General features: G+C 41.9%; 6 protein-coding genes across 7 annotated transcripts; 1 reads left to right on the top strand and 5 right to left on the bottom strand.

The window, feature by feature from the left end:
• Positions 1 to 5,907: 5,907 nt before the first annotated feature.
• LOC124134867 (zinc finger CCCH domain-containing protein 14-like) lies at positions 5,908 to 29,724 on the bottom strand. Its single transcript, XM_046499941.2, has 16 exons — positions 29,601 to 29,724; positions 28,368 to 28,410; positions 27,945 to 28,059; positions 27,360 to 27,400; positions 25,962 to 26,210; positions 24,723 to 25,009; positions 22,175 to 22,332; positions 21,411 to 21,532; positions 20,261 to 20,452; positions 19,035 to 19,389; positions 18,356 to 18,531; positions 11,857 to 11,977; positions 11,092 to 11,231; positions 10,178 to 10,317; positions 9,508 to 9,620; positions 5,908 to 9,081 (listed from the first exon to the last, which is right to left on the bottom strand). Exons 1-16 carry the CDS (start codon positions 29,640 to 29,642, stop codon positions 9,048 to 9,050), a joined length of 2,328 nt encoding a protein of 775 aa, XP_046355897.2. The 5' UTR covers positions 29,643 to 29,724; the 3' UTR covers positions 5,908 to 9,047.
• A 5,146-nt stretch (positions 29,725 to 34,870) lies between these two features.
• LOC124134866 (mannan endo-1,4-beta-mannosidase-like) lies at positions 34,871 to 44,447 on the bottom strand. The gene is made up of 7 exons (XM_046499940.2): positions 44,357 to 44,447; positions 40,153 to 40,204; positions 39,501 to 39,686; positions 38,224 to 38,650; positions 37,462 to 37,615; positions 35,951 to 36,043; positions 34,871 to 35,175 (listed from the first exon to the last, which is right to left on the bottom strand). Exons 2-7 carry the CDS (start codon positions 40,199 to 40,201, stop codon positions 34,918 to 34,920), a joined length of 1,167 nt encoding a protein of 388 aa, XP_046355896.2. The 5' UTR covers positions 40,202 to 40,204; positions 44,357 to 44,447; the 3' UTR covers positions 34,871 to 34,917.
• A 195-nt stretch (positions 44,448 to 44,642) lies between these two features.
• Positions 44,643 to 50,002, bottom strand: LOC124134908. The gene is made up of 4 exons (XM_046500003.2): positions 49,847 to 50,002; positions 49,018 to 49,191; positions 45,663 to 45,787; positions 44,643 to 45,136 (listed from the first exon to the last, which is right to left on the bottom strand). Exons 1-4 carry the CDS (start codon positions 49,945 to 49,947, stop codon positions 45,066 to 45,068), a joined length of 471 nt encoding a protein of 156 aa, XP_046355959.2. The 5' UTR covers positions 49,948 to 50,002; the 3' UTR covers positions 44,643 to 45,065.
• A 3,574-nt stretch (positions 50,003 to 53,576) lies between these two features.
• On the bottom strand, positions 53,577 to 66,900 carry LOC124134864. Its single transcript, XM_046499939.2, has 4 exons — positions 66,577 to 66,900; positions 56,898 to 57,071; positions 55,355 to 55,479; positions 53,577 to 54,511 (listed from the first exon to the last, which is right to left on the bottom strand). Exons 1-4 carry the CDS (start codon positions 66,738 to 66,740, stop codon positions 54,441 to 54,443), a joined length of 534 nt encoding a protein of 177 aa, XP_046355895.2. The 5' UTR covers positions 66,741 to 66,900; the 3' UTR covers positions 53,577 to 54,440.
• A 6,638-nt stretch (positions 66,901 to 73,538) lies between these two features.
• Positions 73,539 to 98,850, top strand: LOC124134778 (mucin-2-like). 2 transcript variants are annotated; one of them, XM_048403797.1, is made up of 20 exons: positions 73,539 to 73,659; positions 73,880 to 73,918; positions 74,724 to 74,849; positions 75,663 to 75,961; positions 77,054 to 77,203; positions 77,791 to 77,923; positions 80,381 to 80,551; positions 81,423 to 81,562; positions 82,348 to 82,524; positions 83,124 to 83,164; positions 83,473 to 83,504; positions 84,003 to 84,094; positions 86,622 to 86,786; positions 87,274 to 87,314; positions 88,012 to 88,119; positions 89,188 to 89,307; positions 92,186 to 94,330; positions 95,127 to 95,144; positions 95,682 to 95,695; positions 96,786 to 98,850. In XM_048403797.1, exons 2-20 carry the CDS (start codon positions 73,901 to 73,903, stop codon positions 97,056 to 97,058), a joined length of 4,263 nt encoding a protein of 1,420 aa, XP_048259754.1. In that variant the 5' UTR covers positions 73,539 to 73,659; positions 73,880 to 73,900; the 3' UTR covers positions 97,059 to 98,850. The 2 variants fall into 2 exon arrangements, with proteins under 2 accessions (XP_048259754.1, XP_048259755.1); XM_048403798.1 differs by lacking the exon at positions 73,880 to 73,918.
• A 10,445-nt stretch (positions 98,851 to 109,295) lies between these two features.
• On the bottom strand, positions 109,296 to 123,305 carry LOC124134862 (leucine repeat adapter protein 25-like). The gene is made up of 2 exons (XM_046499937.2): positions 122,878 to 123,305; positions 109,296 to 111,601 (listed from the first exon to the last, which is right to left on the bottom strand). The coding sequence occupies exons 1-2, from the start codon at positions 123,190 to 123,192 to the stop codon at positions 111,293 to 111,295; spliced, it is 624 nt and encodes a 207-aa protein (XP_046355893.1). The 5' UTR covers positions 123,193 to 123,305; the 3' UTR covers positions 109,296 to 111,292.
• Positions 123,306 to 125,134: the final 1,829 nt, after the last annotated feature.

Genomic DNA, 125,134 nt, shown 5'->3' with positions numbered 1-125,134 from the left:
CTCGGTATAGCGCTGATAGTCGGTGTAACTCTATTGATACTCGGTATAGCGCTGATAGTCAGTATGACACTACTGATACTCGGTATAGCGCTGATAGTCGGTGTAACTCTATTGATACTCGGTATAGCGCTGATAGTCGGTGTAACTCTATTGATACTCGGTATAGCACTGATAGTCGGTGTAACACTATTGATACTCGGTATAGCGCTGATAGTCAGCATGACACTACTGATACTCGGTATAGCACTGATAATCGGTGTAACTCTATTGATACTCGGTATAGCGCTGATAATCGGTGTAACACTATTGATACTCGGTATAGCGCTGATAGTCAGCATGACACTACTGATACTCGGTATAGCACTGATAATCGGTGTTACTCTATTGATACTCGGTATAGCGCTGATTGTCAGTATGACACGACTGATACTCGATATAACACAACTGATACTCAGTATAGCGCTGATAGTCAGTATGACACTACTGATACTCGGTATAGCGCTGATAGTCGGTGTAACACTATTGATACTCGGTATAGCGCTGATAGTCGGTGTAACACTATTGATACTCGGTATAGCGCTGATAGTCGGTGTAACACTATTGATACTCGGTATAGCGCTGATAGTCAGCATGACACTACTGATACTCGGTATAGCACTGATAATCGGTGTAACTCTATTGATACTCGGTATAGCGCTGATTGTCAGTATGACACTACTGATACTCGGTATAGCACTGATAATCGGTGTAACTCTATTGATACTCGGTATAGCGCTGATTGTCAGTATGACACTACTGATACTCGGTTTAACACTGATAGTCGGTGTAACACTATTGATACTCGGTATAGCGCTGATAGTCGGTGTAACACTATTAATACTCGGTATAGCGCTGATAGTCAGTGTGACACTACTGATACTCGGTATAGCGCTGATAGTCGGTGTAACACTATTGATACTCGGTATAGCGCTGATAGTCGGTGTAACACTATTGATACTCGGTATAGCGCTGATAGTCAGTGTGACACTACTGATACTCGGTATAGCACTGATAGTCAGTATGACACTACTTTTACTCGGTATAGCGCTGATAGTCAGTATGACACTACTGATACTCGGTATAGCGCTGATAGTCGGTGTAACTCTATTGATACTCGGTATAGCGCTGATAGTCGGTGTTACACTATTGATACTCGGTATAGCGCTGATAGTCAGCATGACACTACTGATACTCGGTATAGCACTGATAATCGGTGTAACTCTATTGATACTCGGTATAGCGCTGATTGTCAGTATGACACTACTGATACTCGGTTTAACACTGATACTCGGTTTACACGACTGATACTCGATATAACACAACTGATACTCAGTATAGCGCTGATAGTCAGTATGACACTACTGATACTCGGTATAGCGCTGATAGTCGGTGTAACACTATTGATACTCGGTATAGCGCTGATAGTAGGTGTAACACTATTGATACTCGGTATAGCGCTGATAGTCAGTGTGACACTACTGATACTCGGTATAGCACTGATAGTCAGTATGACACTACTTTTACTCGGTATAGCACTGATAGTCAGTATGACACTACTTTTACTCGGTATAGCGCTGATTGTCAGTATGACACTACTGATACTCGGTATAGCGCCGATAGTCGGTGTAACTCTATTGATACTCGGTATAGCGCTGATAGTCAGTATGACACTACTGATACTCGGTATAGCGCTGATAGTCGGTGTAACTCTATTGATACTCGGTATAGCGCTGATAGTCGGTGTTACACTATTGATACTCGGTATAGCGCTGATAGTCAGCATGACACTACTGATACTCGGTATAGCACTGATAATCGGTGTAACTCTATTGATACTCGGTATAGCGCTGATTGTCAGTATGACACTACTGATACTCGGTTTAACACTGATACTCGGTTTACACGACTGATACTCGATATAACACAACTGATACTCAGTATAGCGCTGATAGTCAGTATGACACTACTGATACTCGGTATAGCGCTGATAGTCGGTGTAACACTATTGATACTCGGTATAGCGCTGATAGTCGGTGTAACACTATTGATACTCGGTATAGCGCTGATAGTCAGTGTGACACTACTGATACTCGGTATAGCACTGATAGTCAGTATGACACTACTTTTACTCGGTATAGCACTGATAGTCAGTATGACACTACTTTTACTCGGTATAGCGCTGATTGTCAGTATGACACTACTGATACTCGGTATAGCGCCGATAGTCGGTGTAACTCTATTGATACTCGGTATAGCGCTGATAGTCAGTATGACACTACTGATACTCGGTATAGCGCTGATAGTCGGTGTAACTCTATTGATACTCGGTATAGCGCTGATAGTCGGTGTAACTCTATTGATACTCGGTATAGCACTGATAGTCGGTGTAACACTATTGATACTCGGTATAGCGCTGATAGTCAGCATGACACTACTGATACTCGGTATAGCACTGATAATCGGTGTAACTCTATTGATACTCGGTATAGCGCTGATAATCGGTGTAACACAACTGACCTGATGTAACTCTATTTCAGCACTCAACAAACTGGGTTTAGGTTGTCGCTGCGCGTCAACATTGGACACTGATTAAAAGCATGGGATAAGCAGACATGTCCAGGATATCAAGGGACAGTAATACCGTAAAACTGGGTTCCGGCCGAGACATGGTGGAAGTATGTGTCACACGTGCTGTCACAATCCCAGAACAAGTGTCTGTATTCTCAGGACGTTGTGTAAGAGGTGATGGTTCCTACCCTAGTCAATACACCCGTAGGCGACATCACGGCGAGGAACACTTGACCTCCTCGACTATTGGATAAGAGTGAGTGAGTGAGTTGGGTTATATCACGGCGTGTAAGCTTGATGTGGGAGGAAATCCCAGTGATGCAGGTCTCAGACGTTTACCACCGTTTATTTTTGAACTGGACAGTCCCCACTGGTCGTACTCCTTCAGTTAGGACAATCTTGTCTCCAACTTTACGTTTTATAGCATTCGTGGACAAGCCAAACAGCGACTCGTGTTCCTCTCGTGGTCATTTTGCGACTGGGTTCCGTCTGAGTGCAAACGGCATAGCTCAAAGAATTGTCAACTCGCTGCGTAATGATTCAAGTATATGCCCCCCATATGTCATATATATTCCAGATGCTATATAAAACACGGTCTTAGAGTGTTATTCAGTATGATTGAACATAGTTAACTGTATTTAGGGTATATTTGTAGGTGCAAGACATATGTAAAATAAAAAAAAAATTATTCGTGAGGGATTCTTTTATCTTCTTGATCTGTATTCAAAATAGTGCATGAACTTTTTGGGATCAGCAATGTATAATTTACGATCCATTCCCAATCTATTAAGGGATAATATAGTAAGAGTAGTGTCACGCTTGTCGTGCCCATAGGAATCCCCGAGACACACTTGAGATAGATTTCAATATAGGTTGTCTTTCAGTATAACCGTCATGTACCAACATAGGATTAGTCCCTCCGTAAAACTGGCATGTACCAACACAAGCTCCTTCCCAGCGCGTGCCACCTTCGTTACAGTCTCGGTAACATCGCTGCCACCAGTGTTGGCGCGGCCATTACAAGAATTTTGAAATTTGCCCTCTAACCCCAAATGTAGTAACGTTAATACTTTTGTTTATGTTTTGGGGAATGCCATCATATTTCATTTTGAAAAGGTTTACGACTGGCTATGTTTTCCAGGTGAATTTACTTTGTTTTTTTAATGATCAGATTGGTTCGAGATTGCAGACTAACGGCAAATCAACCAACTTTTCCCTTACATTCTTACAATATCAATGACATGATAGATGTAATGAAATAGAAATTCAAATTGACAAACGAAGAAAGTAATTTAGCAGGGGTAAGTGTGTTCGGCGTCGCGACAGTCGTCACTTGTTTATAAACATAACGGTCATTCGGTTGCGAGTTCAACTCCAAGAATGGTTCTGGCCACCTATCACAGTGGGGAGTTTTGACTGGTGGCAGCGATTGTATAGAGAGCTCAGCGAACGGGCTATCGCTGTGAGGAGCTTGGTACCAACATAGGATTAGTCCCTCCCTATAACTGGCATGTACCAACATAAGATTTGTCCCTTGGTATAACGGGATTGTACCAACATAGGATTAGTCCCTCTGTATAACTGACATGTACCAATATAGGATTAGTCCCTCGGTATAACTGACATGTACCAACATAGGATTTGTCCCTCGGTATAACTGGCATGTACCAACATAGGATTTGTCCCTCAGTATAACTGGCATGTACCAACATAAGATTTGTCCCTTGGTATCACTGGTATGTACCAACATAGGATTTGTCCCTCAGTATAACTGGTATGTACCAACATAGGATTTGTCCCTCAGTATAACTGGCATGTACCAACATAGGATTTGTCCCTCAGTATAACTGGTATGTACCAACATAGGATTTGTCCCTCAGTATAACTGGCATGTACCAACATAAGATTTGTCCCTCAGTATAACTGGCATGTACCAACATAGGATTTGTCCCTCGGTATAACTGGCATGTACCAACATAGGATTTGTCCCTTGGTATAACTGGCATGTACCAACATAAGATTTGTCCCTCTGCCCACAAGGCTATCTCCCCTAAATGACACAAAAACAGAGAACACAGTCCACTACAAATAGCATGTTTAATAATGCCTCAGGGATGCCTGGATTACATTTGTAAAAATAGAAAACAGTATTCAATGGAGCTAACATTAATTTATGACAATCCTGAAGAAACACAGAACAATAAAAGGGCCTTGTGACTACACTGTATCTGACCTGCAACATCAGTACGGTGACATCTTCTTCCATTTAGCATGTTGATGATCCTCATCACCTATTTCCATATTTCTTGTACTTGAGATTGTTTGTCACAGAAATAAATGCTAACAATGGACATACTTTTTGTATTTTTAGAAAGAAAACTGCAATTACCACATACCTACAAGATTCATGTAATCACTTACAATACCACTGCAACTGATCTGGATAAAAATCAAAACCAGTTTTATTTCTTTGAAAGGCATTTAGAAGTGGTACACATAAGGAAGAGAATTTATGGATGTAAACTTCTTTATTATGAGGAACACAACGTTTCGGAGTAAAGGCTTTTGTATTAGTTTTATTTCATTGATTACATCTATCATTAACTACAGACCAGATTATGTGAAACAATATTAATACATACCTAAACAATAATGTTCAATAAAAAAAACCCATTCTTGCAATTTATGCATAATCATAGTATTACTGAGCTCATTAATAAACAAACATATTTTAAAATATTCAGCATTTCAGCATGAAAAGAAAACCTTCACACAACTAGAATTACCATGGTTACAAGTCCAGGTTCTTTAATGCCACTGCATCAATGATATAGTTAAATAAAAACAAGCAGAGGCAAAACTTGATACACACAGCCCAAATTTAAAATACCAAAGAAATAGCTGCATATAAATATATTTTCATATACTGGACACACTTTAGATTGTGTTGTCTTTATGAGTTCTTCTCAAGGCATTACTGAACAGTATTTCTGTTGTGGTATGGTCAACAGGCAGAGGCAAGACCAATTGACAAAGGTCATATCTGATAATCCCTTGGCTGAAACCCACAAGCAAGGTCACAATCAGGGTACATTTGGGACTCCAAGCCACAAGCAGGGCATCTAAGCAAGACTTTGCGACCAGTTCCATTCTGTGTCATGTCATGTGATTTTTGGTTGTTTGCTTTTTGTTGTTTAACACCACACTCAGCAATATTCCATCCATATGAAGGCTGTCTGTAAATAACCCAGTCTCGACCAGACAATCCAGTGAGTGACATCATGAGCATTGATCCATGCAATTGGGATACAATGACATGCAACCAAGTCAGCGAGCCTGACCACCAGATCCTGTTAGCTGATCCTCTTACGGCAAGCATAGGTTGCTGAAGACCTATTCTCACCTGGATCTTCACGGGTCTCATGTCATTTTTGCCTGAAATCAGTCACACCATGACACAATTTGCCATAAAAAAATCAGAGAGGACTAAAATCATAGTTACTTATTTAAAGTTGTTTTTAATTGGCATTGATTTCATTGTTACAATATATTTGAAACAAAATACCAAGGTAGTCGCATTCTCAGAAACGCTGCTGTTTGATTTTGCTGGCTTGTTTTTGTGAAATGTTGTCTGCAGTAGTAATAAATAATTACTGTTCTGTTACAGAACTGTCATAGCTTTGTCGTTGTTCAGATTTAACAAAATATCAAATGTCAACACACATTCCTGATAATGCTTTTGATAAAGACACAATGTTTAGTGTACAGAAGGCTGATAATAAGAATGTGTTAAAAACAAGACATACATTATCGTTGTATCTTTTCCATAATTGTTCATATCATGTAAATAAGTTGTAGTTTTTCATTGCTTGTGATTCTGGATTACACTGGTCTTATAACCTGGCTTAGGTATCCGTCAACCCAAATTTCACAATGAGGGACAGTGGTGGAACAAACAACTTGTTTTCATTGGGCAGATTTAGTTAGAAAACAAATTTCGATAATAAGAAAAAGTACCCCAAAACTTAAAATGGGAAGGGACATAACTCTTTGACTTTTCATTCAAGGAAACAGTTCCACAAGCACATTTTGTAACATACCCTCCTACCAACCACAAACTAAGAATAGTCTTTTCTCTCAATTGAATTTGTATTAATATTTTGAAAATGAAAATATATGTCAAAACAGGGTGTTAAGGCCTTATACTCACATCAATTATTTTCTCAACCTCAGCATTAATAGGGTAATACAGACACAACAATCCCAAACAACTGCTAATAACACAACATGTTGCTAAAATAACTGATCAATGTAACCATGTGCGGCCTGCTCAGTCTGACAACACCACCCTGTCAGTACAGACCCACAGTCCTCCCTGTCAGTAGAGACTCACAGTCCTCCCTGTCAGTAGAGAACCACAGTCCTCCCTGTCAGTAGAGATCCACAGTCCTCCCTGTCAGTACAGACCCACAGTCCTCCCTGTCAGTAGAGACCCACAGTCCTCCCTGTCAGTAGAGAACCATAGTCCTCCCTGTCAGTACAGACCCACAGTCCTCCCTGTCAGTAGAGACCCACAGTCCTCCCTGTCAGTAGAGACCCACAGTCCTCCCTGTCAGTAGAGACCCACAGTCCTCCCTGTCAGTAGAGACTCACAGTCCTCCCTGTCAGTACAGACACACAGTCCTCCCTGTCAGTAGAGACTCACAGTCCTCCCTGTCAGTAGAGACCCACAGTCCTCCCTGTCAGTACAGACCCACAGTCCTCCCTGTCAGTAGAGACTCACAGTCCTCCCTGTCAGTAGAGACCCACAGTCCTCCCTGTCAGTACAGACCCACAGTCCTCCCTGTCAGTACAGACCCACAGTCCTCCCTGTCAGTAGAGACTCACAGTCCTCCCTGTCAGTAGAGACCCACAGTCCTCCCTGTCAGTAGAGACTCACAGTCCTCCCTGTCTGTAGAGACCCACAGTCCTCCCTGTCAGTACAGACCCACAGTCCTCCCTGTCAGTAGAGACTCACAGTCCTCCCTGTCAGTAGAGACCCACAGTCCTCCCTGTCAGTACAGACCCACAGTCCTCCCTGTCAGTAGAGAACCAGAGTCCTCCCTGTCAGTAGAGACCCACAGTCCTCCCTGTCAGTACAGACCCACAGTCCTCCCTGTCAGTAGAGACTCACAGTCCTCCCTGTCAGTAAAGACTCACAGTCCTCCCTGTCAGTACAGACCCACAGTCCTCCCTGTCAGTAGAGACTCACAGTCCTCCCTGTCAGTAGAGACTCACAGTCCTCCCTGTCAGTACAGACCCACAGTCCTCCCTGTCAGTAGAGACCCACAGTCATCCAGGCTCATCCCTAGCTAAGTCAGAATCCAACACATCAGAGTCATATCACAATCAACATGCATTCAGCATGTACACTTGTCTGAACTATGTTGTACAAGTTAGTGTGTGAAGTGGTTCTCCGGGCAGTAGTTCCCGTGGTACTTTACTGAAAGCTCCATTCCAGTGAGTGTCACCTTCATTACACTCCCAGTATAATCGCTACAACCAGTGTGGCTGCATCTATTATAATGAACTTGAAATTTCTTTCAAACCCCAAATGTGTATTGGCGTATATCATATTACTTATGTGAATTGTGAAATGACCTTAGTATTTCCCAGATAAATGTACATTTATTCATTTAAAAAAAATTGGTTCAATTGGTCCCATACAATTAGAAAAACACCAAACTTTTTTCTTTACATTTCCACCATCTTGGTTTATCCATGCGTATACCTGACTTGAAATAAAATAGAATATCCAGCTGACAGAGTGAGTGAGTGAGTATGGTTTTACGCCGCTTTTAGCAATATTCCAGCAATATCACGGCGGGGGTCACCAGAAATGGACTTCACACATTGTACCAATGTCGGGAATCGAACCCGGGTCTTTGGCGTGACGAGCGAACGCTTTAACCACTAGGCTACCCGTCCAGCTGACAGAACAAGTGAGAAGGGTGAAAGTATTTTGTGCCACAGCAGCCACTGTTAGTTTGTAATCACAGTTGGGAGGTCCACTTGTCTGCTGTGCACAGTGAAGAGTAGGGACTGGTAGCAGCGAGAGTACAGAGAGCTCCAGGAACGATCACTGTGAGGAGCTAGGTACCTTTGGTCTTCTCTACCCAGAGAGTAGTGTCCTTACAACCACTGATCACACCATGTTCTGGACAACGCATCATGTAAAACACATCCACACAGACAGCAGTCACACAGCGAAGAGTAGGGACTGGTGGCAGCGAGAGTACAGAGAGCTCCAGGAACGATCACTGTGAGGAGCTAGGTACCTTTGGTCTTCTCTGCCCAGAGAGTAGTGTCCTTACAACCACTGATCACACCATGTTCTGGACAACGCATCATGTAAAACACATCCACACAGACAGCAGTCACACAGGAGGCCTTGATGAAGATCAAGAGGCCTTGATGCCGTCTGTGTTGGTGGCACTGAAACAGGAGAGCAGATACAGTTTCCACATTGCAATATAGACTAACACCTTATATATTCACAAAAACAATGCCCCTTTTAGGTATCTGGACTAATAACTTTCTGGACAAACCCTGGTTCCATATGAAGATTAATTTACTTATATAAATGAACAGTCAAAAACATAAAAGCTCAAATCACTTAAGTTTAAATGAATATAACTGTAGAGAACCCCCCAAAACAAAGTCCTGTCATATTATTGGAATGAAAAAGTTTGCTATTTGTATCAGAATTCTTATTTTTTCCCAAAACAACATGCAGGCTAAAGGTATACGTTACTGATTGCTATTGGATGAATGGTTTTGAGTCTTATAAAGGCATCCTTTACTGTCATCCTGACAATGAAGTATGACGTGTCACACCACTTTGTCCAAGCTCTGACCTACCTCCCCTGCTCCACCTTGCCTGCCTTCCAGGTCAGCTTGTCTTTGCTTGGCAGGGCTGGGTGAAAGAAAGGGCATGCTGCCTTCTTGGCACAGCTCAACCCATATCTACAAGGCTGCAACACAACACACACTCTGTCAACATTGTCAGACATCTGAACTCATGTTTCTGTTATCATGGTTATTGTGTTGCAAAGGAATAATCTATTTGTCTCCATGTGAAACGGGCATGCAACTCACAACAAAGAGGGTACTTAGATTGACTTTCAATAGTATCACCCCCACCGACACACACACAGAGACACCATTCATAACCCATCATCACCCTGTGAACATGATGAAAAGTGAGCAAGTGAGTGAGTTGGGTTTAACGCCGCTTTTAACAGTATTCCAGTTATATCCCAGCGTGTCAGGTTAATGTGGGAGGAAAGCCCCAAGTGATGCAGGTCTCAGACGTTTACCACTTTGGTGAAACCAATGAGCATGGGTATGGTGTTGACAAACCTAGAAACATAACCAGGATTCAAACCCACAATCATAAATTTCTGGTGTGCCTAAGGGACGCAACTCTGCACAGCGTATTGCGGTGCCTTAGACGACTGGGCCACCCGTGCCCACCATGATGACAAGGATCTGTAAAACACTGAGTAATGTTGAGCCAATATTAACCTACCTTTGGATGTTTGAATGGACATTTCATGTTGTGGCAATTTGGGAAGAATCTACAGGTGATCTGACGAGGATGTGTTGATGCGGCAGGTACAGCCGCCATGGGGGCAGCTAGTATCACCTTGGGCTGGGGAATGGCAATAACTGCAACAGTCAAACATGAAAAATGAACATGATGAATACACTGACACATGCGTACATGTAACAAGGTTTTTCTACTCATCACATACACCAAAGGGCAAGTAATTTCCAGAATGTTTTCTTTGTTTGTAGTTACAATACTCAGCATTATTCCTGCTATATGACGGCGGTCTGTAAATAATCAAGTATGGACCAGACAATCCAGTGATTGACATCATAAACATCGATGCACACAATTGGGATACGATGACATGCATCAACCAAGTCAGCACGCCTGACCAACCAACGCTGTTAGTCGCCTCTTACGACAAGCATAATCACCTTTTACGGCAATCGTGCGTTGCTGAATACCTAGTATGGACCAGACAATCCAGTGATTGACATCCTACTTTGGTGAAATCCATGAGCACTTCGGAAATTCAAACCCACATCCAGCAGAACCTGGGGTGGTGGGGTAGCCTAGTGGTTAAAGCGTTTGCTCATCACACGAAGGCCTGTGTTCGATTCCTCAATTGGGTACAATGAGTGATGCACTTTTCAAGTGTCCCCAGCCGTGATTTTGCTGGATTCCTCTAAACTCATCATCAGATTTTCCTGTTTGCCAACTCACTGTGAGGAAGGTTTTACGCCACTTACAGTAAACTACGTTTATAATGAACATGCTTATAATGAACTACAGTTATAACGAACTAAAAGAAGTGGTCTCTTTGAGTTCGTTATAACCATAGTTTACTGTATAGCAATCATTGTGCAATGCCGTGTAAACCATATCCTTACCTTGGGGAGGGGATATAGCCATAGGTTTTCTTCTACTTGCATGTGTGAATGGACAATCTGTTTTTGTACACCGGGCATCATATTTACAATTTGGGTGAATATACAAACATTTATCTCCAAACTTGCAGCTGGGGAATGTTCTGTTAAGAGATAAAACAGTAAACAATAGATCAATGTTGTCGAGTCAGCAAAGTAGATGCATTTATTACCAGAATGAGGTACATGACAAGAGTGAGACTAGAATTAAGCCTTCATAATAAACTACCTCACTGCACGAGCTGTTACCAGTGCAAGGGAGACCACTGTGCCATGTTTCAACATTTTGGTTTGTTTATTGTTTAACACCACTCAGCAATATTTCAGCTATATGACGGCTGTAAATAATCAAGTCTGGACCAGACAATCAGGTGATTGACATCATTAACATTGATCTATGCAATTGGGAACCAAAAACATGCATTAACCAAGTCAGCGAGCCTGACCACATGATCCCGTTAGTCGCCTCTTACGACAAGCATAGTTGCCTTTTACGACAAGTATAGTTGCCTTTTACGACAAGCATGGGTTGCTGAAGACCTATTCCAAACCAGATCTTCCCTTGTCCTCAAGTGGTCCTGACCAAAAAGTGTTTATAACGATTACTGAAATAGAAATGTCCTCAGATCTTTGGTGTAGCGGTAACGAGCACTAAGATCGGACTTGAATGAGATTGGTCATGGCACCCCCCCATGCGACTGTGTAAAAAGACAATGCTTGTAAACTCACTTGCAAGTGACTGTGGGATGGTGATATTCACATGCATTGCCATTAACACATGCTGGCCAAAATCGACACTTTTCTGCCATTTTTGCCTTTTTCAGAGGGGTAATAGAAGGATCTTCTTCATCTGAAAGCAAACATTTCGGCAATTTTGTAGAATTTTCCTATTCGGAATATTCTATAAGTAATACGTTACCACTGTTATACCGAGGCTGTTGTCTCCCACAACTGCTGCTATAGCGAAATCTACCACAGAGATCTCAATTACCTCATGCAGCACGTGCGTAGCCACCTAGCTGCCATGTGACACCCTTCACTCTTGTCTCCTGCGAGAGCAAGTGCTCGGGGGACGGACGGGCGGGCAGCAGCCCAGTGGTAACGTATTACTTATAGAATATTCCGAATAGGAAAATTCTACAAATTACATTAAGTAATACGTTACCACTGTTATACCGAGGCTGACTACCACAGTAGGCGGTGGGGAGCACCTACAACCCGAATCCTGACTGCTAGCGTTCCTTCCGACCAGCGGAAGTAAACACCAAGGCGGAAGCACTCGATGCGCATGCACCTAGCTAGGCGTTACCCTATAGGAATACCAAAGCACTGTCAAGCGCATACCGTAAGGCTCAATCGTCATTGCCAAAACGATTGGTGACTCCAAACGGCCCCACTGGATAGGTATTTCATCGCCGCAGCGGATGAGAACACTGTATCCGCGTGAGCTTAATCTTAGATCAGGTTAAACAGTCGAAAAGAGGGAAATTAATTTCCTTCAGACCGTATATCCCAGAGCAAGCCTACTTAAAGTATGCATTAGGCGCGTGACCTAATTCCAGTATTTGTAAGCATGCATCACAAGGTTGGGATACACGACAGACAATTAAAGACATAATTGTCAAAATACAAATAAGGACAAAGCACACAAAAAGCCGCCCTCACCTGTGGTGTGAGTGCGCTGGTTTGCGGGACCCCAACTCCTGTACCCACGGCAGTGGGAACATTGGAGACGACCCAGATTGACCACCGTGCAAGGTCAGACGCCTGAGGAGTTCGGAATTGCGCTGGGCACACCCCTTAGGTGCCCGCTTGCGCCGCGATCCGCGGGCCAAGACGGTGCACACTCTCCACGACGGCATCAGCGACCTGTTTGAGGTAATGATTGGCAAAAACCGAGTCAGAACGCCAGTAACAACCTCGTAATATTCTGCGAACAGAGATATTCGAGTGTAGGGCAAATGTTGCCGCTAGCGCCCTGATCTCGTGCGGGTTTGACCCCGCTACCGGTAACCCCCGAAACCGGTACGCCAGATTGATGACAGAACGAAGCCACAACGCAATCGAGTTGCGAGTTATGTCAACCGTGCGATTAGGGTTACACGATATGAACAGACGGTCACGCCCTTGTCTACGTTCATTCGAAGCCTTAAGATAATACTTAAGGGCCCTAACCGGACACAGCGCTCTGTCCTCAGTATCAGCAGGATGTAAGATTTCTTTGAGTGATCTTACAGTGAATTCTCTCTCCGTATGCCCGACTCTCTGATTCTTGGCGACGAAGCCCATGAGCAGGCCCAGGCGGACCGCTCCTTCGTCACCCCTATCGAATCGTACCTTGGCGACATCGAGTGCATGAATTTCGGATACACGTGCCGCCGTGGCAAAGGAGAGGAGAAATGCTGTTTTCCAAGTCACATGCCGGAACGAAGCACTATGCAAGGGTTCATACGGAGCTTCCGTAAGTGATTGCAACACTAGGGAAAGATCCAAGGCCGGTGCCCGAAGGCGGCCCTTCTTAAGATCGTGCTGTTTGAAACCCTTGATAATACCCCGTATCACCGGCTCTTTGGAGAGACTGGTACCCATAGCAACGTCCCGTACCGTAGCAACGGACGAGACATAGTTGGCAATGGAACCCCCGGAGAGTTTCCGGGTCTCTCGCAAGTGAGACATGAAACGAGCAATATCCTGCACAGATACCTTATCTGGCGAATGAATGTGATGTTTACAACACCACTTCGTGAAAATAACCCAACGTGCATTATACACCTTCTGGGTAGAATCACGATGCATACTAATGTATGCCCGAGACGCCCGGCGAGAAAAAACTTTACTCCTCAGACGCTCGGTGACAACATCCACGCGTGCAGATTGAACTGCCCTGCGTTTGGATGAAGCTGACGGGTGTGAGGGTGGATCAAGAGATCCGGTCTCACAGGCAGTGGAAGTGGCGACTGCGTGACCTGGGTCAGCAAGTCGGGGTACCACGATCTGTTCGGCCACATGGGCGCGATCAGTAACATTCGACAGCGAACTCCTCGGAGCCGGCTTAGAATGTGTGGTATCAACGCTGTCGGCGGGTAAGCATAAGCGACCAAGCCCGTCCAGTCTAACGCGAGAGCATCGTGATCGATGGCCCTCGGGACCGGGACTGGTGATACAAACAACGGGAGTTGATTGTTGAACCGCGTTGCGAACAGGTCGACCATCGGACGACCCAAACGTTCGCACAGCCACTGAAACACTACTGGGTTCAGCATCCACTCTGTGGGGCTCGGATCCTGAGGCCTCGATAGAGCATCGGCCAGTACGTTCCGCACACCTGGGATGTGACGGGCGCGTATCTGGCACGGGACACTGTCCACCAGAGCGTAAAACTCGAACGTGAGATCGAGTAGCGAGTGACTGTGGGTTCCCCCCAGTTTGTTCACATAGGACACTACCGTCGTGTTGTCGGTCGCCAGCATGAGCCGGGCGTCGACGAGACGATGCTTCCAGTGATTGACTGCGTTGATCACTGCCTTGAACACGAGACAAGTGATGTGAAGACCTAGTTCGTCTAAGCACCACAGCCCCGAGCTCACCTCCCCCTTTAGATGGGCGCCCCAGCCCACTAGAGAGGCGTCTGTATACAGGGTCAACGTGGCCCGGTAGGGCCGCATAGAGACTCCTGATAAGACAATGTAAGGGACCGTCCACCACTCCAGATGCGGTCGGAGCCGATCCGGGAGGGCGACGGTCGCACTGTTCACCTCCGTTGCTAACAACTGGATTAAAAACCGTTGCAGCGGGCGGAGTTGGAGACGACCCCGTGCGGTGCAGTCCTGGGCTGATACAAGTAGCCCTAACAGCTGTTCCCAAAAGTGAACAGTCTGTTGCACCGCTAAGACTTTGGCAATCATCGCCTGAATTTTGTGCCACCGGTCTGGGGGGACAAAGAGGCGATGGGACACCGTGTTGAACCGACCTCCGATGAACAGCAAGTTCTGAGAAGGGGTTAACTCGCTCTTGGGGAGATTGATAATCCACCCAAATTGCTCCAAGAGCCGACGTGCGAAATCGAGATGGCGTGACAGGGTGTCCGTCATTCGATTTGCTACTAGCGAGTCGTCCAGGTACGCGAAGTACCGGACACCCCTCCTGTGGAGGAACCCCACTATGGGGGTGGTTAACCGGGTGAACAGCCAGGGAGCGGACGTGTGAATCATTCTGAGTTCGGCACTGTCCTACTTGGGAACGAGAAATATCCTGGAGTAAAACCCCGGTGTTATTTCTGGTAGAGCTAACTCCCGTACTGCCCCTTCTCCACCAACCTGCCGATGGCATCGGCGAGGATGGGAAGATCGGTTTCCGAATCGAAACCTGCCAACGGGGCAACGGTGAGCGGCGGATTCGCTTTGAGATAAAGCCGATAGCCGTACCGAATCGTGTTGACCACCCACGGGTCGTCGAACACTTGTTCCCAATTCTCCCAGTAAGTCTGGAGTCTGGCTCCCACTGGGGAAGGAGAGGGGGCCCTGACAGGTTGCGACAGGCGCAACTGTCCAGGGCCAAGTGACTCGGGTTCGCCTAAGGGCCAACCGAAGTTGGCGCTGTCGGCATACGAACCCCTCCAATGAGAGTCACCTGGAGGGGCCCTTGCCGTCCGTCGACGACTTGGGCTTCCCCCAGTTCCCCGTTTTCCCGCGAAAGGGCAGCTGATTGCCCATACCGGAGCCCTCAGGGCGGGGCTACTTCCCAGAGGAAGAAGAACCCGACCCCTTAGACCTACCGGCCGCAGCAGCCTGGGGCGCGCTCCGGTTAGGAGCGGCACCCAGGCGCCTATGCAGGGACCCAACAAGAGCAAGTGTGTGCCGAGAGTCCTCGGCAACGTACTCCAGGGAAGCATTTAAACTGAGCAGGCAGTTGTAAATGCGCTGGTCACGGTCCGTGGGAGAACCTTCGACCAGACGGGCCGCTGCAGCCAAGTAAGTGTCTCCGTGAGACATGGAGTGCCGAGCGAGGGCGTCCAGCTGGTGCAAGGTAGCTTGCGTTACCGTAGCAGCCGGTGGGGCACGGACACCCAACCGCTCAACATGGGCCTCCGCGGTAGGACCAGCCTCGGGAAAGGCAAGGTCATGTACCGGGAATAAACCCTTTCTCCACGACGTCGGAGGCAACGGGAGACCCCGACCGGAGGCCGCCGCGAAGGCGTTCTCCAAGGAAGGCTTGAAACCGCGCAGCAAGGTTGATGCGGGGAAAGCCGAGTCGGAAGACTCATCGTATACCTCGGAGGAACCCACAGTCGTGGATTCCCCGCGGTACCGGCCAGGACATGTCCTCAAAGAGGTCATAAACCATGGCCACGCGGTCCTAAACCGATAGCGGGAGCAACGGTTCGGGGGAAGGACCGGTGACCACGGGAGCCGCCGCCGTACCGGTGGACCCCGCGTCCGACCCCGCGGCCACCGAAGTGGCCGGGGACGGAACAGCCAGCGGCCTATCCTGAGATAAGGCCGCCAGCTTGGAGTCCACAAGTTATGCAAGTAATGCAGCGACGGAATCCCCGGACAGCACACGGGCCGCCAAGAGATCCGCCGCTTTACCGGTGGACCCCGCGTCCGACCCCGCGGCCACCGAAGAGGCCGGGGACGGAACAGCCAGCGGCCTATCTTGCGATAAGGCCGCCAGCATGGAATCCACAAGTTTCGACAACAATGCGGCGACGGAATCCCCAGACAGCCCGAGGGCCGCAAGGGGATCCGCCGCAGCCGAGGAGGTGGTACCCGCACGGGGACCCCGACCGGACGAACCGGCCACCACAGGGGTGGAGACGGACTGTACGTACAGCCGGTACCGCTCAAAATCCGCAGGCCCCAGACCTTCGCACAGGATGCACCGGGTGTCCCCGCAAGGAACCCTGCACCGCGGGCAACGAACGTGGGGATCCCGGGACGACAAAAACTTTCTGCACACCCCATAACTCCGAGGAGCAGGGGTAGAGGGGGTGGATACTGGGGACATATCCATGTCAGACATTGATTGTTTGCTATAAACAAAGAACAAAACATGGTTACAACGCACGCACCACAATGATTCACAAACGAACATTTTCACAAGAAAATAAACGAGCAATGTGAACATATAACATACACATATAACTTTTATTAAAGAAATAAGTTATGTTAACCCCCAAAACATACAAGAACAGGGGAAACGTAAAACACAACGTGCATACGCGAACCCCGCAAGTATATAGAAAAAAGGGCGGGAAAAATTTTCCGTTTGGCGGGAAAATTATAACCAAGCGTAGCTACCGCAACGCCCCATAAAAGCACAGTTTATTAGAGAATAAACTATAATAAATATCACCAAATCTTCAAGGAACGCTTCAGCAGGAGAAAACACGTCTTGCTAAGCAGACGAAGGAGACAAGAGTGAAGGGTGTCACATGGCAGCTAGGTGGCTACGCACGTGCTGCATGAGGTAATTGAGATCTCTGTGGTAGATTTCGCTATAGCAGCAGTTGTGGGAGACAACAGCCTCGGTATAACAGTGGTAACGTATTACTTAATGTAATAAGATGATGATATCTATCGACATGAATGATGGGATGTATAATGGTGTTATGGGTTTTCACTACATAATGCGTTTATACCAACTATTAACAACTACCAGACTACTGATACTTATATTACTCTCTCACCAAGATGATAACCACAGAACCTAACATGTCTGAAATACAAACAAAATAATAACTACACTATCTGCATTGATATGTACCATATTTCTCCTATTAGACACCCAGGCGTCTATTTATTTTGTGCAAGCCGTTCGTCTAGCGTCTATTAGACGCCCCACATCTTTCTGTTTATGCTGGCACAGTCACAACTCAATATCTTACTGAATCCTAAATTCTAAAGCCATACAAAGGGTACATTTGCATGAAACAGTCATTATTAACCACCAACAAATTACAGTAGAGGAGGCAGGGCTTCTATTTTTGAAAAAGAGCATATAACCTGGAGTCAGTGAGAGGCCTGTGTGTATTTGTGGTCTGGCATCTAATAGAGAAAATACCGTAAATATAACAATAGAAACAAACAATGCCTGGTCAGTCAACAATGAACAATTTGCAATATGAGATATTGTGACACATCATAGAGTTACTAGATAAATTTTGTCGGAATTTTGTGACATCCCCATTCGCAATGTCCAACAAAATCCATCAAAGGTATGTGCTCACCATCTGAGTCCTTGAGGTTGATGGAGAAAGGTTTGATTCTGGGAGGAGCCACGCGGGACATCATCTCCATGACCCGTGTAGAGTCGGCGGCCGCATCGTCCATGTCCACCTCCATGCTGTCGTACTGGTCAGGATCCACACCGTCAAGGGTCACAATAAACTTGGTGTTCTTGGAACTGTAGGAAGAAGATAGAATATTGATGCACTAAGGTACACACTGGTGCAGCAAGTCAAGATGATTATACGGTAATGACTGCTGTGAATGGGGCACTAGTCTTCAACACAACCTCCACATATAATATCTACTACTCCACTTTTGTGGTAAGGACCAAAATAGTCATCTTTTGCCAAAGGTGTAGTCCTTAGCAACTGTTGAGTAGTAGATATTATGTAGAGGTTGTGATGTGTTTACTGCCCCGTACACAGCACAGTTCACTTCTTTATCATCTGGTAGATTGTCATAGTCACTAGCTTACAAAATTTCAAGACAGGTTATTTCAATCCAGCAAGACATTCAGAGCAATAATAACATGATCCCGTTTTCAATATCATCACTGTAGTCGTCAATATTTATTTAAAGCAAATTAAAAGTAATTTGGTATCTGTATAATAAACAGTAGGTCACAAATGCATACATGTACAATTTCCAAGACAAAACGTCTTTTCTTGTTGGACTTACTTGTCTTTGACAACCCTGGAGTTGCCGTCACCCTCCTCCTCTGCCATCACTTCCTGCTGCTGCTGCTGTAGCCTGCCTTGAACCTGACTCACAGCACCCACTTCTGTGTCCAGAACATGGCGGAACTCATCTGATGCCTCTTCCTCCAGGATAACAGGTATAGCCTCTGCCTCTTGCTCCGTCTCCTCCTCTACCCCCCCACCTACTCCATCCTCTTCCTCCACCACCGTCTCCACCTCTATCCCAGGGTCAGAGTCAGATGCCCCAGCCACTGCTTCTGGACTGGACACTCCCTGATCCTGCTCCTCCTCTGGGTCCACCTCTACCACCCGGTTGTCGGGCACCAGCTCCTCCTCTGCAGACAACAAGTTATTCATGCATGTAGTTATGTCACCTGCACAAGATCAAAGTATTTATGGAAGGCAGGTCAGCTATGATGGACTTTCATGGAACCAGTCTTGATTTCTTTCTCTCAGCAACCTTACTGCTGTTACATCATTATATTCCCTAACTGTTGATAATTGCTACAATGGGCTAGATTACTTTTGCAAAGGGAGGGAGAGATTGAGTTTGGTTTTAATGCCACTTTGAACAGTATTTCAATTATATCACTGCCTGTTAGTTTTTATGTGCGAGGAAAGCTTGAAGTGATAACTTTTGAAAAGACCATTAACTGTCTTAATTCATCCTGAGAAAAAAGTAGGCAGTAGAGGAGTGAGTGAGTGAGTGAGTGAGTGAGTGAGTGAGTGAGTGAGTTGGGTTTAACACTTAACAGTATTCCAGTTATATCACAGTGTGTCAGCTTAATGTGGAAGTGTTGTAGGTCTCAGACGATTACCACTTTGGTGAAACCAAAGAGCACGGGTATGGTGCTGACAAACCTAGAAACATAATCAGGGCGAACTGGGATTCGAACCCAAAATCATAGGTTTCTGGAGTGCCAGACACAAGATAGGGACACAACTCTGCACAGCGAATTGTGGCGCCTTAGACGACTGGGCCACCCATGCCTCCAGGCAGCAGACTAATTTTTTGTTTGCTTGTATAAAATTCATTCATAGTGGTGATAATGATTAGCTATCTCTTATTTGCCATTATTAGCCATGTTCCTGTATCAAATACATTTAGTAAAATTCTTTTTAAACAGAAACTTTCCATTTTTGGACATGTTGAAAATGCCTACTATTATTCCTTCAGCAAAGCTTTCAATTCATTAGCAAACCTACCAGAGCCTGGTTCCTCGGGTGAATCCTGAGGTGACTCGACCTCGATGGTGTACTTCATTCTCCTCATAATCTCCTCCTTCTTGGACCGGGACACCAGGCTAGGTCGAGTGGGGTTGTAGGACCGTGTCACGTTGTTGTCTGCTGGTACTGTTCCCCTACTGCTGTTGTACTGAGAGCGCTGCTGGCCTCGCTCTGACAAGGAAAACCAAAGACAAACTCAGAAATGAGCTGCCTGTCTCAAACTATTGTTATGTGGCAGCATATATTGTAAGTATGTTTCTGATGATTGTTAGTGAAGCAAATCAAACACACATGTTAAATAGAGTGACCTCCCTTACTGTTTACAGTCCAAGCTCCATACCAGTCCTTCACATCTTCATTACCCTTCCAGTATAGAGAGCTCCGCTGTGAGGAGCTTGCTTAAATTAAAGGCTTATTTACAAGGGTAGTACTACACGGTTTGAGGCATTTCTAAAAAGCTGGCTGTACCTACACAAGCAATTTGAAGCCCTCTTCTACTAATCTACTTCCAAAGTGCAGATGATACCTATCGGAAAACATCAACAATTTACCTGCTTCCAATATGGTATCTCTGCTTCAAGAACAGAGCATGTGTCTCCCTCAAGACAAGGACAAATTCTGGACATTCATAAGTGCACAGACAGGAAATAAATCCTATTATATATTGCTGCTGCCACATATTTGTTGATTGTACATTGATCTTGTGTGGCCATTTACTGATTTCACAAAATCACGCAATGATCAATATGATAGATTTAAGACTGCATGGCTGGGGCAGGGCTGTTCAACATATATTACGTATCAGTTTCGTGTAGAATGTACTTGGCTGATCTACATGGAAGGAATGATGTGTTCATTTATACTTGAATTAATATTAGCGGGGGATCTATAAGGGTTATGTAGTCGTGGGTTTTACCTCTTATTTTAATGTTGGATTGTATGGGTTGTTATCAAGGGGGCAACATGTCTCCCTTCGGTTCCATGGTGCAGTTGTTTTGCAGTTAAAAAAAAAATAGTTACAAAGGAAATAGTTACAAAGGAAACAGTTAACAAAGTTGAGTTTCCAATATTTGAAAACAAGAACTGCGTAGGACAGAAGCTGATGTGTTCCTGCGACATAGCCACATACCTTGTCTGGTGTCGGCTACTGTGACTGATCGCTTGCCAGTGGTGGTGACGGACTTCTCTGCATCTGTCATAGCCTTCATCAGCAGCATCTTGTTGGCCTGGAGAGATCGGGGTACACTAGACCTGGGATAAAGATACACGGCATACAGTTAGTTAGGGTGGCCTCTTCCCCACGCGGCAATTCAATTCCCATAACTCTGTGTAGAAATTCAGTTTGGCCTGTTTTTACATTTTTTCCCCTTTTTGTTATCCAAAAAGTATTAACTTGTACGAAGAAAGACAGTACAGTACAGTACAGTACAGTTAGTTGCTTCATGTCTGACAAGAGCAGTCTGCAGCCACATCTCATTATGTCCATCGCAGGTGAAACGTGTATTTCTAAGATTCTAAACGAAGTGCCTTAGGCAGGCAGACTGGGGAAAACTCAATTGTGAAGTTCCTATTTACTCAAATTAGAAGGCATTTTAACATTACATTCAGTAAAATAGTGTAGCACTAAGCACTAAAGCCTTTTTTCAATGCTCTTTATTGGTCCAGTTCACTTGTGTCCTTGGGTAGTTGGTAGTTTGGTAGTTCCATTCCAAACATAAAACAAGAAGAGACAAATTGGTTTGACCACACACAAGGAGCGAGCTCCTAGCAGCACTCCAGCAATATCAGGTCAGGGGACACCATGACTTCACAGATTCAGATGAAGGGAAATCTGTGAAGGGACACTTTAATCACCTGGCAAGTTGAAAGCAAGCTGTAAGCTAACACACTCACTTCCTTGCAGTGACTCGCACTACACTGGCAACGCTGCCCACCGAGGGATTGTGAGGGTCGTACTCTTCCTCCTCCTCAGCAGGACTGGACATGGGTTTCACTACAGAACTAGGGGCTTTCCGCTTCAAAGCTATACTGGAAGACTTCATAACCATTGTCTGTAAAACATTAACAGCAAACATGGTAGAAGCATTCACTATGTGGTTTTGAAGAGAAAATAAAACAAGAAAACACTGTTATCACTATTCTCCGCCATGGAGCACATTAGAATTTTGTTTGTTCATATAGTAGTGAATATAAACCATAAAAAAAAGAGTCCTATAAAGCCTTAAGAAGAAAGAGGTGAAATGGGGTTTAACGTCGCGTCCAAGATTATTGCACTTATATAGCAATGTGCATGTACATGTGTGTGTTTGTGTGGCTGCTTGTACTAGTCCGGACTGATGCCGATTTATAGTGCTAGCACACTGAGATACCATGCCGCAGTTTAACATGAATATCCCACTCAGACACACATTACTGACTCCGAGCCGACCAGTCCTTGTTTTAGCCCCTTAATGCCGAGCGCCAGACAGGCTAACAAGTACCATCTTTTAACGTCTTTTGGTATGACGCGGCCGGGGATCGAACCCCGGACCTTCCGCTCTCCGGGCAACGCTCTACCACTAGACCACGGAGGCGGTCTTAATGTCATCAGAAAAAATGATTAAATATGAAATTAATACACACAAACATGACAAAAGGTCCCTTCTCTGGAAAAATAACTCAGTCTCCAAGTATCTCTTAGATCTAGCTTCATCACATGCCACATGTAAAATAACATGGATCAAGGGTCATAACTCTGCAAAGAAATAATTTACGGCACCAATATTTTAACTCAGACTGGATCAGTTCGAAATTTGAACAAATCTTAACTTCAGTAGTTTCTGAGAAAACTTGACTCCCATTTCACACGGTATGCACTAACTTCAAAAGCATGAAGCAAGGGCCATAACTCAATAAAAATATATCTGACAGGGCCACTTTTCAAACTCAGTCTTGACAGGTATCACTTAGATAAGCATGCAAACTTTCATTCAAGTAACTTTAGTAGTTTCTGAGAAAAATTGTCCCCATTTCACGCAGTATGCAATAAGTTTAAAAGCAATGGACTTCACACATTGTACCCATGTAGGGAATCGAACCCGGGTTTTTGGTGTGAAGAGTGAATGCCTTAACCCCTTGGCTACCTCACTGCCCTAACGACCAGTTTGTAAGACAGCTCAATATATTACACACAAACAGCAAAGTGATCGCTTGGATACAACTAGCCCTTTTATCATGTTTATGATATTTCCGAAAATATATCCCAAAACTTATTAGGCCACTTCTTTTAAGTTACTGAAAGAAAAAAGAAAATTAGTGAAGGAAACACAGAAACTGCCCCTACATGCCCCAATCTACCCTACTAGTGTCCAAACAGTATCAGAAAACCCCTTATGAATTTTCACACCAGGGCTAGCAGGATAGGGTGGGTGGCATGTGTTGCCACTACGGAAATAAACAGTGATGTACATGATGTAATCATTATTTCCGACCATATCCGACCCTTTGAAATTAAAATCAATTATTTTGTGATTTTAGCCGACTACTCAAAAGCCCAAGTCTTGCAAAACATTTCTTGCCTTGTAAGATCAGCTTATTCTAGTCCATATACTGTAAATCTTGAAATTAATGCAAGTGTGAATTAAATGCGAAAAATGCGAGTGGTCTTTCTTCGCATTAATGAAACTTTGCATCTATGTCTCCAAAATGACTATCAACAATAAGACTGCCTCACTGCACACTTTGGATACCAACTTGAATATTATCACAAACACGGTTTACTGAGCAGCAGTTGTAAAAGGGTGAATGTAACCATGTCATTCAAAGAATAGGAATTACACAAGAGGCATCTGGTGAGTTATCACGGCTGGGGTCAAGAGTTCTACCCACTCATGTAAAACTAGGCAACATTGACCACTACAGCAGTCCAGAGAGACGCCACCCACGTGACACTTCGTCAAAAGCCAACACAACCCAACGCGCACCAATAGGCTTCACCACACTCCTCAGATCTAACAGCCTTTGTCTTGTCATTTGCCTTCAAGTTTGTTAACACCTTCTCTGCATATCTATCAGTGAACTGTTGTTGGTTCAATTATTTTATTGCCCTTGAACTTCATTAATACCCGTGTTGTTTTTAGGAAAACACTGTTAATTGTTTTTATCGAAGTGCTCAACTCAGCGTGGTGCTATTTGCTTGGATTAAGGTTAGGTTGGATTAAGATAAGGATAGGTATCATTCCACTGGGGATGGGGTGGGGGGAGTTGCATTGATATTGAGTCGCTTTTGGGCTAGGGGTCAGCAGTTATATTAATTTGGAGACACATTAACTTAAAGATTTACCGTACATGTACAAAAGACTAAAATCTACAGAAAATAATGACAAAATACATGTTCAAGCTAGTAGTATTTGGCCCAGACAGAAATAAAAGCAGTGAGCAGTGGTACCCGACAGAAACTCACCCTTCTGACTACTGTAGTTGGTTTGTCTGATGAGACAACGGACCTCCCATCCCGCCGGGCCTCTGGTCTTGCAACAGGCTTTCTGTCACTTAGTCGAGACACAGCACTAGCTGCGGGTCGGACCACGGGTGGCTCCCTCACTACCGTCACAGGAGCTGGTGGGGGAGTGGCGACTACGACCTTAGGGGTGGGGATTACTACTGGGGGAGCTGTGGTAGTGGGCTGACTGGGGACTCTCTTTGCCTCTGCCTGTTTTTCAATCTCTTTCATTTCTTCACTGAACTCATCTGAAATATTACATGCATATATAAATATATTTATATAGATCCACAAAGGGAACGGAGCCCTGCATCATTGCTCTTTCAAAAATACAACCGACATCTAATTCTGACCAATTTCGAGCTCTGGTCCTACAAAACTGAAACCTGTCTATCGTCTTCACAGGTTTAGTGAGGTGGTGAGGTGAAAGGGGGTTTAACGTCGCGTCCAAGATTATTGCACTTATAGTGATGTGCATGCATGTGTGTGTTTGTGTGGCTGCTTGTACTAGTCCGGACTGATGCCGATTTATAGTGCTAGCACACTGAGATACCATGCCGCAGTTTAACATGAATACCCCACTCAGACACAGATTACTGACTCCGAGCCGACCAGTCCTTGTTTTAGCCTTTTAATGCCGAGTGCCAGACAGGGTAAATACAAGTACCATCTTTTAACGTCTTTTGGTATGACGCGGCCGGGGATCGAACCCCGGACCTTCCGCTCTCTGGGCGGACGCTCTACCACTAGACCACAGAGGCGGTCCACAGACTGTCCTCACACTAATCTGAAGATACTGATTCTGAGTATCATACAATATAGAATGGTTATAACAGATCAGTAATGTCTCTAAGTCTAAACACTTAGAGAGTATCATGTATATCTACATCATGATAACAGCTCAACTGAGTGAGAGAGTATAGTTATATGCCTCCTTTTAGTATGTTATGCTTAACATATCAGTCTGCGACAATAGCTACTAGTCCTACCCCGAGTCTAGTAAAATGTCTTCTGGCCTATATATTAAGCCGTATATTAAGTGAAAAATCAGCTGAAAATAATGCCAAATTTCTGACGAGTAGTTCCAAAAGATATGTTTGGTGAGAGGAGAGCAGATTAGAGCTGTACATCTTGTACCTACTTGGGAAATGAAGCTGGGCCTTAAACAACTAAGTCATCCTACTGCTACTGCTGCCTCACCTGTATCTGCCCTGACAGTAAACTCCGGTTCTTCAGGCTCTGGTGCAGGTGAGGGCTCCTTCTGCACAACTACCTCTTTCACTTTGATGGCCTTAGGCTTCACCGTCTCCTTCTGGACTGCAGGTGCCTTCTCAACCTTCTTAACAGGCACTGCCACTGGTACATCTATTGTGGCAAATTTCTTCTTTTCCGTGGATTTCTTCCTCTCCTTCTCCTTCTTTTCTTTCTCCTTGTCGTCTGATACTGTTTCTGAAAGATAATTTATTGTCTCAAGCCACTACTGGTATATTCATCCTCCATCATGTGAGCTGATGTTTGGTTTGGCAACAATTTGCTGATTGTGAGTTTTCTTTTGGTTTTATATTAATCAGGTGTTGGTCTTATACCATCAATTATTCCTTTCAATCATGATCAGACACAAATGACAGAATACTTTTTCTGTATTGTGCAGTCAGTAATCCCTCAACATGTGCTAATGTAGAGACATCCATTATTGTCTCAGTGTTCGAAATCAAGAAATTATTTAACACATGTTTAAATCTAGAGACTCCTTCAATCTTTAAGTCTCATGACAAGGACCCCATGACTTTCATCATGCTCATGCTTTTCCCTTATAAGTTTTCAAAATCTTCAAGTTTCATATGTGTTGAATTACAGTTCTGATTGTGAATCTGTGAAAGGTTCAATATTTTCAAGAAATCACTATGAGCCTTCTTCACAAGGCAAGAGAGTTAACAGACTGTAAACGTCCAGTTTCTACACTTGCCAAACTAGACTGGAATTTCGTGGCTCGATTGTAGCGCCACCAGTTGCTATTACGAATTACATCCCTTATATGTCCTTCCTATTGACTAATCAGATTCCACCTATTATATTACTTGCATTTGCGTCAAACAAAATGGTGGCACCCAGTCAAGACGATCTGATCGATAATCAAGATCTAGAGCATGAGATTACTTGAGCGCCTTCATTTAAAACATGAAAAAAATTGGAAAATATCTGTCATCGCCTAGTTGCCGGTACAAAAGATATGCAAATCCTGCAATCGACCTAAACCTGCACGACAGTTTAGGAACTGGATGTCGATTTTCGTCACAGGATTTTGATTGGACTATGTATAGACTCCTTAGTCCTGCCAAAATATAATGCCATACTTCCAGCCTAGTGCGGCAAGGGTGGAAACTTACATAGTCAGTTAACTGCCTTGCCTTGGGAAGCTGCTATAAACATGATAACTGAATGCTAGACAAAATAATTTCTGTTCACAATGTAGTTCTCCTCCTTCAGATGGTCGTGTCACCACACTATTTGAAATTTCCAATCTATGGATTAATTGAGGATGTTTTGTTGAAATTGTCACAAAGTTATCTTTCACTCTAGCCATAGGACATTTCTCACCACTTGAGATAGACTGCAACTTGTTGATGAGGTTGTGGAGCCTGTAAACAAAGAATTAATATGAGGCTGTAATCTCTTTTTAAAGGTCAGCTTAATAAATGTACTAGCAAGAAACACAAAATTCAATACTCACACAAAATTAGAGTTTATTTGACACAGTATACATTAGTAGACTGACTTGATCAAGATGAGTGAGTGAGTGTGGTGTTACATCGCTTTCAGCAATATTCCAGCAATATCACGGCGGTGGAAACCAGAAATGGGCTTCACACCTTGTACCCATGTCGGAACCCGGGTCTACGGCGAGACGAGCGAACGCTTTAACCACTAGGCTACCTGACTGCCCCTGATCAAGATGAAAACACTAAAGCGAGACCGAATTATACTTTGTCTTACAATATTCAAATAATGGGAAATCCATATTTTGAAAACTACAACATGAAGTGTTCTCGACAACAGATCATTATAGAAATATTTAACAATGTTTAATGGATGAAAAACACAAAAACATGCTGCTATTAGCAACAGTAATGACCCTATCCATGTTTACCAGAAATAAATCAATATTAAAGAAAACAAGATTACCATGTGGTGAACTTTTCTGTGTTCCCACCAAGGAAGAGATTGAGGTCCTCTTTCATTTGTAAACTGTTCTTCTTGTTGGCCACCATCACCATGATGTAGTCTGGTAGCTCTTCATCTACATTACAAACACACAGTATAAACCTAGAAACATGACAAACCAAGCAGAGATCTCCTCATACAGCAAAGAGTCATTGTGTTTACAAGTTTATCTAATTAACAAAATATGTATTTTGATAATCATATACATGATATATGTAAACTATTTCATTCATCTATTCATTTTTTACTATGCTGGATTTAAGTGACCATGGTTTAAAGAATATTATAATAATTATCCACATTATCATCATGTTTTTACAAACATTCAGTCCCTGTCAACATGATCAACATAGTAAAGTTAAAAATCCCGGTGGAATTACATACCTACATAGGCTCCAAGTTCAACCAGTTTTGCCTTAATAGCAGACTGCAAAAAAACAAACAGACATGTCTCGTCATTAAAGTACGTCATAAGCATGATAACTGTTAACATGCTGAACTGAGGTTAGACAAAGATTAATACCAAAGAGTCAGGATCATAACCCAAGGTCTATGTTCAGGCACTGAACCCAAGGTCTATGTTAAGGCACTGAATTGAGGGCAAAAGTGAGGCATACAGAAATATACTACAGACACATGCACACAAGCCAAAGTGGGTGCACCTATAGGGGAACTCACAATCAAATGTTTGACAAATCAAAAGGTGCACTTTCTCATTTGTGGGACGAGTACCATCAAATGGATTGGGTCGCAATGAGAGCTGGGAGCGGCAGACCTAAAAAATGACATCAAGACATGATGATCGTCTCATTACGTGACTTGCACTTCATAATAGATCCAAAATTGCTGCTGTTATCAACAGAGATCGAAGTGCATATACAGGAAGCTGTACTTCAACATCTATCATTAAAAAAAGACTCTATGCAGCCCACCAGCAAGGAGTTCTGTGAAGGGATGTGGCGATAACAACTTACCATAGGCAGCAAAGATTGGAGTGGGCTATTATTGTTATTTATCGGAAGGGAGATCATTACCCTTACACAACAAAAACAAAATCGAAGAGGCACGCGAAATCGGCGAAGCCAGAGGCACAGTCGGCAACCTGAGCTAATAGGCGCTATATTAGCTGTCCCCAATAAACTGCATTGTTGCCAAACATTTTCCTACATGCTAGTGATCCCTTGAATTTGAAATAAATATAACATACGCAACTCTAGAAATCATACTCATCATCAACTGTTAACAGTCCACACATTAGAGCCTGGGTTTGCGAAAATGTGCATATATTGGTCAACACGAACATGAACAGCTGATGAACCGTCTAGTGTCGTTCAACGACTACACGAAACAAGCTTAGTGTTGTTAATTTTCACCAACCATCACAACACAAAAATGTGATTAAGATAGTGTAGTTTCATAATTGACATATCAACAGTCTTGTTCGGTACTACGGTGACTGACAACTGTGTAGCCAGTGCATTAGCTGGACACCCAAAGGCAAGTAAATGTACCACGAAATTAGGGTACACCGAATAGCTTTTTATTGAACGCCATTGACATTGGATTCATGTTGTGGTGCATGTTTAATCTACTATGCATATAGTGCTAGAATCTTACCCGGATCTTGTGACTGATTTCAGATCCAATTTCCATCGTCATTCATTAAAATTAACCAATGTTTACAATCTGCAAAAGAACCAACTTTTCTTCATGCGGACGACGTCTTGTCGTTTGCGCCACCTCTTCCAAAGGGAAATAACTCGAGGTTGGCTGGCCGCTAATCATTTGGAATACGCTTCTACTTTTCGTGACTAACATTATCGCCACTATTTGCATTCAAGTATCCACGGGCTAAGGGAAGAATTAGAATAACCCTGACCCTAACACAATTAACTTTAAGGATGCTGTATTTTTGAGTGCATTAAATTATCTTTTAATATATAATAATATAACACAGAAAATCATTTCATTTTCATTGACTAAACGAATCAGCATAGCTTTTATCCGTGGAATTTCACAACACATGTAAAGATTCCTATCATCCATCATTGACATGCCACCGTAAGTTTTTCTGACAGGAATATTTACTGCCCCAGCCTATCTCTCAGCAACTTACACGCATTTTCAAACCTCACATCTTTTCGAGCAACAATGTAAACGTTGCTATGGTTGGAATAATACTTCCTGTATTCGATCCTGCAGGAAGTACTTTTGTTCATTGCCGATATTTAAAATGATTGTATAAAATACTTTAAAATTATGTTAATTATTAAGTTTCAAGAGTATTGACGCAAAAATTAAAGTGTTGATACTTTGAATATTACAAAAAATGGATATTATGCCGTTTCACAAAATGTTTCCATTCAGAATGTAATCATACTTTTTGTATTATTAGGTGTTACTAACTCCTTGAACATTTTTTCGAGACATGCTTATTCTGGGACAAAACAAAAGGATTGCAGGGAAACAGCTAACACATTGAAATGAAAGAGTTTTAGAAAATATGTTTAGACTTCTCTCACACTTCAACTTTTATTGTGGAAACATGTAATAAGTATAATATTGATCGCCCTATACTATAGTTTTATAATTCTAAACAGAATTTACATATATGTGTGTGGTTCCAGTAAAATAACGCACGGTTCCGGTGTCAGTGAGCATGAAGCTGGGGAACAAGAGCATTAATAGAGCGGAGAATATCCAGAGAATAGCTTTATTTTCAGCCTGAGACGGAAGACATTCAGACTAGTAATCTCTGTGTCTCATTAATCTATCACAATAATGTAAGTTGTTGCATTAAATCCCTTATCAAAACCTTTTACCGATATACATGTACAGAATAGAAATCGGAGATAGTCATAAACATGTTGTGTAAGTACAGCGCCAAGGAGTCTCATATTTACACCCCCACCCTGATACGAGCTTTGACCCGTGAAGATACGGGGTAGAATAGGCCTTCAGCAACCCATGCTTGCCGTAAAAAGCGACTATGCTTGTCGTAAGTGGCGACTAACGGGATCGGGTGGTCAGGCTCGCTGACTTGGTTGATACATTACGTGGATCGATAAATAATCGAGTCTGGACCAGGCAATCCAGTGATCGATATCATGAGTATCGGCCTACGCAAATGTGATACAATGACATGCACAAACCAAGTCAGCGAGCCTGACCACCCGATCCCTTTAGTGGCATCTTACGACAAGCTTGGGTTCCTGAATACCAATGCTAACCCTGATCTTCACGGGTAGGTACCTAACTGATATATGGTCTCTGTGTAACTAGACGCCAACACTAACAGTACAGAAGCGTACCGTAGAAGGTGAGAAAGTAATGCTGTTTTCACCTTTCGGGAAACTCCATGTGCTGAACTCGTGTTCAGGTATTACAGTCTGTACAGTGAAACGTTCCTCATCACTTTTAGCGTTATTGTTACCTTGGTGCCCAAATACACGTGTTGATAATTCCAGTGGGCATACCTGAATACTTTCTTAAGAAAGGTTCTGACAGTTTTCCCATATTTTTAAATTAAGCAGATCAAGTTGTTGTAAAAACAATGCCCTAATCGTACCCCCATCGTTTAATTCCATACGTGAACGAGATGCAATGCATTGTTCTGGTCAAATCACCTGATTTGAAGCATGTTGGCGAGTTATGTAAAGTTTCTGGTTTATTAACTGTCGATTGTTATTGCCAGGCAACAATAGAGGATTGCGTCTTGACTCGACACGAGGCTTACTATACGCAGAAATTGAAGTGCATCAGAGCACCTGCTTCTCACCCCAAAACATGATAAACAGAGGCATATTAACACACCAGCACAGAAGGATACCCGAACCACAGCGGTGACAAACTTGTGGAGTATGTTCTCAGGCTAGAGGGATCGAGGTATGTTACACACCAGCATAGAAGGCTTGACAAACTTGTGGAGTATGTTCTCAGGCTAGAGGGATCGAGGTATGGTAACACACCAGCACAGAAGGCTTGACAAACTTGTGGAGTATGTTCTCAGGCTAGAGGGATCGAGGTATGTTACACACCAGCACAGAAGGCTTGACAAACTTGTGGACTAATGTTCTCAGGCTAGAGGGATCGAGGTATGTTAACACACCAGCACAGAAGGCTTGACAAACTTGTGGACTAATGTTCTCAGGCTAGAGGGATCGAGGTATGTTAACACACCAGCACAGAAGGCTTGACAAACTTGTGGAGTATGTTCTCAGGCTAGAGAGATCGAGGTATGTTAACACACCAGCACAGAAGGCTTGACAAACTTGTGGAGTATGTTCTCAGGCTAGAGGGATCGAGGTATGTTAACACACCAGCACAGAAGGCTTGACAAACTTGTGGAGTATGTTCTGAGGCTAGAGGGATCGAGGTATGTTAACACACCAGCACAGAAGGCTTGACAAACTTGTGGAGTATGTTCTCAGGCTAGAGGGATCGAGGTATGTTAACACACCAACACAGAAGGCTTGACAAACTTGTGGAGTATGTTCTCAGGCTAGAGGGATCGAGGTATGTTACACACCAACACAGAAGGCTTGACAAACTTGTGGAGTATGTTCTCAGGCTAGAGGGATCGAGGTATGTTAACACACCAACACAGAAGGCTTGACAAACTTGTGGAGTATGTTCTCAGGCTAGAGGGATCGAGGTATGTTAACACGGCAGCACAGAAGGCTTGACAAACTTGTGGAGTATGTTCTCAGGCTAGAGGGGTCGAGGTATGTTAACACACCAGCACAGAAGGCTTGACAAACTTGTGGAGTATGTTCTCAGGCTAGAGGGATCTAGGTATGTTACACACCAGCACAGAAGGCTTGACGAACTTGTGGAGTATGTTCTCAGGCTAGAGGGATCGAGGTATGTTAAGACACCAGCACAGAAGGCTTGACAAACTTGTGGAGTATGTTCTCAGGCTAGAAAGATCGAGGTATGTTAACACACCAGCACAGAAGGCTTGACAAACTTGTGGAGTATGTTCTCAGGCTAGAGGGATCGAGGTATGTTACACACCAGCACAGAAGGCTTGACAAACTTGTGGAGTATGTTCTCAGGCTAGAGGGATCGAGGTATGTTAACACGGCAGCACAGAAGGCTTGACAAACTTGTGGAGTATGTTCTCAGGCTAGAGGGATCGAGGTATCTTAACACACCAGCACAGAAGGCTTGACAAACTTGTGGAGTATGTTCCCAGGCTAGAGGGATCGAGGTATGTTAACACACCAACACAGCAGGCTTGGCAAACTTGTGGAGTATGTTCTCAGGCTAGAGGGATCGAGGTATGTTAACACACCAGCACAGTAGGCTTGACAAACTTGTGGAGTATGTTCCCAGGCTAGAGGGATCTAGGTATGTTAACACACCAGCACAAAAGGCTTGACAAACTTGTGGAGTATGTTCTCAGGCTAGAGGGATCGAGGTATGTTACACACCAGCACAGAAGGCTTGACAAACTTGTGGAGTATGTTCTCAGGCTAGAGGGATCGAGGTATGTTACACACCAGCACAGAAGGCTTGACAAACTTGTGGAGTATGTTCTCGGGCTAGAGGGATCGAGGTATGTTACACACCAGCACAGAAGGCTTGACAAACTTGTGGAGTATGTTCACAGGCTTGAGGGATCGAGGTATGTTACACAGTTAACTCTGTTATCTTCATATTTGAAAGCTTTTGCTATTGACAAATAAGACAGCCATCCATGTCATCCATCAAAATCTAAGTCATGCCTATCAAACACTTCAGCTACTGTATTAATTCAGAAAAGTAACATCTCATGATAACCACGGGGTTGATGCACGTGCTTATTCTGCACGTGGGATTATGATATTGTGAGTGAGTGAGTGGATGGGTGGGTGGGTGGGTGAATGAGTGTATGTGTGTGTGTGTGTGTGTGTGTGTGTGTGTGTGTGTGTGTGTGTGTGTGTGTGTGTGTGTGTGTGTGTGTGTGTGTGTGTGTGTGTGTGTGTGTGTGTGTGTGGTTCTCAAGTGCCTACCTGATACCAACTGTTGTACTACTAAGTCTTGCCACTACTAACTGAAACACAAGGAAACAACGAACAACGTCTGGTAGCAAGGCAGTCGCAGTCGTGTGTGGCCTGGGTAGCCTACATTAAACAAGTAACACCCTCCCTTCAGTATGGATCCGTGGTTTGGGACCACTATCTTATCCAGGACCCCCGCAGGCTAGGGAGATTACAGCGGTAAGCTGCGACGTGTATTACAAGAGACCACAGAGTGTAGACAAGATAATATGTGATTTGCCACCGTCAGATGTAAGGAAGGATCCAATCTTATTAAATCAGATAATTTACTCCGAGAATCGGACCACCATCTCTAGAGTTTGGTACCAGCAGCGTGACACGTCACCTCACCAACAACACCCCCTTACCACCGTAACAATTTCCGTTTTGCGAAGGCCACAGAGTGTGGAAACGCCTTCGTTCCGTCTCAGAGGGGGCTCTGGCCCATCATAGTTGGTGTTTTGATGCAACAACATCGTCAACGGTGACGTCAACACTTTGAACATCTGCTATACAGGCAGTGCTTGAACTTAATGGTGGACACACAATATATTGTGTTCTGAGGACCTTGACCATTGTTATTTTTTGTGTCCAGTGCAATATGTCATCACCAATCATCTATTCAGATGCACAGCACATCTGGTTTACGTTTCTTTTTCTGAGCAGTATATACGCAATAAGGATGACATTGTTGAATACCAAACGAAAAACATATTTGTATTTTTGCAGTAAATGTTCAAGACATCAAACTATTCTTCAACTAAATACACAAGCGTTATAATTCATTATTAGTTGGGCTCTTATATTTGAGATGTCCTACAACAAAGCGTGACATTTTCAATATAAATACAAACGAAACGTCAATATCATACAATATTAATTATTTTTCTTTTCACCACAACACATATCAATCACAAATGAAAATTGACTGTTCCTCCGTTGCTGGCGTCTGTCTTGCCCTTAAGGAACTGGAGCCCGGCGTTGATGACGGCCGCAGTGTCCTCGTCAGCATCAGACGACTCCTGCTTGTACTGCCACCCCCACGCCCCGGCATACCCGTAGTAGTAGGCGTGGTTAAACTGCTGGCTCGCGGTCCACCCGTCCCCCTTCTTCTCACTGAACTCGGCGATTACAAGGGGCTTATCCAGGCCATAGTCACTCTTGTGATGCTGGAAGACACGTGAATAATTCATCATTTTCTAGTTTCACTCAGCAATATTCCAGCTGTATGACGGCGGCCTGTAAACAATCGAGTCTGGATCAGACACACCAGTGATTATGAACAACGGTCTACGTCTACATTGCCAGCAATCGACCACGTTACCATCCTGTCCATTAGGTCGGCCCTGACAAGCATAGAATGTCGGATTAACGGGACTAAATAGCACTGAATCAATCGGTTCCAATCATTTGTGTCGGATAAAGCCGAGTGTCGGATTAACGAGTGTCGGATTACCAAGACTTGACTGTATGTTGTTGAGGACCCATTCTGACTCGAAATTGGAATCAAGGTAAAAGTGGCTTACCTGTGACTGAAGCAGCTACCCGTATCTTAGTGCGGTTACTACATTCCCTTGTTCGTTCATTGTTTATTATCACCTTTCTCTAATTGTCACTACTGGGATCTATAGGTGGCTGTAGATATACAGCCATAAATTACAAATATTTGAAGAAACTTTATACATTGCTCTTCCTTTGGTCACCAAATATACGAACATCGGCAGCTGTTTTGGATAACAAGATGGTGGCCCAACGCTTCCGGTTGCAAGTTGATTATTGAGTCAAATTTTGGGTACTTGTACATATCCATATAATTCCCACATATCGGGAGGAAAATAAGTGATGTTGATTGTATACTCTATCGTCGGCATATTACTATTTTTTCTATTGCAATAGCATTGTGTAATGTTTCATAGCGTCAACAGGTGTGACGTCAATACTTACTCCAGCTCCGTGGAAGGGCGAGATGTTGTCATAGTGACACTGACACGTATCTGCCTTTGCGTAGGTGTGGGTAGAGTAGAAGGAGAGGACCCCCTGTGTACAGCACAAACACAAATAGGGAGTGAAGATTATTTTACGTCGCAGTCTATATCATGCTTAAATACTTAAAGCTTGGAGAGGCAAATCAGAGGTTGGTAGCGTGAGCAACTATACATGACAAAGAGTTACTGTCACTGTCGTTCGCTCGTCACGACGCATCTTCCCTAGGCAAAGGAGTTAATAACTGACTGTAAAAGTCCAGTTTCCATCCTTGTCGAACTAGGCTGAAATTACGGAGTTATATTTTGGCAGGACTAATGAGCCTATGCAATAAGATCGCGTAACGAAATCGACATCCTGTTCGGAAACAACACGGATTTCGGTCGACTGAAAGATTTGAACAGGATGTGTACAGTTAATTGGGCGCCGACAAATATTTTCAAAATCACCCCATGCTTTTAATTCTCACTTGACTTGATGCACGTCGCGAGGTAAGACCCGCTATATTATAACATGTTACCCGTTATAATATAGATCTTGATTATCGATCAGATCGTCTTGACTAGGCGCCCTCATTTTGTTTGAAGCAAAGGCAAGTGATATGAGAGATGGAATCTTATTGGTCAATAGGAAGGACATAGAAGGGACATAATTCGTAATAGCCACTGGTGGCGCTACGATCGAACCTAAAAATTCCAGCCTTGTTCGGCAAGGATCGAAACTGGACGTTTACAGTCAGTTAACTCCCATGCCCCGGGAAGATGGTCACGCCGAAGAACCGGGTTCAGTTGCCAACAATGGAACAATCCGTGGACCGCCCCCGTGGTCTAGTGATAGAGATCTGCCCGGAGAGACTGTTAATATATGGTACTTGTTGTTACCCAACCTTGCGCTCGGCATTAAAAGGCTAAAACAAGAACTGGACGGCGCGGAGTCAGTATACTGTGTCTGAGTGGGGTATTCATGTTAAACGTCAGCAGGGTATCTCAGTGGGCTAGCACTATAAAATCGGCCTTTTTGCGGACAAATACAAGCAGCCACACACATATGCATGCTCGTCGCTCTATAATTTCAATAATATTGAATGGTTTAACCTCATTCCACCTCGTGACAAAACGCCATGTCATGATAATAGTGTTAAAAGCGGCGTAAAATCATACTCACATTCACCAACCACTGTCAGTTTAAACGACGGAACTAGGGATATATTGGGAAGAGATCATTGTCAATACATACGGAAATAATAAACAATCTACATCGTATCGTGATAGCGCGTTTGAGGCAAGGTATGGTTTACCCATGGTCAAAAGCGCCGTATTTTGTTGTGCAGAGTTCCGTCCCTTAACCGTGCTTCTATTCGATGGTTGAGACATGGATAGCATTACGCGTTCAGGGCTAAAGAATTTAATTTCAGATTTGACCTGATGGGTGATATGTTGTATAAAGCTGTGTACAACCCAGTTCAACCTAACCTGTTGTTTTCCACCTGCTTTGCGGAGACAGCTATCATTGTACAGGTTTTGAGAACCAAACATGTCCGTGTTGGATATTGGGTTCCATGACCCGGATGTGATCAGCGCAGCACTGTCTGCCTGCTTGATACCATTGGCCAGGTGGTTCAGAAACCTAAAGGACAAGACAAGACATCTCAAACGAAACACCTTCATTTAATTACATCCTTCAGCAAGACGCGTTTGAAGAACGAATGGGCAGTGGGGTAGCCTATTGTTAAAGCGTTGATTCCACTTCCCTCGACGATGATCGTGGTTTGGGTCCTCAAGCCCGTTATAAGTATCCCCCTCTGTAATATTGTTGGATTATTGCCAAGAACAGTGTGCAACTGTACACACTCACGGTATATATGAAAGTACTCGGGTGTTAACAAAAAAGTCTATTGGTTGCAATAAACAAAGCTGTGTGTACACTTCCAAAGCTTTTGAAATGCCAGCCTTAACAGGAAAATCTGAAAGAACGAGTGTCGCTATAAACAGGCTAATCTTTCGCCATAATCTGAAAGAGTGAGGGACGCTATAAACACTAGGCTACTCCTTTGCAATAATCAGAAATAAAGATGTTGACTATGTGCCAAATTATTTGGAAGTTGAACTTGAAACATTACTCTTACCGAACCAAAAGAAACGCCAGCACATATAAGACGCTTCACGGGATGGCACTGCTCAAATATAAATAAATATCATGAATCATCGGGATTCCTTGTGCTGTTTCCGGTTCACCTTTGTAGATCCTGAGCGCTGTAGGTTGCCCCAGCAAAACCCGCCCCGGACTTGAGTAAGAAGCTGGTATCAAAGCAGCTGTCCCCTGCATGAGCCTCGACCTTAATGATACCCTCCATCTCGTTCATGATGTCCCAGCCTCCGAGGGCCTTGTGGTTGCCCAGGGCCTTCACCATAGGCTGCAGGGCCATCTCGATGTACTTCTGTCTCTTGTTGTCGTCTGCGATGATGCCCTGGAGCTTCCAGTGGTCGGTCTTCTTCTGGGCACCGTTGAAGAGAGCAAAGAAGACGAGGACATTGTTAGTTTCGGCAACGTCAAGGATCTTCTTAAGGTCGCTGATGAGCGTTCCAGATTTGTCCGGGCCTTGGGTGATACCGTTGGAGTCTATGTCTGGCGTAGTCTCACAGTTGTCATGCACGAAGATACCTGGGGTAAGGGAGAGAGCTGATGTTGTTTGACGCCGAAGTCAGTAATGTTACATCTTATTATATACCACGTGAATATGGCCTAGAAAAACGAATGACTATTAGCATGGGCGATCATCAAGGTGAGATGGGTGAAATGAGGGTTAACGACGCGCGATGTTGCACTTATATGGAGACGCGCATGTGTGTGTGTGTGTGTGTGTGTGTGTGTGTGTGTGTGTGTGTGTGTGTGTGTGTGACTGCTTGTACTATGCCGAATTTATAGCGCCAGTCCAAAGAGATTCCATCGGTATCCATTGCACTGACCGACCCGACCAGTCCTTGTTTTATCCCCTTTACGCCGAGCGCTAGGGATATCCAGAGCTGCTGGGATATTGTATAGAGACTGGATATTTTTTCAGCTACCATTACAAAACAAGACGTTTTCTTTAAAACAATGAGTCTAGATATTTTGTGGGGAAGAAACACATTGCAACAATGTATATTTTGCGCCAGACAAGTCACTCTTAATCAACAGTCTGAAGCATATTTATTGATTTCAAGAATTTTAAGGGACAATTTATCTTTTTTGCATTAAATCCCAGACTTTTACACTCTCATTTTGACCATAACGAAAGTAATCAGGGGCTGACAAAAATTGAAGCCATAATTCTTTTTAATATGTCTGTTATTTTCCTATAATTTTAAAACAAATATGAACATTGAAATATAAACATTCTGTAGGCGAACGAGATGTATGTCATTACATGTGCTGATCCGTCTTGTAGATGTGATGTGTTTGTAATTATCAATGTCACTTCAGCCAAGGCTGTAGTGGTGATATGAGGGTATAATATGAAGAAGGGCCTCACGTATGGAGTTTCCTCCGTTGGACTGAACCTGTTTGATGTAGTCGGTGTATTTGGAGAGCCTGTAGCTGTCAAGCTGGTTGTTACCGAAGTCGGTGCCGAGGTAGACCCAAGCAGCGTTGACACCGCTGAGGAACACCCTCGTGCTGCCCTCGTAGAAGTGATCCCCGCTGATACTCAGGCGACATACTGAAGTGCAACACGAACACACATCCATGGGTAAGGTGAGGTAAGGTGATGTGAGGTGATGTGAGGGTAGGGTAGGGTAGGGTAGGGTAGGTACTGTATAGGTCGCTGAAGTCTGATGTCCTATTTGAAATGTATGCGTCAACTATTTCAGTAAACAATTATCGCATTGCAGTGTTCATCAACTGTAATAGATAGTGAGTGAGATGGGTTTAACGCCGCTTTTAACAGTATTCCAGTCATATCACGGCGTGTCAGCTTAATGTGGGAGGAAAGCCCGAAGTTGATGCAGGTCTCTGACGTTTACCACTTCGGTGAAACCCACGAGCACGGGTATGGTGCCGACAAACCTAGAAACATAATCGGGGCGAACCGGGACTCGAACCCATAGACATGTGGCCTAATCATTTAATAAACCTTGATGTGTCTGAATGTCGCACGCGTATGAATGTGATAAAACCATACGTACCAACAGTATGTGCTGAGAGACACAAGACCGCCAGCAAGAATACCTTCATTTCCTGGAAGACCAACACAAACATGCGTTTTACATGTATATAAAATATGTTCGATAATTAGACGTTTCTGTAATATTTGAAACACGACTCCAAAATTTTGGTTGAAAATGTAAAATCTCGAGCGAGGGAAAACCACGAGGCATCGAGCTCGAGGTTTGGCACTTTCAAGGAAAACCGGGGAGTGTTTTAACTAACTAATGAACCTTCTAAATACAACAAATACCAGAAACAAGACGAAAACATTGGGATACCTTATAGTGAAACCATATAGTTGTCGCGGTATAAAACGAATTCGACGGCAGTTGGCAAGGACCACGTGTAGCATGCAGACAACTGAAGTCATGCCATGTAAGACTGAAACCCTTTCATCACCTGCCCCAGTGGCTCAGTGGGAAAACAGTGGTTTTTTTATGCTAAACGTGACTTGTGAGGTTGCAGGTCCGATTCACCCAAATAATTTATTCAAGTCATATTAGTATGTCACAGAAGGCCCATCCGTGATGTATTGGACAGAGCGGATGGTCTGTGTTTTGATCCAAAAACGTCTACCAAAAGATTTTATTACTGACGATGATTTAGACATCTTGTACAGCAGAGAAATCAATTAAATTACAATATGCTTTGAATCCAAAAAACAGGTATGTTCCAAATAGAATATGCAACATTCTCCTCATTCCTAGGATAAAGTAGGGGTATTTTTCGTTAAAACCTTTGTGTAGATTTCTCTTCACCATCAGTGGTACTGGCCCCATTTGAAACTACGAAGGTAGTCATTATATCAGTGTCGCGAGGACTATTCTGTTCTACCTGAAACTTTCAACGCAATAAAAGGTAAATTGGTGATTCTGGGTGACTTTAATATTCACTATGACGATTTACAGAGGACGAATGTTAAGAAATGTATTGAACGTTTTTTGTCCAGCATGTTACAAGTGAAACACACATTGGTGGCCACACCATCGACTGGATAGTATCTGGAGAATTAGACCACCGTATGGGATCGCTGTATGGCACGAATGAATTATTATTATTTACAGATTGAAATAAAAAATGCGTCAAAGGGGTTTGGGTGATCCTGGCACAGTCAGGCTGGTTAGGCTCATCTTCAGTCCAGGGCCCTTGCCCCCTCTACACGCAGCCCAGACAACGAATGGGACTTCCCCCAGGAAGCGATGCCTAGTCAAACCTACCCAGAACTTTACCCTGATTGTCAGAGGGCTGTATTCCTGGTAGCAAACCCGGATACTCTCCCAATGTCAGTCAACAGATTGGGAGGTACCAAACCTAAGGCACCGAGAACAATGGGTAGTCGGACAACTTGGCACAAGGGAGGTCTGCATATTTGCCACGTTTTTTACTGAATCTTGTCAATCAAAATAGTGTCAAATGTCACATTAGTGGGAAACGACTGGTCTTGGGCAGCAAACAGAAAGCCTCTGGTTTCACTTTTCAGGCCAGACAGCCAAGCAAAGAACTCTGCAGGTATCTTCTCAACACACTGCACATAAACGCAATACAGTGGTCGTTCAGAAAGCCTCTCCCTGAAAAACTAAGTCTGGGCCGATTTGATATGGCACTTCGCTTGGTTAACATTCATTTCTTTACGTCCAGCAGTACAGAACAGAACAATCCACAACATCAACACTGACCTTGAGATTATCTCCCATATCCTTGGCTCCTTTAAGAAACTGTGAAATGCCTTTTTTATCATGAGTCTTGACATGTTCATCAGACAAATAAGGTGTGCAAAAGTGCACAAAACAATTCTATCATATGGAGCCTCCAAGTAAATCAAACCATGCCCTCCAATTTATAATTGGTAAATATAAACGATTGTGGGAGGAGCGAGGGTGGTGAGATCTATTGTCTGACATGATTCTTCGTGTGAGGGTGGTAATATTTCTTGTTTCGTCTATTATATATTGCGAGCGTTCAGTTCTGAACAGATTTTCTTAAGTCTACATTTGTACTCTGCCAGACGTTTTTCCTTGATATGCGCATTCTGGAGTTTGTCCCCAACCTGCATCCCTAAGTACGTACGACATGGTCAGTAACTCGCCCCACCAAGTAAACTGAATTATCCTTCCTCTTCTGCTTTGTAACGTTTCAGATGAAGAATGTTGCATTTGTCGATTACTTGATATGACTCTGTCTGGCGCTCGGCATCAACGTGATAAAACAAGGACCGGTCAGCTCGGAAGTTACACTCTGATCGGAGTGTCTATGTTAAATTGCAGCATGGTATCTAGTGGGCTAGCACTATAAAACCGGCACACGTCAGGACTAGTAAAAGCAACCAAACACACATGTGCAGGCACGTCACTATATAAGTTACGCAGATCCGTAGATCTTAATGCAGAGAGGTGTCGTATCGGCGTAAGTAAAATATCTGATTTTAACGAGATTGTAAACTAGTGTCCAAAATAAACGATACCAACTTATTTTCAAATTTTTTTTTTACTAAGTGAATTGTCAAGTATGAAAACATGCCAATTCGTATTGCACATCCCAAACACAGCATAGTCGATAAAAAATACCGGGAACACGTGATCACTTCCGGGAAAAAACGTAAATTTCGTGAAAGTGACATTTCCCTCTCTAGCATGTTCTGCACGTGCAGAAAAACTGTATAAAACGGCTGATCAGACACGTTGATATCACAGCAACAAAAAGAACACAAGATATGCCATGTTTGACAGCCATCGAGAGAGAGAGAGCCGTTGGAATGGTCCAACAAGGAGCGTCACACGTCTACGTCGCCAGAAGGTTGGGCTGCGCACGCATCACTATCACCAGGTTGATGCAGCGGTTACGTCAGATAGGTCAGACGTCAGACAGGCCCAGGAGTGGAAGACCACGAGTAACCACGCCCCGTGAAGATCGTTACATCCGGGTATTACACCTGAGGAACCGCACCGTAACAGCGACGTCCACGGCGGCTACAGCACTGGGACACAGGATCAGTCGACGGACCGCCTACAGGAGACTACGGCAGTATGGTATCCGGCCACGTCATCCCTACCGCGGACCGCTCCTGACGCGTCGACACCGGAACAACAGACTGATCTGGGCCAGGCGAGTTCGACGTTGGCAACGGCGGGACTGGGCACGTGTTATGTTCTCTGATGAGAGCAGATTCCTCATCTTTAGAAACGATGGACGGCAGCTTGTATACCGACGATTTGGTGAACGTTTGGCGCCTAACTGTATCCAACAGGTCCGGCCGTTTGGAGGTGGAGGGTTAATGGTTTGGGGTGGCATATGTGGTGACGTCAAAACGATGCTTGTCGTAATTCGTGGAAACCTGAATGCACAGCGTTATCTTGATGACATCCTACGGCCTGTTGTGGTGCCCTTTATTCAGCAACAGCCTCGTGGACTCCTTTTCCAACATGACAATGCAAGGCCACACACAGCAAGATTGACACAGAACTTCCTTGCCAACGCCAACGTACAGGTTTTGCCATGGCCCGCATGTTCACCGGACATGAATCCCATCGAGCACTTATGGGACCACCTCGATCGGCAAATCCGACGTCGCCGTGTGCCTCCAGTCAACGTCCAGGACTTGGAACGATGTCTCCTCGAGGAATGGCAACGCATCACTCCCAACGTCATCAGTCCGTAGGCGTGTTCTGGCATGTATTGATGCTCACGGTGGACATACCCGCTACTGACTTGACTTTGAGACGTGTGGTGTGACATTTCCCGTTGTTTCTGTGATCAGTGCTCTAACGAAATGTTCATTTTTCGACCCCACCCATCTTTAAAGGCTTGTCATATTGGTTGTACAGATTTTATTGAAATGAAATTTTGGTACAGATGTTGTGAAAGGATTTCTCAAAAGCATAACACCAATCCTAAACTTCTGCATTGTTTAGTTTTTCTTTTACGTCGTTGCAAACAGGTGGTATCGTTTCTTTTGGACACTAGTTTACTTTAACATAAAAGACGCACAACACTCGTAGCGCTAAGATCGCTCCATGGAACTGGGACACGAACCGTGTTTACAGCATTACAGTGATAATATAACTAAAATACTGTTCGAAGTGGCGCTAAATCCAACTCGCACAAATCAGATATGAGCTTCCTACGAAAATATTATTGAATGACGCAAGTACGCATTTGTTCCCCCGAAAAAAACGCTTACATTACCTTAAAATATTCCTTGATATCTGGTGCAAGATTTTCAGTGTCTGTTATATGTACGCTCTATAATTAGTACAAGATAACCATTGGTGTCAAAATTAAACATAGTCTTATCTGGTAGCGGGCACCTCGTTCTTCAAAGAGATAATTCGTGCCATGCGTCTAAAGTCTATCCCAAGACAATATGGCATCATTTCTTAGCCGTTGCACCTAACGAAATGAAATTAAACATAAAGCAGTCATTGTTTGTGCTGTCACTTCCAATTTCAAAATAAATAAGATCAAGTCAACATATTTGAAGATACAAGGTTTATTCACAATTACATTGATTCAGCAATGATTATCGATGTAAACTTAACTGGTATGATTCAACAGGTCTTATTTGAAAAGGTTACTATCATACATCAGATGTATTGTCATTGTAGCAGCAATACAATTACCAAGTCCCGTGATGGGATTCGAACCGGTGACCTTCTGATCCAAGGTCGCGCTTGTCCTCATGGCCAAAAACTTTAACCCCGTCAGCAAGCTGACTCGGTAAGGGAGACATCCTTTAGATGAGTCCAAGCCCTGCTTCATTATGTTAACATTGAATAGTTTATCTACGTTTATTAAGATTAAGGACATTTGCCGTTGGTTGAAACGTAAATACATCGCTTCTGACTTTACATCCGCTTCCATCACACGTGGGACGTTCTGGCGTGAAGACGGGTGACTAGTGCGGGCCTCCCCGGACGTACTCATAGGTGATGGTCTGGCCGTTCTTGGGGACGTAGGAACTCGAACCTAGAAAATAAACACCCACTTCGTATATTCTCTTTTCCTTTATATCTATAATGTAATATAAAACGCCAACGCTAGAGACAAACCAGTCTCGATTAACTCCCGAAACAGATTCCAAGAGGCGTAAAGGTGTTGAAAATTATATGAATGGATCACTTACAATCAGTGATGACATCAGGTGTTCGCGAAAAGGGTAAGCATGTGAACAAATTCGAAAGATAGTGAAATCGTGCACTGCTACAAGGTGGAAATCAGAACCTATTCTGGGGACGACCATTATGCATATGAATCAGATTTGGTTACAATTAAACTTTTATTGTAAATAGCGACTAAGTGTATAGGGTGTGGTCAGGTTCAGTGACTTGGTTGATTGCGTGTCATCGCACCCGACTGAGTGGTCTGTTTCTGATCATATCAAGCACTGGTTCGTCTGGAACATTCCATTAATTAGTCTGGTAAGTCCATTTACCACCATTGATCAACCTGGAATCTTGCAACACGTTCTGCTACTTTATAATCTTCCACTTACCTAAGGGTAGAGACACATTATTCTGATCTATAATGTGCCACCAAGTCTCATCCACATAGTAGTTGCTGTCCAGTCCATTGATGGTGTCGATGAAGTAGCCCCACTTTCCGTATGTCGCGGTGAACCTGAACAGGAAGTTTGTTTTTAGGACCCTGTGAACATTATTTCAGTCATGTCACGACGTTTCAGCTTGATGTGTGTGCGCGCGTGCGTGAGTGAGTGCGTGCGTGTCTGTGTGTGTATTTTAAGAGCTGTCATTCCACCTGTCGTTACTGATTTAAATACTACGATGACACGTCCCGTGTCCGGGATAGAATAGGTCTTCAGCAACGAGATCGGGTGGTCAGGCTCGCTGACTTGGTTGATGTATGTCATCGTATCCCAATCGCGTAGATCGATGCGCATGATTTCAATCACTGGATTGTCTGTTCCAGACTCGATTATTTACAAACCTCTGTGACATAGCAGGAATATTGCTGAACAAACTACGATGACACAGACATTAAACAAGGATTTCCCGTCGACTGTGTATCTGATGTTCTACTCGGAAGGTGTTTCCATCAATTCTAGTGTAATATTAAGTTTTAATGTACTTAGGTAGTTTAAATCATGTTTCAATTCAAAACTCATTTTAATTTATTTATATGTATTTCACTCATCATAGATGTGGCTAGGTATACTGGTGAAGTTCGGTCATGCCTGCTGCAAGCATGTTTGACACACATTATGTCATAGTTAAATCGTGTCTGTTCTTTCCCTCCGTTACAAGGCCGTGTCAGCGGTCACAAAACTACATGATAACAATGTGGTAAATATTTTTCTTCCGAAATGAAATATTACAAAACTGGTATTTTTTAGTTAGGTCAACGATTATGTTTCGATAAGAACCAACTTTCTTCGTATGAATGTGTGTTTAATGGTAAATAATTGTGAAAATCCGAGTGCCTAAACGGTCAATAGTGTAATTGACAACGTCGTCAATGACAGACTGAGAAACGTGCAGCGGTAGTGCAACACTGTTCTGACGTGTGCCCACCTGCAACATGTCTCTGGCAACTAAACGTTTAGCACGGTGCAAACGTCGCATGATCCATGCTGTTGCTTCCTTAATGATTAAATGTACTTTAATAAAGTGTCTTTGAGCGTTTGGTCCATTTACAATGGTAAATCTGGCATACCACCTCTTGCACGTGCCGCCCGAGGTCACGTGCTTCATGACTGCCATAATGTTGTTTAGAGTTTGACGTCTTCGGAAATGTTCTTGCGAAATAAATCACTTACTTTTATCGCCAGGCATTGGTGCATTGTCCTATAGTTACACCTCAAACAAAATATCGCCTACATTTTCTGCATTGTATATTATAACACCAAGAGAAGCATCATATTATAACATCTACTTGAGTAGCGTATTGAGTAACCTGACCCAGATTTTCATAACCTTTAAATAACTACAGAGATACATGGGAACCCTTCCACAATCATCATGTACCCTTGTGTGCTAGAAAGGATAACATTGTTTTATCCACATTTAGAGAATTAGTACAGCGCTGAGTACAGCGATGTTTGCTGTACTGAACTAATGGGAGAGCCAACAGAGATGACGGTGGCAGCGTAATGATGTGGGAGATTTTCTCCCAAACCTGTAGAACAAACCTTGTGCTAGGTGCCCAAACTCATTAAACTCAGATCTAGGTACTCGCTGCCGCTAAACAAAGAACGACCTTCCGCGAACTTTGGCCGACCACTGAAATGACTAACAAGAAGTCGACATCAGCCAAATAGAAAGCAGCTTTCTCGAGCTTTACGGCACTCGTTTCAACCTGGCGACTTCCATTTCAGACTACGCTTGGAAAATATGTTGACACAGTTCTCGATTAAAATTTTGAAAACTGAATAAACGAACATTCCCGAATATCTATTATATGGTTGAGATTGTATGGCAGTGCTTCCCATGTAACGTGCAACGCCTCCTTCGTTCAAATGTTTATCCCACGGATGCGAGAGATGGACGATAATTTTGACGGAATCAGTCGTACGGGCTGTAACTGCCATTCGGAATACCCGGTCATTCGGAATGTCCCGTGTTAACATTTTCGAGGTTGCACGATTAGAAAACACACTCCGACTGTCACTTTTATGCTTTGATTGGTCGGATGAAAGGTCGTTCTGACGCGACCCTTTTAATGGGATGTCCTCAGATCTTTGTTTAGCGATAGCGAGATCTAAGATCTGATTTTAATGAGATTGGCCAGTTGCCTTGACAACCGAAAGTCATTCTGGTGAAATCCTATGCCTACTTGTTCTCATGACCTTGACATTGTTACATTCCGTGTAATGTCTTCCTACTGGACACGTGCCCACTGTCGTCCCGTGTCACCGTTGCACTATGTCATCTCTCATCAAACGTTTGGGTGTGCAAGAAATGCGTCACTCAACACACGCCCAAACCTCTTTCTAAGAGTTTATATGGATTTGACATTTGACAATAAACTGAAATGTTGTTGACTGATTCTGTTAGCCTAAGATGTAGGATTCGGCGATAATTACACGTTTCTAATTACTTCAACTGGTCAGGTGCGGTCGGGTAGCCTAGTGGTTAAAGCGTTCGCTCTTCACGCCGAAGACCCGGGTTCGATTCCCGAAATGGGTACAATGTGTGAAGCCCATTTCTGGCGTCCCCCGCAGTGATATTGCTAAAAGCGGCGTAAAAACAAACTCACTCACTACTTCAATTGCTCAGTCGTCTCGTAAGTGAATAACAAAAACACATTTTGCGGCAACAATTGAGCTAAGGTTAGATACAGGGTGCCTTCGTGCTTACCTATTCAGTATATGGGCTTATGAGTGCGTGTATCTAACTTACTTCCCGCTTTCTTATTATGAGAGATGATCAGTATCATCCTACGTATCCGCTTTCCTCAATTTCTCAAATTGGGACTGAGCAATCTCGCAATATCTCTACGTCGCTGTATCGCCATTTCGCCGTATTGCGTTACCATATCGCCATGTCGTGTCGTGCTATCGCCATGTCGTGTCGTGCTATCGCCATGTCATGTCCTGCTATCGCCATGTCGTGTCGTGCTATCGCCATGTCATGTCCTGCTATTGCCATGTCGTTGCGTGTTATCGCTACTTCATATTTGGCTGTATATAATATCGTTATATCGTGTTGTACTATCGCATTGTCGTGATATCGCGTGGATTTCTAGGGGCGATATGGAGATGGCCCTAATCAGCCACCATAACAGTCATATATGTTGCTGTCACTATCTAGTAAATAGTATCGAGGCACTTTGAGCAAACTTGGGACTGAGTTGAATTCACCTTTCGAAAACTCACTGCATTCAACAATTACCTGAACTCCTCCCGTATATCTGCCGCCTTCTCCAGGAAGAAGATGAGCTGTCGTTGTCTCATACGTTTGATCTCGACAGTGTGGCTGAAGTACGGCTTGACGAGGGAGTTCCGTACACACAGCGTCACGTCGATCCTAGGACCACACAGCCCACATGGTGTGTGTTTTTTGCCACTGAAAAACATTTATACAATGCAAGCACTTTAACTCGACACGCACGGGATGGGTTTTCAGGGCATGAGGTTAACGCTATTCTTAGCAACACCCCAGGCATATCAAGGCGGGGTAGAAAGGCTTCGATCATTGCAACCACGTGGAAAATCCATCCCGGAATGATGGGCAAATGGTTTTACAACTGGGCTATCCAACCGCCCCTGTCGGAATTTAAGGGGGCACGGGTGGCCCAGTCGTCTAAATTTCATGTGCAGAGCTGCGTCCTTTGGGGTCGAATGCAGGTTCGCTCCGATTATGCCCGTCCCGTCCTCCTGGGTTTCATCGAAGTGGTAAACGTCTGGGACCTGCCTCACTTCGGGCTTTCCTCCCACATTAATCTGACAAGCCATGATATAACTGGAATACTGTTAAGAGGCGTTAAACCCAACTATTCATTCTGGGAATTAAACATAGGTCATCAGCGTGACGAGAGAAACTTTAACAACTTGGGCGAAGATAATATACCGGACATACAATTTACATGTAGTTAGTTTAAACGCCATTTCTTTACTGTCCAGATTTACGGGATTTAACTGTATTGTGTTTCTGCCACAATATGTCACAGTAGCACCTATAATGCTGCATGTGTCTGAGTGGGTTGAAAGACGATTCTTACCCTGGTGCCGTTGCCGGATTTGTTGCCGCAGTCGATGTGGTGACGTGCAAAGTTGCACACATGCCTATTGCCACAAGGATAACATACCGAGTAGCAGCCATTTTACACTGACAAGTGTCTAGTTACAATGTCTTCTGTGGTTGTTTATGATATTTATATAGGTGTATCTTCCTGCTATGACGTCATCGCGTGGCCAAGGGGCTTATTCAACGTGCAATGTATTAAATAGGGAATGGGTGCGTCTTCGAGCTGTTCAGCACATCATACCGCTGACTAAAAACTCTTCTCCGTGTAATTAATCGTCATGCGCGTGCAGCAATTCTGATTGGTGGCCTAAACTGGATGAGACCGCTTTGGACTGGCGTTGCCAGCAGACGTGTATGTCATTGTATCTGGGCGTTTCTTCTTTCGTTTTAGCATGGCTGTAGCAAACTTGCTTTATGTTACTTATAGCATCACGGTAGATTAGGTTAAGACAGAACTCAGTATAGTAGAAAATAAAATTGAAATAAAATTATTGAACAAAGTGATACATTTGCACGCTACTTCCGTGACGACAAAGCACGACTTGGGATGATAGTGTGCTTTTTCGCTGTTGGATAGTGTTGGTTTTAGTGAGTGAGTACATGAGTGAGTTCGGTTTAACGCCGCAATGAAATGCATTTCAATTAAATCACGACATGTCGGCTTGATGTGGGAGGAAGGCGCGACTCTATTTGTTTGATCCGAGGCAGCATCAGGTCAATGCCTTGATCAAGACAGAAAGGAGGGCTATCGTAGTTCGTGGTGAAATCATGAATCAGTGTGAAAAGTTACAGATAGCTTACAGCAATTCGCCTACCCTGTTCTCTTGGCCTTTGGCGTTCCATACCTTTAAGGGGGGGCTTCTTTGTGTCATCCGGGTTTTAGAAGTCGAATGTGTGTCCACCCTGTGCTCTGGTGCTTCCAATATCTATGGAATTGTGGCTCCGAGGACTGCACACATGGTAGAAATGGTACTGTTGCATACACAGGTGTATTATTCCAAGGAGGCAGTTGAGATTCGGAGAATCACATTAGATAGTAGGTTGGGCTCTGTGAAATAGAATCGCAACATCGTACATTGCAACATGAGATTGTAAAATCGCGGTATAACATTGTATCCCCTCACGCTGCACCGTAGGGCGGATCGCATCGCACCGCACCTTCGTCTTACATCGAGGGTCCCCTCAGCCATTCTACTGTAGTATATGTCAGTAAGGCCGGGAGAACGTAACATTTCAAAACTGCACTTATGAAACCAAATGTGCTCCAATGACAAATCCTCATTGAACACAGTCGTGCCATGACGTCATCACGTCATATGACAAGTGACTAACAAATGAGAACTTCCCACTGTTATATATGCCAGTGTATTTTATTGTTTAACAGTGATTGTAGCTGTGTTGCATTGTTTCTGCTGGGAGTCGATATGCCCCTCATTGCATTGTGTTTGGACAGTGATCAGTCGTCAGGAAGTTACTATATTTAAATGCTAGTGTGGTGTGTAAACTGCTTGTCCGGTATACCGCGGACGGTGATAAGTGTGTTTTGGAAATTTCTTTAATGTTTTAGTGCCGACTGATTGGTGAGGGCACTGTGCGGAACATTCCAGTGGCTGGGTAGGGTGTATATAAGGGGACAATAACGTGTTATTTGCATTTTCAACACATCAGAACCAGCTTTCATGTGAGGATCGCTCATCGTCCCTGATTCCCTGCCAAGCGCATCACGGAAGCTTGACCACTGTCGCCGCTGAGTGAATATATATTATTATCAATGACTTTTGCTATCACCACTGTTTTGGTATTTGATACTGACCACTGCCATCATGTTATATGATGTCATTGAACATTGTATTACCTTTCTATTGTGTACTTCTATGTTAATTGCTGGGCAGTACATTGTGTTAATGTGTAAACCTAGTTAATTTTGTAATACATTTGTTGATTGTATAGCACCTGTTGGTTGTTTGATGGTTTCACACTAAGCTCATTTACGTACAGATTTCTGTGTTAACAAATTGTTTAAATTTGGGTATCTACACGCAACACTACTGTAATATAGCTTGGTCGCTAGTATAACGAACAAGTGTTTTAGTAAAGTCAATGTGTGGTATCTCAATATAATTCCATCATTTGCAATTATTGAATAAAATGTCAAACGAAAAGCTAAACAATAGGTTCATTATTCAATACCTAAGTTTTCGCGCGCCGTTGGGTGCAGACGATAACACAAAACACCACTTCCCAAATTGTTCCTCACCAATTATTATAAATACACAATGTGAATGTAATCTAGTCATATGGGAACAACAGACCTAGCTGAAAATATTATAAAAACAAAACAAAAGTATGAATGAGAACATCTTTCAACATGGCATCGCAGGCAGCCGTGCCAAGCTAATACTTTCCTAGCAACCAGTAATATTCGGTGAAATAAAAAAGTTGTTCGTTTCATTTAACGTATTAGTTATTTTTTGCATCCGAAATAATCCTGAAGAAAAACATTTTGACATTAAAAGTGTACACATATACGTCATCAATAAATGTTTGACTGGAGTGATATCAGATGTCAAGATATATTGCTGTATTTTTAAATGTTATTTTATGAAATATAGAACATTACAATTTGATCAATATAAATCTTAGAGTGGACAACGACAAGTGTTTACACTCTTAACTTGAGTGTTTAGGATATCTTTCTGACATTCTGATTTATGACTTCCAAATTTTAAGTTTGAGAATTCATTTATAGAGGACAAATAATATATTTATTGGACCCCGTATTTACTTTCGAGAGTAAACAAAAGATAAGAAACACGTCTGGGTAAAGTAAATCTGTCCGCTGTTATACAGTCACGATTCAGAACCAATGGTTGATAAGCATTCAAATTTAGGGACCTACCATTTGAAATTCTGTGTGTCTGATTTTGCTTCAGGTTTTACTTCCCCAAAATACAAATTGTTTGTTTGGCATGATGGATGTGGTGAAAAAAAGATGTATTGTAGAAATTGTTCGGCTCTTCACTTCAGAAATAAATGGTTTGTTTTGAATCAACCAAATATGCTAAGGTCTTCCTTGGACCCACTCTTCTACCACTCCTTGCGGTCAACCTAGTACCTCTGCTACAGGTCGGGATGATGTGATGTTTATCGTCCATTTCAGTTATATAATATAGATTAAAGCACCGGTAGGGCTCCAAGCTACACTCCTTTGACACTATTATCACGGCTGACATGCATGGATGTCCATTCGCAAGTTCTCACCTTTGGTTCATCAGAAACAGTAGCAATAATCCAATGCTCTTCATCGTTTTGGCTCACTTAGATAACATTAAGGTGTAAGTATGTATGCCAACAGATAACACGTATTTCAGTAAATATGTGGCTGAATTGTGTTGAAGGCAGATGAAAAGTCAATAAAAAGACCAGGCAAACCAGTGACTGAAGGCATGGGCAACATTTAATTTCACGCCATCGGGACACAGTGACCCAATCACTCAAGTCACCATGTCTGACCACCCGAGCCCTTTAAGTCAACTCTAACAAGCATGGCAGACTGAGGTCGAGACAAATCAGTGTGATATTATCAGCACGATGTCCAACGCTGTCGGGGGACGCTGACACGCAGCGGGTCACCGAGGATCTATTACAAACAGGAATCCCCATGTGGTTATGCACTTTTAAATGATAAGCTGTTGACAACGTGATAGAAGGAAATCGACTTTTATTATACATTTTAAATAAAAATCCATTGTACAATAGTTATATTTTGTCTGAAAAGTGTCCAAATAGACATAAATTTGAACTTGGGACTGAAAATGTTGATACTTACTACATCACTGGTTTATACACTTTGCCCATTTGATATAACGGCCCTTATCTTCAATACTGCATGCCTTCCTCTTATCACCCGTGAATACATACAGAAGCTTTGTCATGTGGTATTTATTCTTAACCAACGAATCACGCCAAGGCTATATTCAAACCGAAAGGAGCTGACCAATGAGCGATCAGGCTACATCGGCAATATGTGATATTGCCATACGGCCTCTACTCTACACATTGCTCTCAATGTCAAGGCAGCGGTAGGGTTCGCGCAAGGTTAAAGCAGGGAGTAGGGCTCATTGGGATTCCGCGTGTTTTATTCCATTAGGGACCAGTTCAAAAGATCGATGACGGATTTGGGACATGACACAATCTCACCAAAAACTTAATCCTGAAATTGTTGAATTCCTGAGTTTTGTGGCCTCTTTGGCGATACATTCTCGTGTTTTAATTGCCTGTTTTCTTATTCTGACAAAACCCTATCTTGTGCAAAAACCGAAACCTTGCCATTAAACCCCCTCCCCCTAAACTTAAGGAATTCAGACTTTTATCCGCCATGGAACCTTTGAACTGGACCTTTACATGACTTAAAATAGATACACATCACTATTACGCCGTATTTATTTACTGGTGACGGGGCAACGTTGTACATATATATACACATGCGTGAAGTATTCACGACGAGCCACCATGCATGCTTCACGCTGAAATCATATCCATCTACGCCGACTGGTAAAACCGGTGACTTAATGATCGCCGCTCTGCGTGAAGGTGAAGATGAGGGTCTCCCGATGCTGAGGGATGTAGGAACTCACACCTGCAAAACATGCACTCAATTCGTATATTTCACTCCATATGTGTTTAAAACAATCTAGCCAAAGGGTATACGGAACGGGAACACAATGGAACCTTTCAACTGTGCAACCTTTTCACGGATTAGCAGAGAATTATGAATATGGATATCGAAATGGTTTTGTCACTCCTCTTTCGTTGTAAAGCTTTTGGCCGACTGTGTCTTGCCTGAATGAATAGAATAAAATGTTTTTGAAGAAAGTGAAAACATAGCCTGTCAGATCTCAATTTGAAGTCTCACGTGCCCCGTTCGTCACATGTCTACAATGTGTGAACTTGTGTTTTACTGCGGTCATAGTGCTGCAGTATTGATCTCCATAGTGTAGAACAACAGTGATACCCGACTGTTGTAACCGCAAAACTACACTCACAAAACTATACAGACGCCAAACTTCTGTAACCACGCCCCCTCCCCCCTCCCCAAACTACGCTGACACCAAGCTGCTGTAACCGCAAAACAACACTCAAAAAAACATACAGACGCCAAACTGCTGTACCCCCCCCCCCACCCCCCCCCCCCCCCCCAAAAAAAAAAAACCAACAAAAAACCCAACAAAACCCAACAAAACCCCCAACTAGGATAACACCAGACTGCTGTAACCAAGCAGAGACGAAAAGGTAGGGGGTTGTCGGTTTATATTTAATCTTTTTTAATTAAAAACAAGGAAATATATTTGAGCTGAACATTACCGTACGGGACCTTAGTTAAATATTATATTTATGCATTAATTTAAATATTAAAAAATGCCCTAATTCAAGCTTCTGTGTATTGTCCGGCAATATCTGTATTATGATAAAGACGATTTACCTTCGCTGAGAGACACCATGTCCTGATCTGAGATTTTCCACCATGTCTTGTTAAGGCTGTAGTCCGCCTTCAGGCCATTGATGGTGTCCACAAGAAATCCATATGTTCCGTAGTTTCCGGCAAACCTACACAATTCAAACAGTTTGCATAAGAACAGGTCAATACGGATTATTTCTTTCAAATCATACTGCAATGTATCGAGAGAATAAAAGAGCAATACATAATCTTAGCAGGTGTGTATAAACCAACAGCTTCTATTGTGACATCTTTCATTGTCCTAGTTTGCCAATGCGAAGGAGCTGACTACACTTTGAGTTACTGTCGCTACCCACATATATTTTTTCAAAAATCTGGTTCTAGGAGCTATATATACGCAATAGTGAAACAGCATCGGCCATCATATCCCCTAACAGCTTTGTATGGTGGACCAGTAGTCAAAACCGCCATCATTCGATGTCAAGAGTTCTGTCCCTTAGAAGAACAGGATCCGCCAGCATGGGTTCGAATTACAGATTACTCTGATTATGATCCTTGGTTTGTGAGCATCATAACCTCTAAGACATCACCAAAATGATAAGCATTTACGACCTGCGTCACTTTAGGTTTCATACCCATTTAAGTACACATGCACTGACATCAGGTCACACTGTCGGTCAAAAGAAAGTATACACTTGGAAATTGTCTATGATCAACACATTACTAAAGTTATTAAAACGTTGCTAGGGTGAAACACGGCAGGTCTAAACCACAATTATGATATCCGTATCAAATACATCACACTTTGAATAACCATTTCTTGTCGGTTTCAGTTTAAGCCACCATCAAACATTGGTGTATACTTTATTTTTACCAGTTTACATGACTGATACACTATTCTAGCCGTTGTTAAAACCACTCACTCACTCACTCAGGGACCCACACACCCATCCACCCACCCACCCACTCAAATCCAATGGATAAGGCAACATGGGGTGATCGCGTTGCATACATTTACAACATATCATGAGACCCGTGAAGATCCGGGGTACAATAGGTCTTCAGCAACCCATGCTTGCCCTAAAAGGTGACTCTGCTTGTCGTGAAAGGTGACTAACGGGATCGGGTGGTCAGGCTCGCTGACTTGGTGGAGCATGTCATCGATCCCAATTGCGTGGAACGATGCTCATGATATTAATCACTGGATTGTCTGGTCCAGACTCGATTATTTACAGACCGGCGTCATATAGCTGGAATATTGCTGAGTGCGGCGTTAAACAACCAACCAACCAACCAACCAACCGGGGTAGAAAAGGTCTTCAGCAACCCATGCTTGCCGTAAAAGACGACTAACGGGATCAGGTGGTCAGGCTCGCCGACTTAGTTGATGCATGGCATCGATCTCAATTGTGTGGATCGATGCTCATGATATTAAGCACTGGATTGTCTGGTCCAGACTCAATTATTTACAGACCGTCATCATATAGCTGGAATACTGCTAAGTGCGGCGTTAAACAACAAACCAACCAACAACATATCATGACCCACACTGACATCAAACACTTACCTGAATTCCTTTTGCTTTTTAGCTGCATTCTCCAAGAAGAAGATGAGCTCTCGTCGTCTCATACCAAACAGTTCAATTGTATGATTGAAGAAGGGCTCCACTATGTAGTTCTGTATGGTCACCCCAACGTCGATCTCGGGACCACAGAACCCACAAGGCGTCTGGTAGATGTTTCTGAAACAGACAAGGGGTGAATTGATCTCATCTTTTTCGGAAAATACAAACACTATGATGAGTCTTTGATTAGCATTTAGTTGTGAAGGGAACATAAACGCATAAAACTTTATGGAACCTTTCATGAATCTCAACAACATTTCAGGACATTTGAGAGAGGATCTCCGATACTTCGATAAACCTTTGAAAGGGCAAAATGTAGCCATGAAACGTTACTAAAACGATGAAGGGGCATGAAACGTTAACCTGAGGAAGGGAGGGGCAAGAAATAGCAATGAAACGTTGTTGACCTGTTGAATGGGCAAGGAATAACAATGAAACGTTGTTGACCTGTTGAATGGGCAAGGAATAACAATGAAACGTTGTTGACTTGTTGAATGGGTATGAGATAACAATGAAACGCTTTTGACCTGTTGAATGGGCAAGGGATAACAGTGAAACGTTGTTGACCTGTTGAATGTGCAAGGGATAACAATGAAACGTTGTTGACCTGTTGAATTTGGATGAGATAACAATGAAACGTTGTTGCCCTGCTGAATGGGTATGAGATAACCATGAAACGTTGTTGACCTGTTGAATGGGCAAGAGATAACAATGAAACGTTGTTGACCTGTTGAATGGGCAAGGGATAACAATGAAACGTTGTTGACCTGTTGAATTGGGATGAGATAACAATGAAATGTTGTTGACTTGTTGAATGTGCAAGAGATAACAATGAAACGTTGTTGACCTGTTGAATGGGCAAGAGATAACAATGAAACGTTGTTGACCTGTTGAATTTGGATGAGATATCAATGAAACGTTGTTGACCTGTTGAATGGGTATGAGATAACAATGAAACGTTGTTGACCAGTTGAATGGGTATGAGATAACAATGAAACGTTGTTGACCTGTTGAATGGGTATGAGATAACAATGAAACGTTGTTGACCTGTTGAATGGGCAAGGATAACAATGAAACGTTGTTAGCCCGTTGAATGTGCAAGAGATAACAATGAAACGTTGTTGACCTGTTGAATGGGCAGGAGATAACAATGAAACGTTGTTGACCTGTTGAATTTGGATGAGATAACAATGAAACGTTGTTGACCTGTTGAATGGGTATGAGATAACAATGAAACGTTGTTGACCTGTTGAATGGGTATGAGATAACGATGAAACGTTGTTGACCTGTTGAATGGGTATGAGATAACAATAATACGTTGTTGACCTGTTGAATTTGGATGAGATAACAATGAAACGTTGTTGACCTGTTGAATGGGCAAGAGATAACAATGAAACGTTGTTGACCTGTTGAATTTGGATGAGATATCAATGAAACGTTGTTGACCTGTTGGATGGGTATGAGATAACAATGAAACGTTGTTGACCTATTGAATGGGTATGAGATAACAATGAAACGTTGTTGACCTGTTGAATGGGTATGAAATAACAATGAAACGTTGTTGACCTGTTGAATGGGCAAGAGATAACAATAATACGTTGTTGACCTGTTGAATTTGGATGAGATAACAACGAAACGCTTTTGACCTGTTGAATGGGCAAGGGATAACAATGAAACGTTGTTAACCCGTTCAATGGGCAAGAGATAACAATGAAACGTTGTTGACCTGTTGAAAGGATATGAGATAACAATGAAACGTTGTTGACCTGTTGAATTGGTATGAGATAACAATGAAACGTTGTTGACTTGTTGAATGGGTATGAGATAACAATGAAACGTTGTTGGCCTGTTGAATGGGCAAGGAATAACAATATAACGTTGTTGACCTGTTGAATTTGGATGAGATAACAACGAAACGCTTTTGACCTGTTGAATGGGCAAGGGATAACAATGAAACGTTGTTAACCCGTTCAATGGGCAAGAGATAACAATGAAACGTTGTTGACCTGTTGAAAGGATATGAGATAACAATGAAACGTTGTTGACCTGTTGAATTGGTATGAGATAACAATGAAACGTTGTTGACTTGTTGAATGGGTATGAGATAACAATGAAACGTTGTTGGCCTGTTGAATGGGCAAGGAATAACAATATAACGTTGTTGACCTGTTGAATTTGGATGAGATAACAATGAAACGCTTTTGACCTGTTGAATGGGCAAGGGATAACAATGAAACGTTGTTGACCTGTTGAATGGGCAAGAGATAACAATGAAACGTTGTTGACCTGTTGAATGGGCAAGGATAACAATGAAACGTTGTTAGCCCGTTGAATGTGCAAGAGATAACAATGAAACGTTGTTGACCTGTTGAATGGGCAGGAAATAACAATGAAACGTTGCTGACCTGTTGAATTTGGATGAGATATCAATAAAACGTTGTTGACCTGTTGAATGGGTATGAGATAACAATGAAACGTTGTTGACCTGTTGAATTGGTATGAGATAACAATGAAACGTTGTTGACTTGTTGAATGGGTATGAGATAACAATGAAACGTTGTTGGCCTGTTGAATGGGCAAGGAATAACAATATAACGTTGTTGACCTGTTGAATTTGGATGAGATAACAATGAAACGCTTTTGACCTGTTGAATGGGCAAGGGATAACAATGAAACGTTGTTGACCTGTTGAATGGGCAAGAGATAACAATGAAACGTTGTTGACCTGTTGAATGGGCAAGGATAACAATGAAACGTTGTTAGCCCGTTGAATGTGCAAGAGATAACAATGAAACGTTGTTGACCTGTTGAATGGGCAGGAAATAACAATGAAACGTTGCTGACCTGTTGAATTTGGATGAGATATCAATAAAACGTTGTTGACCTGTTGAATGGGTATGAGATAACAATGAAACGTTGTTGACCTGTTGAATGGGTATGAGATAACAATGAAACGTTGTTGACCAGTTGAATGGGCAAGAGATAACAATAATACGTTGTTGACCTGTTGAATTTGGATGAGATAACAATGAAACGCTTTTGACCTGTTGAATGGGCAAGGGATAACAATAAAAACGTTGTTAACCCGTTCAATGGGCAAGAGATAACAATGAAACGTTGTTGACCTGTTGAAAGGATATGAGATAACAATGAAACGTTGTTGACCTGTTGAATGGGTATGAGATAACAATAATACGTTGTTGACCTGTTGAATTTGGATGAGATAACAACGAAACGCTTTTGACCTGTTGAATGGGCAAGGGATAACAATGAAACGTTGTTAACCCGTTCAATGGGCAAGAGATAAGAATGAAACGTTATTGACCTGTTGAAAGGATATGAGATAACAATGAAACGTTGTTGACCTGTTGAATTGGTATGAGATAACAATGAAACGTTGTTGACTTGTTGAATGGGTATGAGATAACAATGAAACGTTGTTGGCCTGTTGAATGGGCAAGGAATAACAATATAACGTTGTTGACCTGTTGAATTTGGATGAGATAACAATGAAACGCTTTTGACCTGTTGAATGGGCAAGGGATAACAATGAAACGTTGTTGACCTGTTGAATGGGCAAGAGATAACAATGAAACGTTGTTGACCTGTTGAATGGGCAAGGATAACAATGAAACGTTGTTAGCCCGTTGAATGTGCAAGAGATAACAATGAAACGTTGTTGACCTGTTGAATGGGCAGGAAATAACAATGAAACGTTGCTGACCTGTTGAATTTGGATGAGATATCAATAAAACGTTGTTGACCTGTTGAATGGGTATGAGATAACAATGAAACGTTGTTGACTTGTTGAATGGGTATGAGATAACAATGAAACGTTGTTGACCAGTTGAATGGGCAAGAGATAACAATAATACGTTGTTGACCTGTTGAATTTGGATGAGATAACAATGAAACGCTTTTGACCTGTTGAATGGGCAAGAGATAACAATAAAAACGTTGTTAACCCGTTCAATGGGCAAGAGATAACAATGAAACGTTGTTGACCTGTTGAAAGGATATGAGATAACAATGAAACGTTGTTGACCTGTTGAATGGGTATGAGATAACAATGAAACGTTGTTGGCCTGTTGAATGGGCAAGGAATAACAATATAACGTTGTTGACCTGTTGAATTTGGATGAGATAACAATGAAACGCTTTTGACCTGTTGAATGGGCAAGGGATAACAATGAAACGTTGTTGACCTGTTGAATGGGCAAGAGATAACAATGAAATGTTGTTGACCTGTTGAATGGGCAAGGATAACAATGAGACGTTGTTAGCCCGTTGAATGGGCAAGAGATAACAATGAAACGTTGTTGACCTGTTGAATGGGCAAGGGATAACAATGAAACGCTGTTGACCTGTTGAATGGGTATGAAATAACAATGAAACGTTGTTGGCCTGTTGAATGGGCAAGGAATAACAATATAACGTTGTTGACCTGTTGAATGGGCAAGAGATAACAATGAAACGCTTTTGACCTGTTGAATGGGCAAGGGATAACAATGAAACGTTGTTGACCTGTTGAATGGGCAAGAGATAACAATGAAACGTTGTTGACCTGTTGAATGGGCAAGGATAACAATGAAACGTTGTTGACCTGTTGAATGGGCAGGAGATAACAGTGAAACGTTGCTGACCTGTTGAATTTGGATGAGATAACAATGAAACGTTGTTGACCTGTTGAATGGGTATGAGATAACAATGAAACGTTGTTGGCCTGTTGAATGGGCAAGGAATAACAATATAACGTTGTTGACCTGTTGAATTTGGATGAGATAACAATGAAACGCTTTTGACCTGTTGAATGGGCAAGGATAACAATGAAATGTTGTTGACCTGTTGAATGGGCAGGAGATAACAGTGAAACGTTGCTGACCTGTTGAATTTGGATGAGATAACAATGAAACGTTGTTGACCTGTTGAATGGGTATGAGATAACAATGAAACGTTGTTGACCTGTTGAATGGGCAAGAGATAACAATGAAACGTTGTTGACCTGTTGAATTTGGATGAGATAACAATGAAACGTTGTTGACCTGTTGAATGGGTATGAGATAACAATGAAACGTTGTTGGCCTGTTGAATTTGGATGAGATAACAATGAAACGCTTTTGACCTGTTGAATGGGCAAGGGATAACAATAAAAACGTTGTTAACCCGTTCAATGGGCGAGAGATAACAATGAAACGTTGTTGACCTGTTGAAAGGATATGAGATAACAATGAAACGTTGTTGACCTGTTGAATGGGTATGAGATAACAATGAAACGTTGTTGACCTGTTGAATGGGCAAGAGATAACAATGAAACTTTGTTGACCTGTTGAATTTGGATGAGATAACAATGAAACGTTGTTGACCTGTTGAATGGGTATGAGATAACAATGAAACGTTGTTGACCTGTTGAATTTGGATGAGATAACAATGAAACGCTTTTGACCTGTTGAATGGGCAAGGGATAACAATAAAAACGTTGTTAACCCGTTCAATGGGCAAGAGATAACAATGAAACGTTGTTGACCTGTTGAAAGGATATGAGATAACAATGAAACGTTGTTGACCTGTTGAAAGGATATGAGATAACAATGAAACGTTGTTGACCTGTTGAATGGGCAAGAGATAACAATGAAACGTTGTTGACCTGTTGAAAGGATATGAGATAACAATGAAACGTTGTTGACCTGTTGAATGGGTATGAGATAACAATGAAACGTTGTTGACCTGTTGAATGGGCAAGAGATAACAATGAAACGTTGTTGACCTGTTGAATTTGGATGAGATAACAATGAAACGTTGTTGACCTGTTGAATGGGTATGAGATAACAATGAAACGTTGTTGGCCTGTTGAATTTGGATGAGATAACAATGAAACGTTGTTGACCTGTTGAAAGGATATGAGATAACAATGAAACGTTGTTGACCTGTTGAATGGGTATGAGATAACAATGAAACGTTGTTGGCCTGTTGAATGGGCAAGGAATAACAATATAACGTTGTTGACCTGTTGAATTTGGATGAGATAACAATGAAACGCTTTTGACCTGTTGAATGGGCAAGGATAACAATGAAATGTTGTTGACCTGTTGAATGGGCAGGAGATAACAGTGAAACGTTGCTGACCTGTTGAATTTGGATGAGATAACAATGAAACGTTGTTGACCTGTTGAATGGGTATGAGATAACAATGAAACGTTGTTGACCTGTTGAAAGGATATGAGATAACAATGAAACGTTGTTGACCTGTTGAATGGGTATGAGATAACAATGAAACGTTGTTGACCTGTTGAATGGGCAAGAGATAACAATGAAACTTTGTTGACCTGTTGAATTTGGATGAGATAACAATGAAACGTTGTTGACCTGTTGAATGGGTATGAGATAACAATGAAACGTTGTTGACCTGTTGAATTTGGATGAGATAACAATGAAACGCTTTTGACCTGTTGAATGGGCAAGGGATAACAATAAAAACGTTGTTAACCCGTTCAATGGGCAAGAGATAACAATGAAACGTTGTTGACCTGTTGAAAGGATATGAGATAACAATGAAACGTTGTTGACCTGTTGAAAGGATATGAGATAACAATGAAACGTTGTTGACCTGTTGAATGGGCAAGAGATAACAATGAAACGTTGTTGACCTGTTGAAAGGATATGAGATAACAATGAAACGTTGTTGACCTGTTGAATGGGTATGAGATAACAATGAAACGTTGTTGACCTGTTGAATGGGCAAGAGATAACAATGAAACGTTGTTGACCTGTTGAATTTGGATGAGATAACAATGAAACGTTGTTGACCTGTTGAATGGGTATGAGATAACAATGAAACGTTGTTGGCCTGTTGAATTTGGATGAGATAACAATGAAACGTTGTTGACCTGTTGAAAGGATATGAGATAACAATGAAACGTTGTTGACCTGTTGAATGGGTATGAGATAACAATGAAACGTTGTTGGCCTGTTGAATGGGCAAGGAATAACAATATAACGTTGTTGACCTGTTGAATTTGGATGAGATAACAATGAAACGCTTTTGACCTGTTGAATGGGCAAGGATAACAATGAAATGTTGTTGACCTGTTGAATGGGCAGGAGATAACAGTGAAACGTTGCTGACCTGTTGAATTTGGATGAGATAACAATGAAACGTTGTTGACCTGTTGAATGGGTATGAGATAACAATGAAACGTTGTTGACCTGTTGAATGGGCAAGAGATAACAATGAAACGTTGTTGACCTGTTGAATTTGGATGAGATAACATTGAAACGTTGTTGACCTGTTGAATGGGTATGAGATAACAATGAAACGTTGTTGGCCTGTTGAATTTGGATGAGATAACAATGAAACGCTTTTGACCTGTTGAATGGGCAAGGGATAACAATAAAAACGTTGTTAACCCGTTCAATGGGCGAGAGATAACAATGAAACGTTGTTGACCTGTTGAAAGGATATGAGATAACAATGAAACGTTGTTGACCTGTTGAATGGGTATGAGATAACAATGAAACGTTGTTGACCTGTTGAATGGGCAAGAGATAACAATGAAACTTTGTTGACCTGTTGAATTTGGATGAGATAACAATGAAACGTTGTTGACCTGTTGAATGGGTATGAGATAACAATGAAACGTTGTTGGCCTGTTGAATTTGGATGAGATAACAATGAAACGTTGTTGACCTGTTGAAAGGATATGAGATAACAATGAAACGTTGTTGACCTGTTGAATGGGTATGAGATAACAATGAAACGTTGTTGGCCTGTTGAATGGGCAAGGAATAACAATATAACGTTGTTGACCTGTTGAATTTGGATGAGATAACAATGAAACGCTTTTGACCTGTTGAATGGGCAAGGGATAACAATGAAACGTTGTTGACCTGTTGAATGGGCAAGGATAACAATGAAACGTTGTTAGCCCGTTGAATGTGCAAGAGATAACAATGAAACGTTGTTGACCTGTTGAATGGGCAAGAGATAACAATGAAACGTTGTTGACCTGTTGAATGGGCAAGGGATAACAATGAAACGTTGTTAGCCCGTTGAATGTGCAAGAGATAACGATGAAACGTTGTTGACCTGTTGAATGGGTATGAGATAACAATGAAACGTTGTTGACCTGTTGAATGGGTATGAGATAACAATGAAACGTTGTTGACCTGTTGAATGGGTATGAGATAACAATGAAACGTTGTTGGCCTGTTGAATGGGCAAGGAATAACAATATAACGTTGTTGACCTGTTGAATGGGCAAGGATAACAATGAAACGTTGTTAGCCCGTTGAATGTGCAAGAGATAACAATGAAACGTTGTTGACCTGTTGAATGGGCAAGAGATAACAATGAAACGTTGTTGACCTGTTGAATTTGGATGAGATATCAATGAAACGTTGTTGACCTGTTGAATGGGCAAGAGATAACAATGAAACGTTGTTGACCTGTTGAATGGGTATGAGATAACAATGAAACGTTGTTACCCCGTTGAATTGACAAGCGCGATAACAATGACACGATGTTGACCTGATGAAGATGTAATGGGAAGCCATGAAACGTCGTTAAGACGATTTAGGAACACAATCTAGGCCTGAAACACACTCAACCAGAATGATGTTCAACTCAAATACATCTAACTTGAAGAACGTGAGACTAAAATTCCATTGCGCATTCCCTCAAATGACTTGCGATCGAAAGGCTGATAGTAACTTGAGTGGATGTGAAAGATATGGTTTTCTTTGCCTTGGTGCACTGGACATTCTGTACATATATATTACCTACATCTGATTTACTCGGTAGTTTTTAACTTCCTGGTCGTGCGTAGCCAATCACGGCAGAGTAAACAGTCGTGAAATGTGTGCATGTATCTACCTCAGGTCACCAGACACGGCTATATCACATCGCGTGCACTGGATGGTCTGTGTTTATTCACGCGCGGCGCAGCATTGTTAGATCGTCTGCATTCCGTGTCTACACATGAACAGATCTCCATAGCAAGAAGTCGACCCGATTGTAGTCTGGCGAATGTACTATCAAGTATATCCTAAAAAACGCTACAGAGCAAAGCAATTACTGAAATACGATTAACATCTATCTACGTCATCTGGGGATAACAATTAAACAGATGACACTTTATGACATCAGCAAAATCGTTGTAAACCTCAAAATACGGATAACTCGAAATGTGTTCGATGTCCCACAGAACTTCGAGTTAACGAGGTTTCCCCGTATATAGATCAGCAAATTGCGAGTTAACCTGTGTTAGTATATTACAGTTTTAAGTTTACACTGAAGCAAATTAGTTTGAATTACGAGAGAAATCAGTTATCAGTTATAACTTTGCAAAATGTTAAACGCATTGAAGGGCTGGGAATGTATAAAAATATCTGCCTATTTAATTGCACATGTATAGAAATAATGTTGTTATGTGCTATTTCAAATGATGTAGCTGTGCATAATACTACTAGTTTCCTTGCATTTAGCAATTACTTCCACTGGCATTGAGGCTATATCACCAAACAAAATGCGACGACATTTGGATAACTCCAATGGTTAAGCGAACACAGAAAAAGAAGCATGACCTCGCTGAGAGACACGGGATGGATTGGGTGACGCTCGTCTTACCCTGGTGTTGTGGACGGAGTGGTTGATCTTGTGGTGGTGGTGGTGTTCCCGTTGCTGCCGCTACCAGTTGTGGTGACATACAGAGTAGCTCCGAGGCCAACAGCCAAAAAGATGGACGCGATCACGCTCACCGCGATGCCAACGTTGCACGCAGTTTGGGCCATGTTGGGTAGAGGGGCTTCACAAGCAATGTCCTGCCTATACCTTCATACAAGCAATGTAGGTGGTCCTGCTCTCCGTGAGAAGGACCACGTGACAAATACTAAGGCGTACTATGCATGGCTAACTTCTTTGATAGTCATTTAGAAGTTGGAGTACTAAGTAAGGATAAGAATTTATGGATGAACAACTTCTTTATTACAATTAAGAGCAACGTTTCGGTGTAGGCTCACTTGATAACGGTGTTAGAACCTACACCGAAACGTCGCTCTTAATTGTAATAAAGAAGTTGTTCATCTATACATTCTTATCCTTACTATATATGGCTAGTTTTGCGTCGTCTGTCTATTCATTTCGCGAAGCTATGTATTTCAGACGCAAGTTTGACTTGGTTGAGTGGAAGATGTCCAGACAGAAAACTCAGTTATTACTTGTTTCCTAAGATGTCTATGCATGTGCAGGTAAAGCTGTTTATTCAGTGAAGAGAGGCCACTGGCACATAGTTCACAATGGCCATGTTATTACAGATGTGCATGTAAACGTTACGGTACATCAACATAGTTTGTATCACACTACAATTTGGGCGTTAAACGCCACCTCACGCTTCGTTAAGGGTGATTTAATAAGCAGCATCGGGCATGACGTCACGTTTAAAATAGCTCGCCAGCGGTAGCGAGAACGATGTAGACTACAGGTGCAAGAATGTTTGTTATTACAAAACCTGTTTCCTGGACGCAAAGAGTCACGTGACATTGTTTTGACTGGCCCTCTACAGTTCACCCGAGGACAGACAACAGGCAAGTCTCTTTGCCTCCAGGAAACAGGTTTTGTAACAACGAGAAATTAATCACACAGTCAAAGACGTTTCCTTTCTTATTTCCCTCAAGCCATTAGAACACCTTCAAGGTTCACTAAACAGTACGCGGGGGATTTAGTATACACAACACAACTTATTTGGTATACATTTGAGTGAACAAGGATGTGTGTTAGGATATTAGTATATACACGAAATAGAGCATTCGCATTGTACCAATCGGATGCACTTCATCCCTCAAACCATGATAAGGCCATATTGCTCTTTATGCAGATCCAAGTACCACTTGTTTTGATCTAAGACGGCACCAAGGCGACATCTATTCGCATAACCCTCATGACTCTTTAATTATTTATTCGTTTGATTACACTAATAATCAGCTGACACAGAAGAGACACATTAATAGCACCGTGGTTTAATGTGGAATGTCGCCATACATGTATGCATGTCGGTATTTCTCGAATTAATTATGTAAGACGCCATTCTCCGGATGTGTACGATATTTTCCGAATGTAATGGAACTAGTGGGATAACTCTAAGTTGGTTTTCTGTCGTCTGCTATTTATAGATGAATGTGAAAAATGAGTGCGTGATTGAGTTGGGTTTAACGCCGCTTTTAACAGTATTCCAGTTATATCACGGCGTGTCAGCTTAATGTGGGAGGAAAGCCTGAAGTAATGCAGGTCTCAGCCGTTTACCACTTTAGTGCAACCCACGAGAACGGGTATGGTGCTGACAAACCTATAAACATAATCGGGGTGAACGGGGATTCGAACCCACAGTCATAGGTTTCTTGCGTGCCCAAGGGACGCGGCGCCTTAGACGACTGGGCCACCCGTGCCCGCTGTGAAAAATATTTGATTGATTGATTGATTGATTGATTGATTTGATGTTTTACGCCGCACTCAGCAATATTCCAGCTATATGTAAATAATCGAGTCTGGACCAGACAATCCAGTGATTGATATCATGAGCATCGATCCACGCAATTGGGATCGATGACATGCATCAACAAAGTCAGCGAGCCTGACCACCCAATCCCGTTAGTCGCCCCTTAGTGAATCAAGTTTGGGACAAGTGATACTTGTACAAATATTCGCACCCACCCACCCCCACCCCTCCCCTGTCACTACGGCCTTGGTATCGGTACGTCTATGCATTCCGCCCAGAGGTCAGTGAGATAGCCAAGGTCCCGACAGTGTACTTGCTGATGTAAGCAACGCACCTGTCCATACCCCCTGGAAGGGTCGGGGACCGTTATCTCGCCTTGTGCACCACGTGGGTGGGCCGTCCACGACCACGTCGTATGGAAGACACGAGTGAGACCTGACGTTCAGGACATGGTTACAAATAGGAATATGTAGCTAGTTAATTTGGCTTTACGCTGCCTTTGGCAGTATTCCAGCAACATCACGACGGGGAACGTCAACTGTGGGCCTCGTGCACTGTACCGTGTGGAGACTCAAACCCGGGTTTTCGGTGTAAGGAGTAAACGCTTTAACCGCTAGGCTACCACGCCATCCTTTGTTCATTACAGACGTATGACTAGTACACCGTTGATTGTAAGAGAAAATGAGCTAAGAATTGATAACCGCCTTACCCCTGAGAGATTGTGTAAGTGAGTATGGCTTTACGTCGCGTTTAACAATATTCCAGCAATATCACGGCGTGGGGCACCAGAAATGGGCTTCACACAATTTACCCATGTGGATACTCTTAAACCACTAGGGTACCCCGCCGCCCCTACCTCTAAGAGAAAACATCAGTTTCAAGATGACTTACATGTAATCTCGACGTGTCGCAATAACCAAGACAATAGAGTGAATGGATGATGTTTTATGCCGCACTGCGCTGTACGATGACATCCAATCAGCCACTTCCTGACATTTGACCTTTATGATAACTACAACAGCAACTATGTTTCTTATGACGTTGTTCACATTCGTAATTTTACATATGCTAAGTATTAAAAAAGAACATACTTATTGTCCTAACCCTATTGGATAAAATGTTATATCTTATTTGAAAACTTTATTGATTAGGTAATAAAGTGTTATTCCCCTCCTTGCGTCTTAATCCTCGCACTCCAACGCTACATGTTATCTTATGACAGGACCACAGGTATTATCGCTGCCTATCAGGTGACAAGGGCCATCTCAGGTATTTAGTCTGTGGTTATAATACCTGACACTGACACCAAGAGGGGGATATTCACCTCTCCATTTCAGCTAATATTACAAATATTGATCCCTTGGAGGTCTTATTCTGATCAACGAACTTTACCCCCGAACACACAGAGCTTATAATCCATGTAGTGCAAAAGTTGACATTAAGGTGTTGAGTGTTTGTTTGATGTTTAACGCCGTACTCGGCAAAATTCCAGTGAGAGTGAGAGTGAGAGTGAGAGTGCGACCTATAAATGCTCGAGTCTCGACCAGACAATTCAGTGATTGATATTGTGAAAAACGATCCACGCGGCCTGGGTACAATGACACGCAATCAACCAAGTCCCCGAGCCTGACCACCCGATTCTTTTGATAACCTGGTAAGACAAGCATAGGTTACTGGGGTCCAGTTCTAACCCGGAATCCCCAGGGTGAATTTGTTAAATGAACAGAGAAGATGATCGCATTGTCACTTTGTTTCACATTACAGACTTGTCTCCCTTACCAGTGCCTAGATCCGGGGTTCGAATGCCAGTTCATACTCGTGGATTTCGGGGATTGAAACGACTGCGACCTTCGTAACTTTGGACTATCCTTTATGGTGTAATAGTGGGTACAGCCGGATTGTTGTATTTGGTACAGTCTGATGATTGTATTGGGTATAGCTTCGTGGTTGTATTGGATATAGTGTGATGGTTGTATTGGATACATTCTGATGGTTGTATTTGGTACAATACAATAGGTGAAATGGGGTTTAACGTCGCGTCCAAGATTATTGCACTTATATAGCGACGTGCATGTACGTGTGTGTGTGTTTGTGTGGCTGCTTGTACTAGTCCGGACTGATGCCGATTTATAGTGCTAGCTCACTGAGAAACCATGCCGCAGTTTAACATGAATACCCCACTCAGACACAGTATACTGACTCCGAGCCGACCAGTCCTTGTTTTAGCCCCTTAATGCCGAGCGCCAGACAGGGTAACACCAAGTACCATCTTTTAACGTCTTTTGGTATGACGCGGCCGGGGATCGAACCCCGAATCTTCCGCTCTCCGACTAGACCACGGAGGCGGTCCTCGACAATATGATGGTTGTATTGGGTATAGTCTGATAGTTGTATTGGGCACAGTTTCCCAAGGCTATTACAATGGGAAATGGCTTCTATTTGTGAGGACAGTGTCAGTGATATGCTCTAGCCTAATGCGCCACCTACATCACACTGGATAGAACCTGATGCGTCACTTATTATGCACTTAAAAGAACCTGATGCGCCACTTACACCACACTGGATAGAACCTGATGCGCCAGTCACACCACGCTGGATAGAACCTGATGCGTCACTTACATCACACTGGATAGAACCTGATGCGTCACTTACATCACGCTGGATAGAACCTGATGCGTCACTTACATCACGCTGGATAGAACCTGATGCGTCAGTCACACCACACTGGATAGAACCTGATGCGTCACTGACATCACGCTGGATAGAACCTGATGCGTCAGTCACACCACGCTGGATAGAACCTGATGCTTAAATCACACCACGCTTGACAGAGCCTGATGCGTCACTTACATCACACTGGATAGAACCTGATGCGCCAGTCACACCACGCTGGATAGAACCTGATGCTTCACTCACATCACGCTGGATAGAACCTGATGCGTCACTTACATCACGCTGGATAGAACCTGATGCGCCAGTAACACCACGCTGGACAGAACCTGATGCGTCACTTACATCACGCTGGATAGAACCTGATGCGTCAGTCACACTACGCTGGATAGAACCTGATGCGTCACTTACATCACACTGGATAGAACCTGATGCGTCACTTACACCACGCTGAATAGAACCTGATGCGTCACTTACACCACGCTGGATAGAACCTGATGCGTCACTTACACCACAAAGGAAAGTAGTTGACGCATCGCTGACAACACACGAGAAAGTAGTTGACGCATCACTGACAACACACGGGAAAGTAGTTGACGCATCACTGACAACACACGGGAAAGTAGTTGACGCATCACTGACAACACACGGGAAAGTAGTTGACGCGTCACTGACAACACACGGGAAAGTAGTTGACGCATCACTGACAACACACAGGAAAGTAGTTGACGCATCACTGACAACACACGGGAAAGTAGTTGACGCATCACTGACAACACACGGGAAAGTAGTTGACGCATCACTGACAATACACGGGAAAGTAGATGACGCATCACTGACAACACACGGGAAAGTAGTTGACGCATCACTGACAACACACGGGAAAGTAGTTGACGCATCACTGACAACACACGGGAAAGTAGTTGACGCATCACTGACAACACATTGGAAAGTAGTTGACGCATCACTGACAACACACGGGAAAGTAGTTGACGCATCACTGACAACACACGGGAAAGTAGTTGACGCATCACTGACAACACACGGGAAAGTAGTTGACGCATCACTGACAACACACGGGAAAGTAGTTGACGCATCACTGACAACACACGGGAAAGTAGTTGACGCGTCACTGACAACACACGGGAAAGTAGTTGACGCATCACTGACAACACACAGGAAAGTAGTTGACGCATCACTGACAACACACGGGAAAGTAGTTGACGCATCACTGACAACACACGGGAAAGTAGTTGACGCATCACTGACAACACACGGGAAAGTAGTTGACGCATCACTGACAATACACGGGAAAGTAGATGACGCATCACTGACAACACACGGGAAAGTAGTTGACGCATCACTGACAACACACGGGAAAGTAGTTGACGCATCACTGACAACACACGGGAAAGTAGTTGACGCATCACTGACAACACACGGGAAAGTAGTTGACGCATCACTGACAACACACGGGAAAGTAGTTGACGCATCACTGACAACACACGGGAAAGTAGTTGACGCATCACTGACAACACACGGGAAAGTAGTTGACGCATCACTGACAACACACGGGAAAGTAGTTGACGCATCACTGACAACACACGGGAAAGTAGTTGACGCATCACTGACAACACACGGGAAAGTAGTTGACGCATCACTGACAACACACGGGAAAGTAGTTGACGCATCACTGACAACACACGGGAAAGTAGTTGACGCGTCACTGACAACACACGGGAAAGTAGTTGACGCATCACTGACAACACATTGGAAAGTAGTTGACGCATCACTGACAACACACGGGAAAGTAGTTGACGCGTCACTGACAACACACGAGAAAGTAGTTGATGCATCACTAATACCCCACGGGAAAGTGGTTGATACGTCATCAACACCACACGAGAAAGTGGTTGATACGTCATCAACACCACACGAGAAAGTAGTTGATACGTCATCAACACCACACGAGAAAGTAGTTGATACGTCATTCACGACACGAAAAAGTGGTTGATAAGTCATTAACACTTCACAGGAAAGTAGTTGATTCGTCACTTACACCACATGGGAAAGCAGGTGATACGTCACTTACACCACATGGGAAAGCAGGTGATGCGCAACTAATTCGTGATTATACACAGACACGTATAAGCTTCTCAAGTACAGTTTACTATGACAACTTATTGATGACATTAGACATTAATTAGACACGCCAGTTTCCGGACAGTACACGCGGTAAGAGCCTGACACAACACAGAATCAACCAACCAGCCAAGAGACACAACTATCTCTTCCAACAACAAGCCAACCAGATAACTGGGGATCGCATGAGGCTTTAGCCCCGTTAATAACACTGACAGCGATCATATTAAAGATGCCTTTGTCAAAGTTGGTAATACCATGAATATTTATTTGGGTCCACAGATAACTAGAGACGTGCTCCTCGTGTGATTGGTCACAGAGTGCTGTTAGCACTTCTTGATGATCATTTCCGAGCCAGCAAGTCACTTATTGTAATACGGTTCCGGTCTCTAACATCCAAGCTTCAGGTACGTTGGGATTCATAGCAAGTGCAGTGCACTGATCTTACAGAGAAGCAAATACTTCTCGTTTATATAAATATTTGCGGACTAAATTTGTTTTTATATCGGTAATTTTTCAGGATTGAATTATGTTTCTTTTATGACATATATTTTAGCAATGCGTTTTCATATTATTCATTTTCTGTAGAATAGTTAATCAATTAAAAGCATGTATTTATCGTTTTAGATACAAATTACCTTCCATCAAATGGTCTTGCATGTTACGGTAAAGTCATTTCTTCAATGTATAATTTAGTAAATTAGGAAATTTTCATTTAGTAAACTCGAATATCATACATACATGGGAATACGATAAAAGCAGAGAAGTACATGGGGTATTGTTTTGTTGTGTCGTGCCAGGATCCGGTGGTCGTTATTTTGAATTTGTCCCGATTATGATCCTTGGTCTATCTATATATACGAGCTCGTGAGTTTCACCATTACAGGTAATGGCAACTTAGGGAGTTAAACGTTCTGTTCAAGCCGCGCAAACCCTGAAATGCTGATCATTGCACACACTCATTGCCTCATGCTCATGTTCATGATGGAATTTGGGGGAACGGGTGGCACAGTCGTCTAAGGCACCGCGATTCGCTCTGCAGAGTTGCGTCCCTTGGGCACGCCAGAAACCTATGTTTGTGGGTTCGAATCCCGGTTCGCCCCGATTATGTTAACGTTTCTATGTTTGTCAGCACCATACCCGTGGTAAACGTCTGAGACCTGCATTTCTTAGGGCTTTAATCCCACATTAAGCTGACACGCTGTGATATAACTGGAATATTGTTAAAAGCGGCGTTAAATCCAACTCACTCACTCACTCATGATGGAATTTAGAGATGACATAATATGTCAAGGATTTATCATCCATTCCACATATCTACACAGAAAAGGCTTTTCAAGTTAAAGTAAACTAAAGTCAAAACGTATATTCGTTGAGATAAATGTCACCCCTGCTTGTGGACAATGTAGCATGACGTGGGCCTGTGGACACGGTTTGGTTACTTCTGTGAAATAATAACTTCATTATTCAGGAGATGAGGCATCTTTCGTTCCTTTGTCTCTTGTGTCTCTTGTGTCTCCGAGTGCCTGTGCTGGCTGATGAAACACATCATTTCTCTGGAGGTTCTCTCAGCTTTACCTTCATCAATGAAACACGAGTAAGTGAGGTCAATTTTGTTAATCTACAGACGTGTAACGATACAGATGGGAATCATAACATTCTGTACTCGTTTCTAATCTAATCCCTCATGTGTGTAGACCCATCCAGATGCCAAAACTGAATTGAAGATGATATTAAAGTCATAAACGAGTAATGTTTCTAAATGTAGAATTAAGCGCGATGTGGTTTAGAAAACAGTATGATTATCTCGTAATATATACAACTTAACAACATCCAACCCGGATAGAATGAAGGTGTATGTTCGAACCCAATCCTAACCCTTCTCGGTATCTGAAGGAAACAACCTAGACTTCATTCCAAAGATTCTTTAATGTCCAAAGGAGGCTTACACTTTTAGTATTTTTTCGCAGTTTCTACCTTGTTTGTTTGTTTATTTGTTATTTACGCTGCACGCAACAATATACCAGCTATGTAGCGGTGGTCTGTAAATAATCGGGTCTGGACCAGACAATCCAGTGATTGACATCATGAGCATCGATCTTAGCGATTGGGATACGATGACATGCATCAACCAAGTCAGCTAACACCTTGCTTTTGCGAAAGCCATCGTATCCCAATTGAGTGGATCGATGCTCATGATGTCAATCACTGGATTGTATGGTCCAGACTCGATTATTTACAGACCGCCGTCATATAGCTGGAATATTGCCGAGTGCGGCGTTGAACAACAAACAAACAAAACAAACACATTTTAATATTACTGCTTGAGTTGAAAGTTGGTTTGTGGGGCAATGGTTTGTTATATCTGGAGTGAACCGTGCTTCGTATTTACTCCGCATCTACCGTGCAGGTCAAGATCAGGACTTTACTTGGGTGGGAGTTGGGCTTTGGACCTTGTGGTGCTCATTGTGACAGAACACAGATTGGGAGAAACACAACGTCAACAAGAGAACAAGTCTTGGCGTCAAAGGGGCCTGTGCATTTCGGGACTTGGACCAAGGAGATCGCGAAAAGCATAGATGTGACCTCCGCTGTCAATGGTCAGCTGCTGAGCACTCTGGTGGGCATCAACGAGCATCTCAAGTGGGAGCTAGAAAATGGCGGCTTCGAGGTCACCATCGACCCTCTGGCAGCATCCACAGATATCGTGTACGTGGGTAATGTCTGGATACATACAATAGGGTGACCACAAGTATTGTGAAAGCAACTCTCGCGATACTTTTGCAATAGTGCGATGCTGCTTTTCCCTTCCAGCAATACAGGTATCCACTCTTGGTGCTATCTTCAGTAATGTCCGCCATTTCCAAAGTTCAGTAGTTGAGTGAACTCTGATTATGCCCTGATGGAACATTTTGTTTCGAATGGATACACTCGTAAATTTACACAAAGTTTTAAACCGCCGCCATACTGCTGGAATATTGCTCAGTGCGGCGTTATACAACATAACAAACAAACCAACAAACAAAAACGAACGCAAGGTTATCTTTATTTAGTCTAGTTCTTTATGAAAAAACGACGATAGTTTAGTTTAAGCGACTGAAAACATCGGAGAACACATTCAAAGAATTCAAAGAGCCCAGTTACCCCATCCAATGGATTAATTAATCCCGGGGATCGCTTCTAACCAGTTTCGATTTGAACAATTGATATCTTCATATATGTTTGATTATGGGTGCAACAATAGTTTGAATTATCGATGCATAGCAAATACTCGTGGTCCGATGTCGTAGGCATCATACTGTCTTGGCCCTTCTAGTAAGATATATAATCTTGGTGCAAAGTACATACTGTCACTAATAACTACCCCTATAGGCATATGTGTATGTTCAATGGGTTTTAACGAAAGCAAAGACATTTTTGGATGTGACCATTTTATGGACAGAACTTGTCAGAAATGAAAATTTGAGCATATTTTTGGTACAAACATGCTATGTGGTTAAGGTCTATGAAGCTGATACAAATATATATTAGGTTTCTTATTTCTCTCCTCTTTTCTTCTCCCGTATTGTCTTCCATTTTGAAACTTGTATTTATTTGTTGTTAATACTTTCGGAGAGAGTCTTCTGTGTTGTGATAGCTTGTGCCCAATCCATTTCATCATGAAAAAATATGCTTAAACCACATTGAGACAGTAAAGTTGGTACGTTTCTTCGTTACTGATGCATTCTGTGAGGACAAAACACTCTGTCAATCTGCCTGCGGCCATCATGCGTACATGAAGTCATTTATGTGCCATTTCAGATTAGAGGGCAATTACTGGAAACACTTGAACAGTGTTCAAGGAACGAGAGACTCGTCCTATCATCTGCAAGTGAAAATACACGGCGGTCGGCGAAATGACACAGGAAAGCCCAACAGCAGTGCACTGACTTTATTCAAGCCAGTCTACAGGTATGTCTCCATTACCCCACGGCTACACACGACATACATGGATTGACCGTAGATAATGATGAGTTCAAAGGCCTTCATACCCGTGAAGAGCCAGGGTAGAATAGGTCTTCAGCAGCCCATGTCTGCCGTAAGAGGTGACTATGCTTGTCGTAAGAGACGACTAACGGGATCGGGTGGTCAGGCTCGCTGACTTGGTTGATGCATGTCATCGTATCCCAATTGCGTATATCGATGCTCATGATATCAATCACTGGATTGTCTGGTCCAGACTCGATTATTTACAGACCGCCATCATATAGCGGGAATATTGCTGAGTGCGGCGTTATATAATGGCCTTCAATGGTCATGGGTCGCGGTATAACTGAAACATTCACCAACGCTAGAAAGGTAGATTTCGGACAGGGTGATATTTGACAAATAGTTGTCAAACAAAAACTTCGCATGGATGGTAGATATCAAGTGAAAGCCCGTCTAAAGCACTTTCATACACAACACAACAGGTGTTAACTAGTTTAGATTGTCGCCCTTGATTATAATCTTGTGAATATGTTCATCACTCCCGCATACATGATCTCCCGTGTTTCTAGTATATCCCTGAACACTGTCAGTGTCATCAATCTGTGGACGATGGACGAAGATGACGACGTTGTACACTGCCAAAAAGCTGCTTTCGTCGAAACAGGGGGACTCGAGCAGATGAAGGGGGTTCACATCAACAAGGTGGGTCCTCTTGTATCGCAGGTATAAGCTGACCCGTGAACATCCGGGGCACACTCCGTCGCAGTGGTGACTCAGCACAACACCACTGCCACAGGCTAATTTGCATATCACGTGACCGGACTTTTCTCTTGTTTGTAAACAAACGCGCTTTTTCAGAAATCAGTATAGAACGGACTAATGCAAGTATTTTGGGGCGCTTTACATATTGTTTTGCATAACTATATAGATATTCTACTACAACTGCGACAGTGAATTGCATGACAATATATATTTATGCATCAAAGTGACCGTGTCGCTAGCTCTCCGTTGGGCTTCGATGACAGCACGTGGAGCCGTACAACCAATGTAAACATAGGATAACTACGCAAAACAAGTAGATTTTTACGTACTTGCATACTTTCTCAATGAAAGTTAACCATTCTTTGACATTTGTTTATGAAAATGTGTAGACTTGTCAAACATGAAACGGATGAAAAGCATATGCAATATCTTGAATGGACTGTGAAAGATGTGACGAATCGTCACATGGCGCTGGCCTGTGGCAGAGGTACTATGCTAGCTGACTGCCGGCCGCATGGAACGCTGGGTAGGAGAGTGCATCCGGGGTAGAATAGGTTTTCAGCAACCCATGCTTGCCGTAAAAGGCGACTATGCTTGTCGTAAAAGGCGACTAACGAGGTCGGGTGGTCAGGCTCGCTGACTTGGTTGATGCCTGTCAACGATTCCAATTGCGTGGATCGATGTTCACGATGTCAATCAGTGGATCGTCTGGTCCAGACTCCATTATTTACAGACCGCCGTCATATAGCTGGAATATTGCTGAGTGCGGCGTTAAACAACAAACAAACAAACTTACTTGGGTTAAAACGGATTCCTGGTGTTCCCGCACTGCCTCGTGGCTTAAGGTGGGTCCTTCACCTATTGTTATAGATACAACTTCACCTGAGCGTGTGTCACACATGACACAACAAAGCAAGTATAGCTGCGGTGAAATGGTGCGCGCGTGGTTGTGTCTCTGTCACTACTCCTACTAGTCCGGACTAGCGTCTGTCAGGGGACACCAGGCCGGATAAAAAGTACCATCTTTTACCGTCTTTTGGCATAACGTGGGTAGGAACCACCTGCCTCCTGCTCCCCGGGCGGACGCCTACTAGACTACGGAGGGGACATGTCTGTGGTGCAATGTTATCAGTTCACATACACAGAGAGGGTTACACTGTCTTACCCATCATTCCATGCGACCAACATATACTACTCAAAAGAAGTTAAGGATCACCCGATTCATTCATAGTGGTAAAGTTCATCTGTCATGACATGCGAGATTAACAACAGTATTATGAAAGAATCAGGTGATCCTTAACTTCTTTTGAGTAGTATAGTACCTCTGCCACAGGCCAGCGGCATGTGACGATTCGTCACATCTTACACAGTCCATTCAAGATATTGCATATGTTTTCACCTGTTTCATTTTTAACAAGTCTACACATCTAGTTAAACATTATGTCATAGAAAGGTTAACTTTCATTGAGAAAATATTCTTAATCGTGAAAAACTATTTCCATGTGCGTAGTTATCCTATGTTAACATTGGTTGTACGGCTCCACGTGCTGTCATCGAAGCCCTACGGAGAGCTAGCGATACGGTCACTTTGGCGTGTAAATATGTATTGTCATGCAACTCACTGTCGCAGTTGTAGCAGCATATCTATATAATTATGCAAAACATATGTAAAGCGCCACCAAATAATTGCAATAGTCCTTTCTATTATGATTTCTGAAAAAGCGCGTTTGTTTACAAACAAGAAAAAAGTCCGGTCACGTGATATGCAAATTAGCAGTGGTATTATGCTAGGTCACCAACTGCGCCGGAGTGTGAGAGGGTTAAGTCTCTTTGTAAACAGTTATAAGTGGACATGTTTATTTTACAATACAGTCATTTCACATCCTCCAATTCTCATCCATATCCGAAGTGTTGCAGGTCTTAGATGTTTAAAATGAGTACGGGGGCCACAATCAAAGGCAGACAACAATTTAAACATCAGTGGTACAATAACACTGGGAATGAACACACATTACTGAAAAAAAAATAGTTCCTGAATTCATGGAGTCCAGAGAATGTCAGGAAACTAAATAGGCCGAAACATCGTCGTATTTTCTTTGTTCATCTTCGTCACCAACAGGAAGCGCTAAATTACTATGATAGTCTGTGTAAACTGACCAGATAATTATGATATTCTGAGTATAGATTGATATCATTATGGATTCAAGCCGTGTTGGCGGCCATTTTGGATTTTCTACCTCCAGTGGGCGCTGCCGAGGTGGATCCATATCCAGAAATATTCCGAATGGTTCAATGTAGAAGTGTGCCAAGTTTTGTGATTTTAACCCAAAGTGCACAATTTTCGCCTTAACCATCCCACTATCAGGACTTAACGAGCCTTTCTTGTATCTGTACTAGAACTGCAGTATCGTCATCGATGCCACTGAAAGCAACAAGTTCACTGACAACGGCGAGGTGGCTGTGTTGGTGAAGATCATGGACTACAACCTCCGACCAATCAAAATCGAGCATGATCACATGCCCTTCCGCGCACCCCTACAAGTTGCTCTCGGCGACATTCCCGTGCAGGTACCATGGACGTGTAGTTATAAAGCTGGACAGTGTCTTATCATTATATGTGTCTAAACTTACCTACTGTATCGCTTTGGGGAAATATTTCTTGTTCACGGTACACTTATACATTTTTGTCAAACTCGAAATAAGTTTGAGATAGTCGGAGCACGTAAGATTGAGCACGAAAATATTTTCAGTAAACACAATAAGAAAAAAACATCTTTTAAAGGCAGTGTTAAACTAAAGATTCTTTTAAGGCTTTTACGTTTCCATCATTGGAAACATTAAAAAAATAAACCATCACCAAGTTAATAAATATATCAAAATATTCATATTTATTAGTTTCTTCACTGCCCCGTGAAGATCTGGGTTAGAATTGGTCTTCAGCAACCCATTCTTGCCGTAAACGGCGACTAACGGGATCGGGTGGTCAAGCTCGCTGACTTGGTTGATGCATGTCAATGTATCCCAATTGCGTAGATCTATGTTCATGATGTAAATCACTGTAGTGTCTGGTCCAGACTCGATTATTTACAGACCATCGTCATATAGCTGGACCATTGCGGCATCAAACAACAAACAAACAAACAAACAAAGTTTCCTGATAAACGTTTGTGCATTATCAAACATAATAAAACAAACGTATGTGCCTTTTTAAAGCGTAGGAACACTTTTCTTAATGAACAAATTTTCTCTCCCATTCTCAAATTTGAATAAACAATAGGTATTTACCGCATTATCTATCCACACATACAGTTTATATGACGTCATTGTCCTGAGTGAGGACCACGAGCTGTTCAGGTACAGTGGAAACGGAGCGCTACAGTAATCTGTTCATATATTTTGTATTTACAATGACGTTAAACATTATCTAATTCATCCTCAGTTCCTGGTGCGGTCGATGCGGGTGCTGTTAGATCCAAGCTTCGTTGCCCCAACCCCTGAAGATGGCCTGACGATGGTTGGCTATGCAGGGGCTCGAATTGAGGTTATGCTGGCAGCGCGTCCGCACAAGAACTCAGCTGAGTGTGTTGTTCATTTCCTTCATATTTGCCATGTTGGTTGGTTGGTTGGTTGTTTTACGCCGCACTCAGCAATATTCCAGCTATATGGCGACGGTCTGTAAATAATCGAGTCTGAACCAGACAATTCAGTGATTGATATCATGAGCATCGATCCACGCAATTGGGATCGATGATATGCATCAACCAAGTCAGCGAGCCTGACCACCCGATCCCTCTTGTCGCCTCTTACGACAAGCATAGTCACCTTTTACGACAAGAATGGTTGCTGAAGACCTATTCTACCCCGAATCTTCACGGGTCTACGTGTATGGTGTGTGGTGTGTGGTGTGTGGTGTGTTGTTCAGAATTTTTTTATGTACTAATGTACTGAAAATAATGACCCCACCCTTATGTTTGTCATATTCTCGGATGACCCACCCATGTCCTTGTAATTTTCTGGATGACCCTCCCCGTAAACACAAAATGTAAAAGCACTTTATATTTTATTATAGAATGTCCATTTGTCTTACCCTCATATTTTTGTCATACATTTTAGTGACCCTGCTCTGATTGTCTCAGACCCACCACCCCACCCCACCCCCCACCCCACCCCACCCTTTAATGAATAAATAGGTTCCACTCATACACCAACAGTATTCCGATTGTGTTCCACGATCTGTTTCTCATTGTGTCGATAGTCTTTGGGACATTTTGAAACAGTCCACATCCTAGTATGACAGACAAACAGACAAGTGTTATTAAAGTACATATCGTATTTGTCTAGCTTCTAATGTTTCTTGATTGCAGAAGGATAGAAACAATCGCGGTGATTGCTGTGCCAAGTATTTCATTCACCCTCTCTACCCTCAATTCCGACCCCCTCAGGGCGAGCGAGGGGGTCATGACGAGAGTTCTGACAGTGGACACAACATCAAGAGATATCGGCACATATTTGTTCCAGACCACCGTCTTCGACACTGGCGGGTAGGTGGTACTACTACTACTACTACTACTGCTACTACTACTACTACTACTACTACTACTAGGGCGGTCGGGTAGCCGAGTGGTTAGATCGTTCGCTCGTCACGCCGAAGACCCGGGTTCGATTCCCAACATGGGTACAATGTGTGAAGCCCATTTCTGGTGTCCTCCGCCTTGATATAGCTGGAATACTGCTAAAAGCGGCGTAAAACCATGTTCACTCACTCACTCACTACTACTACTTAATTTATGTCGCGCTGTACTCCATGCATAAGCATGCTCTAGTCGCGTAGACATTACATTATTACTCCGGTTGGTTGGTGGATCAGTGTGCACTCAACAATCATTCTCAGCTCCCTGTGGAGTGTACAACCCAAGCAGCCTGTTAGGCGCAAGAAGGTTAGCAGCCACATTGCCGTCTCATTCTACCGGGTACCCATTCACTGCTGGATGAACCGGTACATCAACAAACATGTAGATTGGGTTTTCTACTGCAACATCAACCCCGTACAACTACATTTTCTTTTAATTATGTGTATTTAAATCTAAAATCTAAGTCTATTATAACAATGTAAAGAGGACTCTGCCTTCTTTGTTAACAGGGTAGACGGTAAAGAAGTAAATTACAAAATCGTGGTGAAAGGTTGGTGCTATTTGCAATTTCTGTTTCTGATATCTCATTGTACCATCACGTGTGTCTTCAAGAAGAACCTTAGATGCATAATAAATCAATAACTATACTTTGTTTATCAATTCTTAATAATTCAATAATGTCAGGAAAGAACCTTAGATGCATAATAAATCAATAACTATACCTTGTTTATCAATTCTTAAATTCAATAATGTCTAAAAAATAATGAATACCACAACCCTTGAAGGATACACCAGTGTAAGCAGAAATATAATATAAGCAGATATTGATTCTGACAACAAACTGCTCGTGTTTTACAGAGAATAATCTGACTGTCACGGACAATATCAGTGTAAGTTGTTCGTACTTTGTCTGTTTCGTTTAAATGGGTTGGGTTTCACCCCGCTTTGAACAGTACGTCAGTTATATGACGGCATTTAAGAATGATGCGGGGGGAGATTTCTAAGTCAAGCAGGGTCATATACGTTTCCCGTTTGGGTGAAACGTATATATTGCTGATCGTTTCGTGAACACATGGTTACCGTGGGGTCACGCTAACTCTAAATCAATTCACTTGATAATATATTATTATTGATGTTGTTGTTGCCTCGAACTACCGTCAACTCGAAGAACATTCGATAACGTAGCATCAGTATACTTAACCTCACCTTGCGATTCTGTTTTGGGGAAGACATGTTGCCATCATTTTCTAATATTGGCAATAATATTTCTTACTTGCATCTAACAGTTCTTCGATGATACCCGTGGTTGTGGGTTAGCAGATGAGAGTTTACAGATATACACTGGGGGGTAATTATACAGTGACTGTCCTATTATGCTCATGTTTCAGTCTACAGAGGCACACGCTGTGTTTCCAGATCAGAAGGTGCTGACATGTCCCCAAGATACTCTCTGTACGGTACCTGTGCTCTTCACTCAAGGGTAAGCGGGAACACATAGAGCAAATATGTGTTTATGGGGTCACAGGTGGACGAGTCGTCTAAGAAAACCGCAATTCGCGGAGTTACGTCCCTTTGGAGCGCCATAATCCTGTGATAAACATCCAAGCGGAGCGTGACATGCTAAACTGACACGCCGTGATATAAGTGAGATACTGTTCGAATCGGCGTAAACTCTCTCTCACTTGTAAATATTAATGTTGTTTGACCAAGGTTACAACATTCAGTGAAGCTTTCAAAACGTTTTATGGACATTTTATGAAATTTCCACATTTCAAATCAGTGACAAAAATGATGCCCGGCGCAATTCCCTATTTATACTTGTTCCTCATCTCACGGTTTTTTTCCAGCTACACAATTGACTTGCCTTTGCATGAGTTTGTGACATGTGGGGCAGGATACTGTCACCCTTTTGCGAACTATTTGATAGTGATACATAACCACATATTCATGATAGTCAGAATTGTACAATGGACTCTGCTTTTAGTAGATATTTCTTATGATTATGGAAATGATTTTGTCGCTTGTGTTTATTTTAAACTACCAGAACGCATGTGGATTCTTATAGCCTTAAAGGATTTGCTGGAGGTTTTGCAATCCCAGAAAGGAACCAAGTTACATTCTATCAAACTATTTGTCTCCAAATGTGTACACCACAATCCCACACCACAGACGTTAAGAAAACCTTAATTCCTTGATCCATGGAACACTTGTCACCACGTGGTGATCATGCACAGCGCAATTTGTCAACAAGGAAAGCAAATGTCCTCTGAAGTTTACTGTGAAGACAACACGTGAAATAGTACACGCTCTCATAGATAACTTTAATGAGTAACTTGAGGATATGACATTTAGGCAAGAAGTAGGCATCCCCATGGGCACACTTTCATTCCTCTACTTACTGATCCGGGCCCCGTTCCACAAAGCGATCTTAGCGCTAAGGTGATTGTAACTCCCATTCTTTAACACTGACTTACGACAGTCGTAGCGCTAAGATTGCTTTGTGGAACGGGGCCCTGTTCCTTTATGCATACGAGTCAGAATGTCTGCTCGGATTGGCAAATTCAAAACTGGGGAATATCGCCAAAAAGGTTACTAGTAATTGGGCTTCAGGTATATCGGTGATATGAATTCGGTCAATAACGGTCAAATAGCCAATTCCTTTCCACATATTTACCCTCAGGCCCCGTTCCACAAAGCGATCTTAGCGATCGTAACTCCCATTCTTTAACACTGACTTACGACAGTTGTAGCGCTAAGATCGCTTTGTGGAACGGGGCCCAGGACTAGAAATAAAAGGAGACCAGTGAGACCGCCTCGTGTGTTTCATATTAAGATCTATACATAAAGATTCAAAGTGTCAACAAACACAAACTCTCCACATGGCTGTATGACAAGAGGGATGACTTAATAACAGTTTCCCCACCATGTCGAGCAATATTCCAGCTACAGCCTATGGTGTCTACATTGCACAACATTTGCCATACAATCTAGCATGTTCTTTCTACGAAGGTTCAGAGGTTTCAGGGTTACAACATTCAAGGCCTCAGTAAGCCGGTGGGGCAGAAAATCTGGTATTAGCACTATTTGAAGGTTGATGTAATAAAGTAGCGATATTGCTGAGACATTAAACAACGTTCACTCACATATTACGTCATATCCAACTTTGCTATGTTTGGAGGGTTTTCTTTATCCGCGAAGATCCGGGGTAGTATAGGTCTTCAGCAACCCATGCTTGCCGTAAAAGGCGACTAACGGGATCGGGTGGTCAGGTTGTTGACTTGGTTGATGCATGTCATCGTATCCCAATTGTTTGGATCGATGCTCATGATGTTAGTCACTGGATTGTCTGGTCCAGTCTCAATTATTTTTCAGGCCGCCGTCATATAGCTGGAATATTGCTGAGCGCGGCGTTAAACGAGAAAGAAAGAAAGGTGGAGTTGATTTTTAGTGCGTGCTGTTGAGACAAAAGTCATAACCAACGATATAGATTCTATAGGATATGAAGTTACATGTTGTACGTTGTAACTAACAAAATATGAGACCGAACACCGTCAGTAACAGCCATTTTGGATTTTCCAACACACACCTCACATAGTTCACATGAAAATTCTGGTACAGAAATTCGTTATTCGACACTGTTTTGTGTTTTAATATCATTAATTTTGATTTGCAAGGACATGAAATTTTAATTTAAATCACGTTCGTGACGTATAGTTAAATTTATAAACAAGGTTTGGCCTCTTAGGTGTAAAGAGTAGTCTCCCTTTGACCCTCATCGTCACCGGTTGTAAGTGTCAAGTTTTCATTTTGACATGGCATGTGCGATATGGATACCATATAGTGTAAACTTTCAGCATAATAAATTCGATTGGTGTCTTCAGTTGCCGTGTATGGTGTCATATTTGGTAGGCGAAAAAATATTTCTAACCTAATATGACGCCGTATACAGCAACTAAAGACACCATAACTATTATTATGGGCTCAAGAAGCTTTATGTATTCCTTTAGCACCACGAGTGTCACTGTCTTCAACTCTACACTCCCGGGGGTGGGGGTCGGGTCACTGAGACCGGTCAATGCCTCCTTACACCCCACGTTGCAAACAGAAGTGAAGTGGACAGCGACGACACCGGGACATCAAACTATCTGTCTCAAGGTGTCATCCCATTCAAGGTAATCCACAGTGTCAACACGCACATGTCAAATTATAATCATGAAAAACACATAATTTTTATACATACATCTTCAGTATTGTGATAACCAAAAATGTTCTTAGATCATTCTTTTATCTATTGTTTACTGACTGAGATGTCTCTTGTAATTAATTGACAATGTCTATCTCTATACATCCTTACAATTATCATTTGAATAATATTTTCAGTAATCCTGCACCATGACCGTGGAATATATTTATTTTATGAAAACAAAACCAATCTAGATATGTATACAAAAGCAAGTCCAGCCACTCTAGGTAGCGCTTATGAAATTTGCAGGAAAATTATTTGTTTTAATTTTTGAAGTGAGTAGTGTATTGTATAAAATATGATTCCATAGACTGTATGTAATATTATTCATATATTCAGCACCCCACGATTTTAAACAAAGCTAAACACTACCAAGTGCAGTATATGGTATTTATGTCAATATTCTCTATGTTCAGCAACACCGTGTCCTGTGTGAATGTAGCAGTGATACCCACAGGTAGGCAGATTGTAGTTAGTGTATTATGCTGTTAAATATATTGTCACCTTACGCCACAACTAATTATTAGTTTACGGATCGTTTCCGCAAACCTTACCCAAGGGGATGACGTAAAAGGTGGCAAGGCTCAGGTAAATTGGCAATTCTAGTCCTGGCAAGTTTTGAAACGCTATACTTTGTTATCCAGTTTAAATAGAGCATTTAATGATGACCATAATAACACTGACACAAAGTGTCAGGTTCACACATAGCACACATTACATCTAGTTATATACTGGAGTGAGTGAGTGAGTTTGGTTTTACGCCGCATTTAGCAATATCACGGCGGGGGACACCAGAAATGGGCTTCACACATTGTACCCATGTCGGGAATCGAACCCGGGTCTTCGGCGTGACGAGCGAACGCTTTAACCACTAGGCTACCCGACCGCCCCAGCTATTCACTGGAACGGGCAGCAGACCACCAAGCATGGTTCCCCTATGAAATATAGTGATAATTTCTGGTGTTTTTTTCAATGATTGGAACGTTTTCTTGACACATGATGCATGATTCATAAGCTAACAGAATGCAAACGATAAGGAAAGAGTTAGGCATATCACTTGTTCATAGGCCTACACTGTGCTTACATAATCATATGTCGGCAAGTTACCTAAATATTGTACAAGAAAATGTTATAATCGGCTTATGTACTTACAGATCCGTGTTTGAGTCAGCCATGTGGGTTCAGTGGAGATTGTTTCTCCGCCTGGGACAAGTATCACTGCGTGTGCAGACCCCACATTACAGGCACGCACTGTGAAGTCGGTAAGGAATATAGCTACGTATTGCCAAGCTACTATCCCGCATCTTCTGGTCTCTAATATACATTGTTTTCATAAAATTCCAACAAATTCCGGTTGATACTGATATTGCACCGGACTCCAGGCATCTTCCCGAGGCAAGAGAGTTAACTAACTATAAAAGTCCAGTTTCCACCCTTGCCGAACTAGGCTGGTATTATGGAGTTACATTTTGGCTGGACTAACGAGTCTATGCATAGTCCAATTAAAATCTCGCAACGAAATCGAAATCCGGTTCGTAAACTGTCGTGAAGATTACGGTCGATTGCAGGATTTGCAAAGCATGTGCACCGCCAACTCGTTGTCAACAGATATTTTCCAAACCTTTTCATGTTTTTAATCAAGGTGCTCGCGTGATTTGATGCACTTCGCGATGTAAGACCCGTTTTATCACAACATATCGATCAGAACGTCTTGACTGGGCGCCGCCATTTTGTTTGAAACAAGTGCAAGTGATGGAATATGATAGGGATTCCAGCCCAGTTCGGCAAGGGTGGAAACTGGACTTTTAAAGTCAGTTAACTCTCTTGCCTCGGGAAGATGGACTCCAGGGTGCAAATGAAGAAATATTGTGGAATGTGTATACCTCCTAGCTCCCAAACCATTTACCACTGAATGCAGCCAAGCCTTTCCATTGTAATTCTATATTTATAACATATACGTCTCCCATCATAGTAAAGTACTTAGAAAACATCAAGAGTAAACTGTTGCAATGTCGTAATAGGCAAATGATCTTCGTTAACTTGTCGCTTTTTAACATGCTTTAATGGTTAAGTTTTAGCGTATTATTTAATTGATGTGTGAGCTTCGAGTAAGGTGCGTTAGATATGAACTGACCCATGAATACAGCGAAACCTTGTTAAACCGGACTCCCGCAATCTGGACGAGTATAGTTCGTAACTTCTATATGATACAAATAGAACGATTTCCTTGATAAACCGGGCGATTTAACTTGGAACGGTATTGTCCATTCCCATATATGTTATGTCTTATGTATAGGTATATTCTCTGCTAAATACACTTCATATTCCAGTCGTGGACATGTGCAAGTCTTCCCCTTGTCTGCACGGTGCCTGCAAGTCATTCCCCTCGGCTGTCGGGATCTACTTCTGCCAGTGTGACGCTGGATGGTCCGGCAAAAATTGTGATGAAGGTGATGCTTGTTGATATTTCTTTCTTATGGATTAAGTGAGTGTGGATACAGTAGGGTTTAACGCCGCTTTGAACATTATTTTTGCTTATCACGGTGTGGTAGGTTATTAGGGGAGGAAATCCTGAAATGGTACAAGTCTTGATGTTTACGATTTTGGTGCCTACAAACAAACATCATACTCAGGGCGAATCTGGGATTGGTACCAAGAAACAGAATTCTGGCACGCATAAGGGACGCAACTCTGCACAGCCAATATGACGACTTGTCAACCGTGCCTACTTATGTATTAAGAAATTGTAAATTAAAATCAATGTACAATTGATTGGTCATGCCTGTAAAGTGTATGAATATGATAATTTGTATGGTTAGTATATCGATTTACAAAATTTGCTCTTACTGTCGTCCTCACTCTCCTACCCAGAGTTCCATGCGACCAGCATAGTGTTATGCTAAATCACCGCTGCGCCGGAATGTGTGTCGTCCTTGACCATCAAATGTTGTTAATTCCTTTGAGAAATCAGGGTTTCGAAAGCCTTCTAGGATCTTAAACAGGGGTTCGGATGATGTTATATATACATCTGTTATGTTGGACATTACTATTGTTATCATTATCATTGCAGATGTTATTAGTGATAATATTTTTCTGCTAACGTAATATGACACCTTATACGGCAACTAAACACACCATAACGAATTTATTATACCGTAAATTTTACACTATGTGGTATCCATATCGCACTACACTGCTAAGTTTAGTACGCTGACGTTTAGGGTCAAAGGGAGACTACTCTTCAACGCTTAGAGACCAAATCTTGTTTACAAATTTTAACTATAATCTTAATCAGTAACGCGTTTGTTTGTTTGTTTGTTTGTTGTTTAACGCCGCACTCAGCAATATACCAGCTAATGGCGGCGGTCCGTCAATAATTGAGTCTGGACCAGACAATCCAGTGATTGACATCATGAACATCGATTCACGCAATTGGGATCGATGACAGGCATCAACCAAGTCAGCGAGCCTGACCACCCGATCCCGTTAGTCGCCTTACGACAAGCATTGTCGCCTTTTACGGCAAGCATGGGTTGCTGAAGACCTATTCTGCCCCGGATCTTCTCGGGTTGAGTGGGGCGGTCGGGTAGCCTAGTGGTTAAAGCGTTAGTTCGTCACGCCGAAGACCCGGGTTCGTTTCCCGACATGGGCACTATGTGTGAAGCCCATTTATGGTGTCCCCCGCCGTGATATTGCTGGAATATTGCTAAAAGCGGCGTAAAATGTTAAACCATACTCACTCACTCACTCACGGGTAATATTAGAGGAAGCCATCGAGCGATACCCAAGGACTGGAGGACCTTAGTGACCAAAGCCTTTTCCCACAGGACACCAGCATTATTACAACCACAACATTTTGCAAAGCGAGGTCTTGTTAGTGAAAAAAACCTATTCTACCCCGGATCTTCACGAACATGATTTAAAAAAGATTAATGTCCTTGCACATCACAATTAATGATATATAAACACAAAAAAGTGTCAGGTGGTTGTGCCTCAAACTGAGATTGACCAATCAGAGAGCAGAACCACGAACCCTATACGGGCCCGTATACCGTCGTAAAAAAGATGGTTGTTACTGATCTAATATGAGACCGTATACCGTCAGTAACAGCCATCTTGGATTTTTCAATACCCACCTCACGTATTTCACCTGAGCATTCTGGTACAGAAATTCGTTATTCGACACTGTTTTGTTGTTTTATGTTTTTAATAGTGATGTGCAAGGACATTTATCTTTAAAAAAAACTAACCCACGTTCGTGACTTTATTGATAAAGATTATAGTTACAAATTTCAACAAGGTTTGGCTCCTAATGTTTAAAGAGTAGTCTCCCTTTGACCCTTAACGTCAACTGTTGTTAGAGTGAAGCTTTCATTTTGATATGATATGTGTGGTAAATATACCAGATATTGAAACCATTTTGACATAATAAATTTGCCACATATTGTTCTGCGAACCTAATATGACACCGTATACGGCAACTAAAGACACCATAACTAATAATATTTCGGGACTATAATTAAGTCCAATACATCCTCGCAATGGGCGTATGTTTGTTTTGTTTGTTGTTTAACGCCGCACGCAGCAATATTCCAGCTATATGACGGCGGTCTGTAAATGATCGAGTCTGGACCAGACAATCCAGTGACTGACATCATGCACATCGATCATAGATCCAGGAAAACCTCGCAAGAACCCACGAACAGCCGGACGTACGCACATGATCACGTGATCTGTACAATGTACATATATGGGTAGACAGGGAAAACCATCACGTGTCATCTCGACATGTTTTTTGTTTTTTTTTATCAAATTAAGATCTCACCAGTGGTTCACAGAGAGCTGTTACATCTACAGCTAGTGAGTGCGGTAATACGCGTTATGTGTGCTATATCACGATGGCTGACTCCGGAGGCGACTAACGGGATCGGGTGGTCGGGCTCGCTGACTTGGTTGATGCATGTCATCGTATCCGAATTACGTGGAAAGATGCTTATGATTTCAATCACTGGCTTGTCTGGTCCAGACTCGTTTATTTACAAACCGCCGTCTTGTATTGCTGAGTGCGGTGTTATAATACAAACAAACAAACACTATTTGGCAAGTTAGTATTGGCACCCACTAAGTAGTATTAATCACCGACGGACTGGACAATAATATAACGGTATGGATCGTTAGTCAGTACTCTTAGTTATCGGTGAAATAAATGGTTTGTTTTAAAGGATAATTTGCTGATGTAAATATGATATTCAGACAGATAATTTATATTTAATTATTTCATTCTATTGTATTTCCTAATGATAGGCACCGATGCATGTTATTTTCAAGGTCTGGCAACGACAGCGACCACAGCGACGACAACAACCAGACCGGCAACTACAACGCCATCGACAACCGCATCTTCCGCAACGATGGCAACAACCACACCAACGGCAACCGCACCTTCCATGACGCCAACAACCACAACAACAACGCAGCCGGCCACACCTACAATGATGATAACTGCCGCACCGACGACTACGCCAACAACCACACCAGCGTCATCAAAATACATGCCAACAACTACGCCAACATCAGTTCAAACGACTTCACCAACAGCCACACCAACAGCTACCCCAATAAGTACACCATCTCCCTTTCAAACGACTTCACCAACGTCTATTCCAACGGGTTCGCCAACAGCTAAACCCACGATTCCGCCTACGCCGACATCTACCACCACGAAGCCAACAGCCACACCAACAGCTGCACCAACAAGTACACCATCTCCCATTCTAACGACTTCGCCAACATCCATTCCAACGGGTTCGCCAACGGCAACGCCAACTTCTACGCCTACACGGACATCTGCCACGACGAAGCCAACAGCTACACCAACAAGTACCCCAAAGAATACACCAACATCCATTCAAACGACTTCACCAACATCCATTCCAACAGCTTCGCTACCAGCAACTAGAGCGACTACGCCTACACCATCTACCACCACGAAGCCAACAGCTACACCAACAGCTACCCCAATAAGTACACCATCATCCATTCAAACAACTTCACCAACGTCCATTCCAACGGGTTCGCCAACTGCTAAGCCCACGACTACGCCTACACCGACATCTGCCACCACAAGGCCAACAGCTACACCAACAGCTACACCGTCAAGTACACCATCTCCCATTCAAACGACTTCACCAGCGTCCATTCCAACGGGTTCGCCAGTATCCATTCCAACGGGTTCGCCAACAGCCATACCAACGCCTACGCCTACACCGACATCTGCCACCACGAAGCCTACAGCTACACCAATAGCTACACCGTCAAGTACACCATCTCCCATTCAAACGACTTCTCCAACGTCTATTCCAACGGGTTCGCCAGTATCCATTCCAACGGGTTCGCCAACAGCCATACCAACGCCTACGCCTACACCGACATCTGCCACCACGAAGCCTACAGCTACACCAATAGCTACACCGTCAAGTACACCATCTCCCATTCAAACGACTTCTCCAACGTCTATTCCAACGGGTTCGCCAGTATCCATTCCAACGGGTTCGCCAACAGCCACACCAACAGCTACACAGACAGCTACACCGACAAGTACACCATCTCCCATTCAAACGACTTCTCCAACGTCCATTCCAATGGGTTCTCCAACAGCGATACCAACGACTACGCCTATACCGACATCTGCCACCAAGAAGCCTACAGCTACACCAATAACTACACCAGCGAATACACCATCTCCCATTCAAACGACTTCTCCAACGTCCATTCCAACGGGTTCGCCTACAGCAACGCCAACGTCTACACCTACACAGACATCTGCCATCATGAAGCCAACAGCCACACCAACAGCTACCCCAATAAGTACACCATCATCCATTCAAACGACTTCGCCACCGTTCATTCCAACGAGTTCGCCAACAGCCACACCAACGACTACGCCTACACCGACATCTACCACCACGAAGCCTACAGCTACACCAACAGCTGCACCATCTTCCATTCAAACGCCTTCACCAACGTCCATTCAAACGGGTTCGCCAAAAGCCATACCAACGACCACGCCTACACCGACATCTGCCACCACGAAGCCAACAGCTACACCAACAGCTACACCGATAAGTACACAATCTGCCATTCAAACGACTTCTCCAACGTCGCCAACAGCTAAACCCACGACTACGCCTACACCGACATCTGCCACTACGAAGCCTACAGCTACACCAACAGCTACCCCAACAAGTACACCATCTCCCATTCAAACGACTTCACCAACGTCCATTCCAACGGTTTCACCAACAGCCACACCAACGTCTATGCTAACAAACACACCCACGACTGCAATGGCAACAGCTTCACATTCCACTACCACACCGTCGGCAACGGCAACAGCAACCCCGACAACACCGACGACGCCAACAACTACAATTGCGAATACGACGCCAAATACACATCAAACAGCTGAAACAGGTAATTTCTTCAAGTTGATTGATGTACACCGCTCTTGCCACGGGCTAATGGCATATTGCAAATTGCAAGTGTTGCCTTGGTGGGTCTACCCGTTGGACCAGGCTGGAAGGTCAGATTGTCACAACGGCCGGTAACTTTGTGTAATGTTTGTATGACCACCAGATGAGAAAGATTCTTTGCTGTGAGATGTGTTTGTTTGTTTGTTTGTTGTTTAACGCCGCAATATTCAAGCTATATGACGGCGGTTTGTAAATAAGTGAGTGAGTTAAAATTTAACGTCACATCGGCAGTATCTCAGGCATATAGTGACGAGTTTGTAAATAATCGAGTCTCGACCAGACATTATGAGCATCGATCCATACAATTGGGATACGATGACATGCATCAACCAAGTCAGCGAGCCTGACCACCCGATCCCGTTAGTCGTCTCTTACGACAAGCATGGTCGCCTTTTACGGCAAGCATGGGTTGCTGAAGACCTATTCTACCCCGGATCTTCACGGGTCCTGTGAGATGTCACATTATAACACTACTTATAAGAAGTTAAAGAACACCCGAGTTTTTCACCTGACTAGTTAATTTGTCAGGGATGGAAGACATTGCAACACACAGCCTTCCAATTGTGGGTGTTCTTGAACTTATTAGAATGTATTGATGTTTGATAATGATATGCATCAGATGAAAATATATGTTACCTTTGATATGAGCTACTATACTATCATTCATATATGAATATCTAGGCAATAATATATGAATCAAGTAATAAACCTAACAATAAACATTTTCTCTATTTCAGACGACTGTATTCTCGAAGGTGTGTATACATTTGCGCAGTTTTAGTGAAAATATAGATTTACTGAACAAATATCTCTTGTGGATCGATATTAAGGCAGGAAGTGTTATCGGGGCTCGTACCCCAGCTTGTAAGTGCCGACTAGACCGTGGGTCGCGTGGTAACCATACTGTAATGTCATACTTTGTGTTATCTCACCCGAAGGCGTAGATACGTGTTCCTGCTATCAACCACTGGTTTGCATGTCAAGAACTGATTATCAAACGGCCATTTTAAAACTTGACTATTGTTGTGGTGTAAAACAAGATTCACTTACTCTCTTTGGAGATAGAAAAGTGTTTAACAAAATGGAATAATCAAGTCTTTGAAAGGCATGAGGAAGTTATACACATAAGGAAGAGAATTTGTGGATGTCAATTTCAGTCAGGACACTTTTGTACTCCGAAACGTTGTGTACCTCATAATAAAGAAGTTGACATTCATAAATTCTCTTCCTAACATGGAATAATGTTGAATGATGTCATATTTCACAATAACATGTGTACTTTCCTTTTGTAGATGTGGAAAAAATAGTAAGTATCTTAACTACCACGGTGATCTACTAGGTATTAGTCCCGTCCGCGAACGACCCCCGTCAGAAGCCCAATGTTTTAGCTGAACACTTGCTTTAACCCTTTCTTTAGTACTTTAATCCGATCACCTTTTCGCGAAAACTTGGTATCAGTTAAACATCTGACTTGCCTGTGCATGTGTTTGAGACGGGTGCCATCAATGGAGCAGGATACGCTCACCTTTGAGCAAACATCTGGTATCATTATTTTCTTTAAATGATTCATAAACATAGGTTCATGATATGGCCGGAATCGTACAATGTACTCTACTTTTAGCGGTGATTTCTTATGATTATTGAATGTTTTTGTCGCTTTAATAGCATTGTAATCATTGTATTTCATGTTCTCAATACAGGTTCATATAATCTCAACTTTCATCATCGTTAATAGCTAGTAGTATGCAATATGCAAGTTGTAACATGTAACTTGTCTTTTCATAGAATTGAAGCTTCTAACTTTATGTGTCCCCTTTGATTAAGAGGAGGCAATGTCGTGATCCTGATCGCTTTACTGTATTGTGGAGTAAGTAGTTTGGTATAACACCGCTTTCAGCTTGGTTTTAGTTATATCATGGCGTGTCAGTTACCTGTAGGAGGAGTGTATGAACTCACACATATAGTACACATTTAACACCAGTGAAACCCAGGAGCAGGACATAGTGCTGACAAACCTAGAAACATGATAGGAGCGAACCTGGATTCGAACTCAAAATCAAAGGTTTTTGGCGTGCCCAAGGGATCTGTGAACATGATCAGGCGAATCTGTGGTTCGAACCCATTACCCATCGAACAGCATAGAACACTCTAGTCCGGAGTAACCCGCCACACAGCATCTTCCCAGGGCAAAGGGAAATAACTGACTGTAAAAGTCCAGTTTCCAACTTTTATAGTCAGTTAACTCCCTTGCCACGGGAAGATGTCCTATGTTTAGCTGATTATTCAAACAATTCATATCAATTACATAAGCCATGAGATCGAAATTAAACGATATCACTGAATCGATTTAAATGACTTATTGTTACGCTCATTAACAATTTCCATCGATGTTTAAGCTTCAGTCACAAGGTGGACCAGATGGCGAGGCTACCTGTCTGTGTCTGGACCCGGCGACCAAAGAAGCTGTGACAGTTGTAAAACACAGAGACACGTCAAACAAAGGTTTTCTGAAGGCTGGAGGATACGGAGCTGGCGCCGGAAGTGCTGCCATGTTGTTAACGGCGGTAATTTATAAGATCGTTAAGAAGCTCAATGAGAGGAAGAGACGAAGGACGGCAGATTCGTCTAAATCACTGTTTGTATCCAACCCTAATATCAATTCCTTTTGATCATGCGAAGATACATGTATAAACGTAGGAGGAACTATCAAACGTAACCGTAAGAAGGATGTTTAAATCACTGACAAGTTGGCCAACATCCAGTGTGTTTGGATCACCCGGCAACAGGATTTGACCGGTGACGGAAAAAGATGAAATCTCAACCTTTTCACATTTCAAACACTATCTTCAAATTTTAATTATTTTGTAGCCAGATCCCGAATGTAGTAACATAGCGTGGCTTCGGTCCTTTCTGAGAATCTTCGTGAGATTATTAAAAATATTCACTCAAACAGAAATTATATGTGTCAAAATTATGTCTTTGACTTATTTAACCATCGACGATTCTGACGAGTGATTATTCCAAGCAAGAACAAGGTCCACCGACCATTACGAACATTGACCTCAGAGGAAGAACAATGACCATCTGTACGAGGCACCAAAACGAAGATGGAGAAGCAACCCTTCGCAGGTCCCACCTTACAAGTCGGAAACTATATCCCAAGTTGAACTCAGAGGAGAAAACACTTTGAAGACTCAAAACCTACGTTGGCAGTATCAACGATCGTATTCTTTGCCTGTCCAAACATCTTTGAACAGCCATACGAGTTGGATATTTATTAATATTATTGTTGATATTTATTTTAAGCGCTTCTTACTCCCAAAACGAGGCATATATTATCAGGCTATTTTGTATATTATGCTATCAATGCCACAAATAATTCCTATCTGGTAGTTGTGTGCTTAAAGGGAATTCCATTGTGATGAATTTAGATCTTCCAGGCCAACGTCTTTGCATTTGTCTTTAAGACAAGTGGGAATATGAGAATATATGCATCACCTGGTGGAATTATGTGAAGGTGCAGCTTTGTTTAGCAAGACAGTTGTTTTAACGATTTTGTATTTGACAAAATATGTTCAGATCAAAAATGAACTCTATTGACTCACAATGAAATCAAATTTTATGTTATGTACCAATCTATCAACTTAGTTTTTACGTGCATATTTTATATCAAGTTTTGTGAAATGTTCAAGGACTTCAAATGGGAACCGACTGTGATTTTTATATTAATAATTGTCGATACATTAAAGTGTTTGTATTGATTATTTCTACTGACTGGTACCTGATTTGGGAAGACATCTTCATCGATGTCTCCGTAACGTGTTAATGTTTGATATTATAATATAGTCGACCCTGCTTCCCCAGCTTTGTTTGATTGAATCAACTTGTAAGATGTTTGTAGCAATAGATTCGTTCTACCATTCCTCTTGATCATATTCCTTCTATTCGTAACTGTATATATGGTTATTATGTAATTCGAGAGCAAACATGAAACGAAGCAACTACGGCAATACCAGGATTCCAATTATGAAGGAAAAGACAGCGCATAACCTCATACGGCACGGCTGACAAAAGCCTTTTTCAGGAATCACAACATCCAGGTCCTGGCAGGGCACTTCAGGTCTCCAGATTTAAACCCAATCGAACATTTATGGGATGCGCTGGATCAACGACTGCAAGCACGTCAGGGAAAAACCACAGAACCTCCGACAGTTGACACAAGCACTGCAGACAGAGTGGGCAACAATTCGAGATCTGATTGCTTCTACTGGGAGTCCGTTTTGGATTGTAATGGGGGCCATACAAGATATTGAGAACAGATGACCTTCACCTTGAAAATCTACCGGTCCGTGTGTGCCATATGGAACATGGATCAATGACAATGAAGTGTGCCAATTTTGAACAATCGATCATCATCTGTTGATTATTTATAAGAAATGTTAAATATACATCTAAGATCAATTTTGCGTTGTTTTTTTGTTTTTTGTAGCGTATATAAACAATACCATAATACAACATATACTACTCAAAAGGAGTTTCGAACACCTGATTCGAATCAGATCTTCTTTAACTCCTGTTGAGGAGTATATACTTAAAGACAGTATATCACATGGGTTCCTGAAGATATATTCTAATCAGGATCTTCACGGGTGGTTGGCAGTTGTTCCCGCTGTAACATGCACGTGCAATAATGTAGCGCCGTGTGGGTGCTTTAGGGTGTGGATTTATAAATATGCACATTAGTAATATTACCATTAGGCTAGCCCACCACCCTGGTTTGACCTGACGTGTTGTATTAATACCGAGGTGCTACCAGTGACAACGTCTACGTATTAAATGGACAAAGTAATCACTCTTTCCGCTTGAACGACAAGCTGTTTTACCTGTTTAGCCAGGTAAACTGGTACAACTACAGCTGTCTATCCGTGCAATGTCCGCCGTTGTCACATGGGTCACTGGTACATTCATCGATATCTGCTTAAGTGCATGCAGTCAAATAACAAGGAAGTTTTAAACTCGAGATGATATATAAATCATGTATGCTCCAAGTGACATAACTTAAAAAAACCTCAAACACATGCATCATCCGAACAAAGAGGCATTTTGAAACGAGCGTTATGGTTTTTTTTATAAAGCGTGAGGACGACAGGGAAGCAGGTCAGCAGATCCTGCTCTACCGATAGTGTCGGACGTGAGTAACCTTCGAGGTCACTACACAGATGACTGTACTTGGAACTGTCTATATTTTATGAAATTGGTGGAACAATGTTAGTATTTGCTGAGCACCGCAAATGAATGGTTACACTAATTGTGTTTCAGCGACTTATCATCCTAACATATACGTTATGTATGTACTATGGTAGAGGGGGCACGGGTGGCTCAGTCGTCTAAGGCGCCGCGATTCGCTGTGCAGAGTTTCGTCCCTTGGGCACGCCACAAACCTATGTTTGTGGGTTCGAATCCCGGTTCGCCCCGATAATGTTTCTAGGTTTGTTAGCACCATCCCCGTGCTCGTGGATTTCACCGAAGTGGGAAACGTCTGAGACCTGCATCACTTCGGGCTTTACTCCCACATTAAGCTGACACGCCGTGACTGGAATACTGTAAAAAGCGGCGTTAAACCCAACTCACTCACTTACTACTATGGTTGAATGGTGTTGTTAATAAAAACAATGTGTTCTACCGAGAAAGTAGTCACAGCTTTGGTCTTGTGATGTGTTCTTTCTAGTGGATGGTTAATCATCTACATTATCAGTAACGCGCCATACAGCCACAATTTGTACGAGTTGACCAGATCTGTACACGCCCCTCCATGCTGGCATGGGCAAACACTATGCAATATACATCATAACAAATATAATTTCTGAATAAGTCTATTGTTCTTGTTATGAGGGATGTGTTCTTATCACTGATTAATTCAAATATGTCAAGCTGATGGGATAGGAAACGTACATCGTTATGGGTAACAACCTCTGGTTTATTGCATATGGCGACGTTTCGATGTAGATTCTTACACCGCTATCAAGCTGGAGTGACAACAACCAAGTGATGAGAGGTATATATGCATATGTTGTGATAGGCAGCAGATTAATACTATCTGCCATGCTTATCACAATATATATGCACTTTTAACTCGTCATCAGTTCAAATTAGTACCGTCGTCATTTGTCGTCGTTTAGTCGTCATTAGTTTCAGTAAATTCGGCAACAGTTTGCAGTGTTCGTATAGACAAAACTATGCCCAAAACTTGCCTTTTCGTGTGTTTGTGACGGGTGCCACCGGTGGGGCAGGATACCTCACCTTTTCGCGAACACCTGATAGTCACTATTTGATAGTGATTCATAAACACATGCTCGTGATGTGGTCGGAATCGTACAGTCCGCTGTTTTTGGCAGAGATTTTTGATGACTTTGAAAAGGATTTTATCGCTTTTGTTTACATGGTTTGTTATTATCCTGTTACATGGGGCGTCAATAAGAAATTTGTCGTCATTAGTTTGCATCGTGCTCTATGTCAGGTACGTGCAGCATATTTCTCGCGCCCGTGATGCAGTTGGAGAAATTAGTCGTCAATCATTTACACCAATGCTTATCTCACCTTACATAAAAGTACTAACTGTTGATCAGCAGGCAATTATATTTTTCATGTAGCCGCTGAGAAATCAATCCGAACAAATGGCAAATGAGACTTGAAACTCCTTGTAATCATCTTCATCTGAAGAAAGTTTAATATTGATCATTGTGGTAATCTTAATCAATATCCTCGCAAAATCTTTGCCGTCTTGCCCTTGTTCTGGAAGATTCATAAAGTTTTTAACATTCAAATTTTGCCAAATTTATTAAAAAAATTATTAATTATATCTTACGGGCATGAACAAATCAGAGTCTCGTTGCTTTACATCATACCAGTTTCAGTTTCCTTAGCATTTGTGACAATTTCACAATATGAAGTACCAATCTTTCATTTTTGTTGACTGTTGCCACAGTGAGTGAGTGAGTTGGGTTGTACGCCGCTTTTAACATTATTCCAGTTATATCGAGGCATGTCAGCTTAATGTGGGAGGAAAGCCCGAAGTGATGCAGGTCTCAGACGTTTACCACTCTGGTGAAACCCACACGGGTATAGTGCTGACAAACCTAGAAACATAATCAGCGCGAACCGTGATCGAACCGTGATCGAACCGTGATCGAACCGTGATCGAACCGTGATTCGAACCCACAATCATAGGTTTCTGGCGTGCCCAAGATACGCAACTCTGCACAGCGAATCGCGGCGCCTTAGACGACTGGGCCACCCTTAGACGACTGGGCCACCCGTGCCCCCAACTGTTGCCACAGTGCAACATAATCTCACACTTTAGGGTCATCCTTTCAGCCAGCTCTGTGGAGAAGACAACAGGCAAGGAACAGATCCTGCACAGTACACCATGCCCAAAGCTGCCCTGACAGGAAGCCAAAACATATAACAAGAAAAATAAAACATGAAAATCAACTCTTTAATTGGTCCTTATAACTTGAGTTGTACAAAAATACCAATGTATTACCACCGCCCATCACAGCTGAACACAGTTCTAGATTAAATATTCATAAATAGGAGAAATCATATCAGTGTATATAAGCCCTTTTACAGCCAACACAAAATCCTGTATTTTTTCCAGTAATACTGGAAATCTTTAGGAACTTTACTTATGAATTTACTTTCATGAATGAGTGATTGTTCTTTTAACCCTAGCCATGTTAGCTATTTCACCCTTTAAAGAACCAAGTCTGGTCAACACTAACCAGTGATAGATAGCATGAGCAACACCATCAATATACTACTCAAAAGAAGTTAAACAACACCTGATTTTTCACATGACTATAGATCATGACAGATTAACTACAGTTATATGAAAAAAAGCGGTCATTGTTTAACTTCTTTTTAGTATTATATATCAAAGTCTACTAAATGTCCAACAATGACAAAGTAAAAATAACCTGTTTCTTCAAACCTCAAACAGAAACTCTAATATAAATAACAACATGCACATCAATCAGGGTGCTTATGCTGTTCCTGCTGCAGGAGCCAGCTATTCTAGACCTTAATCATAACTAAGGCACATAATGCATAAAACAGAGAATGTAAAGAGGACAATACCGGAAAAGATAACTAACATCCAAAACTGTCATATCAAAATTTGTATATCAAAAGTGCACTCAAACATGTCATAAGGTTCACAACTTGTTCATATATCCTGGTGCCCAACAAATACCCTGGTACTATTCACAGAACATCAATATGGTAGATTCAAAGGGACATATATTTGATCTTCTTGATCTTTGATGTCTTGCTGTACTTTTAGTAACAAAGCAACAGTGTATTGAGCTCTTGGAAACCAGATGTGTAGGGCTGTCAAAAGAATACCTACATTGTGCTCAATTTACTAGTTTCATGATCTAGGGCATTTGTTGAATAGGTGGAGTTGATTCAATGATAAATAATAGTGTCCATGGTCCATTTGTTAATATGTAGGCCTTGGGGAACTTGATTGTGAACTGGATTGAAAACTGTGGGCCATTGAACATGTTCATAGAATCTGATGGTCTATCAGTGACTATTAAACAACCCAGCAAGTAGACCTATATTGTTGCCGTTTGCATTAGTGATACAGTGAGTGAGTATAGTATTATGCCTTTAGAAACATTCCAGCAATATCGCGGTGGGGACACCAGAAATGGGCTTCACACATTGTACCCATGCCCGGAATCAAACCCTGGTCTTCGGCGTGATGAGCGAACACTTTAACAACTTGGCTGTTCCATTAGTGATATAGTTGAACTTTTTTAACACTGGTTAAATGACATTAAACAAACAGCTCATTCAAATATTATTATCTGTACATACAAACTGATATCGATATTCAACATTAATATCTAAAAGTGTAAAAAAAGGAAGTTTTTTTTGCAAACTGTTAATAACGTTTTGTCAGTGTTTATTAACACCCAACCAAGATAAGGTGAGTGGAGAGTGGCTAGGGATAAGCCAGGCACACTAATAATGCTTCCGTAAGTAAATGTTGTCAGAGAGGAAGACCATGTACATCATCACTGGTTGTTTACATTGTACTCAACATACTGGCAGCACCAGGCTGTGTAAACAAGGCCACCACACAGAAATAGTCCTGAGATATACAAGGTATTACAGGAGACATACATCATCCACACTGGTTAGTAATGCTGTTATTTCAAAAGCAATAAGGTTCGGATGGTAGAAACTATGTCAACTTGGTATATTAGTAACTTAAAACTTCAGTTTTTAATATTATGAGAATGTGAGTATCGCTGTATGTTTTCATGACCCAAGGAAAACATAATACTTGAGTTTATTTTTTTGCTTTGAGAAGGATTTTCTGTGCAATATTCTTTAGCATTTGAATTATATGTTATCCTTAATGATTATGTTGGTGTTCCTAAAGTACAAACTCAAAGCCTTAGGCGTCCAAACTTGTAATCAAATTCATATAAAATTACACCCATGAACTATTCTAACCTTTGTTGACAAAAAATACATTCACGAAAACATTACCTGTGCTTCTAAGAGCTCCTGTTGTGGGTAAAGGTCAAGGTTATACAGCTTTTTTGGTCTTTGAAAATTCCATAAAGGTCCAAGTCGAGGTTATAGATTTCACTGAAGAAAATATTGCCTAATGGCATATATGTAGCTATGATTTGTTTGTTGTTTAACACAGCACTTGGCAATATCCACCAAGTCTCCTATACTGTATAGCAAGCATGAGTTGATGGGGCCTTTTCTAACCTGGAACTCCTTCTGTGGTGTACCCACAATGTAACAAAGTACATCAGTCCTGTCAAAGTATGCATGAGAGAATAGTACCTGCTGTGTTAAAACATTGCTCCGAAGCAGAGTTCCACACATTGCACCCATATAATTAAGAAGTAAGACTGCATTCTTTATCCTATAAAAGACTCCTCCAATGTTGATCATTGTCATGTCACGTGTCCACTAAGTGAATGAGTGGGTGAGTGAGTGAGTATGGTTTTACGCCGCTTTTAGCAATATTCCAGCAATATCACGGCGGGGGACACCGGAAATGGGCTTCACACATTGTACCCATGTCTGGAATAGAACCCGGGTCTTGGGCGTGACGCTTTAACCACTAGGCTACCCGACCGCTCCCGTGTCCACTAAGTTAAAGGGGGACTAGACTTAGGCCCTCAGGCATGCAAGTTTGATTCAAGTCAAGATTCACTTCATATCTAGTAACTATACACATTGTGTCTAGATTAATATATTCAAGACTGATTATTCTCTGACGTAAACGTTTTGAATCCTATAATATTGCACTTCATAAAATGATGAAATTTCTACATCTGTAAAGAAACAATTTCTTATTTCCTGCCTTATCGCTCTTGCATATCTCAAATGTGTTACTAATGCTGTTTTCTGAGGTCATATTATTTGGCATTATTTTATTTTGTGGTGAGTTGGACTTCACTGAATAGAACACTATACAGTTATGTGACAACTTCATGTGGCAAGATAGTCCAGAGTTGCATTAACCACATTTACAGCCCACAATCACTGATAACAGACCATGGGGGATAACCTGGGCAAATCTTCAAATGGAACCTTTGACCAGCAGATCTTGGAACAACTAAGGGATGCAACTCTCCACAGTGAAAGCACCTTGCGCACCTATGAAATCAGTAAATGCATGCAAGATAACACATGTAAATTAATCAAGCATATCCTTCACAGCTAACTTAAATATCATTCAAGAATGGATGTATGGCCCACCTTGCAAAAGAATGATTTGGCCCCACATTGTTTAAAGGTCCTTGTCATGATTAAATGGACTATGGTCTTCCTTTTTCACATGCATATTATGATAATTTCAGGATCTTAAATTCACGACAATAATAAAAGTCATATTTTTCACAAAATTTGTCAAGTAATTGTATTGGTCAACACACAAACAGAGCTTGTCCAGTAGATTATTGGGACCGCTGCCATTTCTATTGGGTCACCAGTGCAATAGTAAATGCAAACTAACTATAAATATCACAGATATAACTATTGTTACTGCACAATATTGATAATTCCACACTATTTACATAGAAACCTGTGTTAATACACACAACGGCACATCAAAAACACCTTGTACATACATGTATAACCTAATACTATACAAAGTCGTCCTAAAGCCATAACTATATATTTTCTTATTCTACTGATGAGCCTACTACTCCTCATTACAAAAAACAAATGGTCGAAAAATATACATTTTTTAACATCATTTTGTTCATTGATTTTACAGCCTTTTTTCCAGTTTTTATTTCAGGAAATTAACTATCACAATATTTTGCCATTCCTTTCACAGCATATTGACCAAGAAAATGTGTACAAGCAAATAAATTGGTCTGGCCTGACATGCTAGATAAGCACAAGAAACCACAGTAAACTATGACACAATGGAATGTTACTCCTCGGACACTACTACTAACCTACATACAGAAGCTCTTTCCGTGCTCACAGAGGTGTGAAATGTCAATATATTCTGTACTTCCTTGAAAAACACTCAAATATTCTTTCAAAGGCTGTCTATTTTCTAAGTGAAATAAGCAAGGTAAGATTTATCTGGCTTACATTAATAAAAACTGATATTAATTTTTCCAATGGTACCAGAACAAGTATTTCACATATTAAATGCATTATTTCAGAACGGAAAATAAAAACAAAAACAAATGTTCCATGAAAGACAATTAGGCCAAGTAATTATTATTATTCCAGTTCAAGGGTATCCACTTTCAATCTTTTGATAGAAACTTGAGAAAACATTCTCTAAAAGAGATCACTAATAAGCAGTGAAAAGTGAAATATGTAAATTAAATTAAAGAAATTTGTTGCGTGTTTTATTTCTTTAAATTAAAAGTTACTTCGCTTTCTATATCATATGTATGCGTGTGACAAAAATGTGAAATAAATATTAAATTATAATTGTAGTATTCAACCTTTAATTTCATTACATCAGTAAATGTATCTGAAAACTGAATAAAAACACAAAAAACACCCAACTAAATTCATTAACATACAACAATGGCCACATGTTTCATATCAACATGCTCTATCTTCACTAGGAGAAGTAATCCTATCGCTCACCCTCACAACAGGGTCAATGAAACCTGAATAATTCTGCCTTAACACAATACAGTGTGAAGCCAAATAAACCTGTGATGTGTATGCATGAGGGGTGTGGTGCTTTAGTGTCAACACAAAAGAGTCTGCGCCTACAACAGCAACTTCAGGAAACAAAGCCTAACTCTGATCCCCCCCAAGAGCCACAGACTGCCTCTGTCACAACTGCTTGTTTATCATGTTTATTTCAAAACTGCAATGTTTTTCCTTTTAATTGTTTGTTTGATAAAACATTTACATGAATAATGTTGACAAAAACTGCCATAAAAAATGTCAGAAATATGAGCATGTTTAATAACCTCGGATCATATTTAAGAACAATTTCTCAAAAGGAAGATGCCTGTGTACATTTCAGCAAGGTCCGAAGTCAAAAGCATAACAACCAGATCACACATCTATATAAAGGACTATTCCACAACATCTAAACCCTTTATCAAAATATTATTTTACAGATTTTCTTCAACTGTTGCATCCCACACTACCCCATTCATTATATCTCCTATTTCTGACATGAGTACACAACTGTGAGTTACACTTAACGTGACAAGTGGACTTCAATTAAACATTCTCTATAGCATTATTAACTACACAGAACCACAAAGCAGGCATGTCACTGCATTAAGTAAATCAAAGCAACCAATAGCAAGAAAAATCCTTATTATCTTTAAGTAGCAAATTTTAAGCTGAAGTATCAATGAGCCTCTTTATTCTTTCAAGCATAGTTTCATTACCATGATTACAGGTGCTTGACTGCTAGTACAGAGTCATATTTGGATTTTTGTTGTTTCCATACAGGTCACGTTATGAAACATCACATTGTGTCAATTCAAAACAAAAATATACATAAGTCATCCTTGAACACTGACCTAGGCACTGTGTGATGTCATAGTTCTACCATGGTAACACCCTATCTCACAGGGGACTTCAAAATGACTAGACACAGAAATGCCACACATCTAACTTAACGAAGACTGCACTAGTCTGTACATCATACTTGTTGGAAAAAAAACAATGAATGAGGAAATAGTCCTCTACAGAACCCTTTGCTGAGCAACGATATTAGGCTGCAGAAAAACATAAATGTTTTGATAAATGTTTTGATTAAACTTGGACTAACAACATAGAGTAGCTCCCATACACAACAATGTTTGCTCCTTTGGCAGTTCAAAATAAAACTTTGGTCAAATTTGGATGCCAATTTCCAATCTGTTGTACTAAGTTTCATGACATGTTTAATTAAGGGTTACAGTATAATGCTGCAAGTATACTGTCAAGAATAAACGATAATCACTAAATTGTTAAATGCATGTTTCCATGGTTACAGGCTCATTCGACAGCATGCATAGTGATCTTGACATCACAATTCACATATTTATATTCAACAAAGCAATATATAAATGCAATCATATGTGTTAAGATTATTATCAGATTAAGCATATGTTAAATAACCATGATAATCCCTACTTACTGAGATAACCCTCTTACACACTGTACTACAACTACATACAGAAGGGACCAACCATTTGTTATTCGAGGGGGGGGGGGTTGCCTGGGAGGTTGTATGGACACTGGATATTTTTTCAGCTACACCTGCAAAACCAGTTATTCTTTTAATTAAACCTCTTAATCTAAAAATTTATATTTTTTAAAACGTATCATGCAACAATGTATCTTTTGTGGCAGACAGACATTTTTTTCAACTTCCTGAAGCATAATTCATTTTTTCAAGCATTTTCTGCAAACATTTATTTTTCAGATGAAATCCCAGCCCCCTGCCGCCCACTGAGTGTCAAATACTAGTTCCCTAACTAGACTGGAGGAACATTTTGGGCAAGAAACACTTGAGAATGTTAACTAGACATGAACTAAAGAATGAATTATCCCACTGTAAACATGGGAAAATCATCATTGATAATACATACTAGAAATCTCATGTTTGTTAACAAAACGTACAAAAATAAAACAAGATAATCTCAATTGGCACGAATTCAATATGATGCCATTTTAGAATGTGGAAGACATAGTGATAATTCATGTTGCCTTGTAACCTTCAACCGTGTCCATGTTGATTCAACATAATACTTCCCTTCATCAACGAAAACACCAACCTTTCCCACTCAACCTCTATGATGAAGGGAAGATTGTTCTGCTGGCCGTATGGTTTGGTTTGGTAATGGTTCCCTGTATCAACCCTGTAGATGACAGCATAAATCAGAGAACCAAACAACCTGCCTGTGATGGCGCCGCTATCACTTGTAATTATGTAATGCTATCCAGCAAACAACTTCTTAATACCGATTACATAATTGGTCATTTTGAGCATTGTGTTATTGTCATTTTGATATCTATTCATAAGGATGAGGACAGACTAAATTCATCCCGATTCCATGTTTCTTTCATCTCTTTCCTGCATCTTGAGTGAGTGAGTGAGTGAGTGAGTGAGTTGTGCTTAATGCCGCTTTTAACAGTATTCCAGTTATATCACGGCGTGTCAGCTTAATGTGGGAGGAGAGACTGAAGTGATGCAGGTCTCAGACGATTACCACTTCGGTGAAACCCACGAGCGCGGGTATGGTGCTGACAAACCCAGAAACATAATCGGGGCAAACAGGGATTCGAACCCACAATCATAGGTTTCTGGCATGCCCAAGAGACGCAACTCTGCACAGCGAATTGCGGCACCTTAGACGACTGACCCACTCTTCCCCCCCCCCCACACCTCTGCATCTTGACATATGTAAAAGCATGAAATAGAATAAAAAGTTGTCACCAGAGCAGAGATCACCAAACTACAACAATCAGCCATTATGTTGTCATCATCATGTCAAGTTATCTTTATCTACATATCTGTAATTTCATGACTTGTAACATTTCCGGAGAAATCAGTGTTCTCCACAACAGAAGTAACCTTGCCATACATATACTACTCCAAAGAAGTTATGGAAGACCTGATTGTTTCATATTACCATAGTAAATCTGTCAGGTCATGACTCGTTAACGATGGTAATATGAAAGAATCAGGTGTTCTTTGACTTCTTTTGAGTAGTATACATTATTCAGGTTAGTTTTCTTCCATTTTTCACTTTTTCTAAAAGTCCACATTTTTAGATCAATAATCAGCTGATAATATGATAACCAACTGCACCAAACAGAAAAAATAATTTTTAAAGAAATCCTATCGGCCTATCATCCTGAGAATGATGATTATTTTGATTTCGTTGTAAAAGTCAAAATGTCAGATCCTGTATCACATCAGAGTTAGATTGACAAATTTTGATAGGTTTATATGTCTGGTCAATTTTCTTCATGTGCTCATCACTGAGTTCAAGTTTTTGAAATTGTAAATAAATCAATTTCAAATTGCAGATAACTTCACATTTTCACTTCTTCACAATATATAAGGTTCCTCATGAACTAAAGTGATATGGTCATGATATCTACAGATCCAATACAGAAATTATCTACAGCATGTGTATAACAAGATAAATAGATTCACCTTTAACTGAGATAACAGTAAGTATTGAGGTAGCTAATCTACAGTCATCCACCACGTTGACCATGTCATCGTAGGGCCTTCACTCAACATAGTATACATGTTGACCATATGCCAACATAGGGCCTTCACTCAACATAGTACATGTAGTATACATGTTGACCATATGCCAACGTAGGGCCTTCACTCTACATAGTACATGTAGTATACATGTTGACCATATGCCAACGTAGGGCCTTCACTCTACATAGTACATGTAGTATACATGTTGACCATATGCCAACGTAGGGCCTTCACTCTACATAGTACATGTAGTATACATGTTGACCATATGCCAACGTAGGGCCTTCACTCTACATAGTACATGTAGTATACATGTTGACCATATGCCAACGTAGGGCCTTCACTCTACATAGTACATGTAGTATACATGTTGACCATATGCCAACTTAGGACCTTCACTCTACATAGTAAATGTAGTATACATGTTGACCATATGTCATCGTAGGGTCTTCACTCTACATAGTAAACTTGTTAACTTGCAACCAGAGCAGGTATTGACTTTTTTAATTCAAAAACACTTTCATAAAATTTGTCAAGTATATTATTATTGCATCATGCATAACAGCTTGGCATCTTTTAATTTAGGTTCAGGAAAATAAGAAGACTTCTTCCCCATGTGTCCAATTTGTTTTCATATGACAATAGTTAATCTGTCATGTCTTCAACGTCTTTTGACATGACAGAAGAACTGAAGTCTTATGAAAATATTGGGTCTTCTTTAACTTCTTTAGAGCAGTATAGTTTCCATATTCTTTTCCTGCCTGTAAAATGACAAAACTATTTCCTGGGCAAATTATAAGAAAGAGTGATGAACAGCAACACACTGGAAGAACTTTGCCCAAAAGAATGCTAGACTATCTTTATACCAGAAGTTTGCATAGTAGCATATCCAAGACAATTTAACAGTTATTTTCCAGCCAAACCAATTTCCGTTGATACAAAACTCCTGAGGCCAAACAAGCTGCCATGATGGCTTGAAATCCTGATATCCACAAAAGCTCTTAGCACGTCTTGCAAGTCTTCAAACCAGAACACTCCTGGCATATTCAAGCACTGTACATCCTATCACACACAGACACTGCAGAACACACTACAGTATGCCTGTATCGGAACCACCATGTGGGTGATGGTAAGGTCATCATATGTTTGCCATCAGAACTCTGCATCAACTCTCTCCTTCAGCTGGTTGATCTGCTGAAGGAGGCTGGACGTGCTGCTGTGTATGGAGTTTGCCAGATGGTAGTCTGGTTCAGGCTGCATGTGGTAGTCCTGGTCGTTCCAGTCACTGTCGTCGTTGAGGCTGGAGAAGGAGCCCACTCGACTGGACATCCCCGTCCCGAAGGAACATTCAGAGTTTGTCTCGGAGTACCGGTCCTGCATGACCACCTTGTATTCTTGAATGGCTTCATGCAGTGACCACAGCTGACACAACAGTGACATGTCCAGCTGGCGCAGGTCCACCTGAAACACAAATTAACTGTTACATGCAATCCTCACAAATAGACAAGGTTGGTGAGGCAATGAGCTGGGTCACTAGTTTATGGCACTTTCTTTCATCGTGTTTCATCATTACATAACATGGGGCATGAAAATGTCTTTTCACCAGAACCAACATCAGTGAGTGAGTGGGGTGAGGTGAAATGGGGCTTATTGTCACGTCCAATATAATTGCACCTCTATAGTGACATGCATGCACGGTGTGTGTGTGTGTGTGTGTGTGTGTGTGTGTGTGTGTGTGTGTGTGTGTGTGTGTGTGTGTGTGTGTGTGTGTGTGTGTGTGTGTGTGTGTTGTGTGTGTGTGAGGTTTAATAAAGAACTAAACAACACACAGTATCTGCTATGTTCAGAAATCTTGGTAGTGAGTCCAAATATTTCAGCCAGGATTTATGACAGACAAATCTCTGGACTTATTTCAGATACTTATTTTTAAGCAAGCTAATCACCTATCTCTGGCTTACACATTTGTTCACTCCGGTCATGAACTACCATTGAAGTCAACTCAATAGTTTAACATGGATCTACTGTTGAGGGGCTATGAACACTCAGGGCCCAGTTTATATCTAACTGATATGAAAAAGCTGCAAAGAATAACTGGTTTTTTAATTTGTGACAAAAATCCATAAAAAATGAAATTGTCAGCATGTTCTTGAATAAGAAGAAAGGGTCGACTTTCAAAAATGTATTTCTTCAATGTGACATTTTGAAATAAGCATGAAAAGTGCAGTGTGTGAAATAGTTTTTCAACAGTACCTGCCAGTCAGGCTCACTTGATAATTTTTAAGCCACTTTTAGATTTGCGTCCTCATTTTTTTTGTTTTTTACAATTACCAAATACAAAGGGAAATCTGGTGGAAGAGAGAGAAAATGTATTTCAAGTTTAGCTAGATTAGAACTTCTATCAATATCAAACAGGTTTCTGTCATTTGCAGAACGAGTGACAAGCGACCAGATCAAGCACGACAAAGCCCTAGCTGTAGATCATTTTGGCAAGATAATCCTGTTTCGAACTTTCACATGAGACAGTTGAATAACAATATTATATAGATACATTACTACATAGAAAATTAAGATAGCCAGTAGGGCTACCTTGATTTTATTTTCACAAGCCAGAAAGAAAAATTTGTAGCCATGGGCTACCGGGCAGGTGCTTATTTCGCATACCGAGTGCTTGTCCCTGTAATCAAAAACTAGGTAGGATCCCCTCATCTTAACTGAGACTACAGGTTCTACGGCCACTCGCAGTTGTTATAGTTGACCAGGGACTTGTGAATATTGCCGCCTGACTCACACCAGCCATGAATATATGTTCCCTAACACTGACGTACAGATTCCAGCTTCTGTTTGCACCGGTTGAAACGTAAACACAGTGACATTCCTGACATCCCCATCATAACAACACATGTAATATAATTATAAACATGACAAGTGAAAACATTTAAACCCATGGAACATTCAGCCAGCACCCATCTGTTACCACCAACAATCAAGCTGAACTCTGAAAAACAATAATTGATAACCGTGTTGTGACAGCACAAGCTGAAATCTATAAACCCATACTGTACTAAACCCAATAAGCAACAGTCCTTACAAAAGCACCCAGATGTTGCTTGTCAGGGTTCGAGAAATGTTAAACTTGCGGGCAAGAAAAAATTATACAAATTGGATTTGAACCAAAAAATGACTGGGCTTAAAATGGTCGCTGAAGCACTGCAATATTAAGGTCTAAACACAACAATGATACCTGAATCTCATGATATCTAATACATGTAATACATCGCCATCGAATAACCATTCCTTGTTTATGTCATTTTAAGTCAGCTTATAAACCTATCACCGTATTACCCTATATTGCATTAGGTTCCTGACAAACTCACCTGACAGATGGTTGATAAGTTGGATAAAGCACGCCTCCGAGATTTTGGTTGAAAAAATAAAACCTTGAGCTCGGGAATAAAACTTGGGTCTTTGTCCCGTGGTCTTTTCCCTCGCTTACGGTCTTACATTTTCAACCAAAACCTCGGAGGTGTGGTTTATCCTATACATCAAGCATGGGTTTTTGCTTTCTTTGCCCGACAGTTTACTATTTTAGGTAAACAAATAATGTTTCTCATGGGTTTCATTTCTGACCGTCCTCATGGTCATTGGCACCAGCAACACAAGAAAATATCAGGCATTACTATATCGTGCCGGCAGTTTCATTTCGACCTTTTGTATCCATATCCAATAAATGACTTCTTTCCAACTGGAAATATTGACTAAGTAAGTTGTCAGTTTTTTGCTGATTGCCTTTCTCTTGAAAAGTGTAAGCATATTACTGTCACACTGTTTAGACCAATGAGCAGTGTCTTGGGAACAAAGATCAGTAAGAGAACCTGAATAAAGAAAAGTGGCCATTGATACTTCATCCCTCTCACTCTGATCCATTTTCAGCATCGACACCAAGGGTGAGTGAGTGAGTGAGTGAGTGAGTGAGTGAGTATGGTTTTACACCACTTTTAGCAATATTCCTGCAATATCACGGCGGTGGACACCAGAAATGGGCTTCACACATTGTACCCATGTCGGGAATCTAACCCAGGTCTTCGGCATGACGAGAGAACGCTTTAACCACTAGGCTAACCGACTGCCCTCGACACTAAGAGATAGGAGTTATACTAGAGGTATCCCAGTGAAGATCTGGGCTGGAACTGGTGTTCAGCAACCCATGTTTGTCATAAGAAGTGACTAACAGGAACAGATGGTGATTCAGACTTGGTGACTTGGTTGATGCATGTCATCGTATATCCCAAATCGATGCTCATGATGTCAGTCACTGGATTGTCTGGTTCAGACTTGATTATTTATAGACCACCGTTACATAACTGGAATATTGCTAAGCGAGTCATCAACCAACCAACATACAAACAAGTATACTGTGGGGTCAGAAAACGATCACAACTCAAAAAGGCATACCATATTTTTACCAAGCTATAGTTTACCATCCTGTTTACCTATCAATTACCCTAATTTTCACACATTCAAATCATCTTTTCGTTCTATTAACTACTGATGAAAGGAAGCGAAACAGGGTATCGATTTTGTTCTTTTTCCTACTTGTCATGATTGATGACGCTTGCCAAGTGGACCACAGTCAAAACCTGTGACTTGAGTCATCTAATATATTTAAATGACGAAGGCGCTTTTTGGATCCAATAAGGTGTGACAGTCCCCACAACCATGGCAACAACAGATATGATAATTAAGACGCCAGATGCCGCTGACTGTAACTGTCAGCTACCATGACTGCCGTCACCAAGTGCCGGGTGACACATGTCACACCATGGGACAAGTACAATATGACTAATGCCAGCATTTCAGTTGTACAATCAAACATATGGATTTGTATCGATAATTAAATCTATACAGCTACCCAAGCCATGCGAGAAGTCTTTGTGATATTTCTACAATGACTGTCCAGTGACTCAACGAGTTTATTGTCACTCCGTATGCTCAGCAATCACTGCTTGTGTACCAATGGAGATGATCATATACAGCCAGGATCACACTTATGCTCCACAGAAAAAAAGTCATATTTGTTGTCGTCAATATACCGGTAATTACTTTTCATTTAAGCCCAGACTTTTTTTATTTCGTGCTTTATTGATTTATGTGTGAAAAATGCTAATCATGTTTGGAAATAAAAACATTATCTGTAATTAAAACGTTCATAACATGATAAAACTATATTGCTATGTGAACTGCAGTTTGTCAAGCTGGCAACACTAATTCAACAGGATATAAAAAAAATTATTATTACTTTAGTTTTTTTAGAATATGTTTCACATGCATGTTCAATTTACTGGGGTTAATGGATCCATAAGCCTAAAAATTATCACCATAAACACTGATAAAACACATAACCTAGATATAAAAAGAAAACTGTAAAACAAAATCAAATTTTATCTTACAAATACAGATTTTTCCCCCTGAACATGGAAATCGTACAGCTGTATGCATGAGTGAGAAACTGTATGCAAAACAGCAATTCCACTATTGTCCCTTTATGCATAATGAATGCACAGCAGCTGAACAGCAGAGCATGTACAACTGCACAAAAACAAAATCTGAAACTCAACCTGATCTACAATGGTGCATAATCACCCACCTGCCGAATTCGGACAAAACCCTTCACCAAAGTGCCCCAATCAAACCCAATCACACAGAAATCACTATTCCCATTACGCTCATTTCAGCTTTGCAAATGGTCTTAAACTGTAATAAACATGGCTCATTATTCATTTTGAAGCCCATCAATACTGGTACAACCCTGCTGGACTATTTGTATCACACAGGAGTCTTTGTGCCTGGCTGCTTGCATCAGTAACCATGTAAAGACGTTGGAAGGCGCACCTCAGAGACAAGCGAAGCATTTCACTATAAGGTGTAATTGGAGACTAATCTTTTCACTCCCACAACAAAAAGGCCCTGTTTTGTTTTGCTGTGAATTTCCATATCCGACAAGCCCCTTGGGCATTACTCCTGTTTGCCAGTAGTAATGATACCCAATGATATAGATATAGGGTTACTACCTGTCAATCTCAGCCAGCAGCACGTTCTCCTGTACTTTGAGAATATGTGGAGGAAAATAGGAATTGCGTCCAGATTTATTTTTTTATTAATGATGTTCTGTTTCATGACTGATCTATAAATAATTCAGTTAAATGTTATAATATAAAATATGTCATCACTGTTAGCATGCACGGTTAATTTTAAAGCTCTAGTTATTCCCAGAATACATTTGGTACTTGGGAATAGCTTTGATAGCTGTACATCTAGTTGACTTCATGATGATGATGATGATGATGATGATGATGATGATCATCATCATCATCATCGTCGTCAAGTTACTATCGGGTTGGTTGGGTAGTTGAATGGTTAAAGCGTTCATTCGTCACGCCAAAGACCTGGGTTTGTTTCCCACATGCGTACATTGTGTGAAGCCCATTTCTGGTGTTCCCTGACATGGCATTTCTGAAATATTGCTAAAAGCGGGGAAAAACCATACTCGCTCACCCACTCAAATTATCATCAAAGTCATTGAAGTATTTTCCACGTTTTCCATAATCACTGTGTCAAAAATAACCGATGAAACTTCTAATTCAAGATAGTCAGGAATTCACAGGCATAAGTTTTTTACCCTCTCACCCAATCAATTTCATATCTGTTTTACAATTACAAATTCTAATGTTTCCACATTAACACACCCATCCTGACTTACTGACATGTGCCACCCATCCTGTTTCAAACCAATCTGTCAGCTTTGCGTGTACAGTTCCCAAAGCGCTGACCAACATCATTCTGTACCCCACCCTACCAAGAGTATAACGTATCATGAGCTGCAAAGAAAATCTCTTAGGCAGTGCATTGCTAATTGGAAAGCCTTCTTGTTTAAATACAAATGTGCATGCAGGGGACAGGGAAATAAATGTCACATTTTGGGAAATAGTGCCATATGAAACAGAGTTCAGTTAATAAAGGTAAATCATGCATCTTCAAACCATTGATGAGTGACACACATATGCAACTTGGACCAACACCCTGACTCTTCATATTTTCTCCAAAAGCCTGGCAGGAATCCATGTCAATATCTCAGATTTCCAGCACATGTGTATGTGACTCACGATATGTCAGAGTTTGCAGATTATTTCCAAATAACCTGAACCATGCTATTTTACAGATACTGATAAACGTTTACAACAGATTAGCTTCCAAGTTATACAACTTTCTGGTGATAACCTTTACAGGTGTCCGCTAATATAATCTTAGCAACGATAAAATATCAAAGACATTTTCAGTCTGCCAGTCTCCCACTGTCAAAATAAAGACCAGTAACATTTCTTAGCCCTTCAACAATGTTCAATATGCCACCATCTAGATATTGTCTATGGAAATCACTTAACATGACTAAATAACATAACAATTTTAACAGAAATCTACTACCGTATTCGATACAATAAGCGCCCCACTCTAATAAGTGCCCACGGCGATATTTGTTTATATATTGGCAGGTGAACAATCGCAATTTGCACCCCTTCCTATTGATCAATGGACACAAGACTTATTTATTCGTGTATTATATGCACTCGTGTGTTATATGCACCCTTAATTATGGGCATTTAAATTCTGGAAGATATATCTGTCGTGTATAATACGCACACACTTTCCTTTTGTATCATTTCATTCAGGTTGTCAGCATAAACCACGAAATTTTCGATCTTTCAACTCTGTCTTTTTCTCACTAAAATTATATTCTAATAAGAGCCCCCTATTTTTAATTTTTAGAGCGCCCTGGGTGCTTATTACGTTGAATACAGTACTACGATTTTACTTAATTTGAATTTTTTTTATGACTTTACAAGATACTTAGTGGAAAAAGTACTTGTATTGTTCTCCCTATGGAAATTACACGTCAGGGGTCCTTTCCACAAACTGATTGTGGTGCTGAGGTGATTGTAACTCTGATACTTTAACATAGACTTATGATTACTTTGTGCAACTTGGCCCAGAATTTTTTCTAAAGATTGTCCAAAGAGATGCTTAATATGGGGATTGGGTGGTTCGGCCATACAAATTAGCACTTAGTGTGTCATCATATTCATAACGCGTGGATCGTAGCAAATGCTTTCAGACACTGGTTTGCCAGATCCAAACTTGATTGTTTTTATTAATTTTCTGCTGGTGCAAAACAACATTCAAACTGATCATTCTCATTGGCCGTGAGTGGTCTGTTCCACTATATATATTAAAACCAGTTTTCCTACCACATGTACCATGTGTATTTTACATCAATATCACTAGAGTTGAGGAGATTGGTTGATGAGCCACTGCAGAGCTGCTGTAACCCAACACTCCTTATCACCCTGACACTATCTTCCTACAACATGTTCACTGTGGTAGAGATGTGCTCATACCTCATCCCGCTCTCCCTCAACCAGTAGAGCCAGGCACACCCTTATCAATCACTACTCCCTCACTATAACACTGGGCATCACTTTCTCAGATGGTAAACTTCAAAGTGATGACACAGAGACTAAAAATGTGGGTCAGCACTGGTCATATTTGCAGTGGACATGTAATTTGGAAGCCTACAGCTGTGAAGATCATAGTCTTTTCCTTACAATTCAGTTCATTTCGCTTTATCAACTAACAGTGAGCATTCAAAGGATCAAGGAATATTTACATGCTTCTAATCTTTTGATGAAACATATCCAATTATCAGTTCAGTGCTAGCTTTCTGAGTCTCATTGATTGTCAAATATACTACAGTAAACAACGGTTATAACAAACTTATAGGGACAACTAATTTAAGTTCGTTGTAACCGTAATTCGTTACAAGTATATATACAACATATATACACCAAATGGCCGGGACAAAAAAAAACAGTTTGTTAAAAAATTGTATCAGTCAGTTCGTAATAACCGTCTTCGTAATAAACAGAGTTTACTGTATATTACTCAAAAACAGCTAAGGACAGATTGACTATAACAATATGAGTGAGTGAGTATGGTTTTACGCCGCTTTTAGCAATATTCCAGCAATATCACGGCGGGGGGCACCAGAAATGGGCTTCACACATTGTACCCATGTCGGGAATCGAACCCGGGTCTTCGGCGTGACGAGCGAACGCTTAATCCACTAGGCTACCCGACCGCCCTATATAACAATATGAAAGAACTGGTTAGTCCTTCACTTTTTTGAGTAGTATATATGACAGATATGTAACACCAGCATGATTAGCATCATCACAATGAACTCAAACAAATGACTAAAATATCAGATTCTTTTAGTTGTCCTTTTTTAAATATATTACATCAATGCCAGAGAATAACCAGTCTTGTTTATCCGCTGAAACAGTGAGCGAGTATGGTTTTACGCCACTTTTAGCAATATCATGTCTGGAGACACCAGAAACGCTGAAACAGATTCCATTGGGCGTAAAAGGTTTGCAAACACAGTAGTGGGCAGTTTTAATGTCTTGGACTAAATCAAGAAAAATGGTCACCCTTCTAATACCAAAACAAATAGAATATCTTGAAAAATTATATGTTCTAGAAAAAGACAATATATTTCAAAGAACATGAGGAAGGTAGTGTCACCCAAATTCACAATTATTTATTCTCTGTTAGACATGTTTAAGCATGTTAAGTAATGTTTTTTTTTGGTCTGTTTAACGCCACACTTAGCAATATTCCAGCTATATGACAGTGGTCTGTAAATAATTGAGTCTGGACCAGACAATCCAGTGATTGATATCATGAACATCAATCCAGGCAATCTGGATACGATGACATGCATCAACCAAGTCAGCGAGGTGATGTAATTTTGGAGAATCACTGTCATTAATGCTCACAAATTAAAAAATAAATTCCTTGTATCATCTGACCATATGCAGACAATATTTCAACATTTATCAATCCCCAATAAAACAAGAATAACAGTTAAAGCAAGGTGCTTCATGCTTGACCTTGGACATAAGACCCTAATCCCACTTAATGAGGTTTTGCAAGGATCGATACACTATGATAATGGCCCTGCTTTAAGGATTACGCACTAAGTAATCCTTGGTACTTACTGGAAACACCCAAATTTCATAATCAGCTGTAACTTAATCTTTCCATAACACACAAAAATAGATTACATAATGCATAAAGGAACATGAGCTGGTAATATGTATCATGCTTATATATACTACTCAAAAGAAGTTAAAGAACAACCAATTCTTTCAAACTTCTTTTGAGTTGTATCTACTAATCGTTATACTGTACGCGGTATTGCACTGAAGTGAAAGGTAACTGCTGCATTTTGATCCTGATAATACAACTAAAGTGTCAGTTAACAGAGCATATATCAAACACACCAGCTGACATCGTCAATCAAAACATTTGACATTTATGTTTGAGGACATGACAGAAGTTTAGTTCCATTAATGATGCATCTTACTGCAGACAAAACCTCAGCATCAAGTGCTGCACACGTTCACTTAAAATGATATAATTTGTCCCTAGTACAGTATTTCTTCTATCGAGTGCACAGGCTCATTATTTTCAACCATTTCTCAGAAATGACATTTATTAGAGACATTACAATTATTTCTTTTGATATTATTGTGCTAATCTATAACTGCACTCAAATGAAAGTTACTGTCGTGGACAGTGAGTGAGAGAGTGAGTATGGTTTTGCGCCGCTTTTAGCAATATTCCAGCAATATCACGGCGGGGGACACCAGAAATGGGCTTCACACATTGTACCCATGTCGGGAATTGAACCCCGGGTCTTTGACGTGACGAGCGAACGCTTTAACCACTAGGCTACCCGACCGCCCCCTGTCGTGGACAGCCCCTTGCCCAGGGCTTCAGATAATAATTTTTAATATGTTTAATCATTACTCACAAGTTATCCATCAATCACACTGAGAACTGATACTCCTCTTTGGGTATTCAACATATTTAACTCCCTAGGGTCCAGTCTATTGGGTACTATTACTCCAATGTGTAGATATTAATGCACACATGCTGTTTCAGGCGACTTGTAATTTGTATCCATTCGTGCCCTGCCCCAATTTTTAAGCGTGTAACATGCCACATGAACTCACAACAGCGATAAACATGTCTCATTAACTATAAGTGAGACATAGTGCCTTATTAATGCATTATTCACTGCAGTAGGGTTCATGTAGGTGTGAAGCCTGCATTCAATCACTCAATAAAGGTCTGAACAGAAATATAAGTTAAAAAAGATACAATGGGTAAATATGCAAATTGTTGTTATATTGGGTTAAAAAAAATATATTATGCATATTTGTACGCAAGCAACTCAAAATTAATTGGGTAGTGGTGATTTATTTTGGATATTTTACACCATTATGCAGCTAACTGGGAGCTATGCTTGCTTCTATAACAAGAGTGAGTTGGTTTTAGTGCTGACGTTAAGAGTTCTAGTTACATCATGATGTGTCAGTTCAGTTCATTGTGGAAAACCAAACTGTTGCTAGTCAGACATTTACCACTTTGGTTTTGTTCGTTGTTAAAAGCCACACTCACCAATATTTTGCCTATGGTGGCCTGTAAATAGGGGCTAAGTCTGGGCTGTAGGGTGGGTGATTTAACTGTACAGCCCAGACTTAGCCCCCAGTGACTATTTCCTGTTCCGGCAAATGAAATCTGCCCAATGTGGAAGACTCATCGGGGATGCCGAGGATATAAAGGCTGTCACAGAGGCATGGTTAGAGGGCCAATCTGTGGATTTCTATAAAAGTGGTATTAAAAGCTTGAAGGACAAATGGAATAAGTGTATTGAGGTGAATGGAGATTATATTGAAAAATAAAAGTGCAAAAGATATTCTGCAACTTGGTCTTATATTGAAATTGCAAAACTTATTGAACGCCCCTCGTATGACACTAGTCTTAAGGGACCTTATTGCACTGATATTTATATCATTGCCTGTTCCCTTACCATAACACCACAATCAAATGGCATCACTTATCTCTCTGCCATTGAATCTGGTTAGCTGTACTTACACCGAAGACAATGATTATTTAATACTGTTTACAAACTGAAACAATTTGGAAGAATCATTTGGATATCAACGCGGATATCAACACAGCATACCATTATACATATTAATAGGGACTGACAGGCAGTAGGAAAACCCCAGTGAAGCTCATTGATCGATAATGTTAAAAAAATAAATTCATAGGATTCACTGAAATTACATTTTTTCAGGGGTTCCTATACACATGACGATTATATACTAGCGACTTAAAGAGTTAGTTTCTACTTATGGTAGGTGTCTTAAATATAAATGAAATGGTAACTGTAGAAGGGATTAAAGATAAATAACGACTTATACATTCAAACACTGTTGTGTCAAAGTTGAAGGGACCTACGTAAATAATTGGAGTTTGCCGAGGTTCGACACAACCGAAAATGATGAATAAAGAAATTTTACTTCAGATAACAGTTGGTTGGACACATCAAAGTTCGACACAACTATGCTTGACTGTATACATAAAAATATAAAATGTTCAATTATATTATAACATGTTGCAATGTATGTGATGAGCGAATAATTATATACATGATAAATAACATATACTGTAGGTCTATATCGTAAACACTGACACTAATCCACACATGATTAACATGGTTACAATGTACCCTTCCTGGCGCGTTATACCGAGGTACACCTGAAACCTACCATTTCTCTCCTGAGTGTTGTGAGTGATGCGTTGAGTCTGGAAAATGACGATACAGGATGAGGCGTAGAACTCGGAGACTCCACCTCACCGTTCACACCATTTGACGTGGGTGGGGTTCCGCTGTCCCCCTGGTCCGACTCACAAAGTGACTCTTGGGCCAGCTCCTCTAACAGGTTTGCCTTTAAAGTGTGCATCTTTTCCGTCTCTCGCCACTGAGAACTATCCGACCCAAGCAAGCCGCTAAAACACCGGGGTAGAGGCGGTAAACCGGGTATTTGCGACATGGTCGACTGGGGGTCGTTGTCTTCAGACATCTATGTGATTCGGTCAGCCCAATCGGCTGTCATGACACACAGTTGGCATCGAACGAATGTTCGTCAAAACTCAAAGTTTCTGAAGTTTCACTCGGCCGTCTTACGCTCGCACTGCGCCCTCTCTGCGAAGGGAAGTAACTGCTGTGGCAACTCGTTTCAGTAACGAGCAGGTGCGCGAAAGCGTAATTTGAGGCTAATGGTATAGAAGAAGGGACAAGGATCGAGCCAATTGGGAGTCATAACAAATTATTTTCCAGTCTTCAAAACCCACTATGTTGAGTCATTTTTTAATGAAATACATCAATCCAACAGTTACTGATTCCCTCATTATGCTATATCCCAATTTCACACATCATGCGTATACAATCTAATAGTAGTTCCAATAACCCACACTGGTCATGGGAACTGGGCTGTTTATATATAGTCCCTCTAAATTGGCCCTCTAAACAAAGCGCTTTAACTTCTTCTTTTTTGTATAAATAGTAAGATACTATATCGAATGTATCAATTATCTATCTTTAAAACTTCGCGTGATCAGTATCATGTACGCGATATATAATATGATATGAAGTTAAAGGTATACACGAGACCGAATACAAAATTTGTAACGCACCATAAGGCTTGAGAAACCTCCAGCTCCTGCGTGTCCACTTCAGTTTCATGATGCACGACACACCATCCGTATGTCCACTAGACTCGATCGTAAAGCATGACACTTCACCCGTGTGTCCAAGACAGACTCGTGATGCATGACACACCACCCGTACGTCCACTAGAATCGATCGTGATGCATGACACTTAACCCGTGTGTCCAAGACAGTCTCTTGGTGCATGACACATCACCCGTACGTCCACTAGACTCGATCGTAATGCATGACACAACATCCGTATGTCCACTAGACTCGATCGTAATGCATGACACACTATCCGTATGTCCACTAGACTCGATCGTAATGCATGACACACCATCCGTATGTCCACTAGACTCGATTGTAAAACATGACACAACATCCGTATGTCCACTAAACTCGATCGTAAAGCATGACACACCATCCGTATGTCAACTAGACTCGATCGTAAAGCATGACACACCATCCGTATGTCCACTAGACTCGATCGTAATGCATGACACAACATCCGTATGTCCACTAGACTCGATCGTAAAGCATGACACACCATCCGTACGTCCACTAGACTCGATCGTAAAGCATGACACACCATCCGTACGTCCACTAGAGTCGATCGTTATGCATGACCCACCATCCGTATGTCCACTAGACTCGATCGTAATGCATGACACAACATCCGTATGTCCACTAGACTCGATCGTAAAGCATGACACACCATCCGTATGTCCACTAAACTCGATCGTAAAGCATGACACACCACCCGTATGTCCACTAGACACGATCGTGATGCATGACACTTCACCCGTGTGTCCAAGACAGTCTCTTGGTGCATGACACACCATCCGTACGTCCACTAGACTCGATCGTAATGCATGACACACCATCCGTACGTCCACTAGACTCGATCGTAATGCATGACACACCATCCGTACGTCCACTAGAGTCGATCGTTATGCATGACACACCATCCGCATGTCCACTAGACTCGATCGTAAAGCATGACACACCATCCGTATGTCCACTAGACTCGATCGTAAAGCATGACACACCATCCGTATGTCCACTAGACGCGATCGTAGAGCATGACACACCATCCGTATGTCCACTAGACTCGATCGTAAAGCATGACACACCATCCGTATGTCCACAAGACTCGATCGTAAAGCATGACACACCATCCGTATTTCCACTAGACGCGATCGTAAAGCATGACACACCATCCGTATGTCCACTAGACTCGATCGTAAAGCATGACACACCATCCGTATGTCCACAAGACTCGATCGTAAAGCATGACACACCATCCGTATGTC

The sequence above is a fragment of the Haliotis rufescens genome, unplaced genomic scaffold, assembly GCF_023055435.1.
Source record: "Haliotis rufescens isolate VD_foot unplaced genomic scaffold, xgHalRufe1.0.p SCAF_3, whole genome shotgun sequence".
Taxonomy (NCBI): domain Eukaryota; kingdom Metazoa; phylum Mollusca; class Gastropoda; order Lepetellida; family Haliotidae; genus Haliotis; species Haliotis rufescens.
Note: the sequence above shows the minus strand (reverse complement) of the source record. Positions and strands in the feature narration are given on the sequence as shown.

Excerpts from the sequence above, each read along its gene's own strand:
- LOC124134862 (XM_046499937.2), bottom strand. The coding sequence starts at position 123,192 with ATGTCTGAAGACAACGACCCCCAGTCGACCATGTCGCAAATACCCGGT. Across the intron at positions 111,602-122,877 it reads CAACACTCAGGAGAGAAATG|GTGGACCTGCGCCAGCTGGA; the intron begins GTAGGTTTCAGG and ends TTTGTGTTTCAG.
- LOC124134866 (XM_046499940.2), bottom strand. The coding sequence starts at position 40,201 with ATGAAGGTATTCTTGCTGGCGGTCTTGTGTCTCTCAGCACATACTGTT. Across the intron at positions 38,651-39,500 it reads CAACGGAGGAAACTCCATAC|GTATCTTCGTGCATGACAAC; the intron begins GTGAGGCCCTTC and ends CCCTTACCCCAG. Across the intron at positions 36,044-37,461 it reads AAGCAGGTGGAAAACAACAG|GGGGTCCTCTCCTTCTACTC; the intron begins GTTAGGTTGAAC and ends TGCTGTACACAG.
- LOC124134864 (XM_046499939.2), bottom strand. The coding sequence starts at position 66,740 with ATGGCCCAAACTGCGTGCAACGTTGGCATCGCGGTGAGCGTGATCGCG. Across the intron at positions 57,072-66,576 it reads ACTCCGTCCACAACACCAGG|AAACATCTACCAGACGCCTT; the intron begins GTAAGACGAGCG and ends TGTCTGTTTCAG. Across the intron at positions 54,512-55,354 it reads CATGGTGTCTCTCAGCGAAG|GTGTGAGTTCCTACATCCCT; the intron begins GTAAATCGTCTT and ends CATGTTTTGCAG.
- LOC124134867 (XM_046499941.2), bottom strand. The coding sequence starts at position 29,642 with ATGACGATGGAAATTGGATCTGAAATCAGTCACAAGATCCGG. Across the intron at positions 20,453-21,410 it reads AGTAGCCGACACCAGACAAG|AGCGAGGCCAGCAGCGCTCT; the intron begins GTATGTGGCTAT and ends TTTCCTTGTCAG. Across the intron at positions 9,621-10,177 it reads GTCCATTCAAACATCCAAAG|CCTTGTAGATATGGGTTGAG; the intron begins GTAGGTTAATAT and ends GTTGTGTTGCAG.
- LOC124134908 (XM_046500003.2), bottom strand. The coding sequence starts at position 49,947 with ATGGCTGCTACTCGGTATGTTATCCTTGTGGCAATAGGCATGTGTGCA. Across the intron at positions 45,788-49,017 it reads GATATACGGGAGGAGTTCAG|GTTCACCGCGACATACGGAA; the intron begins GTAATTGTTGAA and ends CTTCCTGTTCAG. Across the intron at positions 45,137-45,662 it reads TAATGTGTCTCTACCCTTAG|GTTCGAGTTCCTACGTCCCC; the intron begins GTAAGTGGAAGA and ends TTTATTTTCTAG.
- LOC124134778 (XM_048403797.1), top strand. Across the intron at positions 77,924-80,380 it reads AGGGGGTTCACATCAACAAG|AACTGCAGTATCGTCATCGA; the intron begins GTGGGTCCTCTT and ends TATCTGTACTAG. Across the intron at positions 83,505-84,002 it reads CTGTCACGGACAATATCAGT|TCTACAGAGGCACACGCTGT; the intron begins GTAAGTTGTTCG and ends CTCATGTTTCAG.